Source organism: Panicum hallii, chromosome 9 (genome assembly GCF_002211085.1).
Source record: "Panicum hallii strain FIL2 chromosome 9, PHallii_v3.1, whole genome shotgun sequence".
NCBI classification, from domain to species: domain Eukaryota; kingdom Viridiplantae; phylum Streptophyta; class Magnoliopsida; order Poales; family Poaceae; genus Panicum; species Panicum hallii.
The window spans coordinates 15,395,812-15,537,693 of NC_038050.1; the positions used below are offsets into that span (position 1 = coordinate 15,395,812).

The 141,882-nt window shown below is 47.3% G+C and overlaps 11 protein-coding genes, 1 non-coding gene and 1 pseudogene across 15 annotated transcripts; 7 read left to right on the forward strand and 6 right to left on the reverse strand.

The window, feature by feature from the left end:
- Window positions 1–11,560: 11,560 nt before the first annotated feature.
- On the forward strand, window positions 11,561–12,595 carry LOC112877297 (putative glycine-rich cell wall structural protein 1). The gene has a single exon (XM_025941547.1). The coding sequence runs from the start codon at window positions 11,576–11,578 to the stop codon at window positions 12,395–12,397; it is 822 nt and encodes a 273-aa protein (XP_025797332.1). The 5' UTR covers window positions 11,561–11,575; the 3' UTR covers window positions 12,398–12,595.
- A 4,696-nt stretch (window positions 12,596–17,291) lies between these two features.
- LOC112876970 (keratin, type I cytoskeletal 9-like) lies at window positions 17,292–18,210 on the forward strand. The gene has a single exon (XM_025941159.1). It carries the CDS (start codon window positions 17,323–17,325, stop codon window positions 17,947–17,949), a length of 627 nt encoding a protein of 208 aa, XP_025796944.1. The 5' UTR covers window positions 17,292–17,322; the 3' UTR covers window positions 17,950–18,210.
- Window positions 18,211–32,208: 13,998 nt separating this feature from the next.
- On the forward strand, window positions 32,209–32,793 carry LOC112872846 (putative glycine-rich cell wall structural protein 1). Its single transcript, XM_025935885.1, has one exon. The coding sequence runs from the start codon at window positions 32,209–32,211 to the stop codon at window positions 32,791–32,793; it is 585 nt and encodes a 194-aa protein (XP_025791670.1).
- Window positions 32,794–41,499: 8,706 nt separating this feature from the next.
- Window positions 41,500–42,553, forward strand: LOC112876163 (glycine-rich cell wall structural protein 2-like). The gene has a single exon (XM_025940211.1). It carries the CDS (start codon window positions 41,563–41,565, stop codon window positions 42,286–42,288), a length of 726 nt encoding a protein of 241 aa, XP_025795996.1. The 5' UTR covers window positions 41,500–41,562; the 3' UTR covers window positions 42,289–42,553.
- Window positions 42,554–71,210: 28,657 nt separating this feature from the next.
- Window positions 71,211–72,182, forward strand: LOC112874196 (glycine-rich cell wall structural protein 2-like). Its single transcript, XM_025937393.1, has one exon. It carries the CDS (start codon window positions 71,275–71,277, stop codon window positions 71,956–71,958), a length of 684 nt encoding a protein of 227 aa, XP_025793178.1. The 5' UTR covers window positions 71,211–71,274; the 3' UTR covers window positions 71,959–72,182.
- Window positions 72,183–75,142: 2,960 nt separating this feature from the next.
- On the forward strand, window positions 75,143–76,097 carry LOC112874195 (glycine-rich cell wall structural protein 2-like). The gene has a single exon (XM_025937392.1). It carries the CDS (start codon window positions 75,188–75,190, stop codon window positions 75,878–75,880), a length of 693 nt encoding a protein of 230 aa, XP_025793177.1. The 5' UTR covers window positions 75,143–75,187; the 3' UTR covers window positions 75,881–76,097.
- A 2,552-nt stretch (window positions 76,098–78,649) lies between these two features.
- Window positions 78,650–78,722, forward strand: TRNAK-CUU. The gene has a single exon. It is a non-coding gene; the product is annotated as a tRNA-Lys (tRNA).
- Window positions 78,723–78,796: 74 nt separating this feature from the next.
- On the reverse strand, window positions 78,797–88,888 carry LOC112874193 (silicon efflux transporter LSI2-like). 3 transcript variants are annotated; one of them, XM_025937390.1, is made up of 5 exons: window positions 88,766–88,888; window positions 88,497–88,676; window positions 80,106–81,434; window positions 79,823–80,012; window positions 78,797–79,480 (listed from the first exon to the last, which is right to left on the reverse strand). In XM_025937390.1, the coding sequence occupies exons 3-5, from the start codon at window positions 81,324–81,326 to the stop codon at window positions 79,212–79,214; spliced, it is 1,680 nt and encodes a 559-aa protein (XP_025793175.1). In that variant the 5' UTR covers window positions 81,327–81,434; window positions 88,497–88,676; window positions 88,766–88,888; the 3' UTR covers window positions 78,797–79,211. The 3 variants fall into 3 exon arrangements, with proteins under 3 accessions (XP_025793175.1, XP_025793174.1, XP_025793176.1); XM_025937389.1 differs by having other exon boundaries at window positions 88,497–88,885; XM_025937391.1 differs by lacking the exons at window positions 88,497–88,676; window positions 88,766–88,888 and adding an exon at window positions 81,982–82,242.
- Window positions 88,889–100,092: 11,204 nt separating this feature from the next.
- Window positions 100,093–106,162, reverse strand: LOC112878233 (methyltransferase-like protein 1). 2 transcript variants are annotated; one of them, XM_025942673.1, is made up of 7 exons: window positions 105,460–105,887; window positions 103,009–105,195; window positions 102,798–102,881; window positions 102,145–102,249; window positions 101,952–102,060; window positions 100,686–100,837; window positions 100,093–100,605 (listed from the first exon to the last, which is right to left on the reverse strand). In XM_025942673.1, the coding sequence occupies exons 2-7, from the start codon at window positions 105,067–105,069 to the stop codon at window positions 100,204–100,206; spliced, it is 2,913 nt and encodes a 970-aa protein (XP_025798458.1). In that variant the 5' UTR covers window positions 105,070–105,195; window positions 105,460–105,887; the 3' UTR covers window positions 100,093–100,203. The 2 variants fall into 2 exon arrangements, with proteins under 2 accessions (XP_025798458.1, XP_025798459.1); XM_025942674.1 differs by having other exon boundaries at window positions 100,214–100,605; window positions 100,736–100,837; window positions 105,460–106,162.
- Window positions 106,163–106,333: 171 nt separating this feature from the next.
- Window positions 106,334–110,048, reverse strand: LOC112878234 (ubiquitin-conjugating enzyme E2 4-like). The gene is made up of 6 exons (XM_025942675.1): window positions 109,559–110,048; window positions 109,363–109,442; window positions 108,955–109,069; window positions 108,807–108,859; window positions 108,576–108,704; window positions 106,334–106,610 (listed from the first exon to the last, which is right to left on the reverse strand). The coding sequence occupies exons 1-6, from the start codon at window positions 109,600–109,602 to the stop codon at window positions 106,480–106,482; spliced, it is 552 nt and encodes a 183-aa protein (XP_025798460.1). The 5' UTR covers window positions 109,603–110,048; the 3' UTR covers window positions 106,334–106,479.
- A 3,570-nt stretch (window positions 110,049–113,618) lies between these two features.
- Window positions 113,619–119,894, reverse strand: LOC112872847 (AT-rich interactive domain-containing protein 1-like). Its single transcript, XM_025935886.1, has 2 exons — window positions 118,920–119,894; window positions 113,619–114,448 (listed from the first exon to the last, which is right to left on the reverse strand). The coding sequence occupies exons 1-2, from the start codon at window positions 119,892–119,894 to the stop codon at window positions 113,825–113,827; spliced, it is 1,599 nt and encodes a 532-aa protein (XP_025791671.1). The 3' UTR covers window positions 113,619–113,824.
- Window positions 119,895–127,937: 8,043 nt separating this feature from the next.
- Window positions 127,938–129,462, reverse strand: LOC112872849 (annotated as a pseudogene).
- A 1,539-nt stretch (window positions 129,463–131,001) lies between these two features.
- On the reverse strand, window positions 131,002–131,388 carry LOC112872850. The gene has a single exon (XM_025935887.1). The coding sequence runs from the start codon at window positions 131,386–131,388 to the stop codon at window positions 131,002–131,004; it is 387 nt and encodes a 128-aa protein (XP_025791672.1).
- Between the last annotated feature and the right edge of the window lie 10,494 nt (window positions 131,389–141,882).

Below are 141,882 nucleotides of genomic sequence, written 5' to 3' on the forward strand. Positions count from 1 at the left end.
TGGCTCCAACCGACTAAAGAAGTGCATTAGTCCCGAAAGAAGTGCATTAGTCCCGAGGACAAATAACATTTGCCCCGGTAGGTGACTCCGACCGGGACTAAAGTAGTACATTAGTCCCGGACGGAGCCAACAGCTGGGACAAAAAAATTCCTTCTCAGGCTCTAGCTGTTGGACTCGGGACTATTGTGGATATTAGTCCCGGGTCCAAAATCAACCGAGACAAATATAAAAAACCAGTGAGAATTTCTGTACTAGTGACCCCAAACCCTAAGACCCTGACCCGGCAGCTTGACAACTGACGGCAGCGGCAGATCTCCGGCGGTGCCGTGGTTGTGCTTTCTGCGACAGCACGCATCGCAACACCCCCCCCTCCCCCCGCGCACGATACTAAATAGATGCCGCGGAATTCTTTACATCTTGGTACCTAATACTTGCTAGAATGGCAGCTCTGGAACAGTTCATGTAATTATATATGTAAATGAGCTATTACATGTCAAAGTTAATCGATTAATACGCACGACACGCATGCTGCACCTACTGATCTGACTGGTAGTGCTGACATGCACTACCGGAAACGCGGTCTTTGCCGAGTGTCCGATGCTTTGCCGAGTGCTAAATATCGAGCACTCGGCAAAGAGACTCTTTGCCGAGTGTAGCACTCGGCAAAGAAAAACACACGGTGAACGCATCCTTTGCCGAGCGCCAGGCCCTCGGCAAACAAAAACACCCGGCAAAGAATACTTTGCCGAGTGTCGGACGCTCGGCAAAGGACGACACTCGGCAAACAATTAACGTCGTCATTCTTTGCCGAGTGCCACGTCATAGGCACTCGGCAAACAGACGTTTTGCCGAGCGCCTGGCCAAGACACTCGGCAAAATGTACATATTTTTTTTCTCCATTTTATCCTAATTTTTTTATATTGTCATCCTACAATCTCCTCAATAACATATGTAATTTAGGTTCATTTCTCAAAGTGTTTGCTATATCTCGTTAATTTATTTTATTTTATTGAATTTCTTGAATAATTCAAATTTGAACTCCGTGGTCATTCGAATAGTGGAAAAAATGATGAAAAATTGTTATTTATGTTAATGAGCATGCTTTGATGCCTTATCGAAAAAAAGGACCAGAAATTTTTGAACTGCTATTCACGAAATATGGCGACTAAATTGTGTTCGAGTCGTATTTAAATTGTACAAAAGGCAAATTTGGTCGAAAAATTATGAAACTTGTAGAGATGTCATGTTATCATGTGAGGATATTGTGATAAAATTTTTATAAGATTTCGTGAAAGTTTACAATGTACAATGCTTAACACCTTATCGGTCTGTATATAAAATCATACACCTCTTTGGAAAACTTTTAATTTGTAAGCATCGTATGTTTTTACTTTAACGAAATCTCGTCAGATTTTTATCATAGGTTCCCCATGTGATATCATTATATCTCGACAAGTGTCATAATTTTTGGACCATATTTGCATTTTATATATTTTAAAAACAACTGAACAATAAGTTCGTCGTCATGTTTCGTGGACAACAAATTTAAAATTTCTGATTATTTTCTCGATAATATCTCAACGCATGCTTCAATAACGTGAATATTATTTTTTGATTCATTATTTTCCATTATTCGTGTGACTTGTAGTTCAAATTTTAATAATCAGAAGAAATTCAATAACATGAAATAAATTGATGAAATATAGCAAACACTTCGATTAATGGGCACAAATTGCACATACTGTTGCATGTAATGTAAGTACCAGAGAAAAAAAGTTTGGTGGCACATAGGTGTAAAAAATTAAAATTATTTGCCGAGTGCCTGCTGGGGCGCTCGGCAAAGCCGGCTCTTTGCCGAGTGCCTCCGATCTGCGGCACTCGGCACCATGCACGCGCAACGCGCCCCCGCCCAGACACCACACGCGCTCTAGCTTCAATTTTGCCCCCGCCCGCGCGCCCCCGCCCCCGCCCCCGGCCCCGGCCCCGCCTCGCCGCCGCCGCCGCGCCCCCGGCCCCCCGCCGCGCCCCGGCTCCGCCTCCCCGCCGCCGCGCCCCCGGCCCCGCCTCCCCGCCGCCGCCGCGCCCCCGGCCCCCGCCGCCGCCGCGCCCCCGGCCCCGGCCCCCCACCGCGCCCCGGCCCCGCCTCCCCGCCGCCGCCGCGCCCCCGGCCCCCCGCCGCGCCCCGGCAGCGGCCGCGCCCCCGGCCCCGACGCCGTGCCCCCGGCCCCCCCGCCGCGCCCCGGCCCGAGCCGCCGCCGCGCCCCCGGCCCGCGCCGCCGCCACGCCCCCGGAACTTGACCAAGAGATCTTTGTTGTATGGGACAACTCCTTTAGTTTTTTCATGAATACTCGAACTACAATATCGGGGCGTCCTGATGGTTGCTGGTTGCCGGCTTCATCTAGCATACACTGAATCTCTGGCCACTTAGGATTGCATGTGAACGTTAAAAACAAATCTGGGTATCCAGCCCAACGACATACTGCCGTTGCATCTTAATCCACTGAAAAGTTCTGTTCTTAGGGCTCCCTGATTATTCCTTATCCAGTGAAGCCTATATTGTTCAATGCATGTATAGACATCAACCAGGAACTGCCATCGACAGATTTCCACTCATTAGCATCAGCATTGATTGATTCGAACGCTGTTGGAGGCGATATGCATAGTATTCCAACATGCTGATGTATTTCTTGCTGTTGCTTATGCATTTTTCTTTGTATTTTATGCCGGGTCTAAAACCATCTTCTCCATTACAGGTACTGCCCCCGGCCCGCGCCCTCGGCCGTGCCCCCGCCGCGCCCCGGCCGCCGCAGGTACTGCATCCGTTCATGTTCCACCAGCTGATGCACGTTTCTTTAAAAAAATACACCATGTATCTTTAGGAATTGTTATAGATCATTCTGCTGTGTTGATATAACATGCCATATTCCTCGCTCCCGTGCATACACGTAGGGCAATTGATATTACTCTGTCTCCGGTGTATATGTTAGAGGATGGAAGACCGTGCGTGGATGTACACTGGCCGCCCAAGTCAGGTTGGGATGACTAGTGAGTGGATCAGGAAGACCAATGCTTTCTTGGAAATGGCGTTTGGCGAAGCTGCTAAAGGGTCGAATATGATTCTCTGCCCATGCAGCAAGTGTGCAAACAGGAAAAGACAAAATAAGAAGAACATGGGGGAACATCTTTGCAAGAATGGATTTACGGCCGACTATACCCGGTGGATCTACCACGGTGAAGCCAATCGTATGAGAGAGGATGTGGTAAGACCACGTGTCGAGGATTATGATGCTAATGCCGGTGTAGCGGACATGTTGGATGACTATGGGGAGGCACGGTTCGCCGAGGGACAAACGGAGGAGGAGCCAGAGTCGACCGCAAAGGCATTCTACGACATGCTTGCCGCGTCACATAAACCCCTTCATGGACATACGACGGTTTCTCAGCTTGATGCCATTGGACGCATAATGGCGTTAAAGTCGCAGTACAGTCTGAGTCGAGGTGCCTTTGATGCTTTATTGACAGTTATTGGCAGCCTGCTTCCGAAGGGTCACATTCTGCCAAAGAGCATGTATGAGGCACGTAAACTGCTTTGTGCACTCAAGATGCCGTATGAGCAGATACATGCTTGTAGGAATGGGTGCGTCTTGTTTAGGAAAGAATACGCCGAAGCAAAGTACTGTCCAAAGTGTAAATTCTCAAGGTTCATGGAGGTAGACTATGATGGTGATGGCCCAAAGAGGCAGCTTAACATTCCCGTGACAGTCCTACGATACCTTCCGTTCATACCGAGGATCCAGAGGCTATACATGACTGAGGACTACGCGAAACAAATGACTTGGCACAAAAATGGCAAACGATACAATCCTGACAAGATGGTACATGCATCCGATGGTGAAGCATGGAAACACTTTGATAGCATTCATCATGAGAAAGCCAGAGATGCTCGTAATGTACGTGTTGCGCTGGCAACAGATGGGTTCAATCCTTATGGAATGTCGGCTGCCACATACACATGCTGGCCTGTATTCGTTATCCCCCTCAATCTTCCCCCGGGCGTATGCTTTCAACGGCAGAACATAATCTTGTCGTTGATTATTCCTGGACACCCGGGGAATAATATGGGTGTGTTCATGGAGCCTCTCATTGATGATTTGATCCATGCTTGGGAGGACGGGGTATGGTCATACGATCGGGCTACAAAGCAAAACTTCATAATGCATGTTTGGTACCAATACTCCATGCATGACTTGCTGGCGTATGGGGTATTATGCGCATGGTGTGTTCACGGGAAGTTCCCATGTCCTGTATGCAAGGATGGTCTTAGGTTCATTTGGTTGCAGAAGGGTGGCAAGTATGTTGCTTTCGACAAACATCGGCAATTCCTCCCTCTTGACCATCCATTCAGACGAGACATCAAGAACTTTATGAAAGGTGTCGCAGTGACAAGCCTTGCACCTCCAATGAAGACTAGTGCCGCAATTCGTCAGGAAATAGATGGTCTCGTGGTCAATCCAGCAGGTGGCTTTGTGGGATATAGCGAACAACATATGTGGACTCATAAGTCAGGCTTGACTCGGCTCCCCTACTATGATGACCTGATCCTTCCACACAACATTGATGTCATGCACACTGAAAAGAATATCGCTGAGGCACTTTGGTCAACAATCATGGATATTCCCGGCAAGACAAAGGACAACGTTAAGGCTAGAGTTGATCTGGCAATATTATGTGATAGACCGAACCTAGAGATGAAGCCTCCTTGTCGCGGAAAGACATGGAGAAGGCCTAAGGCCGATTTCGTCTTGACCAAGCCCCAGAGGAGGGAAGTACTAGAGTGGATTCAGAAGTTGATGTTCCCTGATGGGTATGCAGCTAATCTGAGTAGGGGGGGGTCAACTTTTCATCTATGCGAGTCTTAGGGATGAAGAGTCATGACTACCACATATGGATTGAGCGGCTTCTTCCGGCGATGGTTCGAGGCTATTTCCCTGAGCATGTCTGGCTAGTATTTGCAGAGTTGAGCTATTTCTTCCGCCAGCTTTGTGCCAATGAGTTATCTCGGACCGTGGTTGCAGACTTAGAAAGAATGGCACTGGTGTTGCTTTGTAAGTTGGAGAAGATCCTTCCCCCCGGCTTTTTCAATCCGATGGAGCATATGATTTTGCACCTCCCGTATGAGGCACGAATGGGGGGGCCCGTGCAGGGTCGTTGGTGCTATCCAATTGAGAGATGTCTAAAGGTGCTTCGAAAGAAATGTGGAAATAAAAGCAAAATTGAGGCTTCCATTGCAGAGGCATACATTCATGAAGAGGTGTCCAACTTCACAACAACATACTATGGTAAGAACAGAACATCGTGGCTTTATTCGTTTTGTACATTAGGATGGCTTAATTACATCTTCTAATATGTCATGCATGTACTTGCTGTCCTGTAGGTGACAACCTCCCTAGCGTGCATAATCCTCCCCCTCGTTACAATGCTAGCGAAAATGAATCGAACCTCAGCCTGTTCCAAGGGCAACTCGGAAGTGCAAGTGGTTCGAGCAATAAGACATTGAGCCCTCAAGAATGGCGTCAGATCATGCTATATGTGTTGACCAACCTTCAAGAGGTGGTGCCATACATGAAGCGATTTCTTCGTGAGTTCTGGCGTCAATCAAGGGATCATACCGAACAGGAATGTGACATCCTTCTTAGACAGGGCGCGGGGAATGGATCGCCCACTTTCATTGCTTGGTTCAAACAGCAGGTACCGTCCAATGTAGCTCGTACTTAGTTTGTCAATCGTAGTTGTTACGTGCAAATAATATAACGATCTATCGTGCTTGAACTTGCAGGGTCATAGGATGAGTGCCGAGTTGAGACAGGTTGCAGATGGCTTTGACTATAGGGTCAGGTCATATTCTGGTTATGACGTTAATGGATATCGTTTTGGGACGATAAGCCATGAGGCAAGTCGACCCAATCGAAAGACCACAAATTCTGGAGTTTTTACTCTCGGCCTTGATAATGTCGAGTATTATGGAAGAATTGAAGAAATATACGAACTCAGTTTTCATGGTTCCAAACCTCTCAATCCAGTCATATTCAAATGCCATTGGTTTGATCCAGAGGTAACGAGACGGACATATTCTAATCTTGGGCTAGTGGAGGTCCGACAGGATTCCATCTTACCAGGAGACGATGTCTATATTGTGGCCCAACAAGCCATACAAGTTTATTATCTCCCATATGCGTGCCAAACCAAGGAGCATCTTAAGGGTTGGTATGTTGTGCACAAGGTATCACCGCATGGCAAAGTACCTGTCCCAATCGATGAGGATTACAACTTAGACCCAAACACATATGACGGAGAGTTCTTTCAAGAAGAGGGGCTAGAAGGGCGATTTGAGATAGACTTAACCGAAGCGATCGGAACGGAAGTTGAAATGGTTATTGATGATGAGGAGGAGGAGGATGAGGTGCAAAATGCAAAAGACTTACAAATGCTAGAAGCATTACATTTAGGCAATGTCAATGACGATAGTTATGCTTCGGATAATGCGGACTATGACATGGTTGATAGTGATGACGAGACTTATGATCCAGCTAATCCCGATGATGAAGATTACTTTTAATCAATGTAATACTATATTATTACATCATTATATTTTATTTATTTTGCATCTCTTTCTAAGTATGGCAAGTTTATCTGTACTTATTGATTTACTCTTCTTAATTTCAGGTGATTGAATAAAGATGGTGGGCGGTGGTTACTTGAGGAACGTACGGTCCCTTTACTCCAGGGCGAGGAGTGCCCTTGCACCGTCCGATGTAGCAGAGGGGTCGTCACGGAGGGGGAGGGGAGGGGGAGGGGGAGGGGGAGCTCACAGGGGCCCTCGCAGGACGACACGGAGGAGGTGGCACAGTTGCCTACGCAGGATGAGGGGTCGGAGAGGGATGAGGAGGTGCAGGAGAGGGACGAGGAGGTGCAGGAGAGGGACGAGGACTCGCAAGAGGAGGACGAGGATTTGCAGCACACCGCCTCTGGTTCCACGGGCTCTGGTTCCGCAGCCTCTGGTGCGTTGAGAGTCTACTTGCGAGGTCCCTCGAGTCTCCCTCACCGACCGATACCTCGTGACAGGCGCCCGCTGATTACTCCCGATAAGAACAGGTAACTTTAAATGTTTTCACCGCTTGTACATGTAATATGTTCAAATCTGGAATAGAAAGTAATGATTTTTCTTAATCACTTGTGCAGGGGTTGGAAGATTTTGCAGCCTGGAGCTTCTCACAAGCGCACCGTCAATGGCATCATCGGTATTCTATGCAGGCAACACTTTCCTAGCATGGTTTTGTACGGCGGAGTGTGGGAGCCGGCCTATACGTTTGAGCACTACGCCGCGGCCCCAGATGCTGAAGATCGGGAGGGCCGGGTATTCAGCAACAAGGCGGAGCGGGTGAAGGGGGAGCTGTGGGTAAGTGCTCGATAAATCGCATATTAATTGCACAATTTTATACCATAAATGAATGAGATCCATTGTGTTTGTATATGTAGGATTTCTTCCGATGCGAGGCTGGTAAAGAGGGCGAGGCAGATGTGGTGATCACCAATTGCTGCAAGAAACTGGTCTAGGAGATGCACTACGAGGCGCGTATCCAAGCCGTTAGAAATTACCACGCCTCCGTCCTTGGACAGAGGGTCACCAAAGAAGAAGCAAGAACAATTTATTTGACTCCGGAGCAGTACATATAGGTAAAGAACAAAACACTGTGGCTTGATTCTTTTTCTACATAAGGATGGCTGAAATTCGAGAGTCTAATACGTCATGCATGTACTTGGTGTCTTCTAGGTGACTCCTAATTGGTGCATCTCGTATCCCGATTGCTGGCGACACATAGTGCAGAAGTGGTGCTCCGAGGAGTGGGAGGAGAATCACGTTGCTTGCTGGGAGCGACGTTTGATGATGCCAGGTGTAGCACACCATCAAGGCAGCCACAACCTCAGCGGATACGCTGAAGCATGGGTACGCGAATATATTTATTTCATCTAACACTCAATTACGTATGCTTTCTAATCATCTTGTTGCTTTTCTCGCAGTCATCGTCACATGGTGGCCAGCCTTGCAATCTCTTCACGGCATTTGCTCTGTCCCACAAGGGAAAGGCGACCTCCGACGTTAGCTACAACCCGGAGGACGGGCCCGAGGCATACAGCAATGCGAGCATCCACTCCCGCCTCAGTGACTACACATCGATGGCAAGAGAGGTCCATGGCCCAGAATATGATCCCACCACAGAGGATCTCGACACAGAGATCGTCATGAGGGTCGGAGGAGGTAAGAAGAAAGGACGGTACTGGATCGCCGATGGCGCAATCGACTCGTCCTCTACTCCTACACTTTCTCAGATCCGAGCAAGGAGCACGAGTGCGAGCCCAGCCATACGACCTCGGCAGGACACTTCACGCCATCAGATACAGGCACTCCAGGTTATTCCTTCTTTGTCCGTTGCTCGTTGATTATTACATACATTTTGTTTGCATTATTGTAACATTAGCGTGAAAACTGTGCAAGAAGAGACGAGGAAACAACAGGAGTTGGAGCAAAGATGAGTGCTCTACTTACTTACATGCACGCTGCAACAGGTGTACCTCCGCCAGCTTCTCTGTTCGCGCAACCTCCACCACCTGATCCGTACTCTACTCCTGTAAGTATAAAAAATATAAAATATAGATTGTTTTAGCAAATTTAAATATATAGTCTTTGCTATACATTTAGATAAACATTGTTAGTATATGAAAATAGCTTTTCCTTAGTCAGTTGCAGACAAACTTTAGCTTCTTTTCTTTTAAAAGGCTTGTGATTGTCCTTTTATGAAATGGTAGGGCTCCTTTTTAAAAGATTAGAGGGCACCTTTTTGTCCATTTATGTTTAACAGCCACCAGGTGCTTCTGTCCCTTGGTGATCTTCTCCCTAAGGCGCTTGACAGCCACCAGGTTGCCGTCCTCGAGCGTGGCCTTGTACCCCCTGTCAGGCTGCCATAGTTGGGGAGGATATGCTTAACCTGATAATTTAAAACAACATCAGAATTTGTTAGGAGTAACTCATATTAGTCCATGTGGAGCTCTGTAAGAAACAAAGGGTTTGATGGCAAAAGCATATGTCCATGCCAAACCTAATGCTTTACTTTGTCTCTGTTGTTCTCTGTAACTACATTTTGCAACCCTTAGTTTGTCACTTAGGAGAACATTCGAATATTGTGAAAACATTACGTAACTATTTAGCTAATATCCATGATGGGAAAAAGTCAATCAGTTAGACATATATAAAACTGTTGCTGTTTGTTAGCTTAATTTATGTACGATCATCATTTATCTTGTCTCACATGCAATCTCTTCTTCTCTGTGTAGAGACAATCGGCGGCGTCAAATGATCCGCATGCACCATCATCTCCAAATCAGGCAACTCCAAATCAGCCATCTCGAAATCTTCATTTGTGACATTTGAGCTTGTGTGTGGTGAGCTTATGTGCTGAACATGTGTGGTGAACTTGTGTGGTGAACTTTAAATGAACTTTTATCGTTGTTAACACTTATATGGTGAACTTGTGTTTGTGATATTACTTGTGTGTTGACAAGACTTTGTTAAATTTGGTTGTCACGATAAGACTTGCGTCAATTTGGTTGTGTATGTGAAATTTCAAATAATATGCCTGTGTGAATATGTGCCAGTGTAAAATGCCACGGAAAAAACAAATTAAAATCTTAGAAAAAACCTCTTTGCCGAGTGTATAAAAAAAGCACTCGGCAAAGTGAGCTGAACTTTGCCGAGTGCCACGTAACAGGCACTCGGCAAAGTGACCTAAACTTTGCCGAGCGCCCTCTGTTTGGCGCTCGGCAAAGGCTGGCTCTCAGGCACTCGGCAAAGAGCCAGCCTTTGCCGAGCGCCAAACAGAGGGCGCTCGGCAAATACTAGGCCCTTTGCCGAGCGTCAAACCGAGGGCGCTCGGCAAAGAGCCGTCACGGTCCCAAACGCCGTCACGGCGACTTTTCTTTGCCGAGTGCCTAATCTGACACTGGGCAAAGCCTTTGCCGAGTGCCCGACAAAAGGCACTCAGCAAAGACGTCTTTGCCGGAATAATCACTACCGACTGCCCTTTGCCGGGTGTTACACCGGCAAAACCTTTGCCGAGTGTTTTCAGGGCTTTACCGAGTGTCGTAGACACTCGGCAAAGGTCCTTAATCCGGTAGTGATGTAAACCAGATAGTAGCAAGATTAACTGTTCATTCAAACTTAAAGCTAAATTTTGTCTGTTATTAGGGCCGGAAAGTAGCTACCTCGACCAGGTGGCAACGTACGCCACGCGGTGTATGATATTCCAAACCACGGGAAATTAAAGTTGCAACTAGGAGGCAACGTATAGCAACTCTCGCTTTCGTGCCGCGCGCTGCACTTGCTGCCGCCTGCCATCCATGCATGCATGCGTGGTCAAAGCATGTGGCATTCATACTTGCCCAAATCAATTCGCACGTAATAAAGTCAAGCCTACTGGGAAAAATACGTGTTTGATGATCACCCCAAAAGTCATGCTGTACCTACAGGTCGTTTTCTTCCCATATAAACTATACATTTTTCTGCAATAAACTTGAGCGGCAAGCCAGCTGATCTCGAAGCCAAGCGAAACCAGAGGGACGAAGCTAAAGTTTGGGGGGCGTAAGAGGAGCCCTTAATCATCCCTTGTGCTCCATGCACACTAGCCGACATGCCGTCTCCGATCCGTGGTCTGGTTTGTGACTCCGGAGGCTCATGGTTTGTGACTCCGGAGGCTCACGGCACAGGACCTCGCTCCATGGTATACTAGCTGGTACTCCCTCCGTTCCAAATTCTATCCGCATCTCATTAATTACTTATATCCATACTTGCTAAAATATAATAATGCTAGCTCCGCGAGAACTCATGAAACTATGTAAATTGAGCTACCACGTCTCAAATTAACTCGATTAATTAACCATTACGATAAGATGCACCTAGCTACTTATATTACTGGTAACTACCGATTAAGTAGTGTAAACTATAGGCAGCTAAAAGATAACTCGTTGTCCAAGTTAGTTAAAATTTTGTCTGTTACGGAAACGTACCTTACCTCAGGTTGTAATAACCTACACCATATATGGTGTATTACTGTGCTGTATAATTGTACCCAAACCCCACTTCCGAGTTGCAACGTAACTAGTGGCAGCAACTCTCTCTCACACACTTGCTGCCGCCTATTCCATGCATGCATGGTCAAAGCGTACGTGACATTCATACTTGCCACGTTATCAACTCAATTCACACGTAATACAGTCAACCCAAGTGAGAAAAATAAGTGCTGGATATATGATCTTCACAAAATTCACGCTGTACCTACCTGTTGTTTTATTCCAAGCACACAAAATCACCAATTGTCTATACTCTAACAACTGGTGAGCAAGTGATGACGCCTTGGGCTATAGGCTATAGCTGGGACAGGCTTCCAGCTCTATAAATAGCCAAGCAACCTTCACTTCCTGCTCATCTCGTCCTTCAAGTTCACAAAGCTTGGTAGCTCACAAATGGCTAGAACCAAGTTCGTGGCACTTAGCTTCATTGTCCTCCTTAGCATTGGATTATCTAATGCTGCAAGGGCTTCTCGATATGTGAGTGCTGGGGGTGGTGGTGGAGGAGGAGGAGGAGGAGGTGGGTCAGGGGATGGTTCCGGCTCGGGATCCGGCTATGGCTCTGGCTCTGGGTATGGCCAGGCAAGTGGGTCTTCTGGTGGTGCATATGCTAGTGGAGGCGGTGGGGGTGGAGGGGGTGGAGGGGGGCAGAATGGAGGATCCGGTTACGGTTCAGGCTCTGGTTCTGGGTATGGCCAGGCAGGTGGGTATGGATCTAACGGTGGAGCTTATGCTCAAGGAGGCGGACAAGGTGGAGGTGGTGGGGGTGGACAAAATGGTGGGTCTGGTTATGGCTCTGGTTCCGGTTCTGGGTACGGTCAGGCCGGTGGGTATGGACCCTACAATGGAGGGTATGCCCAGGGTGGTGGCCAAGGTGGAGGTGGTGGCGGTGGACAAAATGGTGGGTCTGGAAGTGGATCTGGTTCGGGTTCTGGCTACGGTCAAGCTGGCGGATATGGTCCGTATGGTGGTGGTTATGCTCAGGCAGGTGGGCAAGGTGGTGGTAGCGGTGGTGGCGGTGGACAATATGGTGGTTCTGGACAAGGTTCGGGTTCCGGTTATGGTCAAGCTGGTGGGTATGGACCTTATGGTGGTGGATATGCTCAGGCTGGTGGTCAAGGCGGTGGCGGTGGGCAAAGTGGTCCAGGCGGAAGTGGATATGGAAACGGCTCAGGAAGTGGTTCTGGGTCAGCCCGAAGTGGTGGCGGGTATCCATAAAAGTTGAATATACGTGAGTACGATTCTGATGATGCCACCGTATACTTGCTAGTAACATGGTTCGTGTATGTGCACACATGTTTGTGTACTTGTATAAGTAATAACTGGCCATTCATGGCTTCTGTAATAAGACTGTGGTGTTATGTTGTACTACTGTGCCAATTTATGTTGTGCAAGTGTTAATCAGTTTGTTTGTTCCTTGTCTCTCTTACTAATTAAGTGTATGCACGAGAATGTTGGTAATTCTATATATACGTATATATGGTTCCTATGTTGTATACTGCTGCAAAGTATACGGGCGCTGCTAGATTTCCATCCGTCTCACTTCACACGGTGCTGCGCAAGAATAATATGGATGTTTAGACGTGCGTCTAATAATAAGCAGCGGGATAGACTTCAGTGAGTCTCCTTTGGAGATTAGGGTTGCCTACTACAGTAGTATATATAATATCTGATGTTGTCGGTTGACGAGTTCAACAAATTTCATTTTGAGTTCAGTGTTCCCATATTACTCCCTCCATTTAAAATTGTAGACATTTTGGCAAATCTAATCTAGGTATATAGTTTTTGCTATTTATCTAGACATAGTATTTATCTAGATGTATAAAAAAATTATGAATCTAGATCTAGTAAAACAACCTACAATATAATTTAGAACAATAGGAGTATCTTATAACGCAGCCTAACACACCTATGGTCAGATAACAAATAATCATATTCATGCATGGCCACGGCGCCGCATGTGACAAAGTGAGACCATGTATCTTGTATTTTGGACTGCTACACGAACCTAACATGCATGCATGCATGCATGCCATCTTCTAATCTCTCCTAACTCCGTGCTATTTTGGCTCGAAGATAACCGCCTAAAACTTTGTGCCATCTCGAAGCATCTACGTCAAACCGCACACACGTTGATTTATTTTGGAGGTTAATTACAACGTCAACACTATGCATCGTCTGCTGGCTGCCTGGCTTTGGATTTATTTTGGAGTTCCTTTATAAAGATCAAAGAGTAAATTGCAGTCCAAATTGCTGAACTTGTCCTGCAGTTTTATCTAGATCCCTAAACTCTCAAATCATTCATTTGGATCTCTAGACTGTATTAAGTGATCCATCCGAGGTCTCAAACACGCCACACAAGCTTCCGATGCTGACGTGGCATGCCACGTGGTGCCATGCTGATAAATATTTACAAAAGCCCCCCCTACATAATCTTATCTTCTTCCATCTGCACCTCTCTCCCTCCCTCCCCAATCTCTCTCTCATAGCTCAGGCCGAGCCGAGCTCCCTCCGCTGCCCTTGCGGAGGACTTCCTCAGCCCTTCCTCAGCTCGCCGGTGATGATGGCATCGCCGCGACGATCGCAGGTGCACTCCGCATTCAGATGCTCACGATAGAGGGGGAAACGAACAGAGAGGGAGGGAGTCAGGCAGCACTGGTGTGCGTCGCCGCGGCGGATGGAGCTGGTGATGCCTGACTCAAAGCAATGAGGCGAGGGAGCGTCGGTTCTGCTGCTGTCACCGTGCGTGCAGGCACATGTGCAGGCACAGAGAAGGAGTGAAGCAAACGGGAGAAGTTAAGACTACGCAGTGGATTTTTATAAATATTTACCAGCGTGGCACCACGTGGCATGCCACGTCGGTATTGGAAGCTTGTGTAGTATGTTTGGCATCTTAAATGGACCACTTATCATGGTTTAGGGATGGAATCCAATTCCACAAGCACGCGTTACCACGCTTCGTGGCGCGCGATGAGACGGCGACGGAAGCTGTCCGCGGCTCTGCGTGGTTGTCCTATATGTATATGAGATAGAGGCTAGTTTGATTCCTTATACGTGAGGGTCTCAGACAAACATATATCATCAGCTAATATGATAAGGTGATGGATACATGTATTAGTTACATTCTTTCTTTCCCTTTCTAATTTGTTCCTTTAAGTTCTACTAAACCAAGTATTCTCTTTTTCCCCTTTTCAGTTTTTTCCCTTCTATTATGCTGTCTCCTAAGAAGTTTTTGTTTGATAAATGTTTCATTACAATTGTGCTAAAAATATTTCTCCGGAAGTTGTATACTGAACTTATGTGTAAAAGTTGTGTGAGAAGTCTTTCTGATAATATTGCCATGTAGGTCATGCTAAAAAATGTCCTCTGATAAATTTTCTCAAAAAAGTTATGCATGTAAATTGTACGTATCGTGAAAAGTTATGCTAAAAAAAATTCTCTGAGTAGTTGGTTGGAAGAAATTATGCGTAAAAGCTTTATTTATCATGAAAGTTGTGCTGAAAAAGTATTCATTGAGAGTTTGTTTCAGAAAAATATTATATACAAAAAATTATGTGCACAGATTATAAATTTCCAAAACTACACCATTGCGGAGGAGGAAACTTTCCTAAAAAAGAAATTGGCGTGCTGTCAGAGATCGCTCGCTAGCAGCGCTACTGGCGAGCACGTATGGATTAGAAGGCCCCGTTTAGGGATATAAATAGACGTGTGAGAGTTTGGGGACGTTGATGAAACTACGGGACAATTTTGAGAACCTGGAGTTTAATTTACTTAAGATCAAATGTTAAAATGTTAAAGATCAGGCACACGTAAAAAGTGAATTAATTAACATCGTGTATCTCCTACGAGGTATAAAATTTTGACTGGATTATTATTATCCTTTTATCACCCTGTGGCATTCGCTTCTGTCCATCTCGAATTTCTTACTACATGCCCAGTTGTTATAGTATCGATCCATTGTCGGCTTGGTTTGACGGCACACTTCCGTTGTTCATTTGGCCGCATGCACACCCGGATTCATCACACACACATACGACACACATTGTCAAAGGTCGAGCTTAAACTTAGGTCAAACCAATGGACAATGTGTGACTGAACAGAGGATTGCATTGTATGCCAGAACGGCAGCAGTCGGCACTCGGCAGGGTGCCAAAGTTGCATCTTCTCATGCCTTCTTCAACGCCAGGAGAGAAGCCCCTTCGTCAACTGGTTCAGTCAAAAACTGCGGCCCACGCGCCCGCGCGGCAACAGGAGTCCCTGGCTCCAACATACATGCATGTGATGAATTGTGAACCCAATCTTAGTTTGATTTACTGGCCTGTTACCACTCTTAAATTGGAAATATCTTTTTATTGAATCGGTCAAATATAAGTTTGAGTCGATTTTTTTTGTCATATTCAAAACTGTAATTGATCAAATTTACAAGGTCACAATATTTTTTGACCTCGCTAAGTACTCAAAGTCCACACACAACAAAGTCAAGCCTTGCTGAGAGCAGAATTTGATATGTCAGCCCAAAAGTCAGGCCATTCCCAAGTCTCACTTAGCATGGCCCCCACCTCCAACAATAGAAACACCTGCAGCCTTCAGTGCTCATCCCATCCTTGAAGATCGCTAAGTTCAGTAACTGATCAAAATGGCTAGAACGAGGTTCATAGCTCTTGCTTAATTGTCCGGTTAAGCATTGGAATGCCGAATGCTGCATTGCTTGCATGGGTAAAGGTATGCCTAGCGCCGGACTGTTGGTGGTGGGTCAGGGAACGGTTCGACTTGGGATCTAATTCTGGCCCGGGATACGGCCAAGGAAGTGGGTCTTCTGTTGAAGCGTATGCTACCGGAGAAGGGAGATGGAGGAGGTGATAGTGGATCGGATAAAATGGCGACCAAGATATAGTTTTGTGACCTTGGTTACTAGTACCAGGTCGATGGACCGATCGATATACTAAAATGTGCCTTTCATATTCTTTTAGTACTGTATTTTTGTTATTAAAATGGTTTCGGTTTTTCTTTTCCCTTTTAATTCTTGGTTATTGTTTTTACGTTGCACTGCTTCCTCTCTAATGCTGACCGGTATATTTGTGTTTGATGGATATATGGGGTTTTCCAGTAGTAGCATAAGTAAAAATGGCCTTCCTCCTAGAATGCCAAGAGGAGCAATAAAGGTAGTATATATACTAATTATCAATGGCCTAGTAATAGTATGATCACCCTAATGGCCACTTCAACGTATAGGCAATTTTATTCTCTAGTTAACGTGGCAATTTTCACAAATTGAAAGAGACGCCTTTTTGGCTAGTTACTTCAATAACGAATGGTCAAAACAATGGCTCAGTGACAGTGTCATCGTACAATGACACTTCTTTTCATCGGTCACATCACACGCTGATGCTCGATTCCTGCAGGTATTTGGCAGTCAATAATGTAACCGACAGTGCAACATGGTGAAGTCACTACATTGGCAGCAGTTTAGTTGTGGCTGTGTTACAGCTTTATATATAAATATAAATATAAATACAACATGGCATGCATCACGCGCTGTTGCGGCTTCCGAGCAGAATCATCGGACGAATCACGAAAGGATCCCTTCAAATTAGAAGATCGTGTTACCACGTGAATAGAAGCATCAACCTTGTGGCCGACACCTGCTGGTTTTTCTTTTTTGAGATTCTAAGTTTACCACTGAGTCCTATCATCGTGGCAGTATACTTTTTCACTGCGATCGCATTGTAACTAAAATGGTTCTTACAGTCACTAATTACAACCGATCGAGGAAAACAGTACGCAATCTGGAAATAACATGCTAAATAAGCCGAGCTTTTGAAGCTTTTCCCCAAACTTTTATCCAATTTTTGTTAATCATCAAATTAAACTCTGCCGTTGCCAAGTAGAGTTTCTACAGGTGGGGTGTGTAAATCCAGTACACACCAAGTGTACTATCGCTGTTCCAGAATCTCTCATTAATTGCACGTGATCAACATCAAGTGTACTGTAGCTGAAAACCTAATGCAAAGTGTTCAAATCATTCATACAAATCCAAGCAGGGCTTCTAAGGTCCAGTACTATAAGTACCCACACCCAACCTCCCGCTTAGGCATTCATCTCACGTTCCACCACTCCATAGCTACCTAGCCTAGGCCGTCGCCATGGCAACCAGTAAGATCTTCGCAATCGGCCTCATTGTCCTACTAGGCAGTGGATTAACAAATGCTATTAGGGTTGTTAACCACGCCACAGCTGATGGCCAAGGCGGTGGAGGAGGTGGAGCTAGCGGGACCGGAACTAGCTACGGCACCGGCTCCGGCTTCGGCTTCGGCGATGCCGATGCCTATGACGGCAGCGCCCAATCTCCGACCAGCAACCATGCATATGGCAGTGGATCTGGTGAAGGCGGCGGCCTTTGGCAAGGCCAGGACCAGTACGCGTCTGGCTATGGAGCTGGAGGTGCATCTGGTGTAGGCCATGGTGACACGGGCTACTGGAACACCAACACCGGTGGGGCTGCACATGCGAATGGAGCTGGTGGCGGCGGCGGCTCTGGTGGAAGCTACGGCAATGGTAGCGGATCTGGTGGTGGCAAAGGAATCGGCGAAGGTGAAGGTGATAACTATGGGCCCTATGGCTCAAGCTATGCGAATAGTGGTGGCTCCGGAAGTGGAAGCGGAGGTGGGCATGATGGTGGGTTCGGCAGCGGTTCTGGTGGTGGATCGGGGAACAGCGGCAGTGATACAACAGGTTACAATGATGGTACCCGCAATGGGTCAACGCCTTAAAATTCATGTGGTCGAATGATCTCTCCTAGGGTGGTCCATATTTGTTCGCCATATAGTGTCGAACTCAATGTTTCTTTGAATAAGTCATGTGGTGGCATTTGTTACTCGTCACTGATGGTCAGTTCATTTGCAGTAATAATGTAGAAGATCTTCTTGCAATTGATGTGTAACGCACGTATGGTTGCCATCTGTGAGATTGTCAAGTTAAATGTTATGATAAAGAAGTATTTTAAATAAGTTTATTTGAGAATATGCAGGCTATGTTATTAATGTGTCACTCCAAATAAATTTCCTATTGTTTGTCAAATTAGTTCAAGGTTTTATTAATAATGTGACTAGATGCATGGTTGCAACTGAGCAGGTTTCGGTTGTAATATGCCAATTGGTCGTGATGAATGCTGCGCTTATCAAGAAGTAATGAAACATGGTTTTCCTTGATAATAAAATGCAAGCGTCACTTGTTATTATTTATCATGACATGTCTTATTCGTACTTATGTGAAAGGCTCATTGCGTCTCTAGATCAACTACTTTGTTTTTTTTTTGAGTTCCAATCCGTTGAATTTTAAATACATTGAGCAATAATATGTTTAAAATGTTTGTTTAAAACAAACTAGTAATAAAACAAAGCTTAAATTTCCCAATATTTTAAACATTTTAAGCAAATTTCCCTATTTGCGTGGCACACCTCTAGATAGAGCATGTAGGACAAAACAAAATTGTTTAAAATGTTTGTCTGAAACAAACTAGTAATTAAAATGCTTACTCAAATACCTTCAATTTGCTGGCAGCACACACAGCTCCAGGTTTATCAATTTCTGAGGTAGGATGACCAGCTCTAAAATTTTTGAAACAAAGAAGAAAGAAAATATTGTCTTTTCGTGATCAAATAGACCCTTATGGTCATTCAGGACTCGGCCAAGATTGTCTTTTATAGAAACAAAGAAAAAAGAGAGCTTGTACACCTATGTCTGAGATCTAACTACATGGTCATTTTACTTTCTTTCTCCATTTGAATAAATCAGAAATGACAAGCGTGTGTGATCAGAGGGAGTATATATCTTTACGTATTCATGAAAAGAGAGTGATCTTTATCCTTTTCGTCACCTAGAGATGTCGTGAAGATGTGTATGTGACATAAAACAATAACAAGATGGTAGGATTATATATACGTGCACTTGATTTCAAGAAAAATGTTGGGAACCTGAAACTGTACAACCATGGCCACGGCAATCTTGTGGTATAATGTACGACCTTCAGCCCATGCATGAACTTTTTTTTTGGATAAAATCAATCCCCTCTGTATGGCGGTGTGTAAATTAATACATGTTCGGGTATTAGCTACTCCAAGTCTCTCGCCGGCCAGGCTTCATTTCACAATGCATGGTCCACGCATGCTGTCGGTGGGAGCTGAGGAAGGTATTGGAAGAAGAAGAATCGCGGTGACGTGGCGTTGGTCCGGATCTCGTCGCCCCGGACAGAGTGACGCAAACCATGCATGCATGCGTGCTCGAGATTTTCTTCGAGACGCGCTCTTCAATCGACTAAACAAAAGAGAACGTGAACCTTGCCTACGTAGGTGCATACTGAATTAGTCAAACGAGAAGTAACCGACAGTGTGACTTCGATGCATTACAGCTTGCTTGCTAGATCTAGATTTAGGTTTTGTTTGGATCCAAGCGCTAACAGTAAAAATACTAAATTTTAGCACTAGCTTATCTAAACAGGAGTGCTAACGAGATGGGCTGAACTTTAACCAACACTTAAAAACTATAGCATATACATGAATGCTAATATGTACTTAAAGTTTAGCATTCAACGTTAGTTCATCGGAATCAAAACGATCATATCTATTTCACGTTGCTGCTGACTTACGATTACTGGAGTAACGTCGATTTTTTTAGGCCTAAGACAATCTCTTTCGATGATACATAATCTTTTAGAAATATGTAACCAAGACATCGAAAACTTTAATATACAATAGAAAAAACAACTAAAACAAAACAAAACAAAATTCAAAAGCTCCAGTTTGCAGTTTGAGTAATCCTCCTTTTGTGGCTTATGTTTCGTAATGCTGGCTCCAAATGAACCAACTTCATCAAAACTCTGGTGAATGTACATGGGACCGGAACATGAGCCAAATCCAGCATAGAGAAAAGAAAACAACTCCATCTGCTATTGAAAGCTCTGGCTACCAATCCAAGACCGCTACTATTAACATCCTCACGTCCATTCTCACAAGCAGTAAAAGGATATGTAGGATACCATTAGCCGCTTAAGACTTTGAATTGGGCATGTGCAGTACCCGCATGAAGTGTTGAGTAATGTTGAGTACTCTATCCTGCCTGTGATGAGTGATTTGTCAACCGTGCGGTGTGATCGTGCGCTTGGTCTTTGGATTGCAGGTACACGGGCGTCGAGTGTCGACGGAGAATTGCCGTGGAGGAGCTCAGGCCGGGCGGCAGTTGTGGCGTCCACTCCTGGATCGAGGACGCAAGCGGCGACGGAAGGCGGGTTTCTTGGTTTGCGCAACAAAACCAAGGAAGGTGACGGCGGTTGAAGACGCCAAGTCGTGGAGTCACGGGTGTCGGTCTCGGGACTGAAGGAAGCGACGGGCGTCGACGGCGTCTAGAGCCTCGCTGCAGGCGAGGAGGTGGCAGGCGTCGGGCGGCGTCTAGGGTCGTCAGAAGGCCGAGGCAGGAATGGCGTCTAGGGCCACGGCGTGGAGGCGGGAATCTTCCCGCGCGTGGAGTTTTGGCGGTTTTCTCAAAACCGGCCACCTACCCGGGTTTCGCGGACCCTCCAAAACCGCGGAACGGATCTTCGTCCACATGGTGGCATCGCGGAGAAGGCTTCGAGTCGAAGAAAGAACCTTGACCGTCGGATGAGTCCAATGTATCTTTTCCAGTTTTGCCCCTACGGGCTTTCTAGTGTCTAGTTAAGTCTAGGGGCACTTTAGTCTTTAGTCTAGAGAGTTAGATGGGATAAAATAGAGAGAGGAGGGCAGCCAACTGATTGGATCCATGAGTTCCCGTCGCCCCTTATCTCCTCCTCCGTTTTTTGTTTTTTTTCCTCCTCCTCTCTAGGGTTAGGAAATCATCATGGATCATTGAGTTCTAGTACTGAGATTGGAAGGGAATGGAGGCCTTATCCTCCTGTGCCCTCCGGGGTGTTTGATTCATCTTTTTTGCTGTGTTCCTTTTTATTCCCGTGGTTTGGAGTTGGCTCTGTTCTTGGTGCAGGAGCTTTGGGCGGCTTGGTTCTTGTGCATGCGTGTGCAGGGAATTAAGTGCAGCACAAGAGCAGACACCCCCTGTCCTCAGCACATGCGCAGCAGCAGCAGCGAGGAGCCAGGAGAGGCACTGGCCTTTTTAATTTGGCGCCAGGCAACAGCACAGGGAAGGCCAGCGGGGCGCAGCAGCTGCGGGGCAAGGGTGGTGCATGGCGCGCGCACGGCCTCATAGAGTGACGGGGCTAGCGGCAAGCGGTGCTGAAGGCTGGTCAGCAGCAAGCGGAGCGTGCTGCACGCGCTGCAGGGGGCACGCAGGCTGCCATGGCCAGGGGCGTTCGCGCTTGCCGGTGCAGGGCACCTAGTGGAGGAAACGGTGAAATTCAGCAGCTTTGTGGTTTCGTGTTTGTGTGATTCTTGTGCAAGGAGACGAATCGAGTGCGTGCGTGGGAAATCCCAACTCTGATCGTGTTCGTTCTTCATCAGCACAACTCTGCCCGTAAGGTGTTCGATGAATTGCTTCACCAGTCTTTTCTTTTTCTATCGATTTTGCTAGATTTTTCTTAGGTCCCTTTTGAGTAGCAAATCATGTTTTAGGGCTGCCTTCTAGTATTAGTCGCTTAGCTCCTTCTCTAGATTTATTTTCATGCTCTAGGTTTCATTAATTTTCTGCTTAATTAAAACCTGAAAAAGCAAAACAAAAATTAGTTTAGTTGTTATTATGTTAGCTAGATTTCATTCCAGTATTTCTAGTTTTTGTTTTATCTATGCTCTAACCCCTTTGTTCGAGTTTCTGAGATATTTTGGCTTTCCGAACACTTTGCTCCGATCTTTGTTTGCGTGGTTGAACTTGTGCGATTTTGTTCGGACTTTTCTCGATGAGCTTCCGATTGTGAGTCAACAGTATTCCTAGTGCTGATAGTCGTTCTGAGCTATGCGGTACTGATACTCTTCGTCCGAGGTGTGTTGGATGTAATCGGGACTTTTCTCTTCGGTTTTCCAAATCGAATTTGAGGCTCCCATTCACCCCCCTCTGGTCGCCTATCTGGTCCTTCAATTGGTATCAGAGCTTGGTTGAGGTTTTCAGTACCTTAACCAGTTCGAAAACCACTTGGCGACCATGGCAAGTCTTGGTAAGATCCCAGTGTTTGCCGGCGAGGACTATGCTTATTGGAAGGTGCGTATGCGAGCCTTCTTGCAAAGCATGGGAGCCGAGGTTTGGGAGATTACCAAGAACTAGGCTTACGAGGTGCTTGCCGCTCGGACCACACCTCTTCAGGTGTCCGAGCACGAGGCTAACACCAAGGCTGTCAATGCCTTGTTCGCTGGCGTTTCTCATGTGGAGTTCTCACGCGTCCAGGGTTTTCAGGAAGCCCACAAAGTTTGGGCATGCCTTGAGAACTACCACGAGGGCACACCTCAGGTGAAGGCCAGACTGTTCGAGACTCACCGGCGTGAATACGAGAACTTCACACAGGGGCCGGGTGAGAGCATTGGCGATATGTTCAGTCGGTTTCAATCGATTGTGAACAAAGTCAATGCGAACAGATCTGCTGATGCCCTTGAGTACACGGAGCACGAGAAGGCCCTCAAGCTGCTCTACACACTTGACTGCTCTGTGTGGGATCTCAAGGTGAACACGATCATTGAGTCTGCAGGCTATGAGACTCTAACCGTGAACGAGCTTTTCAGCAAGCTCAAGGCCATGGAGGTGGATAACCAGACACGAGCCAAGCTCAACGGTGCCCCTCCTTCCAAGAGCATCGCTCTTGTGACTGGCCCAGGTGAAACGAGCTCTAACGCTAACTCTGCTCTTGGATTTTCTCTTGCCTCTTTGCCTTCTGTTACAGATGAGCAGCTGGAGATGCTGGGCGACGATGACTTGTGCCTCCTCATCAGCAAGTTCTAGCGCATCTACCACAACAGGCAGAGGAAGAAGAACCCCGGGTGCTACAACTGCGGCGATTTGAACCACTTCATCGCCGATTGCCCCCAAGAAGTCCGGCAGTGGCCAGAGCAACCACTTTGACTACTATTGCCACTGCGACCGCAACGTGGGAGGCTCCAACAAGGAGCGTCGGCGCCACAAGCACCGCAGTCGTGACCGGGGAGGACGCTTTGACAAGGAATCGCTAAAGAAGGCCTTTCTCGCAGCTCAGCGACCTCGACAAGAGCTCCGACACCAACCGCTCTTCTTCACCGACCTCCGACGACGGCGACAAGAAGAAGAAGAAGCAGGACAAGGAAGCCACCGGTTTCATCGGCCTGTGCTTGGCTGCCGGTCAGTGCAAGGGTTTCTGCACCATGGCGGGCGAAGCCGATGGTGCTCGTGCGTCTTCGGGTGGACATGCTACACCGATGCACATCGACTCTTCTCCTGGATCCGAGAGCGATTCAGAGGTAAACTCCACAATCGACCTGCTTGATACGGAGGTTAGGGAGCTGTACGCCGCTCTCGACAACCAGAAGAGGCTGCTTAAGGAAGCAGCTAAAGAGCGTAGAAAGCTTAGGGCTGAGCTGGCTTGTGCTAGGGAGAAATCTAGTGAGGTTGAGTGTGCTAGCTGCATATCTCACATGAATGATCTTGTTGCTCTCCGTGCCAAGCATGATGAGAACGTCGCGAACTTAGATGTTGATAAGACTTCGTTTGCTGACGTGTCTCATGAGCTCGCTAAGGCCAAGCATGAACTAGAACTGGTTAAGGACGCTCCTATTGTTAGCGATGTGCTTGAATGTGATGAGTGTCCTATCTTTAAGTCCGATCTAGCTTCATTGCAGTCCAAGTTTGCTACTGTTGTGTGCGAGCTAGAGGAGATGAAGTCTAGGCCAGTTCTGCTTGGTGCTTGCAAGCTTTGTCCCACGCTTAGGTCGGAGCTAGATGAGAAGAACGCCTTGGTTAAGTCTTTAGGGAAGACTAAGGTCGTGGAGTCTAGCCCACCTATTGACTGCTCTGTTTGCCCTGGTTTAATCTCTGATTTGGATAATCTTGCGGTAGAGAAAGCTAACTTGGAGAATGAGAATACCTATCTTAGGGCGATTCTTAGTTCGGTTTCTGCTAGTGAGCCGCAGTTGGGCATGATGATTAAGCAGTTCAAGCGTGGTGATGGGTTTGGGGTCGGTTACACATACACAAAGTTAGACTTTGACAAGTTGTATGGTAAGATCGGCAAGGCTGCTGGAAACATTGCTAGTACAAGCACGCAGCCTTCGCTTGTTGACCTCACGGATGGTGTGCTTAAAGAACCACCGAAAGCACCTCCGCAGAAGCAGGTTTAGGTTCCAAAACCCAATGAGCTGAGGAATCCCCTCGACATGCTCCCTGCTGCCGCAGCCCAGGTTGCCCAAAAGAAGGGGGCTGCTTCTCCCCGTCCACAGGCTAGGCCTCCACCTCCCAAGCGGGAGGTGAGGTACCACTGCGAGTACTGTGACAGGGAAGGTCACCTTGAGGAGTTTTGCTTCAGAAGAAAGCGGGCTGTGAGGCGTGAGCAGGAGATTCGGAACACGGACATGTACTCTGCTCGGGTGCATGGTCCTCCTCGGCATGGTGGTAGGCAATATGCTTGGGCACGCCGGGTAGGTTGAGGTCAGGGAGATGGTGGTGGTTACCGTGCTCCAGCGGGTGGTCGTTTTGCCGGTCGTGCTCCTGGTTGTTTTCAGTACGGCTATGGACCACAGGACCGAGGCTTTGGAGGAGGTTTTGAGGCTCCACGCTTTCCTCGCGGTGGTGTTCATTAGTCACGCGGTAGACGAGACGGGGGATACGCTTTGTCTGGTTTTGCTAACCCCTCTATAGAGCAAATGGCTCGACACTGGTTTGCTTCTCACTTTGCTAACCCCAGTGTTGAGACATTTGCTCACCCTTTGTCTCACTACTGATGTGCAGGTTGGAGGCTTGGAGAACAGGTGGATCATGGACTCCGGTTGTTCGTGCCACATGACAGGAAATGACAAATGGTTCTCTAGCCTCACCCCGATGCGCTCAAAGGAGTACATTGTGTTCGGGGATAATGGAAGAGGAAAGGTACGTGGACTTGGCCCTGTTTGAGTTTCTGATCACTTTACCCTAAGAGAAGTTGCTTTGGTTTCGAATCTTGGTTTTAATTTGCTCTCTGTTTCGCAACTTCTTGATGAGGGGTTTGAAGTTCGCTTCAAGGAGGGCTGTTCGCGTGTTTTGGATTCCAGAGGAGATTTGGTTTGCCGGATTACACCTCGCGATCGGGTTTTCTTGGTTGACTTTTCTAGAACTCCTCTTGGCCCTTCTCGTTGCTTGTTGGCTAGTCCTTCTTCTGAGTTATGGAAGTGGCATAGGAGACTTGGACATTTGAGCTTCGATTTGTTGTCGAGACTGAGCTCACTTGGCCTAATCCGAGGATTGCCCAAATTGAAGTTTGAAAAGGACCTTATGTGCCATCCGTGTCGCCACGGGAAGATGGTTGCCGCTTCTCATCCGCCTGTTAATCAGGTGATGACCGCTCACCCTGGAGAGTTGCTACACATGGACACAGTAGGTCCTTCTCGGGTGATGTCAGTTGGTGGGAAGTGGTATGTTCTTGTGATTGTGGACAATTTTTCTCGCTATTCTTGGGTCTTTTTCATGAGAACCAAGGATGAGGCTTTCGAGTTTGTTCGAGACTTGATCTTGATGTTGAAAAATGAGCTACCCCAAGCCATCAGAGCGATTTGCAGTGATAATGGCACAGAATTCAAAAACGTTCATTTTGACGCCTTTTGCTGTGATCAAGGGCTTGAACACCAGTATTCTTCTCCCTACACTCCACAGCAGAATGGAGTTGTAGAACGGAAGAATCGGACACTGGTTGAGATGGCGAGGACGATGCTCGATGAGCATAGGCCTCCTCGCAAATACTGGGCTGAGGCGGTTAACACCGCTTGTTACGTGTCCAACCGCATTTTCTTGCGTGCTTTCATGCACAGGACTTCTTATGAGTTGCGATTTGGACGCCAGCCCCGTGTGGACCATCTCAGAGTTTTCGGTTGCCGGTGCTTTGTGCTGAAAGATGGAAATCTTGATAAGTTTGAGTCTCGCTCATCTGACGGCATTTTTCTCGGTTATGCTTCTCACTCTAGAGCGTACCGTGTGCTGATTATTGATACTAACATCGTCAGAGAGACTTGTGAAGTCACTTTTGACGAGACTGCACCGTGCAATTCTTCTGTCTTTGAAGTTGCAGGAGATGATGAGCTCGGCACCTCCATCTTTGAAGATGAGGAGGAAGAAGCTGCAGAGGGTGAGGCTGAGGCTACCACGCGTGTTGTGGACCCAGTTGCCTCCGCCACGAGCTCGGACGATGATGACGGCCCCGATCCGACTACGTCTACTTCACGGGGGCCGATCGAGCAGGTGACTCAGGCTTCACCAGCTGCACCTGAGGAGACACCAAACTTGGTTGAGGAGGAGGCGATTTCGACGCGGGAAGCACCTCGACATATTCAGCGTCGTCATCCACATCAACAGATACTTGGTGATCTCAACGAACGAGTCACCAGGTCCAAGGTAACGAGTATCGCGGGCTTTGCTCATTCAGCGTTTGTTGCCTCTTTTGAGCCCAAGGATATTGGACACGCTCTTTCTAATTCTAATTGGATCAATGCCATGCATGAGGAACTTGAAAATTTTAAAAGAAACCAGGTTTGTGTTTTAGTCGAGCCTCCACCTGCTTGTAATCCCATCGGAACGAAATGGGTTTTCAAAAACAAGCAGGGTGAGGATGGGTTGGTTGTTCGGAACAAGGCTCGTCTTGTTGCCCAGGGGTTTTGCCAAAAAGAGGGTATTGATTTTGAGGAGACTTTTGCCCCTGTTGCTCGTTTGGAAGCTATTCGAATCTTTCTTGCATTTGCTGCTTCCAAGGGTTTTAAAGTTTTCCAAATGGACGTTAAATCTGCCTTCTTGAATGGTTTTATCGAAGAAGAGGTTTATGTGAAGTAACCCCCTGGTTTCGAAAATCCCAAGTTTCCAAACCGTGTTTATAAACTTCAAAAAGCTCTTTACGGTTTGAAACAGGCACCTAGAGCTTGGTATGATAGATTGAAAACCTTTTTGCTGGCTCAGGGCTTTAAAATGGGATGTGTGGATAAAACTTTGTTCCTCATGCGGTCTGGCACTGATTTTCTATTAGTTCAGATATACGTGGATGATATTATCTTTGGTGGCTCTTCTCACGCTCTTGTCTCCAAGTTTTCTGAGCAGATGTCCAGGGAGTTCGAGATGAGCATGATGGGTGAGCTGCAGTTCTTCCTCGGGCTGCAGATCAAGCAAACTCCTCAGGGCATGTTCATCCATCAAGCCAAGTACACCAGGGACTTGCTGCGGAAGTTCGACATGAGTGACTTGTCACCTTAGCCGACTCTGATCAGCACATCGACGGCGCTTGATGAGGACTTGGATGGCGAGGCGGTGGACCAGAAGGAGTACAGGAGCATGATCGGCTCCCTCCTGTACCTGACGGCGACCCGACCGGACATTCAGTCCGGTGTCTGCCTTTGTGCGCGCTACCAGGCTTCTCCGCGCACCTCCCACAGGCAGGTGGTGAAACGCATTTTCAAGTATCTAAAATTCACACCTGAATTTGGTCTTTGGTATTCTGCAGATTCTTCTCTTGTTTTGGTGGGCTTTTCTGATGCCGATTTTGGTGGGTGTCGGTTGGATCGCAAGTCGACATCCGGCACTTGTCAATTTCTCGGTACATCTTTGGTGTCTTGGTCCTCTCGCAAGCAGGCTAGTGTAGCGCTTTCTTCAACAGAAGCTGAGTATGTTGCCGCTGCTAGCTACTGCTCCCAAATTCTTTGGATGAAACAAACCTTGCAGGATTATGGCTTGAGTTTCGGTAGGGTTCCCATCTTTGTGGACAACATGTCAGCCATTAGCATTGCAAAGAACCCTGTCCTACACTCCAGAACCAAGCACATAGATATCCAATTCCATTTTCTGCGAGACAACCATGAGAGAGGACACATAGACTTGATCCATGTCTCTTCAGAGAGGCAAACCGCAGATATCCTCACCAAAACGCTAGAGCAGGACACCTTTGCACGCTTGCGAGGGGAGCTTGGGGTTTGTTACCCCTTTTGATCGCTGACTTTTGTTTGGTTAGCGTTGTAGGTCCTTATTTTTGCTTCTCTTGGTTTTCTAGTTTTGGTAGTTGCATTGTGCATATGCATTGTACATGTTTGCATTTTGCATTGCTACACTGCACTGGCATTCTTGTATACACTGTTATGATCTTCTAGTGCTTGCTAGTGTAGTTTCTTAGACTCGATCATGTATAGCTTGCTCCACAGTATATGTCATATCATCTGAGTTAAACTATTTTGATTTGAAAATCTGAAAACATGGTCACCCTGTCTTGGCTACTAGCATGATAGGATGTATTGATGTGCTTTGCTATCTTATTCATGTTAGTGTGGCTTGTAATCTTTGACATGAGCTAAAATTGTTAAATTTGTTTAAAATATGTCTGAAATGGGATGAAAAGATCCAGGTGGGATTGCTTGTCGCACTGATCGAGCTTTCGGGACGGCTCACATAGCACTAGTGAGAACCCGGGCAAGGCTGTGCATGACTAAAGTGAGTGCCTTAAGCTTCTGACTGCCTTTGGCATAGGCTTGGCCTCGTTGCTAAGTAAAGCATGACAAGCTTTCAACCCCTGGCAAAATCACTTGCTTGATAAGTTTGAAATGCAGAATTGAATCATGATAAAATATATTGGCTGCTTTGGATCACCTTGTATGAGTTTGACTAGCACTGCTTTCTTTATCCTACTTGCTGTTGCCAGATCATGGGTGATGCTTTTATTTTTGCTGAACTGAACTTGCTAGCTCTAGAATTGATTGATATATCCTGTTGAGCTAGATTCAATTCCTGTTTATGAAGCATATTTGCCTGTCACTAGTTGATCATATCTGTGTATGCCTGAAAGTTTCACGTACACCCTCTGCACGACATTCATTGCATAGCATGATTTTAGGGGGAGTTTTAGGCTTGATGTGTGCATGTGCCAACAAGGGGGAGAATTTTTGGGAGAAGTGATCGAACAAGGGGGAGACTTGGTTGATTTTTAAAACTTGTTGCGCACAAGGCTTTGATGAGATGAGAGTTGAACTTCTGAGAGGGAAAAGCTTTGCTTGGGGAGTGTCTGTTTGTTTATTTTCCTCGTTTTCCCTCCACTTCCAGCATGACTGCGTCGAGCTTAACCTCTGTCTTTGAGGAGTCATGTTTTGGCTTTTGATCGATTGCGTCGAGCCGTTGCCCTTGTCTTAGGGAATCGATATGTGCTTGAGCAAGTGACTATTCTTGACTTTCTAAGCTTTTTGTCACTTGCTTGAGTTCTTCACTTTCTTGCTTCTATTTTATCACTTCTTTGGTTTCAGGTGGTGTGTTGACAATGCACTCATCAAGGGGGAGATTGAAGAATGTTGAGTACTCTATCCTGCTTGTGATGAGTGAATTGTCAACCGTGCGGTGTGATCGTGCGCTTGGTCTTTGGATTGCAGGTACACGGGCGTCGAGTGTCGACGGAGAGTTGCCGTGGAGGAGCTCAGGCCGGGCGGTAGCTGTGGCGTCCACTCCTGGATCGAGGACGCAAGCGGCGACGGAAGGCGGGTTTCTTGGTTTGCGCCACAAAACCAAGGAAGGTGACGGCGGTTGAAGACGCCAAGTCGTGGAGTCATGGGCGTCAGTCTCGGGACTGACGGAGGCGACGGGCGTTGACGGCGTCTAGGGCCACGCTGCGGGCGAGGAGGTGACGGGCGTCGGGCGGCCTCTAGGGTTGTCAGAAGGCTGTGGCGGGAACGGCGTCTAGGGCCACGGCGTGGAGGCGGGAATCTTCCCGCGCGTGGAGTTTTGGCGGTTTTCTCAAAACTGGCCACCTACCCGGGTTTCACGGACCCTCCAAAAGCGCGGAACGGATCTTCATCCACATGGCGGCATCGCGGAGAAGGCTTCGAGTCGAAGAAAGAACCTCGACCGTCAGATGAGTCCAATGTATCTTTTCCGGTTTTGCCCCTACGGGCTTTCTAGTGTCAAGTCTAGGGGTATTTTAGTCTTTAGTCTAGAGAGTTAGATGGGATAAAATAGACAGAGGAGGGCAGCCAATTGATTGGATCCACGAGTTCCCATCGCCCCTTATCTCCTCCTCCGTTTTTTGTTTTTTTTCCTCCTCCTCTCTAGGGTTAGGAAATCATCATGGATCATTGAGTTCTAGTACTGAGATTGGAAGGGAATGGAGGCCATATCCTCCTGTGCCCTCCGAGGTGTTTGATTCATCTTTTTTGCTGTGTTCCTTTTTATTCCCGTGGTTTGGAGTTGGCTCTGTTCTTGGTGCAGGAGCTTTGGGCGGCTTGGTTCTTGTGCATGCGTGTGCAGGGAATTAAGGGCAGCACAAGAAGCAGACACCCCTTGTCCTCAGCACATGAGCAGCAGCAGCGAGGAGCCAGGAGAGGCACTGGCCTTTTTAATTTGGCGCCAGGCAGCAGCACAGGGAAGGCCAGCGGGGCGCAGCAGCTGCGGGCAAGGGTGGTGCACAGCGCGCGCCCGGCCTCACGGAGTGACGGGGCTAGCGGCAAGCGGTGCTGAAGGGCTGGTCAGCAGCAAGCGGAGCGTGCTGCACGCGTTGCAGGGGGGCACGCAGGCTGCCGTGGCCAGGGGCGTTCGCGCTTGCCGGTGCAGGGCACCTAGTGGAGGAAACGGTAAAATTCAGCAGCTTTGTGGTTTCGTGTTTGTGTGATTTTTGTGCAGGGAGACCAATCGAGTGCGTGTGTGGGAAATCCCAACTCTGATCGTGTTCGTTCTTCATCAGCACAACTCTACCCGTAAGGTGTTCGATGAATTACTTCACCAGTCTTTTCTTTTTCTGTCGATTTTGCTAGATTTTTCTTAGGTCCCTTTTGAGTAGCAAATCATGTTTTAGGGCTGCCTTCTAGTATTAGTCGCTTAGCTCCTTCTCTAGATTTATTTTCATGCTCTAGGTTTAATTAATTTTCTGCTTAATTAAAACCTGAAAAAGCAAAATAAAAATTAGTTTAGTTGTTATTATGTTAGCTAGATTTTATTCCAGTATTTCTAGTTTTTGTTTTATCTATGCTCTGACCCCTTTGTTTGAGTTTCTGAGATATTTTGGCTTTCCGAATACTTTGATCCGATCTTTGTTTGCGTGGTTGAACTTGTGAGATTTTGCTCGGACTTTTCTCGATCGAGCTTCCGATTGTCAGTCAAGAGTATTCCTAGTGCTGATAGTCGTTCTGAGCTATGCGGTACTGATACTCTTCGTCCGAGATGTGTTAGGTGTAATCGGGACTTTTCTCTTCGTTTTTTCAAATCGAATTTGAGGCTCCCATTCACCCCCCTCTGGTCGCCTATCCGGTCCTTCAAGTGTACCACCATGTAATTATAGTCCTCCAAAGAGACGCTTTCACCGAGTAACCTCAATATCTCCACGACGGCACTACCAATAACAATAATAATTCAGATGCGATGCTGAGCATCGATGGTCTGATTTGATTGAGCATATCTACCTGGGAGAGACAAAAGTGGATCATGCTAATGAGAACTTCTAATGATCAGTTTGTGTGTACCACGTGAAGATGCATCAAACTGGGTTGCACCGACAACGTAACAGAGCTGAGCTCTATGGTAGTGATTGCCAGGATGGTTTAACTATGTTGTGCCCAAGGCTACAGAATCATGTTTACGGGGCACATGCCAAATTAATGCTCTAATTTCTTCAGCTCATGATGTTGCCACCCAGATACACATCATATCAATTACGTTGATTAGCATTAATCAAATCTGGCACCAGTAATATAATCCATACTAGTACACAGATACGATACCGGACTCGCAAAATGCATGAGAAGTGCTAGCAAGCTTTCACTATTAAAAATAATTCAACAGCAATTCACGCCACCGACGTCCTATTAACATAATGAAGTAATGCTTTGGGCTGAACCACTATAAATCCCACCGCAGTCAAGTAGCCCCCATTCAGCTCATCTTCCACACTAAATCAAGCCAAAATGGCAAGCAGTAAGATCTTTGCTATTGGCTTTCTCGTCCTCATGGCCACTGGTTTATCAAAAGCAAGGGAGTTTGACTGGGAGCACCCAACAACCAGTGCCAATAGTCAGGTAGGGGGAGGAGGGGCAGGTGGAGGATCCTCGAATGGTTATGGTTCTGGTTCCGGTTCCGGTTATGGATCCTCCGGGGCTAGTAATACTCCCGGTGGGCTCTATGGGACCGGTGACTCGATGTCTAGAGGCGAAGGAGGTGGGGGTGGGGGTGGTAACAATGGAGGCTACGGAGCTGGTTCTGGATCTGCTTCAGGCAACGGCAACACCATTGGCTTCTATGGTGGTGGGTTTTCAGGTTCTGGAGGTAGTGGCGGTGGCGGTGGCCAAGGAGGCGGCCCCCTCAATGGCAATGGCTTCGGTTCCGGATCTGGAAGTGGCATAGGGTCAGGTAATGTTTATGGCCCGAATGGTGGAACCTCAGTGAAAAGTGGGGGAGGTGGTGGTGGCTCAGCTAGTGGTAGTAATGGTGGGTACGCTAATGGCTACGGAGGTGCATCTGGGTCTAGCTCCGGCCAGGGCGGTCAACCCTAAGCAAAATTATGTAACTCCATAAATTAAACCCGTCATAGGGCTCATAAGGAATCCTTATGGTAGTTCACTCGGACCAGATGTCGCAACGTGCGCTGATCCCAATAAAAACTTCAATGAACCTTCAGGTTTGTTGGTTATGCCCTGATTAATTATGTTTGTAAGCTCTTTGGTTTTCACCCTCAATCAATAATAATCAGAATTCTTATTTCTTATATTATAGTTACAACTTTGATTGTTCATTCACCTGACATAAACATTGTATAACATCAGAGCAAGCCAGCAACTGTGTTGCTCACAGAAAGCTATATTCGCATTTGCTCTGCTTCGAGCAAGACATGGTTCAGTCCAGTAACCCTAGCGTGGAAATAGTCGGACCAGGCTTGTTGTACGTGCCCCTCTATAATGGGCTGCGCTTAGCCCAATATGTGAGATCCACAGATTAAGCCGCATCATCAACCGATGCGATTTTCCATGATCATCAACTAATAAGCCATCTCAAGGGCTTGCTTAAAAATAATGGAATTCCTAACCGTACCATTACTCGTGTAATTTATTTTATAGAATTTCTATCCATCGCCCGGTTGTTTTGTTGTTGTATTTTCACTTGGTTTTCTATGGTGGTGATGGCTTGGAGATTCGTGCAGCTATTTGTGGGATTTGTGGATTTGTTTGAGCAAATTGTGGGATTTGTGGATGTATCAGTCCTTTCATTTGTGGGTCGTTTTTGTTTCTTTGTTTGGTTCGGTCCATTTGTTGATTTTTAGCTCGCTTGTCAACAAGAGTTGAGGTAGCGCTTGTAGCCTCATTGTCACCTCGTGATGTGCGGCCGCCATGAGCGGTAGGCTCCAGGGGACCCTTAGCTAAACGAGGATGACCGGCAGTGGCTCTAGCGAGCTCATCAGTGTCGGCTGGTTTTGCGTCACCGTTGATGGAAAAGGTGGCCGATGAGGCGCGTTCGCGCTTGGAGGATGAGTGCGTCGATCAGTGCCGAGTTCGTCGCGGACGCCCGGGGAATGATCGGGTTCATGACTACTGAGCTCCTCCCATGGGTTCGAGGTGATCTCGACCAAGTCCAATATGTGGAGTTATGAGATGCTGAGGAAGATAGCGACGGCTGGGCTCTAGTGCATCGAGAATGTACCCACGAGCACGGTGCTGGAGAGGGCATTCACGAGCTGGCCATTCCGCTGTGGCCGTACACAATTTTTCAAGGTCCCTGTACGTGGCATCCGTCATCCGTCCACTACTAATGATGAACGGCCCATAAATCCCGCACATATAACCAATTGTTGTCGGAGTCAGTACTGCATCAGTACTGGTTCCAATAGTAATATCCCCGAGAGCGCGATTGGTACCGGGTTGGAAAAACATCCGGTACTAATGCTCTAGCACATTAGTACCGGTTGTTGCCCACAAGCGGTACTAATATAATATGTCTCAAACATATTAGTACTGCATCACGACATCATCTGGTACTAATCCGACACTAATCCGACACATTAGTACCGGATGATGTTACGATCTAGTTGTAATGTTGAGCACTATAAATAGATGTCTCCCTCGCCAAGTTTGAGCTCCTTGAACACAACAGCTTTTAATAGAAGCTCTGGTCGGTAGGTGAAAGGAATCGGTGCTCGTAGCCTAAGAGGGGAGAGGTGAATTAGGCAATTACAAAATCTTAACCTATGCCTCAAACTAGTTATCACAAAATATAAGCTAAAATAAATTATCTAGATGTGCAATTAGGGTTCAACTAGTGTGAAACTCTCATCCCAAAGAGTTTTGCAACCTATAGTCAATCCTAACAAGATACTACACTAAAAATGTAAAGGCACACAAGATTGCAATAAAAAATTCGGAAGTTTAAAGGTAGGGGATGAGAGGGAACCAAACTCTTGACATGAAGATTTATCCCGTGATATCGGTAGGCACAAGACCATCTGTAGTCCACGTTGCTGAAGCACTCGCTAAGAATATTATTTTCCAGTCACCGAGTGTGTTCCGGGACTCTTCTTGACTCGCCATCAAGGCTCTCGCCAAGTCCCCAGTCACATCGATGCCGTCTCCACTAAGGAGCTTCTCCACGAAGAAAGGGGTCTCCACGTCCCGCGCACAAAGCCGTCATCGCCTCTCCACACCAAGCCGGAGGGTCGATGACTTGCCAACGAGTCACCAAGACTCAAAGGGGCCGGCACACCAAGATACAACTTATGGTTCACTCAAGAACCAGCACACAAGGCAGCAACACCTTGCTCTCTGTCACACCCGATTTATAAGAACATAAACCGAGTAATCATATATGCGCCAGGATCAAGTCACGCATATATACAACAGAATCATCAAGATATCACAACACGTATCTCGAAATAAAAGCGTATAAATTATAAATGATATCTTTATTACAACTGAATCAAGAATCAGTTCAAGAAATGCGGAAGCGTAAAATAAATACATGAAGAACAGGGCGCCATAGGGACGTCGGCTGGGAGACAAACGCCTAGAAATCGTCAAGTCCGCTGATGTAGTCCTCCACGTTGCCTGGTGCTGAGCAGCAGTCGAAGATATCCCAAAGAGAACAGAAGAGTAGAGAAGGCAAGTGTAAGTACACAACTTGTACTCAACAAGTATAACACGAGTGATGAGGCTCTACGGTTAGCTGACTCGACTGTTTTAGCTTTTAATCTTGGCAAATTTCATTAAAGCTATTTACTACCAGTGGATGAATTACCATAACCCAAGTTACATAATAATTAATCAAAATTAACCATGAGTCTACTGAGAACCAAGCCAAACCACCAAAGGTAAACCCCACTAATCAGACGGAGGATCTGAGCCGCTCATGACCGTGAGCACGGCTAGTATACCAGTTTTACACTCTCGAGAGGTTGCACAACTTTACCCACAAGTCGTGAGCTACACTAGTTGTTCATCACACTTCCTTAGGTGGGATGACTAGCAAGCACACTACAAGACCGTTACAAAGGATCACGTTAGTAATGTGTAACCGCTAAGGTTTCTGGATCAGCAACGATGGGGCCCACCTCACGGGGGTACAAGACACACAGCATAGACCAAGCCGGAGGAGCAGGGACCATTGAAGCTTACCACCCCTCTTGCCCCGCAGGTAAGTTACTCCCAAACCAAAATGACCTAATTAGTAAGTCAAGACCGTCCCATTCCAGTCTTGTGGTTGCGCGGTTGCCCTAAGTTATCGCTCTATGAACCGGTCCTTATGGAGAGTAGCCAACCAAGTACTAAGCACCGTGCTGACCCTCTAAACCATGTTTCTATAAAAACCTCTTTTAACGAGACGTGAGCCGCTCAAGCACACAGCACAGAGGGCCACTCTCAGAATCAAGTTGCATATACCATTAATCAAATTTAATTAAAAAGAAACCGTTATATGTGAGAGCACAGCACCTAGCACAACTAACCAAAAATGCAACCCAAAGTAATTATATAAAGGATAAATGTGGCTAGAAAATCCTTATAGGCATACAGTATTAAAATGCAGTATGAAATTGCATTTAAAAGCGATAGGACGTTCATGTTATACTTGCCTTCCTCAAAGTTCTCCTGCTGTTGCTCAAAGGGCTCTGAAGAAAGTGGCTCCTGGTACTCCTCCAGTGGCTCAACGTCTACTCACGATCGCAACGCCAAAATATGGTCCACACAGGCACATACATGCAAACAATGGCAAAAGATAAGAAACAGTATAATAATACAATAAAACAGCACACATCACTAAGCTAAAGCTATTCTACGCGTTACAACGGTCGCGTCAGCATGAAAACCACCTAAAATGGAGCTAAGACGCGAAATCTAGGGCTAAAACAGGGTCTAGGAACTTTCTGTAAGAAAACTAAAGATTCTGGGGGTTCCTGTGTAAAAACCGAGGACCTAAACCTAATTGAACCCTAGACGCAGGGGCTAACACGCAAAACTACCAGATCTGGACTGCAGGTTCTATTTCTAATGAATCCGAGGGCCTAAACGGTAAAAACTGGGCTGATCTGCAAATACTTTTGAACGGCGCTGGACTGCGGGTTGTTTTCGGGAGAACCCAGGGACTCTTTAACAAAAACGCCAGGCCGAACCTGTATCAGGGATGTCAGCCGTCGGATCGGGATCTAATGGCTCGGACCTGATCAGGGATGGATCTAATCTGGCGCGTCGGCTTCGGATCCTACGGCTCGGGGCAATTGGGCGCTCGGGGTGGCGGCGCCGGTCACAGGAGGTGATCTCCCGCGGCGGTGCGATGCCGAACTTCGCCGGAATGCATCGGTTCTGGTGCTCCGGGGCCTAATTCATCTCGGTTCGGGTCAGAGAGGATCAGGGCCTCATGCGTAGTCCACCTAGGGCTAAAACAAGGGTCGGCGAGTCTCGGAACGGTGAGCACCGTGGTGGAGGCGGGTCGGCGTGGTGGCGGAGCACCGGCGAGCGGCGGTCCCGGCGCTGTGGGGGGCTAAGGGTCACAACACCTAGCGCAAAAGGATCCGGGGGATGATGTGATGCTCACCGAGGCTTGAATCGTCCGGAGCGGCAGCGCAGAGTGATCGGTGGCGATGTCCGAGCGGCGGAAACGGGCGGCGCTCGCGGGGAGGGCTGCTGCAGGGGTCCTCCGGGCTTCTGATCCCCACGGGTCGGCTCGGGGTGTACCTGCGGAGGTGCCACGGGGGTCAGGGGGTTCTGGGGATCACCGGCGGCGAGGAATCACACGAGCGGGGCATCTCACCGGCGGCGGGTCTCGGTCAAATTCCGGCCACTGCCAGCGTAGAAATCGAGAGTGGAGGCATCGGGGAGTTGCCTGGCATCGGGGGGAAGCTGCCGCGGGGCTTGGCCGGAGCTGGGGTGCGGCGGAGCGGCCGGTCCACGGCGAGGCCGGGAGCTCTGCGCGTCGGGGTGAGCGGGCGGTGGTGCTAGGGTTCGGTGGCGGCCGTAGCTCCTAGGGTTAGGGTCCCAGGGGGTTGGGGATTCTATTTGTAGGGCGGCGAGGCGTCCTTGGTGTGCGGGCCTAGCGTGGTGAGCTCGCCGGAGATCTCGGAGACTCGGGCGCGGCCGGTGATGCGAGAGAGGAAGAAAGGAGAGGGGGAAAGGGGCGCTGCCAGGTGGGGTCCCCCAGTCAGAGAGAGGGAGATGGAAACGGGGCGGCCGATGTGGAGCGGAGGGCGGCCGATGGGAAGCGAGGCGGCCGATGGGGGCGAGCTGGGCCTCGGCACAGGTGGGCCGAGCGAGGGGAAACAGGCCGCAGGGGCAGGTTGGGCTATTTGAATTCAAATGAACTTTTGAATTCAAACCCTGTGCACTCCTTCCAATTAAACATATGCAGCAGCATGAATGCACAACCATGTTGATCCTAAAGTAAGTTTTAATTACTTGTGATATAAAATTAGTTTAAATACAAGATAAATCAAGAAAAATCTTAGAAACTTTATTTAAGCCAAAATAAATTCATTAAAAATTAGGAAATTTACATTAGGGTGTTACACTCTCTCACCCTCTCTAGAGCTAATCCTATGACTAACACTCTCAAAGCTTATGCTAAATCTAAGGATGTGATCAATGAGCTCCTGGTTTCTTAGAGAACTTCTTCAGAGTGTGGGTAGCTTCTCATGAACTCCAGCAACCTCAAATGACCCGGGGTGAGGCCTTATATAGGATAGATGGCAGCTTATAGCCGTTGTTTGCTTTTACACAGAAAAGCATAAAGAGTCAATTAAATCAGTCGCCACCGTCAGTTTAACTGGTCACCCTAACTCTGCATGCTAGCCGTTGAACTCCAACGTTCACTTCTGCTGACATTATTGCACCAACGCAATGCACCGACGCACCGTCGGTTTAACCGGTGCTGAAGACCTTGTTTCTCGAAGGCTTCTGTATCTTGAAGAACCTCTCAGGCACATGAAGTATCAATGCACCGACGTCTTCTTTCTGAGCATCGGTTCAACGGTGCTAAAGGCACTTTTACCCAAAACCTTCTGGAACTTCTGTGCATAACACCAGACAAACTGAGAATTGCAGCGACGTCTACTGCCCATAGCGTCGGTTCAACCGGTGCTACTGACTTCTTCTTCACTTGATCATCGTTACAATTACCAATGCATAGCTCATTTCATATTTGATGCTGTCGGTTCAACCGGTCACCTATTTTCAGCTGACACTTGTCCAAATCGTTGGTGTAGTCATTTGGACACCCTAAGTATATCTCTGCATTTTCATTACACCTTGGACATCTTGACAGCGAATTGGACCATCTTTGTATATGGATTGGACTCCATCCATGAGACCTAGAAATCCTACAAATTTGATCTTACAAACTTGTTAGTCCCATTAACTATGTTGTCACACAATCCATAAAATCACAATTATAGCATAATGGGCCATGTTCCTTACAGTAGGAGAGGTGCTGCCTATATTTTTTTGTCGAGGTGTTTTAAGTTTTTGACTCGTCCAAGGGATAAAATAGTTAGCAACTAAATAACATGTCATGATCCATCACGTAATTAATGGATGGACCATGACATTTTGTATACTTGTATATTTATAAATATACTTGTATATACCTAACTAATTAATGAATAAATTTTCAGTAATAATCATTGTCGGCGATTACTAACACTCATTTACTAAACATGATTCAGTAATACAATAGTTCGGTTCAGTAATTTTGGGTCACTTTGATTAGTAATTTGACTACCAAGCGTAGAATAACCGCTACATTAGGTGTAGAAGGTGTAGAATAGCGTTGTTATGTTATTAGTATGTTGTATATATACTTGTTAATATGTTATGGATTGTGATATGTTATTTAGTTTCCTAAATTTTCAACTTGATCGTGACTAATAAAGGTATAGCAGAGTAGGTACATGTGGCAATTCTGTATATAGCAGTAAAGAAATAAAATATGAAACAAAAATAAAAATATCTTTAGTACCGTAAAAAAGCCTCGTGTATGCTTTAGCGGGGCAGCATCCTATGATCGACTTGGCTATCGATCTAGCCGCAGGTCCGAAGAACTCCTGTTGCCAGCATGAGTGGCTTACTCAACAGCACCCGATGCTAACTAGAACCTGGCCTCTAGACTATCATCATCTAGCTCGAGCAAAATTGACGCAAGATTGAGATCCTCTCCTATCAAGCACCCCCCCCCCCCCACCGGGTCTCCCCTCCTCTCTCTTCCACGGCGACTCAGTAGGTCTTGGGTCTCCGGCAGGACAAGTGACGCAAAAACTGAAGTTGGACGGCGGCGCAGCGATGCAAAGAGGAGGGTTGGGAGCAACAAGAGAGAAAGTTTTTTTTTACTGTTTCAGTATCTGTTTTTAGATGATTTTGTGATACCTACCGGTACGCTCAGAATCGATTATTTTTCTTTATGTTGTCCTATTCATGCCACATGGCACAAATTTATTGGTTCATAAATTGACTGAATTGAACCAAAAATAAAAAAATCAATTAATTGTTACGTAGTCACTCCCGACACGGCCGTATGATGGGTCGGAGCTTATTAGCTGAATCCATAGGGGTAGGGGCTCCTCCGCCGCCCCCCGCCCCCCCCCCCAACCACTACTTACTACATGTTTTCTTTAATGAATATTTTCTTCATGTATTGTGTGCTTCGAAATCTTTTCAAGTGCCATAGATATGATGCGTGGGCATCATAGTTTCTAGAAGGGGCGTCAACTTGACATGATATGGTATGGACACTACTTATTGGTAGTTTCAGGATGTAATTGTATGCACTTATTATTCGCTTCTATCATTAGGGGCGGAGCCAGAAATGGTTTTCACTCAGGGCTGGACCTGTGGCCATGTGCGTGCTGGTTTAGCTGAATTTGGGCCAAATTCTATCAGTTTACTTGAGGTAAACCAGGTTATTGGACCCGAGCTACAGCACGCCAAGCACGGGTCCTGGATCGGCCCCTGGCTTCTATGTTTCGGTCTGCTACCCCGCGCATAGAATAGCCCAGTCCAATAAACAGCACGGGTGAAGCTAGCCGCAAAAGTCACCGGGGAATGAGGAAGTGTCCCGCGTGGGTTCAATTGAATCTTCGTGCCCTATATTTTCTTCAGAGTTGTAGTAAAACTAAGGATGGGAGGAACCCAATATAATCAAACATGTGAAATGGACGATAACATCAACGTACGAGCATGCTCTCTGTCCGTTTGATCGGTTGCTGTAATTCTTTGGGAATCCGGCGTTTCTATATTATATTCGTATAATTTGGAATTTCAGACTCAGGTCGCCCGCGGTTTACCAGTTGTGAGTGCCAATTGTTACGCTATTGTTCGCTGTGAACCTAAGCAATTGACCGACTTCACTAGCAAGTTGGTTCACTTGACAAATATACATGTTTGAGTCATCCATCATATATACAAAGTTACAAATGCAAAACGTTATGAGCTTTCCACCTTAATAAGTATGATACACAAATCTTCCTTTGAAAAAAAGGTCATGAAACCATACGCAAAGTAAAAGAAAACAAAAAGGTAGAAAAGGCAGATATGATTAACGACCAAGCAAGCAGCTAGTCTCTTTCCAAGTTGAACCACCCGTGGTTCAAAAACAAATCAGCCCACGAAGCCCATGAAGGGATCTTCAAGCATCATCACAAGTTAATGCATGGTCAAAAGATCAAGGTTCTAAGATATTTCAACCATGCATGGACTCCGATCCAGCACTACAAATAACCATCGAACCTCCCATTAGCATTTCATCTCATGCATATTTCCCTCTTCCCTCCACATACCTGCTAGCTAGCTTAGCTCGCCATGGCTACCGGTAAGCTCTTAGCTGTTGCTCTTGTTGTCATGTTAAGCATTGGATTAACCAATGCTATTAGGGTGGTAAACCACGCCACTGCTAATGGCCAAGGCAGAGGTGGGGGTGGCGGTAGCGGAACCGGAAACGCCTATGGCTCAGGCTATGGATCTGGCTATGGCTCTGGCAGTTCCTATGATAGTACTTCTCAGGGTCCTAGCAGTAGCTTCTCCTCTGCTAGTGGAGATGGTGAGGGTTCTGGCGGTGGCGGTTGGCAAGGTTATGATCAATATGCCTCGGGTTACGGGGTAGGGGGTGCATCTGGCTCAGGCCACGGTGACTCGGGTGATTTTTACAGTAACGGGGCTTCAAATTCAAATGGACGTGGGGGTGGCGGTGGCTCCGGAGGAAGTTTCGGCAATGGTTATGGGTTTGGTGATGGGGCAGGGAATGGGCACGGTTCTGGCTACAGCAATGGACCATATGGTTCCAGCAACGCAAATAGTGGTGGACGTGGAGGTGGAAGGGGTGGTGGTCATGATGGTGGATTTGGTCGTGGTTTTGGCAAGGGGTCAGGAAGCAGCAATGGAGCTACTTGGGGTGGCTACTACAATGATGGCAATGTCAGCGAACCACCACAGGCGGTCAGTGAACCACCACAGGCTATTGGTGATAGTGTCAGCGAACCACCGCAGGCCATTGATGGCGGTGCCAGCGAACCACCGCAGGCTTACTAAAATATCTTTTATTTTGGAGTAATGTCAGCCTTGGGTGATACATAGTTGTTCCGTCTTGTTTGAACTTGCATATTTCTCTACGAATAAACCATGCCATCTGTTAGTTACAACTTACATCTAGGTTGTACTAATTGAGACAATGTGGCTATGATGCATGCTAGTGACCGATGCCCCAAAGCATGTTTAGTTGTAATTCCTTAATCCATGGATATGAATGCTTTGCTTTGATCAAGAAGTAATGAAATCTGATTTGCTTGGATATTAATAGCGCAATCATCTATTTTATTGTGTTCATGGTTCACCTTGTTCTGATCTTTGTTGAAGGCTCCTCGCGCTACAATCTTGTCAATCTTGAGCTTGTGTCACAATAGCAACCTCCATATCTGTACATGAGACGGCCCACTAAAAATTGTACTAGTTGGCACGTTAGGAAACTTACTCAACAAGTGACGTCCCTGGAGTACTAATGTACTCCCGGAGGAAGCTTCTCCATGCGATGCCCGATGTGCCATCCAAAGCTAAGCGCCTTGGAGAGTTTGCTGTCTGCGAGAGCAAAGATCGGGGATGGTATCGCGGTGGGTGCGGGTCTTCGATGGATGGTGGATGCATATGATCAGGACGCAAAGTTGAGCAGCACAGCTCGCTGTTTTCTTATAGGCGATGCTGATCGATGGATTCACGCGTATCTTGTAGACTAAGAATGATGCACCATATGCATGCAACTACACTATTTTTTTTTTTTTGACAAGCTGATGCCACTATACTATACTACTGCTTATTATAAACTCTAGCATTGACCATCACCGCTATGGGCCTTATGGTTCTAGGCGTCGTCCGCTCCGGCAGCCGGTTAGCAGTACACGGCCTCGGCCATTTTTTGATGGAGGCAGAAAGTTGTGCTGGGCCCAATACCCGAGGCCCACGAAGCTGTTGCTCCTTTGGATGCCTTAAGCCCACCCAGCACGGGCGCTGCTGGCCTCCCGACAAATCCACCACCAGCAAGGTCGTCACGGCGAGGAAAAAGGGGGACGCGGTGTCCTGCCGTGCCATGGCCCATGGCATGCAGACCTTACGTACGTACGTGACCAGACATGCCGCGGCGCGGCACGATCACGACGACGACGTCCGCCCGCGGCGCTGTTGCTCGCCAGCTACTACCTGCCTGCCTTTGACGACGTGACTGGTGACTCCCACCACCACCGCCCCCGACCGGACCCGACCCGGGACCTAACGCCCCGCACTCAGGCCGCGCGCCGTGCGCGTCCCCGGCCACCACGCCGGCCGCTGCCACGTCACCTCGATCGGCTGCCGGGCTACTCGGCACCACACGACGACGGAGCTATCTAGCGGCTAGCGCGACATCGGCTTCGGCTGGCACGCACACCCTTGCTGCCTCTCGTCGCGGCGTGGCTCTCTGGCGGCGTGTGCGTCCAAGAGCTAGGCGCCCGAAACGGAAGGCGCGCGCACGCAGACATTAGCGCGACATCGGCTTCCACTGGCACGCACACCCGTGCTGCCTCTCGTCGCGGCGTGGCTCTCTGGCGGCGTGTGCGTCCAAGAGCTAGGCGCCCGAAACGGAAGGCGCGCGCACGCAGACATGTCGCGTTGCCTTGTTGTGGTTGGGTGGGCTTCAGCTTTCACGCGTGGGCCTACAGGATCAATCCATCCGATCCCCTGTTGATGTCTCTACTAATACTTTCTGATTGATCCAATAAAGCAGTGATTGGTTGGGTGTACATATATATACACATGGCCGGCAAGATTAGAAACTACATACTGTCAGCACAAACTGTTGGATTTACTCTGCAGCGCATTATCCCTTGATCCAGCATGTTCGTGTGCCTTTAATCTGCTATCTGCGCAATCTCTGCAGTGGAAGAATCTTGAATGGTCATGACTGAATGAACTTCAAAAGGAAAACAGAGAGCGACTTGTCGATCTGATCATCAGAGACGGATCGATGTATACCTGCTGCTGTTACAGCACTCAGCATCCAAAGCTATAGATAGCAGTATAGCACTCCGGTCCAGCAGGGTCCAGCAGCTACGCATGCCCTACGTATATGGATACTGAATGAACAGGGTGCTTGGTTCTCAATCACAACTCATCTCACCAAAAGCAAGTAGCCTTTCCCCCTTTTCTCCCCTACTCTTGTCACCCGTTCTCAAACGTATGTTGGCCGCCGCGCGCGCGGCGGTCCTTGGCGGCGAGCGGCCGGAGTCCATGTCCATCTGATGCCCATCGATCACCTCTCTTCTTCTTGGGTCGCTGCATCTGAGTGTTCGCCGAGTCGGTCATTTCAGTATGGGCACCGGCTGTTAGAGATTTAGGCAAATTTCAGCATATTTTAATTTCGAATATTACTAGCAAATTCAAGATATAAATCAGTGATCTTGTGACGATAAAGCATGTGCTTGTCTCACTACTACAAAAATAATATTTTATCCTCCTCATTTGTCCCAGCTAGTTTTGGGTAATGAAATCATTAGTTACGGATCCAACGGCTAAGGACCTGCCGGGAGGGGGAACATTTAGTCCCGGTTGGAGCACCCAACCGGGACTAAAGTCCTTCATTTCCCGGTTGGTGGCTCCAACCGGGACTAGAGGCCCACGGGTCCATTTGTCCCTGCTGGAGCCACCAACCCCGATTGGTGACTCCAACCGGGACTAAATTTTCCAGACCCTTTTATCCCCTTTTTCCTACTCTGCACGAGCCATTCTTCCATTCTTGTTCTTCCTATTCTTGGCTCTCAGGTGAGGGGAGGTCATACCAATTTTCTCCACGATTTGTGAAGGTTTTTGATTCCCCCATCCATCCAATGGTTTAAAGGTTAGAAATTTCATCCTCTCATCTTCCATTGCTATTATAGCTCGTTTCATGGTTTAGAAATAGAGAGTTTAAGGTTTTTTAGATTGGGGAATATGTTGAAGTTTTTTCTTGATTTATACATCATTTGAGCTCAAATTACTTAAGGTTTGCACAGAGTAGATGTTATTTTTTGGAATGGGAGTATATACATGGAGCGAGGAATACTATTTAGAAAAAATGGATATGAAAATGAGTATAGTAGGATTTTTTTATTTTTAGAATGAGAGTATGTATATATGACCATATGTGAATTTGAATGTGAAATGTGAATTGTGTGAGAGTGAAATTTCAAATTGAATGTTTATGTGCAATGTGAAATGTCAAATTGAATAATTATTGAAAGTGAAAAAAAAGATGTATACTTGGTATCTATTTTGTACTATAAATGAATTACTTTGCCACTCTAATGATGTATTTATTTAGGCTCATATTAACACCATCGAGAAGTAAAAAAAATCTTTGTTTCAGAACATATATCTGTCGTTAACTTTGACCATACGGTGAAAACATTGCCATTCGGGGCCAATATGATATTCGCGACACGGTGCGGTATAAGAATGTGATGAAGGAGTACGATCTTGGTCCCAGTGAAGAAATCCTCACCTTTGAGCGAGGTGAGGATGTCACCATTCGGACCAAGACCGTACTCCTTCATCACATCCCTATACCGCACCGTGTCGCGGATATCAATGTTAACCTCGAATGGCAGTGTCATCACCGCATCGTCAAGGTTAACGACGGATACATGTTCCGAAACAAAGATTTTTTTCTTCTTGATAGTTTTTGCATATAGTGTCTGAAACAAAGCTGTGAAGTTTGATTGCATCCCATGTGGCATGGGATGATGAGTGTTCGCCTCAAATTGAAGAGTGTCAAAATAATTAGTGTTGGCCTCTAAAAATTTATTCAGTTTTTTACATTTATTTGATAAGTGTAGTGAGATTAGTTTTGTTTTTGAAATTACTGTAGTTGAGTGCTTCACCCAACATGATGAGTAATTAATGTTTAATCCATAGAAATGGCTTTGCAACATGATACATTGGAGCGTCGTGCGTCCACTCGGGCATCGGTACGCAATCATTTGAAGCGCACCGGATATTCTCTTGAGTTCCGCCCTGAAGAGCGCCTTGGACTTATTAGCGGTCGTATTCATCATTGGATTAAGAAACCATTTCATTGTCTCACGCTTGGAAATGCAAGTCGCAAATTTGAGCGTGAATTTGATGTCGAGTTGCATGGTACGGATGATGATCGTGGGTTGATGGCTCGATGTAAATTAAGGCGCGAAGCGTCGGGGATGGCAGAAATTGACCATTCGGTGTCGAGAGTTGGCGCGGTGGTTCACGGAGCATCAGTCAATAGATCTCGTGAGTAGTTTGTATTAGCATGTAGCTTATTCGATACTTTAGACTTTTTAATTAATCATGTTGTGTAATCGATTATGTATACCTTTTAATGATTATTTATATTGTGTGATGGATATTTCGAAAATTTTAATTATTAATGTTATTGTAATTATGAGAATTTATTCATTTTTTACATTTATTTGATACGGTAACAAAATTGATATTTTAGATGTTTTAATTAATCATATTGTGTAATTGTTCATGTTATGTAAAATACCATATCATGCAATGCAGATGGACCGACAAAGGATGTACAATGCTGACCGACGTACCAAGGAGTTCATTGATGGCCTCAATTTTTTTTTGGATGTAGCTGAGGCAAACAAGCGGAATGGTTTTATGTGCTGCCCGTGCATCTATTGCCAGAACAAGAAGGATTACTCCACTTCAAGGACGCTTCACAGCCATATTTTTTCTAATGGTTTTTTACCCAATTACATTTGTTGGACCAGTCATGGACAAAAAGGGTTATAATGGAGGATAATGGAGAAGAAGTTTTTTGACGGCAACTTTCCTGGCCACGCTGGATTCGGTGCCTTTGATGATATACTGCAATGGAAGAGCTTGAAGGAGAGGCGGCAGATGATGATCCCAAAGATGATCTTGGGCGCGTGAAGATTGTGAAAGTGAGAATGAAAGGATGAAGTTCCATCAGATGTTAGCGGACCACCGCAAGTTGTTGTACCCAGGATGCGCACATGATCTGAAGAAGCTTGGCATCACTCTGGAGCGACTACAATGGAAGGCAACGCATGGTGTATCCGACAAGAGATTTGGTGAATTATTGAAACTTTAAAAAAATGATTCCTAAGGATAACAAGTTGCCTGCCACAACATACGAAGCAAAACAACTTATTTGCCCTCTAGGTTTGGAGGTACACAAGATACACGCATACCCCAAAGACTATATCCTGTACAGAAGATACATGCATGTCCCAACAACTTATTTGCCCTCTAGGTTCAGATGCATACCCGTTTGCGGTGCATTGAGGTATAAGATCAGGAGAGACGACCCTGGAGAAGTCCACTCCTAGGAAGAGAGTTCATGCCAAGGTCGTGTGGTACTTCTCCTATAATACCACGTTTGAAGCATCTGTTTAGGAACAAAGATCATGCTAAGTTGATGCGATGGCACAAAGAAGAACAAAAGCAAGACACATTGTTGAGACACCCGGCTAATGGATCCCAGTGGAGAAAATAGATAGAACTTACCCAGACTTTGCACTGGATGCGAGAACATAAGGTTTGCTTTGAGTATGGATGGCATGGATCCTTTCAGTGAAATGAGCAGTAGCCACAGCACTTGGCCTGTGACTCTATGTATATACATAAGGTTCGCTTTGAGTACAGATGGCTCTGCATGAAGCGAAAATTCATCATGATGCCAATGCTTATCCTGGGCCAAAAGCAACCTGATAACGACATTGATGTGTACCAAAGATCATTAGTTGAAGAACTGTTATTACTGTGGCACGAAGAAGGTGTACGGATGTGTGATGAATACCGATAGGAGAACTTTAACCTACGAGCCTTGTTATTCGTAACCATCAATGACTGGCCTGCTCTTAGTAACCTGTCAGGAAAAACGAACAATGGTTATAGAGCTTGCACACACTGCTTAGATAAAACTAATAGTGTATACTTCACTCACTGCAAAAAGGTTGTATACAGGGGTCATCGTCGGTTTCTCCCCATCAAACATCAGGTACAAAGGAGAGGCAAGCATTTCAAAGGGCAAGCAAATCACCATACAAAGCCGATGCACCGAAGTGATATGCAAGTCTTTGATATGGTAAAGGATATAGAAGTAGTATTTGACAAGGGACCTGGTAGTCAACCTGTTCCGATTGAAAACGGAATGGTGCCCATGTGGAAGAAGTCTATTTTTTGGAAGCTACCATATTGGGAAGTCATAGATGTTCACAATTCAATTGATGTGATGCACATCACAAAAAAATTTTGCGTCAACCTGATAGGATTCCTAGGAGTGTAGGGGAAGACAAAAGATACAATAGAAGCACGGCACGAATTGCAACATATGGAAGAATGAGATGGCCTGCATCCAGAAATGAGAGAAAATGGACGGCACTACTTAAGTCCTGCAAGCTATACTCTTAGCAAAGAAGAGAAGGAAAGCATGTTTGAATGCTTGAGCAGTATCAATGTCCCATCTGGATACTCCTCGAACATAAAAGGAATCCTAAATATGCTAGAGAAGAAAATCACAAACCTAAAGTCTCATGATTGTGACATGCTTATGACTCAACTTCTTCTGGTTGCGTTGCATGGGATTCTGCCTAAGAACGTTCGATTAACCATCGTAAAGTTGTGTGCTTTCTTCAACGCAATTTCTCAGAATAATTGATCTAAATAATATTATAAAGTTGCAGAACAATATGGTACAATGTCTAGTTGGTTTTGAGTTGATATTTCCACCATCATTCTTCAACATTATGACACATATCCTAGTTCACCTTTTCAAAGAGATTGATATTCTTGGACCTATATTCCTACACAATATGTTCCCTTTCCAAAGATTCATGGCCATACTAAAGAAATATGTTTGCAATCGTGCTCGTTCTGAAGGAAGCATCGCCAGGGGCTATGGAACAGATGATGTCATTGAGTTTTGTGTTGACTCTATTGATGATCTTAAACCGATTGGGGTTCCTGAATCGCGGTATGAGGGGAGAATGCGTGCAAAGAGCACACTAGAAAAGAAAGCATATATCTGTATGGATAGTTTCTCGTTCAAAAAAGCACATTACAGGGTTCTTCAACAATCCGCTCTGGTAGATCCGTACATCGAGGAACATAAGAAGATTCTATGCTCCAAATTCTTAGAAAAGTCTGAGGGCTGGATTACACGTCGACACATGGATTCTTTCACTAGTTGGTCGCGGAAGCATCTAATGCATAACATGGATATACCAGAACAGATGGCGTGGTTGGCTAAGGGACCATCTTGGAGTATCCTAACATTCCAAGGGTACGAGATAAATGGGAACACATTTTATACCAGAGCCCAAGATAAAAAGAGCACCAACCAAAATAGCGGTGTCCATATGGATGCCATAGACAACAACGGTAAAAAGAAGACATATTATGGTTACATAGAGGAGATATGAGACCTAGATTATGGACCCATTTTGAAGATACCTCTATTTCGGTGCCAATAGATAAAGTTGACTGAAGGAGGGGTAACAAAAGATCAGTACGGGATGATAGTAGTGGACCTCAACAATCTTGGGTATACAGATGAGCCATTCATCCTAGCCTAGGATGTCGTTCAGGTTTTCTACGTGAAGGACATGTCCAGCAAGCCAAAGAAGGGGATAAACAAGCAAACAGATGAGCCAAAGTGGCACATAGTTCTTTTAGAAAAAAGAAACATCATTAGAGTCGAGAACAAGACAGACCTATCGAAGGATTATAATAAGTTTGTTGAGATTCTTCCTTTCATGGTGAATGCTGATCCATGCATCCTGTTAGCCAATGAGGATGCTCCATACTTGCGCCGCGATCATAATCAAGGGACATATGTGAAGAGGAAGACAATTACCATACCAGTAGATACTGATAGAATCATTATGTATCATTTTATAAATATCTGATGAACAATTTGTATATTTTGATTATATGTAATTCATCATTGTTCATTGTGTTTTATAAATTTCATAGTTTTCTACTTAATTTTCATGTACAAATATAATTTTTAGATAGCTTATGGATCAGTAATTTTCTTGTACAAATATAATTTTTAGATAGCTTCTGGATCAGCACTCAATTATCTAGATTTATTTCATCAAACTTATAATAAAACACACACACTAACCCTACTCTCTCTCACACACAGTCTCTTTCTCTCTCTCTCTCTCTCACACACACATACAGACACACACTCACACAGACACTTATTATTTATTATAGTGATTAACACAAGCCAAAAACTCATGGATTCTATAAAAAGCCTTATTATTGGCAATAATGTTATGGCAAAACTTATTTTTAACGTTAATGTGGTGACAAAAATTATTTCCTATCGAAAAGAAATAATTTCAAACATTTCATTTAGCTAATACATATTTGCATGGTCAAAATGAAAAATATAATGTGTATCAAGTTATGTATTTAATGGATCAAAACACATGAATATAAATTAAAGATTTTTCTTATGTATAAGAAATCTAAACAAAACCAAATACTTTGTTTGGCATTTTTTGACCCATAAATTATTTTTTACACAATTAACAACTAACAGCTCATTTATAAACAAATAAATTAAAATAAAAATAGTGCACAAAAACTGGAACAAGACCCTATTTGTCCCGGGTGGTAGATCCACCCGGGACTAAAGGTGGGCCGAAATTTTTTTGTGGCCCGCCAAAATTTCCCTTTAATCCCGGGTGGCGCCACTATCCGGGACTAAAGGTTCTTTAGTCCCGGGTGTTGGCTAGAACGAGGACTAAAGATCACTAAAGGTTCTTTAGTCTCAGGTCGTAGCTCCACCCAGGACTAAAGGTCGCCCCCTATATATCCCGGCCTCCCCTTCTCCCTTGTCCATCCTCGATCTTGGCCGCCGCCGTCTCTACGTCGGCCGCGCCGGTACCCCCTCCTCCTCCGCCCCCGCGCAATTCTGCGCTGGTGCCTCCGCCTCCTCCTCCTTGCTGCACGCCTCCACCTGAACCTCCGCCACACCGCCGCCTCGGCAGCCCCCCCCACCTCCGCCGGAGTTCCCCCGTGCCCGAGCATCCGCGTCGCCGGCGCCATCCTCGATCCGCATCGTGCCTGAGCGCCCACGCGGCCGACTCGCCATCCCTCCACACCCCGCGCGGCGGCGCCCCCCAGCCCTCTCGCCTTGTCATCATGAGCGCCGCCAGCGTGGTGGCCGTTGACGATCCAATCCACGGCGATGCGTCCACGTGCGCACCGCCCCACGGCCCGGCCTTCCTCGTACCGGTACGTGCCAGGCCGCCCCTGGCAAGAGTGTCGGCCACCGTCGTCACCGGCAATGTGGGTGCATTGTGTCTGTGTGCATGGTGTGTGCGTGGGTTTGTGAGTGGGGCCGTGTGTGTGAGTTTTTTATGTGTTTTTTTTTAAATTGAGGTGTGTGTATGGTGTGTGTGTATGCATGGTGTGTGGGTATGCATGTGTGTGTATGATGTGTGTAGTGTATGTGTACGAAAATTTAACTAACTAGGAAATTTTTATTTATGTAATCCCTCGCGAGCCGACGTCGATGTCCGGTCCTCGCCACCTCCGCCGCCTTGGCCCCCGTGCTCGGCCTCACGTGCCGACGTCTGATCCACACCGGCACCCCTGCTTTCGTCCCCTGGTCGGTCTAGTGCGCCAACGTCTCTATGAAAATGTACATTTCTAGAAAAATTCTAAATATTTGTATATAAAATTTAGTGACTTTAGTGACTAGACATAGTTCTTGAAAAATTCATGTATATTGCCTAGTGACTTTAATGACTACAAAAAATTCTAGAAATTTGTATATTTACTTTAATGACTAGAAAAACTTCTAGAAAATTTATACAGTGGCTATTGTGACTAGATTAATTTGTAGAAAATTGATAGTGACATCAATGACTAGATTAAATTCTTGAAAATTTCAAGTATATTTACTTTTGCATGTATTTCTAGAAATTTCATGTATAGGTCCTTAGAAATTGTATAGGGCTAATCTAGTGTTATTTTATATAAGTAACCCTGAAGTCTATTGTTACTTATGTATATGTTCTTAGAAATTATATAGAGCTAATCCTTAGCGTTATTTTTTACAGATAACCTTGAATCTATAGTTACTATTGGATAAGTCCTTAGAAATTGTATAGGGCTAATCTAGTGTTATTTTACATAAATAACCCTGAAGTCTATTGTTACTTGTGTATAGATCCTTAGAAATTGTATAGGGCTAATCCTTAGCGTTATTTTTCATAGCTATCCCTGAAGTCTATAGTTACTTATGTATAAGTCCTTATAAATTGTATAGGGCTGATCCTTAGCGGTATTTTACATAACTAACCCTGGAGAAGTCTATTGTTAATTACGTAGAAGTCCTTAGGAATTGTGTAGTTACTTAGTGTTAATTATGTTACATGAATTCTTGATTTTTTTATTTGCATTCTATTACTAGTTAAGATGGATCCGAGAGAGGACGAAGTTGGTAATCAGTTCCTAGTGAACATGATTGCTGATGGTAATGTCAAAGAAGAAGAAGCCGGTGCTGATGCTCATCATCATGTCGAAGAAGAAGAAGCAGGTGATAATGATGCCAGTAATACCAACATATACCTCAACATGTCCGTTGACGGGATTGAGCAATCCGATGATGGTGCCGATCAACAAACCGAGAATGTATATATGTCTAATATTTCATTCTTCTATATGTATATATATTAAACAATATAGACAATGACTATTATTGAGCATGAATAATAATATGTCTTTTATTTGTAGCCCTCGGCATCGGAGAAGCGTAAAAGAGGCAAACGAGGCTCGACCTGAAAATTGGAAGGGTGATACATTATCACAGAAGTGGCACATGATGCGAACCCATGACTCCCGCCAATGTTGCAGGGAAATACATAAGAGAATGTGGACGTCTTGTGAGGGACCATATCCTGATTAGCTTTAGGTTGTAGAAATCCTATAATGCAAACGAGCAAAGTGTAGTGGCGTCTCAAAGAGACAAGGAACAGCTTTGGCATGAATTAAAGAATATATTTCACACTTCCACAAGAGTCTAAAGAATTAGTTAAGGACTGGACCTTTAGGAAGATGGCCACACAATTTCAGACCTTCAAGAAGAATCTGGTTAAGGATTATATCAAGCAAGGGAAAAAGCCAACATTTACAGGAGCACTTGAAAAATAGAAGGACCGCTGGGATGCATTTGTGGCATATAAGTGTTCGGAGCTTGGTTTTCAGTGGGTGCAAAGGAATAAAGAAAATGCATCAAAGAAAAAAATATCACCCCACTCTAGGGCAAGTTGGCTACAAGGTCGCAATTCCGAAATGGGACAAGATGGAGCAAGATTTACTTGCTAGAGGTATCACACCTGCAACCATCAACTGGCTTGAATGTTCAAGGAACTGGTTTTATGGTCATGACAGAACCTTAAACCCATAGAATGGCGAGTGCATATTTGGTGAAAGAATTCAGTGAGCAGCCATAGACTACAGGAGGCCATAGAAGCAGTTGCCTAGGGAATATTCCAGCCTGATAGAGAAAAAGATGAGCTAACTTATGCCCTTGAGAGTCCAGAACATCCGATTCAAACACGAGGCAAAGGTGTGATTCCGTGGAAATATGGGTTCAGCCAGTGCATCGACACTTACAGAAGCCGACAAAGAAGGAAGAACGAGGAGCAAACACGCTTGAGAAGGCTCGAAGAACAGTTATTATCTAATGATGCCAAAATAGCGGATGAAGTGAAATGACAGGTTGCCATAGCAATGAGTCAGCAGCAGCAATCACAACCGGCTTCAGTGCCTAATGTCAACGAAGCTAATGTGTCTCAGCGAAGAAGCAGTTGCGCTTCTACGGAGCTCCCTGTCGATAACGCAGTTGAAACCGGCTAGCAGCGCTATCCTATGGATGATATCACTCAACGGACACCTTGTGCACTGCAAAGTAAACAAGGGCATAATCTTCACGATTGGCTATGTTACTGTTGTGCCAACCCAACCAGGAGACCTCTACCATGGATAACCAATTCCTGTTGGATACGCTAAAGTAGGTGTGGAGGAGGTGTGCCAGGATTATGAGGCACTCGAGCTCGACATTCCTGGAGGTGACGGGGAGACGACACTAGCACGGGCCATTCATGGTTGGATCCTATGGGAGAAGCGCAACATCCTCCTCAAGCCTAACTGATCAGGCATCAAGGCCAGCATCTCTGCAACCTCCTCCAAGGGCACGCAGCATGAGTCCACCTTCTCCGCCACCTGTAGCACAACATTCTCCTTCAAGGGCACCTACCATGAGTCCATGGTCACCTGCTTCATCTCCTGGGCAGCCGGCTTCTCCTCAGTCACATCCTCCTAGGCAGCGGTCTCCTCCTTCACCTCCTCCGCCACCGGCAAAGAAGCAAAAGCAACCGCCAAAGAAGCAATCATCAGTTAAAGAGCCTCCGAAGAAGAAGGAGCAAATGAAGAAGAAAGCTAAGGAGTCTGCTAAGCTACTGTGGGAGAAAACTTATGAGAAATGCTGTGAGGAAGCTAAGAAAGCGGTTGACGAGCACTTCAAACCAAAGAAGGCAGAGAAGAGGGTACCCATAAATCTGGCAGATTCAGCCTTTTTCTTAAAATGACCGATGCAAATTGGAGGAAATTCATTCCACCATCAGACTACGACCGCTCAATTACCAATTCATACGAGAAGAAGAAGAAATCTGTTGGGTCGTCTGATGTTCCACAGCTCGGAGCCCAAAAGAAGCAATCAATTCAACCGCTCATCGTACTACCAACATAACAATAAGGGATAATTGCTTTTTTGGGCACCTCTCATCTCTTGGCGACTCAGGTTGCAGATCGTGATAAAATTATAACACACCCCAGAGTTGCTAGATGGAAATATGAGTTTCGCAAGAGCCTTGATCCCCCGGAAGTCGTGCATGTGCTTCCAACATAAATGCACTGGTTACATGATTACTACATGCTCATGTCTAGCCGTAACAACTGCATGCTAGGTGTAAGGATTAAAGATGAAGATTACTTTTGTGGCGACGCTGTGATGTGGTTATAATTCGAAGAATTATACAAACTATACCATCAAGACGCCCTCGACATCAGTTTTGTCAGCACCTAGCTTCTGTAAGTGGTGTTCTTTAATTTTTATTTACATAATTAGCGAATCTTATTACATTTCCTCAATATATGGGTTCCTTGTTTCTTTTGTATCATGTAGAATGGAGATTCAAACTTGCAGAAAGAATGACTACTTTCATTTGGGCTTCGTCGACCCAGTGATTATGAATTGCATTACTCTAAAGGACAACCCTCAAGAAACATTTCATAACTTATACAAGTTCTTGTCCATTCAGCATTACAAGCAGAATATAGTGTTTCCTTAGAACTTTCAGTGAGTGTTTTCTGCCATATAACCCTTTTACTTTTGTATAATTAAATTTTCGAACCCTAACAAAATGTAGCTCGGTATAATCTTGCAGAAATCACTAGATACTAATTAACATAATTTCTAACATGCGCTTAGTGATTGTTATGGACTCATTGAAGAAAAAGCCAAAACTTTACCAAGACATGACCGACTTGTTGAAAAGGTAATTACTAATTGTGAGAATTCCTTCATGCGGTTAGCGATAAATATATTTATTCGTTCTCGGTCATGCGTAGGGTTTGGAAAAAGTTAAGTGAAAAAGAACCACGTAATTTTTGTAGGAACTTAGATTGAAGGCAGACTTTTTGGTACGTACTAGATACTGCTTTGCACGTTTCATTTGTTTTTATTAAATATTCATATGGATACCTGATGACTTCTTTTATCTTAAAGTGTTTGAGGCAGGCACAGGGCAATAATTTATGCGCATACTATGTTTGCGCGAATATTCACATTCTTGTAGGTCCAAACAAGACATTGTTGTCAGTCAAAACCCGCCGGCGAGCAGTGACAGGCAACACGAGGAGCCGGGAGGCTTCCGGGACTGCTGGTGGGTCCCGGTCCCTCGGTCAACGGCCCAGTAATCCGGCTCACACCCTGGCTTGGAGTCGCTAGGCGTGCCACCTGACCCTGCACCCGATCAGGAAGGTGTGATATATCAAATTCCTGTACACACAGACACATGTAAAGGTTAGTCCGAGCCGTGATCGGCTCATTACTTCCTCCCCGGTATCGGCTATGAAGAGCCGGTTGCATCAATACCGGATTGGATCTTTGGAACGGGCAATATATGTATGCTTGACAACGAAATAAATCTTGTTTCATAAATATCGATCTAATCCAATCCACGATAACTAAGCCCTCACTGCATGATCGGAACATCCTACACGTGATTGAGCCTAACGAAAACGCAAAAGCATCGGAACAAACAACCTAAATAGAGATCCTAAAACCAGCCGAAGAGTCGATTCCTGAAGCAACCTCTATTCAAGTCACGACCCGATACCAAACATATTGCCGGAACCTTCAACTCGTTTGCAAGGCCTAATCATGCACATATTGAACCAAGTCTCTAATAAATAGAAACTAGCCATAACAGATTGGAGCTACTAATAAAGATGAAGCAAGACGTAACCATCGCATCCAGGATTCGACACGACGATTACTAAGCACACATGAGCAACGAACAAAGCATGATTGGGACACGAATAAAATAACGTTACTCTATGCACGCTAAGATAACTAGTGCTACTCGCCATCTACGAGGCTTCAGAACGAGCAACACATAAAACGAACGAGCAAGGGTGATGCTACCCCGATCACGCAGAGCGGGATCGGAGCCGCATGGCACTTACTCGATGAAAACCCTAGAACAGGGGAGGCGATGCGCCGAGAGTTGTTGATGAATCCATCCTCCTTCTTGTTTATTCATGGTACATATTTATAGTCCGTAGACTCGTCCTTCTTAACTAACCCTAACCAAACACGACACGACTCTTAACAGCCTACATCTATATTTACACGGCCTTTCTGGCCCCAATCATCCGCACAAGGTCCGATTCGCAAGCTTATTATAATTATCTTGTAGGCCCATCTTGCTCCATGGCCCACTTCTGGCCCATCCAGATTATGGCGATAACAGACATATACTTCTTGGGAAGCGGAAGTAAGTAATAAACAACATTTTGCAGTGTTTCAACTAATTTTAAATTATCATAATTAGTATTTTTCACTTTTTTATAGATCCATAGGATGCGGGATCAGCTCTTTCCACAAGAAAAAGTTTTACTTCACAGAAAAAACTCAGAACTGGTGGTCCGTGGTGGTTCATCCAGTTATGGGCTCATCTTTACTTCCAAAGCTTCATCCCCAATTTCCCTTCTCTAATCGGCAATTCTTTCCCTGACCTGAGTGGGAGACAGATTAGATGCACTAGCTTCGGGCAGGCTTTGTACAGTCTTCCCGATGGGAAATTGAACCCTCCAGACGCTTTACGTTGGTTTAGGATCTTTTACCGAGGCCTAGACAGCCCAAACTTTCTCCCATATATCGATTCTGAACTCTTTGAGAACCCAGCCATGTTCCGGCTAGCCGATTTCGCCTATGACGCTGACACCAGGCGTCTGTACTCCATTATGGTTCGGCCCTGTCTTCTTCCGGTTGGCATGAGTACTTCCAATCGGATCATAAAGCCAGGGTATGAGTTTTACCAGCCGGTTGTAGCAGCCCGGCAACTTGGTCTTGGACAAGTACCACCTCATTTCCTTCTTCACTTCCTGACATCAAATAGAGTGGATCTCCCTGATGTTGTAACCACCCAAAGGTGTTACAGTCTTTTTTCAGAGCTTCCCCTATCTGTCCCTGCCAATCTTGCCTTCACTTCTTCGGCTGTTGATTTTGAGGGGTGGTGGTCGATGTGGAAAACTCATGTTTTCCGAAGAGCTCTGGGTTCGATGCTGCAGTAGATCCACTCTGAATACGAAATTCCTGACGGAGAGGTATTGCTGCTTGACTAACGTTTCTTTTTTTGGCTTTATTGAACCCTTTCTGATTTCATTCTTTGTTTCTGCAGCAGGAAGATGGTCCAGAGCCGATGAATGATGATGGGTCACCCTTTTGTTTCTTGCCAATTGCCCCTGTGGTTCTCTTCGGCAAAAATGCACCTCCTCCTTCGAAGAGCATAATGCAAATCCAGCCGAGCACTGCCAAGCTGACCCCCAAGCGGAAGCGATCTTCTGAAGCTGTTGCCCCCCGAGCTCGTGCTAGGATGAGGAAAGTCCTCGTCAAGAAGATCCGGAAGGAAGTTGCGCCATCTTCCTCTAATCCAGCAGTCCCAGTCGCTAGCCAGGTTTGCATCACCTTCCACCCTTTTTTTTAAATGATCGGCCTTCTGTTCATGGCCGTCTTCTTTAATTACACTCTTTCCTCCTGCAGCCTGTCGTCGTGGATGTCTCTAGTGGGGAAGAACCCCCACGCCAGCAGGGCTTATCTTTGGAGGTACCGGAGGATGTGGATGTGCCCATTAGAGCTTTGATCACTCTTCGTGATCCTGATGCAACTGTCCTGGAGGGCCCCTCTGCATCGGTTGACATCCCGGCTGCTTCACCAGGTTCGCAGGAGCCGGTCGTGACCGCGTCAATTGTCAGCCCCCCTTTGGAAGGACCATCCACCGCCTTAGCCACTGCCGACCTTCCTGCACGAGAGACACATCTAGCAGAGCCGACCGCTATCTCATTGGCTGTTGCCCCCTCTTCTGGAGAAGTGGCTCCTCCGGACTCTTCTCCCAGTGTCATTGTTCAACCTTCGGAAGGGACGCGCCCTCAGGAGCCGACTGCTTCTTCATCGGCTATCGCCACCTCTCTTGGGACAGGTATGCTTTATTCTTTTTAATTACTTCAGTCTTTCTCCCACACTGCCTTGCTCACCCTCTTTTCCTCCAGAACCTGATCTTTCAGAGCTCCTTGCGTTCGATCCTGGATCAATCGGATCGGCCATACTAGAAGCCGATGACCTTCACCCGGACTCGACTAGCACTGCCAATCGACTTTTCCACATGAAGAATCTTCTATCGGGTCCGATTGATGCCTTGATCCATGATTCCAGCACAGTGAAACAAATCCTTGATGAGGTCAACTCCCAGCTCCCTGTGAGCCTTCAGGTCAAGCTTTTGCCGGCCGGGTACCTCTCTTCTTTCCGGGCAAAGGTGGCAGAGGCTCGCCATAGGATTGAGACTCGGCGCTCTCAATCGCTCCTGAGAACTATCATCGCCGAGAGGTGCCAGTCGGTCAACAAGAAGAAAGTTGCACTCGACGCCAAGACTAACACATCTGCCTCCGCCCAGCAGCTTCATCTCCTGGAGAGAGAACTAGAAGATCTCGAGACTAAAGTCCGGGCCACCAAGCAGCGCACTCAGGAAGAGAAGGATCTTATCGCGGGCTCCAAGCAGGAGGCAGCGGTCTTGACTACCGAACTGAAGGCGGACTTGGCCGAGCTGAGCGGGCTGAGCAAACAAGTGGTGCCGGGGGCGGACGAAGAGGATGAAGCGGTGATTACTGAAGGTGATCGCATCCGTCTCGACGCCATTGCTGCCATCAATGATTTCCTCCAGAAAACCTGCCCAAGATGAACTTTGTATTTATATGTCGTGACCCTGAAGTCGATGGTCATACATCGGCTATTAGTAACCCATGGTGTTTAATTGCTTAAAAAACTTCTAAAGTCGATGGTTTTACACCGGCTGTCCTAACGACTTATGAAATGCCTCTTGTTAATGTATGGGCCGATCACACGCATCGGCCTATTTTTTCATTTTTTTGTCTTGCCAAAATGCCATCGGCTTTACGGACTTGAGTCACCGAGTTCGTTGGTTCACTTCCTTGCGCACACCTCCCGCGTCACCTTGTTTAAGCTTACTAGTCATATCGGCTTATTGCCTGATGGGTGCCATCGGCTTGTGTTTAAGCTTACTGGTCGTATCGGCTTATTGCCTAATGGGTGCCATCAGCTTCACTGCTCATTGGCCCATATACTTGGGAAGTATTTCTTAAGATGTTGACCATTGACTGCCACTGGAAACTTGACGCCATCCAATTCTTCAAGCATGTACGCATTCCCAGGTAGGACCTGGTCAACCCTGTACGGCCCATGCCAATTTGGGGACCACTTTCCATATGCCACGTCCTTAGTTCCCAATGGTAAAACTGCTTCCCAGACCAGGTCTCCTACTTGAAATTCCTTCGGTTTAACCTTCTTATTATATGCACGGGCTACTTTAGCCTTATTCTCCTTGATCTTTTCTAGCGACCAAAGCCTGAGTTCCGTGAGGTCCATGCCCCAGCCTCTGAACGGCCATGGTTTAATAATGGGGTTCATCACAGACGTTGGTACCATCTGGATCTTTCCGAACCTCTGACATGCTTGACACCCTTTATAATACTTAAAACAATCTTCCAGCATGGTGGGCCAATAGTACCCTGATCGCCTAATTAGCCACTTCATCTTATGAGCCGACTGATGAGTCCCACATGTTCCTTCGTGGACTTCATGCAGGAGCCGATTGGATTCGACCGGCCCCAGGCATTTAAGCAGCAACCCCTCCAAGGTCATCCCCTATCAGGACATACCTCATGGCTTTGTATCGTATCCTCTTGGGTGCCCCCCGAGCTGAATCCTTCAAGTAATTGAAGATATCGGCTCTCCAATCTCCCTGGTCCAGTAGGTACACCTGATGATTTGATCCATCGGTTTTGTACCCTGAAGCCAGTTGTGCCAGATCATTGGCCTCTGTATTCTGAGCTCTAGGTATCCAATATAAATTTATATACCTGAACTGGGCTATTAGTTCCTGGCACTGCACCCACAACGGAAATAGTAACTCACTTTCACACTTGTATTCTTCTGTGAGTTGGGAGATTACCAATTTTGAGTCCCCGAAGACTTCTACTGCTTTGGCTCTGGCCACCAGAAGCAATTTCATACCTTTATGCACCGCTTCGTATTCCACAAGATTGTTGGTACAAGTAGTAGGTAATCTGATCGAGAAAGAATACGTTGCCCCCCCGAGGCGATTCCAGCAGGATGCCGATGCCACACCTGTCTCCACAAACTGATCTGTCGAAGTACATAGCCCAAGCTCATACGGAGAGCGCCGCTATGTTGGTATTAACCCTCTCAGCAATGAGATCCGCTAACGCCTGCCCTTTGACTGCTTTCGCGGGTTGATATCACATATCGAACTCTGATAATGCAAACATCCATTTTCCCAATCGGCCTTTCAATACAGGAGCCGATAGCATATGCTTTATAACATCCGATTTGCAAATAATGATTACCTCAGCCGATAACAGGATGTGGCGAAGCTTGGTGCACGTAAAAAATAAGCAAAGGCAGAGCTTCTCCATATCGGGATACCTTCTTTCTGCGTCCAACATCCTTCTGCTGAGATAAAATACCACCCTCTCCTTGCCATCATATAATTGTACTACCACTGAAGCAATAGAGGTGTCGCCGACTGACAAATATATGTAAAATGGCCTATCTTGTTGTGGTGGCACCAACACAGGCGGTCTCGATAAATATTCTTTAATTTCTTCGAATCCCCGTTGCTGTTCCGCCCCCCAGCGGAATTCTTCATTGGTTTTGATTTTCACTAACTCCATAAAGGGTTCAATCCGCCCAGATAGATTAGAAATAAACCTCCTAACGAAGTTAATCTTGCCAATAAGGTGCTGGAGCTCCTTCTTGGTAGTGGGTGGCATCATAGTGCGTACAGCTTTCTGACTTTTTAGGCCAATCTCGATTCCCCTTTCATGAACCAGAAAATCCAAAAACTGCCCGGCTGACACGCCAAAGGCGCACTTTTTTGGGTTCATCCTGAGCTCGAACTTTCTAGTTCGTTCCAGAACCTGCCGTAAATCATCCAGATGTCCCTCAACCGATGCTGACTTCACCACGATGTCATCGATGTAAATTTCCACCAAATTGCTAATCAGATCATGGAAGATGTGGTTCATGGCACGCTGATACGTAGCACCAGCATTTTTCAAGCCGAAGGTCATAACCACGTACTCGAACAGGCCCACCGCTCCGGGTACTCTGAATGCAGTTTTGTGTATATCTTCAGGGGCCATGAAGATTTGATTGTAACTAGCATTACCATCCATGAAACTTAAAATTTTATGGCCGGCAGCCGCATTGATTAAAGTCTCTGCAATAGGTATTGGGTATTCATCCTTCGGAGTGGCCCTATTGAGATCCCTGAAATCTACGCACACCCGCCATCGGCCATCCTTCTTCTGCACGGGCACAACGCTGGAGATCCATTCGGCGTACCTGCAAGTCCTGATAAATCCAGCTTCTAATATCTTCTCCACTTCATTTTTCACTTCAACCAGGACATCGGCTTTCATTTGGCGTGCCCGCTGTTGGAACGGTCGAAATCCACTTTTAAGAGGGAGCCGATGCTCAACTATACTCCTATCCAGCCCAGGCATCTTTGTATAATCCCAGGCGAAGCAATCAGCATACCCCTTCAGCAAAGTTATCATCGGCTCTCGTAGGGATGGATGCAATTTCTTACTTATGAACGTTGGTCGTGGCTTATCCCCAGGACCAATATCTATTTCCTCAAGTTCGTCAGCCGATGTGAAACCATATCCTAACTTCCCATCCTCCGTTAGATCAATGCTGCAGATGGAAAAAGAAGATAGTAAAAAGAATTCCGGCTGATCGTTGAGATCGGCCGCTCCACGCATCCCATTATTTTCCAAGTTTTTACAAAAGGAATAAGGCCGGCTGCCAGCGCTGGCCATCCCATAATGACTATGTAAAATACTTGACATCAAAAATTTAATTTTTTTGTTGCCGATTGCAGGAATCGGCCTTCATAACTACGCTGTAATATCTCGTTTCATGCACCTCCCTTATTCTGTAAGGCCGGTGGATAAGACCAGCCTTACTCCATTTTTTGTAGCCTCGATGCGATCACACCCTTCTAAGCTCATCCCTAAAATCGGCTCTTTATCTTCCGCATCCCAGATGCTCATGGCAGCATGCGAAATTTCAATAGAGTCATCTGCCTGAACCACTTCTACCTCGTCTCCATCCCACTGGATCAAAAACTGATGCATTGTGGAAGGGATGCAACAGTTAGTGTGAATCCAGTCCCTGCCAAGTAAGACATTATAGGTACTTTTGCTATTAACGATGAAGAACGAGGTCGGGACAGTTTTGTTTCCGATGGTGAGATCTACACTGAGGACGCCCTGAGCTTCTGAAGTCTGCCCATTAAAATCACTTAGCGTGACATTAGTCTTGATCAGGTCTCTGGTGGACCGCCCCAAACGGCGCAGAACTGAATATGGCATGATGTTAACTGCCGCTCCCGTATCCACCAGCATCTTGTTAACGGGCTGACCATTAATATACCCTTTAAGGTATAAAGCCTTCAGGTGCTTGTAATTCTTGGCTTGTGGCTTTTCGAATATCACCGGTCGTGGTCCTAAATCAAGCTGGGCTACCGATGGCTCCTCGCGGGTCCGAGCATGGAATTCTGCAGGAAGTACAAAAACCATATGTGTATCAGCCGATACCTTCTTATCGGCTTTCTGTTGACTTGGGCCGCCATTCCTTTCTGGAAAGGCGTGCCTCCTTTTTCTGCACATAATGGACTTGTTCTGCCAGATCCGGTCGCGCTTTTCTTAATGTCTCGATGTATTTGGCCTCGGCTTCTTCCAAGCTACGCAGCCGCTGAACCCTACGCTTCTAGGAACGATTAATTCCATCAGGGCACCAACGTGGACGATGATACCTATCTTCCTCTTCATCTTCCTTTCGTGGTGATCGAACCCACTCTTGCCGGGTTGGAACAGGTCCTAACCGTCGGAAAACTGAGCCCCTTGCATCTGGCTTCATAAGTCCGCACTCCGGGCAATCCCTGATAGTAGGCAGCTGGCTCATACCAGAATCCCAACAATACCTGAAAAACGGGCAGTGCCAATGATCGCGGGCATCTTCGTGCTTCCTCAAGTGCTTTCCAGTGCGATGCTCGTATTCTTCTTCCTCAGATTCCCGCTGAAGGCGCTGCTGGTACTGGTATTCATATTTCCTGAGAAGATCAGAAGAAGCTGGCCGTTGATTCCTCACATACCTTACTTGTTCTTCTGTGACATATTCTTTCTTTTCTTTTTGGGGCCGATCGCTGGGATCAGCCTCTTTGTTCTTGACCTGGTGGCGTGATGCCACCCCTGCCATGTTGATGCCGAGCGCGAAGTTCAGCTGTCGCCTTGCAGACCGATCGTAATTTTCCACCATGTTTACACCAGGGAAAGGTTGAGTGTCAACCTTCACGGCGGTCTGGCCTAAGATCAATCGGCCCTGCTCAATAGCCGATTGGATTTGTCGACGGAGCTCCTTGCAATCACTTCTGCTGTGGGTAAAGGAGTCATGCCATTTACAATATGATCTTCCTTTCAACTCCTGCGCCGTGGGAGGCTTGTATCCTTCTGGAAACTTCAACTGTTTCTCTTTTAATAATAAGTCAAAAATTTGTTCGACTTTACCCACATCAAAGTCAAACCCCTTTGCAGGCCCAGTTTGCTTCACCCACTTGCAAGGTACAGGATTTGCGCCGCGAGCCCATTCTGCGACTGATACTTCTAGCTCTTCCCCGGAGTCATCGGCTTCTTCTGTATCAGCTACCGCCACTTGACACTTAAATTTTTCTTGGTACAGCTCAGGATGACGCTGCTCATGCGTTGTCAGCTTCTGGACTAGATGTGCCAAAGAGGTAAATTCCAATTGGAAAGCCAGATCTCTGATCAGCTTCAATAATCCCAATGATGCCAATTCAACTGCTTCTTTCTCTGAAATCCGTGTTGAATAGCATCTGTTCTTCATCTCCCTGAAGCGTCGAACGAACTCTGCCATGGTCTCTCCACGCTTCTGTCGTACCTGTGCCAAATCGGCAATTCCTGCTTCTGCAGTTTCTGAATGATACTGAATATGGAATTGTTCTTCGAGCTGCTTCCAGGTACGGATATAGAGTCAGGACCTAATGATGTATACCATCCGAAGGCTGGTCCTGTGAGCGATTGCGAGAAGAACCTTACTCGCAACGGATCCGATACGGAGATCATGCCCAACTGTGCCAAATATCGGCTCACATGTTCAATAGAACTAGAACCTTCTGCCCCACTGAATTTGGTAAACTCAGGGAACCGATACTTGGGCGGCAGTGGGATTAGATCATAATCACTTGGATACGGCTTAGTATAGCCGGTCGCCCTCCTCTTTGGTAATATGTCAAACTGATCCCTCAGAATGGCGCTGATTTGCTCTGCTGTTTGTAACCTAGGGGCCGAGTGCGCACTATCGTGACTCGGCCCGGTAGCATAGGTGGCGAACCATGCTTGCTTGTCTGCGTCGGCTCCGGAAACCCCTCCAATTGCTTTCTGTGCAGAATGTACCGGGTTATTACTGTCCGGTATGTATGCACACATATAGCCATGTGGGACCTCCTTGGGTGGCTCGCTGAAGAACTGGTGATCCATGGGATCACCTCCCACTTTATAAACCACATAAGCTGGAGCACCATGCGACTCCGCAGCCGCGAGCGCATAAGGCAATGGAGGTCTGGTTTGGAACGGCAATTCCCCTTTATGACTCCCCAAGGTAGGCCCAGTCGGAGAATGCTGATACTTCATAATTTCTTGAACCACACGCAAAGCTACACGCTCGAAAGCATTGACCAAACTTTCAGAATGTCGGTGCAATGAGTGAGCCACCGCATAATTTACTTCCTACCGCAGAGCTCTGGTACGGTCTTCAGATGGGATAGACAAATCTACTCCATCAAGAGCACCTTCAGGTGAAAACCCTCTTCACCTGACACCGTGGTTGCGAGTCCTTTCAAAAGAGCCGATGAGATCGGCTTCAAATTGAGTTTTGATTTCATCATATCTCTGCTTATGCTCAGCAGAGAGCTCCTCGTAAGTGATCGGATCGTCTCTTGCCATTCCGCTGACCGCGATTGACGAAGTCGACGGAGATGACGAAGTCGATGAAGATGATGGTGATGATGATGACGAAGTCGATGAAGATGGTGGCGATGATGATGACAAAGTCGATGAAGATGGTCCCACTGGGCGTGCCAGAATGTGTTGTCAGTCAAAACCCGCCGGCGAGCAGTGACAGGCAACACGAGGAGCCGGGAGGCTTCCGGACTGCTGGTGGGTCCTGGTCCCTCGGTCAACGGCCCAGTAATCCGGCGCACACCCTGGCTTGGAGTCGCTAGGCGTGCCACCTGACCCTGCACCCGATCAGGAAGGTGTGATATATCAAATTCCTGTACACACAGACACATGTAAAGGTTAGTCCGAGCCATGATCGGCTCATTACTTCCTCCCCGGTATCGGCTATGAAGAGCCGATTGCATCAATACCGGATCGGATCTTTGGAACGGGCAATATATATATGCTTGACAACGAAATAAATCTTGTTTCATAAATATCGATCTAATCCAATCCACAATAACTAAGCCCTCACTGCACGATCGGAACATCCTACACGTGATTGAGCCTAACAAATACGCAAAAGTATCGGAACAAACAACCTAAACAGAGATCCTAAAACCAGCCGAAGAGCCGATTCCTGAAGCAACCTCTATTCAAGTCACGACCCGATACTAAACATACTGCCGGAACCTTCAACTCGTTTGCAAGGCCTAATCATGCACATATTGAACCAAGTCTCTAATAAATAGAAACTAGCCATAACAGATTGGATCTACTAATAAAGATGAAGCAAGACGTAACCATCGCATCCAGGATTCGACACGACGATTACTAAGCACACATGAGCAACGAACAAAGCATGATTGGGACACGAATAAAATAACGTTACTCTATGCACGCTAAGATAACTAGTGCTACTCGCCATCTACGAGGCTTCAGAACGAGCAACACATAAAACGAACGAGCAAGGGTGATGCTACCCCGATCACGCAGAGCGGGATCGGAGCCGCATGGCACTTACTCGATGAAAACCCTAGAACAGGGGAGGCGATGCCCCGAAAGTTGTTGATGAATCCATCCTCCTTCTTATTTATTCATGGTACATATTTATAGTCCGTAGACTCGTCCTTCTTAACTAACCCTAACCAAACACGACACGACTCTTAACAGCCTACATCTATATTTACACGGCCTTTCTGGCCCCAATCATCCGCACAAGGTCCGATTCGCAAGCTTATTATAATTATCTTGTAGGCCCATCTTGCTCCATGGCCCACTTCTGGCCTGTCCAGATTATGGCGATAACAGACATATACTTCTTGGGAAGCGGATTTTGTAGTGTTTCAACTAATTTTAAATTATCATAATTAGTATTTTTCACTTTTTTATAGATCCATAGGATGCGGGATCAGCTCCTTCCACAAGAAAAAGTTTTGGCAATTCAAGAAGCCATGGCAGGATTACTTATGAGCAAGTCATCAAACCAGACGGTGAATTTCACTATGATGGACACATTCTTAATAGAAGTAGTAAATATAGCATAGATGTCATATAAAACTTTGTTGCACTTTGTATGTATATATCTATGCATGTTTCACTTTGTTGCACTTTAGTGGTGAATCCCACTTGTTATGTATATGTATGTATATACATGTATACGTGTATATATATATATATATTAGTGGATTTCATATTCAGCTCGAATAAGCGTGCGTTTAGGAACATATAGCAATACTATAAAATACTATGTAATTTCGAATATGAAAATATAACTAAAACAAAAAAATAAATTGAAAGGAACACAGAAAAAATAATAAAAAAGAACATTTAGTCCCGGTTGGTAACGTCAACGCGACTAAAGGGGTTTCCTGCCTCGCCGCGGCTGGGGGTCTCTTTAGTCCCGGTTGGAGGGCTTCTTTAGTCCTGGTTGCCAGATCCAGGACTAAACGCCTGGGCCTTTAGTCCCGGATTGGTGGTCCGGGTTAGGAAACCAGGACAATAGAGGTTTCCCAACTGGTACTAGTGAGCCTTTCTGTACTAGTGTTTTCATGTTAATTCCATCAAATAACATGAACATAAGAGTAAACCAGAGATTCTTTAGAAAGTACCCCAAGGACGGACCTATGCCGGAGGTATCAGTTGCACCGTTCCCAGTATTGTTCGATGTAGTCAAACTAAGTCGATGCAGTGCAAATGATCTTCAGGAAGTAGTCCTACGAGCTTTAGAAAATAGTCGATCGAGGCACCGAGTAGTCGTACTTGTTGAGGAAGAAGTAGTCGCACAGCTTCAGGAAGTAGTCAGATCAAGGCACCAAGTAGTTATACTTGCTGAGGAAGCAGTCGCACAGCTTCAGGAAGTAGTTCTACGGCTTGACGGAGAAGTAGTCGATTGGGGAGGAAACCAGCAATCGTGTAAAGACGCTCCCCAAAAACCTGATTGCTCGCTATCCTGTGCAGGATCTTCAGCGTGCAGAGTTTTGGAGGCCTGAAACCTGATTGCCTACTATTTCGTGCAGGACCTTCAGCGTGCAGGGTTTCATAGGCTTGCTCTCGCCAGAGCTGTGCGCGCAGCGTTAGTGATGGAGATGTTGCAGCAGAAAACGGAGGAAGAAAGGGAGATGTCTCCTCGGCAGAAGTGTTCCACCTTCGGAACGAGAGGAGGCCGGCTCCTTATACAGGTGATAGTACACGTGATAGGAGAGAAATCTAGGCACAACAATGTACATTAAGGCGCACCATTAACCAGACATCAAATTTCCTCTTAATCCAACCTTTACTCTCCTCAATTACTCATAAGATATTAATCTCCTCTTAACTTCTTAACATTAACTGGTGGATCTTTTAATTCTTAATTTACATTTAAATAAATGGACCAACCCCAAATATTCCGACACCGGCTTGCAAGGATCGAGCAACAGACGTACGTGCTGCCGTGCTGGATCGACGGTTCGATCTGAACTTCCTACGCATCCATGCATGCTGCTTCTTCAGATCTCGATCGGTCGGTTCTGAATGAGAGCTAGATTCCTGGCTTCCTGCACCTAATCTCGGAGCAGCTAGCGTTTCAACACACGCGTCGTGCTTGCAGGGAGGGAGAAAAACAAGTGTGCTCCTAACAGCGCGACACGTTTTCATTTGCTCTTAATCTGCCACATGCCTAAAGGCAAAGGGCAAAGAGCAGAGAACAAAGAGTCCATCCCCCTCTCGCAGTGTAGTACGTATCAGAAGACTAGCTAGCCGGATGGCACTACTGAGCCAGGCAGCAATTTGACTCCCGGCGGGTGGTGCGATATCTTGATTGTATATATTGACACCGATATCTGTTGCAATCATGGCCAACTGAATCCGCGAAAAAGGTTCGAGCAATGGTAATCCTCGATCGCGTGCGTGACTTTTCACCAACTCTCTCGCTCTATCTCTTCTAGTCTTCATGTCGAGAAAGATGTGCTCACAGTGCAAGGATTAACCTAAGAGTATATAATTACCTTTTTCACTGCTACGAGGTAGTGCAAATTCACGTAGGCACACTACGTACACACACATGCGTGCAATTTAAAATTAAAGATTGAAACAGCTAGCCATGAGTTATACACAAGGAGCAAACTTTTTGCGTCGGGAACAAGATAGGAACTGAACGTGGGTATTAATTCGATCTTCTTTCTCTGCTCGGTCATCCTTATTTACTAGGTATATAGGTATGTAAGCGTCTTCGTCTACACTGTATTCCGTAGAAAAAAATCGAAGGCTTCAGTCAGCGTATAGCATAGATATTGTACGCCCTGTTGTTCTCCAAAGTCACTGTAGGTTGGTTGTTGGCACAGCACATGCACTCACCGACGAGTCCGGTCTCTCTCGAGAAGAACGCTACTGACTTGCGCAGATAGCGTCCAAGTTGTTGGTCTCGATGGACGGCCTTCAATTCATGTGCCCGCGGCGACAAGGGATGGTAGCACACCGTTCCCCCCTAGTCGGCACAAACGAACAAGTCATGCGTCCTCAAAGTAACTTTGGCTAATTTGTCTTAGCCTTCGAAAATCAAAAAGTTACTTTTGAAGAGAAACGAATCTTGGAAAAAGGTCTATTATATTATAGCGCTAGCACTGATGTGAGCTTGGCTTTCCCTTTGCATGCCTTATCGCAGTGCATGCAGCCAGCTGCGTGACATTGATTGATCGACGGCAACCGTGATCATCAGAGATGTGGTACGTACAACTTCGATAAAACTTTGCATACATCGATCAGCCTTCGATCACCATGCATGTTTATACAGATTGTGTGTGCATCTCAATATAATGGATATATGTTCCAATTTCTTCCATTGCAGCACTTGTCAATAACATGGAGCGACAGCCAAAATTCTTGTAGCTATAATGGTGAACCTAGAGATTCATGATGACTGGACTCCACCTAGATATAGATGATGATGATGATGATGATGATGATGATGATGATGATGATGATGATGATGATGATGATGAAATCACCATGGGACCGCCGAACACGATTAGCACAACGTGTGTATCAATTATCAACCAAATCACTGAATAATTACATGTATCACATGCAGTAAAGCGCACCAATGTACGTTAACTAATTAATAAATTAACCCATGCCTAACTCCAGCTGCCACCGGATTGGATGAGATCCATGGCGCAACAAAAATAATCCAAGTCTCGCTCAAGAAAATGACCTCAGATGACCATGAAGTGTGGACAGAATGCAATACCAAACCAAATAATTCCATCTCACAAAAAGGCAAATAAAGACGATAAAGAGAAAGAGCTCGATCCATCAGCAGGTAACATCACCGCACCGCTCTCTCTCTCTCAAGTGTCAACAAAGTGGCAAGCACTAGTGCCCTTCTCCTGGTCCTCGTTTCACACACACCCTGCGCCTCCAGAGACTCCAACCAAACTCTACGTGCGCGCCTCCGATTGTTTTAGACCATGCAGGGACGCGCTGGGTTGCCGGGACATGCACGGCCGCGCCCTATAAATACCACGGGCTTCACTTCGCTCACCACACAACCAGCCACACTAGCACTGAGCTAGCTGGAGCTAGCTACCAGCCAAGATGGCGACCAAGCGTCTGGCGCTTGCCATCCTCGTCCTCCTTAGCGTAGGCATGGTGGCCACTGCTGCTGGAACCCGCAAGCTGGGTTATGGCCCTGGAGGAGGAGGAGGAGGAGGCGGAGGCGGTAGCGGTGGAGGTGGAGGTAGTGGCTATGGGGGATCAGGCTATGGGTCCGGGTCAGGGTACGGCGAGGGCGGTGGAAGCGGGGGTGCCGCCGGTGGGTATGGACATGGTGGTGGTGGTGGAGGCGGTGGTGGTGAGGGCGGTGGTGCTGGCGGCTCTGGGCATGGGTCTGGCCAAGGCTCTGGCTATGGGTCTGGCAGTGGTGGTGCCGGTGGGTATGGAAGTGGTGGAGGCGGTGGAGGTGGTGGTGGCCAAGGTGGTGGTTCAGGCTATGGTCATGGAGGTGGCGAGGGCTATGGCTCCGGCTCCGGCTACGGAGGTGATGCTAGCGGTGGTGGCGGTGGCGGTGGACATGGTGGTGGCGGCGGTGGTGGTCAAGGTGGGTCGGGTTATGGCTCCGGCTCCGGGTACGGATCAGGTGAAGGCTATGGGCAGGGTGGAGCTCATGGAGGAGGCTATGGCAGTGGTGGTGGCGGCGGTGGTGGCGGTGGGCAAGGCTCTGGCTCCGGCTATGGTTCCGGCTCTGGCTCTGGGCATGGCTCTGGTGGTGGACACTACTAAGCTCAGCTTCAGAAGCTACAGAGTCATATATAGCTACAAATGTATCATCAGTGATGCGTTTGTCTCACTGTTTACAGAAAAAAGCTTTATTTGAGTGTGTGTAACACTAAAAGCCTGTTTGACAGTATACATGTAATGCTGTACCTAGCTTGCCGCTTTATCTAATTGGCAAGGGCTAAGGAATAAATAAACCAATCTTTTGGCTTGGAATTATACTATGAAAACTTCTTATGTCTCTCTATATATAATTCTTGGGTTCACTACATGGTTCAGTGCACTGTGTGATGTGGATACTAGATGTGTTGTGGAAGCATATGTGATTTATGTGCATGCATGTCAACCTTACAATAATATTCGGATGATGTACTGAAGAAGACTAGAGGAGCTTCTGCTGGCCTCCAGGTGTACAATGATCTTTTCCTCAGAAGCCCAGCATTCCGATCAGGGCAAACGTTTGCTATCCTAATAATGCAGTCATGTCCTCATGATGCACTACATGGAGAGAAACCATCAGGAGTTTCATCAGTTCCATCTCTTGCATCTAGTCATCTACAAGCCTGATGATCAGAGGATTAGTTTTCGTATATACAGTGTTGACGCCAAAATTTTAGTAACGCTTTGGCGTTCTTTGTTTAAGGAAACGTTTCCGTTAGTTGAGTCCACGTGGTGACCTGGTGGGCTCATGCTGACCCGGGTTGATCCCAACAATAATGCACTAATAGTCATACTAAATTTAAGGATAATTGCAATGAAATGCCTTGCATGGACATTATTTTAACTTCTGTTCTGGACCCTGGCATTTCATTTGACATCATTGTTGTGTGGTGTGTTTGGTATACTATTTTGAGTGCTACGCGTGCCTACGACTCATGAACTCTGGAGATCCGTTCTGAAGCTATTTTTCTCCAGATTCATGGTCTCACAACTGAAATATATGCCTCAGTGCCTCCGCTGGAATCTCGCAGTACATAGTTCAGTTCAGGCAGGTTTTGACAAAGCCCCAACTGCTCTTTTAGGATTGTTGCTATGTAGAGAAATTCCTTGTCCCCAGTTTTATCTCCATTTCTACAAGCCATTCGTGATAAACTGATTGGTAGTTGGATAACTTAACAGTGCCTTACGCATATCATCTTGATTTCTTTTGAAGCCTCCACGTGAAGCCACCTAGGATACTAGATGGACACTTAAAAAATAAAAAATAGAGAAATTCTCTTAAAAATCAGAAACATCCGGTCATCAATCCGATAACTCTAATTATAATAGTTATTGAATCTGTTATCTTTCCTAATAAATTACCCACCTCTAATCATAATAGTCATTGGATCTGTTATCTTTTCTAATAAATTATTCACTTCTGTCATTATGAAAATAGACTAAAATAACCCCCTAAATATTTATCTAAATTAACCACCTCTGTCATTATAAAAAAAATCTAAAATTGCCCCTAATCTTCATGTAAATTATCCACCTATACCATTATAAAAATAATGCAAATAACCCCTTAAACTTACTATTATTGATTGGAGGCTTCAAGCCTCTAGGTGAAGCTACCTAAGATCCTAGGTGGTCACTCTAAAAAAAATAGAGAAATATTAGAAATTCTCACAAAAGTCAAAAACATCGGCCATCAATCTGAAAACTCTAATCATAACAGTTATTGGATATGTTATCTTTTCTAATAAATTACCCACATCTATCATTATAAAAACAAACTAAAGTAACCCCTAAATATGTATCTAAATTGCCCACCTCCACCATTATAAAAAAAATCTAAAGTAATCCCTAATCTTCATGTAAATTACCCACCTATGCCATTATAAAAATAATATAAACAACCCCCTAAATTTGCATATAAATTATCAAATTGTGTCATTATTAAAAGTTAAAAGTAACCCTTAATTTTGAATCAGAATTATATAATTATAACAAAATATCAAAGTACACCAATATAAATTCTAAATTACTATTTCTATCATTATTAATATATTATCTATATTATTATTTATATAAAAATATGACCCACGATATGTGTCACCATATATTCATGTATGATTGAAGAGATAAGAATACCAATTCACAAATAAATGGTTCAGTTGTATATCAAACACACATGGAGGTGTGATGCAAATGGTGTGATGCAAAATGAATATCAAATGGTTCACTAGATAATAATAAATATATATTTTAGAGTATGTGTTAGAATATTTAATAGATGAAAGAGAACGTGAGATAGATAATTATAATTATTAGCTATAAGTTTTATTTTTATATTAATTCTAATTAGCCTGTGCTTTCCGCACGGGTTGATAGGCGCGTATATTTGCAAATAACACATTGTGTACTGTACCACTAGTTGTTCATCTCTGCCCTGACCTGTAGTTAAAAAAACACACTTTTATGTCTATAAACAACCTTGCATTATGGACACCAGAGCTTATCTTCTGAGCTACTATGCCACTTTATCTGACATCAAACTTGTGGCTTTGGTATGCTATTTGAGTGCTGCTCTAGTGCTCCGAACTCTCTCGAAGTCTTCCAGTGTTTCAGTTCAGCTACAAGATGCTCTCCGCTTGTTCTGCTCCCAATGTGTTCACACAACAGAAGAGATAACATGCAAACATGGATTTGCAATGGAAGACTACTATCGAGTTCATTTTTCATTACTGTTTCACTGGATATCTATATGATTCGTGCTAGTGTCGATAGAAAATTCAAATTTGTGCCCCATGATTCATGGATCACACTACAGCTGAAATATGTGAAGGTGCTTGTCAGTTGTCACTGCAAGCTTCGGCTTTTGCAGATCCAAAGATAACTACTGAAATGAGTGCGCAAATGATATACAGCCAGTGTGAACATGTATTGCTGTAAAGCGTGTTCATCGATGCATCAATTATTCGGCTGCCGAAAAAAGCGAGGAAAAAAAAGAGAGTACAAAGCAAACCAACCCAACGCAGGCAACATCACACACCGCCGGCCGCTAACGTCAAGAAAGGCGACAGGCACGGCAGCAACCACTAGCACTACACTCACTACTGGTCCTCATTTCACACCCAACACGCGTCCATACTCTACCTTACGTACGTGCACTGTGGCCTTAAGCTTCTGGATCATTCTGTTTGGCGAGCCATGCACGCATAAGATCGAAGCACCCTATATAAGTACCCACCATCGATCTGGTCACTCTCATCAAAGAGCTGCTGTAAGTGTAGCTAGTCAGCAAGTAAAGATGGGTGCCAAGCATTTGGCTCTGGCCATCCTAGTCCTCCTTAGTGTAGGAGTGACAAGCGCTCGAAACCTCTTGGGTTATGGTCTTGGCGGGGAAGGTGGCGGTGGTGGCGGAGGTGGTGGTAGCGGTGGAGGTGACGGTACTGGCGGGTTAGGCTATGGTTCTGGATATGGATCTGGGTATGGCGAGGGTGATGGTGGAGGTGCCGTTGGAGGATTTGGCCATGGCGGTGGAGGTGGAGGTGGAGGTGGTGGTGGTGGTGGTGAAGGTGGAGAGTCCGGTTCAAGATATGGCTATGGGGAAGGTCATGGCTCTGGTTATGGATCTGGTGGTGGTGCTTTCGGTTCAGGTGGCTACGGGAGTGGCGGTGGCGGCGGAGGTGGTGGTGGGCAAGGTGGCGATGCAGGGTATGGATATGGGTCGGGCGAGGGCTATGGATCTGGTGCTGGCGGTGCTAGTGGTGGTGGAGGCGGAGGTGGAGGCGGACATGGTGGTGGAGGCGGAGGTGGCCAAGGTGGCGGGTCTGGTGGTGGCTCAAGCTATGGGTCTGGAGGTGGATATGGTCAGGGTGGTGCTTACGGTGGCGGATATGGAAGCGGGGACGGTGGCGGTGGAGGCCAAGGTGGTGGCTCGGGTTATGGTTCCGGTTATGGTTATGGGTACGGTTCCGGTAGTGGTGGTGGACATTACTAGGTTTGTGCTCCAATGCAGAATTCTACGGTTCGAGTCATATACATACCTAATAGAGATGTGTCATTGGTATTGGTTGGCTCACAAAATATTGTTTCCACAAGATGTAATTAAGCGTGATTGGGTATGTCGCCATACTCGCTTGACAAAGCAAAATAAATAAAGTTGTGTTCTGAACATAGCTGCCTCTTTGGTAAGGAGAGCAGCACGTTACTCTGCAGACTGGTGTGACATCTCTGTATATGGAATCATATGGCTTATGCTTGGTTCGTCGCAAGACCTCACGATCCCATATATTAGAGGGGGAAAAAACCCTCAGGATCCCATATATCCATCATGTGTGCAAGCAATAATATTGCCGAACACTAGACATCAACGCAATGGCCAGCATCAGAAATCAGGCGGCAGCCTAGCTGTTGGATCGATCTGCTAACTAATCAGAAAGACAGAAATTCGTTTGATCTGATGCGATGGAGCGCTTCTGCTGCTTTTTTTTTTTTTGAGGGAAAGCGCTTCTGCGCTTGGGACAGACGGACGCTTCTTCAACCTTCAGAAATCTCACGATTGCCGAATCAGCCTTGCAGACGAACGAGCCGAGGCCGCACGCCCGCGGCCCGCTGACTAACAGAGATACGCGGCCAACTCGCCGGAGAGGAGCGCATGGGCCTTTGAGATAGCTGGGCCGACAACATGCGGCTGACGGCCTATATCAGTTTGAGTTTTTGCCCCCTCTTCCCCTTTCTTTTGCCTCCTTTAATCGCCGAGGTTTTTATTTGTTGAAACATGTCCAATCAAACGGATTTGAGTGTTCGAAGTAGGACCTGTGCTCGTATTTGCAGCTAAATAATTTTTAAGTGGACGTGTCGTACCTGTTGATAGCGAGATATTTATGGTGACTTGATTAACCTTAAGATAAAGATATCTAGTCTGTGAAAAAGGAAAACCTTCAAAACAATTAATAGGGTGTATGCATACGTAGGCTTACAGGGGAGAGTGTACTGTGAATGTCATTGTGTTTAGCAGAAAATAAAATAATCACCACCAGGTAGTGATCTATGTACCCTTTGTCCTCTTTTAATTGCAGGAATGCCGAATTAAGTGCTACCAGCTAACATTTTTTTAGATAACGGAAGCATCACCGATACGGTTTCTACTTCTTGTTTTGAATCATCTCACCGTTCACTTATTCCAATAAGTTCATTACATAGACCAAGAAAACCGCGTAATCCATGATATGTCAACAAAGAAATAAGTAAACACCACACAAGTTTGGTTGGAGACAGTATTAGGCACATATTCTATTGCTGACGAATGTCCATCCATGGTTGGCAAAGAGATTTGCATCACCTCGGTTTCCATGGCCAAACATGACTAACGAATTTGGTTTGTGGCATCCTCGTTTCATTGCAGAAACACCTAGTGACAGAACTAGTCAGTCCCTATGTACATTACCTACATAAACATTTTAATTGGTGTTTATCAAAAGCTACATCATTTCTACTAAGCCACAATGCCCGGATTAGAGCAAATGTGCCAATTAACATTAGAAACATTCCCTATAGACCCAATCCCAAACTTGTGGTCAATGCTAAATGGGGGCGTAAACCAAAAGAAATTTGCACAATTCTGCAAATAAAGTTGGCACAGTGGCACTTAAAAAAAAACGGATGTTGAATGGTTTCATCTTTCTATAGAAAGAACAATGTCTAGCCCCATTCCAATTCTTCTCTCAAAGTTGTCCGTACTTAGAACAACCCCTCCATATATTTGACCTTTCAAGAACCTTCGTTTCGGAAGAAACCATATTGATATTTAGGAGTGTTCTGTACTTCCATTGAACTGATAATGGTTTGTTTGTTGTAAACTCCAAAAAAAATCAGATCAAAATTATCTATAATTTCGTATTTTGTGGGATGTTCCTCAATACAAAAATATTTATAAAAATTATTGGAGTTGTTATAATCTTGTTATGTTGCAACAATACAACACAAGGAAGATATCTTGTAGAGATAGTCATATGGAGATCCCTAATTAGTTAGACCTAACCAAATTATATTATAAATTTTGCTACTTGGACCTTTAACTATGTTGAATAAAATTATTTTTAGTAACCGTGTATATGTTTTCAAAGTTTTGGTTCTAAGACTGTGAGTTGTGTCCAAAAATTAGCAAATTTGTTCAATTTGATGCATCATGCATGCCCCTAAATCAATTAACTCTATCATATTACATTTTAGATAGTTTATTTCATGCAATTGTGCACACAAGAAAGAAGTGTTACAAAAGTTTTTTTTTCAAATTGGTTCACATAGCAAAATAGCCATGCTTGTATTGTTTTATCTTTTAGTTTATTTATAGTTTTTTAAGAAAGCATAGGATAAAATTAGCTCGGACTTACTTTTTGTCATTTATGGATGAAAGGTTTCGTGAAAAATTGTACATGTGGAAAGTATGTGGTGACTAGTGGCACTGAGTGTTAGAGATGTCAAAATGGCCCCTTATTTTGAAAGTGGCAAAGAGTGAATAAGTATGAAAATAGATGTGCTTGTGGGCTGCATTAGAGGCATGCAGAAAGCGCTAATCCTGCATGTGCCCACTGGTGCTTTTCTACTACTCGTACTTTCCTATCGGAGCCACGTCTCTTATATAGTTCTCATTTAAGGTCAAGCGTAACATAGCAACTTGGAGTGCACGAGAAGAACCGCTTTCAAATATTCAGTGCCATTGGTAGTATCGCTGTCATTTAACTTGCAGTCGAATAATTTCAGCAAAGCCCGTCTAGCTCAGTCGGTAGAGCGCAAGGCTCTTAACCTTGTGGTCGTGGGTTCGAGCCCCACGGTGGGCGTTAATTTTTTAACATTTAGAGCTACTGATTGCTTGAGCCAGACATCACTTCCCCCCCCCCCCCCCCCCCAATAATGCAGTACAAATTGCACAGCTTGGCATAGCATTTTTTTTTTCATCGGGAGAAGTTCCAAACACCGGTACACAAGGCGCCTCACAACACCAAAGCCTGAAAAGCTTAACTTACGATACCATTCCCCCAGCCATCCGACCTGCACTAGACTGAAAGTTTTCGCCTCAGAACAGGTGTGCCGACCACCTTCGTCGTGCTCGTGCCATCATCTACTACAACCTTTGCCCATTATTTGCATTAGCAGATGGGCGATCCGACGCTTTCGCGCTCCGCTTCCGCGAACATTTACACAAACATAAAACAGTTACAACGTTACAAACGCAAACCTATCATCAGTACAACATCTCCTTTCTCAGTCCTCACTGCTGTTTCCTTCCTTTTCAGTTACTCAGTTCATTGTTTACTCCAGTGTTGGCTTCAGTAGCTGGCGACGATGAGCAGGCCGATCGCGGTGACGATGATGGTCGATGGCACGCCGAAGCGCAGGTGGCTCCAGAAGGTGAGGTTGTACCCGAAGAACTGCGCACGCCGCGCCTGCTCGCACACGATCAGGTTCGCGGCTGAGCCCAGCAGAGTCAGGTTGCCAGCCACCGTGCTGACCCAGGCTAGAATGAGCCAGGCCTTCTTCTCTGAAGCAGGGGAGATCGCAGCTGCTGATGCTGCCACTCTTGAGCCGAGCAGCAGAACTGAAAGAAGAGTTCAGAGCTCAGATGTTAGGATACAACTCTTTAAGTTTCTGTCAGCAACAAAACTAGTTCTGTACTTCTGTATCCAACCAAAATTGCAGATTTCTTTTTAATGTTCAGTTTAAGTTCGTCGACAACCGGACGGGATTATCAGGTTATTACTGTCAGTTGCAGTTGATTCTGAAGACATGAGCTAAACATGAATATAAGGTTATTAATCAAGGTTTTCACCAAACTATTACTCTAGTTCCATGCAGCATATATCACCATATCTGGGCCCACTACCACTACTATGATGCTAGTCAGTACTAGTAAAGGTAAGCAGCGTGTCAAGAGTAATACCTGTTGGAACATTTGAGGCCACATTTGAAAGAACAAGAATCACAACTGCGAGAAGCGCAGTGCCCTTGGCGCTGTCAATTCTGGAATGCGGCTCAACCAGCTCCCAGAGCGCATTGGGAATGCCGGTCCTGTTGAAACCATCGACCGTTATGAACATCCCACAGAAGAAGATTAGCAACGAGTACGACACCTGCAGTACAAATCATCATCAGTATCATGCCTAGAAAAAAAAAAAGGAAATTATCAGATGATATGCCGAAGAAGTTCAGGAGGCCGTATGTACCTTCTCCAGGCAAGCCTGTGCGTCAGTGAAATCGAGTGCCAGGAGTACGAGAGCAGCAGTGATGGCGGACCAGGACATGTTGAGCCCCATGAGCAGCGCGACGAGCATGCCAAGGGTCGTGAGGTACACAGAACTCTTCCACAGGAGCACCTTCCACCTCTTCTCCTTCACCTCGCCACCGTCCTTGCCCTTCTCGCCGTCCTTGGCGTCGGCCTCGGGCGCGTCCTCGATGATGACGCTCCGCTGGTGGCTGGTGGTCCTGGTAATCTTCCTGGGGCCCACGCCGTCGTCGCGCCTGTCGCAGACGGTGGACACCTCCACCATCTCCTGCGACATGCTGGAGGCGCGCATGGACCTGATGGCGACCTGGATGTCGCCCTCGGAGTTGTAGCTCCGGCTCCTCATGCTGTGCGTGTCGGCCCTGTTGAGGCTGTCGCTCCGGCGGATGGGCTCGCTGATGCAGTCGGCGTCGACGCCGTTGACGGAGGATGCGTGCGACATCCGGGCGGGCGTGAAGCGGTGCGAGGTGACCTCGTCGTCGGCGACGACCTCGGGCCCGGCGGCGGCGCCGCCCCCCTCCTGGTCCTTCTCCGGCACGGAGAGGTACTTCCAGAAGTAGCAGAGCAGGATGCAGGTGTTGGTGATGACGCCGACGATCATGGCCGGGAAGACCCCGATGAGGAACTGGCCGAAGGTGATGCGGCTCTGGACGGCGATGACGAGGTTCTGCGGGTTGCCGATGGGCGTGGCGGCGGAGCCGATGTTGGAGCTGGACGCGAGCGCGAGCAGGAACGGCTGCGGAGGCAGGTTGTTCTGGCGCGCGAGCTTGAGGATGAACTCGGTGAGCACGACGCAGCAGGTGTCGTTGGTGAAGAGCGCGCTGGCGACAGCGGAGACGAGGCAGACGCGGAAGAGCAGGTCCTTGCTGCCCCGGCTCCGCCAGGCGAGCGCGCTGCCGAGGTACTTGAACATGTCTGCGCGCTCGAGGAAGATGCTGACCACCATGGTGCCGAAGAGGAGGCCCAGGATCGGGAGGTCGATGGCGGCGTAGGCCTGCTCCGGGGTCATGACGCGGAAGAGCACCATGAGCATGGCGCCCAGGAGGGAGCCCGCGGTGCGGCCAACGGGCATGAAGGGCACCGAGGGGAACACGGCCAGCACCCAGAAGATGCCGAACGCGATGCATCCTAGCACCACCTTCTCCGTGCTCGCCAGCGCCATGGCCGATGACGAGGGGATCGATGCCGAGCCCTGCCTGCGTGAGGCGGCCAATGCCGCTCGTGTGATGTCCGGGACGAGCGGCCGGGCTTCTTCCTGGCTGTCTAGATCCTGCAAAACCGGAGCACACAGAAGTGTCAGCAGCAGCTTGGTGGGGGGTGCCGGAACGCTGATCGACGCAGGCAGAACCGCGGCGAGAACTGACTGATCGAACCGAACGGGAACGGGACTGGCAGGTAGCTGCTCCAGATATTTGACGCGATCGGGAACGGGAAGAATATCCTTGGTTCGGCCACCGCGACTGGCGGCCGGCACCGCTGGAAGCCGCGAGAGCCAACCAATGGCAGCTAACGGTCTCGTACGTCTCTGCTAGACAGGCAGGCTAGACGCGGCTGCCACCCCACCAACAACCGGCACCTCGCCGTGAGTGGTCAGCCCCGTGAACGGCGCGCGCATGCAACAACGAGCGAGATCACTCGATCCGCCGGTCAGCGGGGGCGCGTCCAAAAATAGGCGGCCACCGCCCCGGCCGTCCCCTTGTGCGCAAATGCTACGGGATCCCGCGCTGCCGCCGCACCGCTCGGTGTGGGTGGCGTGGCGGGGGGGGGGGGGGGGGGGGGGGGGGGGGAACTCCGCTCGGGATTGAGCTGCTGCTCACCTCTCGCCGCCACCGCCGTCTGCGGGTTTACACGAGCGGCCTCTCGCCGTCGGGCTGCGGGCGCGGCGAGGACGCCGAGATATTATTACTTACTAGGACGGGTGTGCCGTCGGCGTTGCTGGTTTGCTGCTGGCGCTGTGATCGATGGATATTATCTCCTCCAGGTTGGGACTCGGGGCGGGTATTTATTGCTGGTCCGGCCGGCGCTGCGGCCGCCATGTCCGTCCGCGAGATAGAGACTTGGCATCATCTCCTCCCCCACTCCCAGGCTTGCGTCAACACCGGACACCGGTTGGGCTATGATGCTTCGCGCGCTGTTGTGGTTCGGCCCGGCCTGGTTTGGTGTGGTGCCGTGGTGAAGTCAAAACCAGAAGGACACTATATTTTTCTATAAACTTTTCTCCTTTTTTGCGAGGATTTTACAACCTTTTCTGATCAAAGTTCAGTTTGCTTCTCGTAACCTACCAACGATGCTAGTGGGCACTTCCAAAAAAACGAAGAAAATTTGGGGTGATTCAAAAAAAAGGGGATACTAGAGGGCTCTTCTCTCCCAAAAAAACATACTTGCATATTGTAACCCTGACCTCATCGGTTAGACGGTTAACAATTTGAGCGTTTTACTTTAGATATTCTACTGGAGATGAACTTTGCGAGAGTACCAAACGAAGAACATTTCATAAATCCAAACTATGTGTTCGTGGAAACATATTTAGTTTGTAAATATCTTTTGTGTCGTAACCCTAGCAAGCACTGTAAACCCTCTGAAATATAGTTAAATCGGAGGATCATTCATGCCATATGCGTGTGACCATATTTCTACCGATTCATCATGAACCAGAGTTATTGTGATCCAACCATCACTCTTAAACTCAATCAACCTTCCATGATTATGGGACCATTGGTCCCACCTTTACTCTTAGGCGTGATAACTGTGAAGGAAGAATCCATGCATGAATGCTCTAGTTTGTTTTCTTTGTGAACTCAAAATGGAGGACTTCATTACCTAAGGCCAGCTGTTTCATGAAAGGGGTTGTTTTCAAGTTTTTAAATTTAATTAATTTTTTTCAAATCACTCTAACCTCGGTTAAATCTTGAGCGGTCGTGCCTATGACCTTCCACTGCAATTGAAACCATAGTCTGCAAATGAACTATGGTTTTCAAGGATATCAACGAAGAAGAGAATATTGTATACCCGAACTAGCTAGTTCGTGAAATCATTACACCATAAAAAGTGTTTTTTTTTCCTAGTTGCTGATATCTTTTGTCCGTAATCCGAGTGAGTATAAGCTTAATTCCGGATAACCCTACACAATGTTACTCATGGCGTAAGTGACCTTATTGCTAGCGATTCATCATGAACCGAGTTATTGTTCTCCAACTCATCGCACTTTTTTTTTGTCGAGAATGTAACTCATCAGACTTCAACTCACTCAACCTTCCATTAGCAGGACCAGATCCAGCTATTTCGTCCCGTCTCCGGTGTGTGTTAACTGTTAAGGAAGCATCCATGCATGGATATGCCTAGTGTGCATCGCAACTATCTCGTGCTTTTGCATTGGTGGCCTCAAGTACGCACACATACGGAAAAAGGAGGTGGTCACGAGTCACGACAAGAATGTCGCAGCACTGTGTTGACTTGTGTTGAGTGGAGTGCCTATTTTCAAGTGACAAACGGAGAGTGGAGTTATTCTCACTCGGTGGCAGGAGGGGTCAGCAGCCACTCTTGTGTTTGGACTAACAACTCATCCATGAAGAGGCAGCCTGAGGCTATCATTTATGTTCTTATTATAATGTCGACAATGATTAGATCCTTTGATATCCTGCCACATTAATAAGATTTTCTATAAACTCCAAGAAAAAACTGGAAAGTGTCTCCACTGCTGTAGCAATTATCACATCTTAATTAAACTACCTGTTCAAAAATGCAGCTTGCTTAATTTGTACCTCAAAGATCTAGAAATATAATGCTTTTATGCATGGCATCAAGAAATTTGGCTGCGTAGTGCGTTTCTCCGTGGAGTCAACCTTGCAGTAGTTTCAAAAGGTTCATAGACAGAATGATTACTAATCTCTTGTCATTTTGAAACTTGTTACATTCAAGATTTTGAATGAAAAATTAACAGCAATAAAGGGGGTATACAACTGAAAGCAAAAGGTATTAGAGTAAATTAATTTATTTTAAAATAGATTATATAGTTCCTATTGTCATTGGGTTGAAAATGAGAACACCATATAGTGAAAGCTAAACTAATCAGGAAGCCTGGAATAGATAACTCCAGTTTGCAGGAATCAACACTAGAAGGTACTGCTTGAACACCATATGATTTAAGCTCTTCGCAAAAAAAAATGATTTAAACTTCCTAGAAAATATTCGATAATGTGGGCCCCAGTTACCTAGGGCAGGCCGCAGCTTGACGCCTATTGGCTCTTGCAGTTGACAACGAAGAAACATCCTACAAGGGTGCCGGTGGGGGTACGATTCACTTGTACATCTTGCTAAAATCCTGCCCCTCCTCATTGCAACAGCGTTCCATGCTGAACAGGGTATTTGCTATGCCCACTACGGCACTACCGGGAGCGCTCCGTGCAATCATACACGGCTAAAAGAAAAGTTGTCGCTGCTGCTGCGAAAGTTTTTCCACAGTGTTTTCCAGTAAAAAAAAAAGCTTTGGATGGACCAATCATCAATTGCTAGATCCAGTCTTGTAGGCCAAAGCTCTGGTGTGCGTGTGCTGGAGCTGTTGCTCAAGTGCTTCCTCCAACAACGTGGAAGAACAGAGAGGGTTTGTGGCCACCAGGTAGATCGCCAATACCACTAGCGTGCAAAAACTGCAAGGGATAAGGATCCGTAGAACGGCACTGCGGTTTTGTGATTATCTTTTGCTTCCGACGCACTAGGGTGAAAAAAGAGCACGTTTCAGATCTACTTGGTTCGTTTTTCAAGTTGGTGATGATACTGAAATTATGAGTCAATGCAGCTCTCGAGCTCCGAGTTGTTGGAATAAATTAGGAACTTTGACAGGTCCGTTTCGGGCAAAATGTAGATGTGCAATCAGTCGCTTCACTACACATATAGTGACCTATTGGTTTAAAGTAATAGCTTTGTTCCGGCCAGCCGTATGTTTGCACTATTGTACGGCAGCTTAAATTTTCCATCCACTCCGCACGTAGTGTTTATTCTATTGGGCTAGTGAGCACATGCAAGCAACTTTCAAAATTTTAAAAAGTTAAGGTTCTTAAACCATCAATAAAATTCCAATTCCAATTCCACAACTGTATCTCTTTCGAAGAGACCTTCAAAACAAGACCCGTTTGCATATATTTGGGCAATATTTTTCAAAGACACATAAATTACTTTATGTTTAATGGAAAAATACCAAAATAAATTACTTAAAATTCTCAATTGACCTGGTAAAGTTTCCTATTATTAATCATGCAATAAACATTCACCTACCCAACAAAATTATTTACCCACATCCACTAACCACACGAAACAATGTATCTTCACAATATGAACATCAATATCCACTTAACTGAACTCAGAACTCAGACGTGTGAAGCAACATTTGTAAAGCCATAAGCAGTTTTTGCAAACATCATAAGCAAATTAGAATACACTAAAATATATTTTCTCTCACAAAAAATATATCATTAGAATATAGTAGTCTGAGATCATGTTTTGAAGCTTTTATTGAAACAAACACAACTGTATAATCGGATTTTGATTTCGATGCTCAATTTTGAAACTACGGTCTATTTATTTTGAAATTGTGTGCATGTGCACAGCTACCCACCATTCTTTTTCTCTCTTACATATGCATGCATGAGCTTACGTCATTCCCCTTTTTCTTTAAGTGCTACGCAATATGTGTGTGGGTAAAGTCGACCACAGAGGAATCAGAATGGTTAATATATCAAAAATGGAAGTCCCTTGATCAATTAGTTTTATAATTAAGGCTGGCCGTACAGACGGGCTAACTTACAGCCGGCCGTAAATAGACATGTCCTTAGTTCAATAGAGTATGTGCCACCCTTGAAGGCCTATTTGGAACATGAAAATTCCGCGGGTTTGGGAGCCGTGTTAAGTTTAAAAAAAATCTTCCAATTTTTTCATAGGATTCTAACCTTCAGAAATAGCCGAAAATTCCGATTACAATCGTCTACCTCAGCTTCTAGAAAAAGATGAAAAAAAAAACACCGTGCTGCAAAGAAAAGGGAACAGCGCTTTTGGGTGAGCAGAAGCTACCTTGGACCGACCTCCCCGAAATTCATGATTCTTCAGAAAAAGAGAAGACGCTACACCAAACATGGCCTATAATCGACTCGACTAGGTCAAACGTCAGAGCTACGGCCATATACACGTCGCAGAACGGAGCACTGTTGCTCCTTTAACGAGCGTTGATGAAAGGACGACGCTCTACCTAAGCTTTTCCAGTCGTATCAGTGCTAATCTACATGTTTTCCTCGTCTTAGTAACACCGGCCGGCACCCACCGACAGAACTGGATTGACGACCAAGAGGACACCGCTCCGCCGAACGGGAGACACGGCCAACGGGCCAAAGCTGGCGCGTGCGGCGACTCCCTGCGCAGCCTGGCTGCCCGGCCTCGCCTGTCGCTGGCACGTTGCTGCCGCGCCACAGGGGCGCCACGACGCCCCGGTCCCTGCTGCAGGTTAATTTTGTGGCCTCTGCGGTATATTGACCAGAACGAGCTGATCGAAGTCAAAGCCTGCAGGAACCCGCGCGCCATCGCGGCCACACACTTGTCCCCCGGTCCGGATCGGCCGCCTGATAATTTTTTTTCCTGGCGTTGCTGTCCGACCTGCGTCGACGAGCAAGTGCGGCCAGGACGCGAGCTTGCAGGTTTCGTGGGAGGCCGAGATGCATGGGGGAAACTATCCTGAGACCCGATCCGATCCCCCGGCCCAGAAAGTCCAAACGCAGGGCGCAAGTACAGGATCGACGGCGATCCTGTGCATGTGCAGCTGGCGACCCGATCCGATCCGTTCGTACGACCTGTAAGCCGGTCGGCCGATCGTGCGGGCGTCGTTGTTGGCGCGAGCCAGCGGCAAAACGGCAACGGCAACTAGCAAGAGGGCGGGGCGCGGCGCGGAACGCCACTCGCCGGCCTTTAGTTTGGCCGTTGCCCGTGCGCGGCGCGGGCAAGACCTCTAGGGCCCCAGCCGCCGGGTAGGCAAGCGACGAGACGTGCGCGCGGCGCGAAAGGAACAACGGCCGGTAAAGCGGTGCCGCGCCGTGCGTCCTCGCCGCGACCGGCCCGGCCGGCCGGCCGGCTAGCTCTTGGTCTTGGCTTCCCTTTTCGGATGCGCACTCGCCATCGATCGGAGGGTGACGGGGTGGGCGCATGCACGGACGGTTAGCGGGTAGCGCCGGCCGGACTCGTCAACCGTCAAGCTCAACTGACCGGCCGGCCAGTCGTTCAATAAACTTTGCCCATTCGTGCACATAATCTGTAACAGAAGTCCCTCCTTTACTTAATTTTCGCGTGGAGTACTGGATAAACTTTATTAGCTCTGACCACTAATATCTAAAAAATTACAGATATTGATGACGTTACTTATCATGAACAGCGTTTTTGTAATTCTCCGTGAAATTTGTGTATTTTAACAAATACTGCTAATTTAAGTGTTGTATTTGAGATCATGCCATGTTGATATAGTATATCCTAATTAATGAAATTATATCTAGGTTTGACGAAGTAGTTTGCCATGGTTAGTTCTCTTTTGCAACTAATAAGCACAGGAGAACGAGCCAGCGTTGGCTGCCCCTTTACTGTACTCATGCAGCGTTGGGTGGAGAGCCATGCTAACAGTCACAAATATGCATGCATGTAAAAGATAGAAACTTGTGCTCTTCTTTCACTTAGGCCAGCCTTAGCGAGGTTTTATAAAAGTTTTGTAGGCATTAATTTTTGCTGATGCAGCAGAATCATTAGGAGAAAAGAGAAAAAAGTGTTTCATGTGATGAGAGAGAAGTTTCATCCCCATGACACTCACCTTGCTCGGTTATCAAGTTTTTAGTCTTGGTAACTGTGCACTGAAACCCTGCATTGAGACTGGCTTTAATCATGTTGGATCACTTCTTTAATTACTCTTCTCCTATAAACTGGATCGATTAGTAGTAAATCAGATGATAAAATCTTCTTCCCTACAACGTTACAGAACAACAGTGTACTACTACACACTCTGATGAGAAAGACCGGACGTGTGCTCTACAGTGCGTAACGGTGATCATGGCCATTAGTCTCGCCTCGACAAATCTCACGGGATCATACGCACGTACGGTTGGTCGACAGCATCACAGCAACGTTATGGTGCAGCTGTACGACTACTACTTGACACCCGAGAAACCCGCCAAGAATTGATTTTTTGGTCCAGCAAGGACCTAGTGCTAATCCAAATACGGAGTACTACACCGACGGTGCTAGCTAGCTGCCATGCATGTGGAAAACGCATGGCAGTGAGAAAAGAATTATCCAGCAGTGGAAAACTTACATTGCTCTCAGATCACCCAGAAGCTAAGGTATCCAGAACGCCCAGACTGCAACCGCCTCTCGCCTGCCGCCGAGCGGAGATCCAAGCAAGATCAGGGAAGGTCAGCTGCATCCATTTGTGCGTCGGACCGGAGAAGATGACGCAGAGAAACAGCGCTGTGTCTGGCTGTCTGCACAGAGTCTGCAGAAGGGTGTGCGGAGTATCTTTAATCTGGACAGTGGATTTTTACATGGATTTCTGTGTGTGGAGAGCAGGCGAGAGGAGTCTACTGCGGCATGCTAATCGGCTAGCTAGCTGCTTGATCGACTGTCTGGGAGCTACTGTCTAGCTCGACGTACGTGGCGCTCTCGTCGGCCGGCCACCGCGTCGTCGATCCGCCGCTGGGGATATGGTGGCGTGGTGGTGGTTGCGCGCGGGGCGTATAAATAAGCGACCGGGAGGCGCCACGCGTGATGATGAGCTGTGCGGCTTGGAGGCTCGCTCTTGATTTCCGCTTGTACTTTTCCCTGCGTGTGATTAGGCGCTGCTTTTGACATGCCTGGTGCTACCGCCGCAGCGCCTCGTTGTCTGACAACGAAACATTTGTTGGGGGCCGGGAGAAGATCGATCGATCTCAGCCGGATCGAGAAGCTGCGCTGCTGCTTGTTCAGTTGCATGCGCTAGCTGCAACCGAATAACTAGATCTGAATCTGATTCACTACTGTTCTCTCGCAGTTTTATTTGCACCAGAGGCGAGCTCATTGCAGAAACAACCGCATCGATCTGTTAGGACTTAGGAGCCAACCACTATCGGTTCTCCAACTGCCAGTACTGATTCTCCCCAGCATTATTGCAGATAATAATCATAGATGTTATAGCTGAAAGGTTCCTATGAACCGTGTCAAGATGATAGTACTACGCACTGAAATGACGACAGTGATGATCCTATTATCAATAAGCTTGACCTTTTAAGTTCAACTAGTTGGTGCCTGCATGCAACTTAATAGCTGATATTTTGGACCATCCGGTTTTCGGACCCGGTTTACCTATAAACTGGATCAATTCTCTTCTTTTTATTAATATATGCCGAACCGCAAGGTTCAGGATCTTTAAAAAAACATTTCGGACCATCGGTGATATTCCTAGAATCCTATGAAGAATGAGGTGAAACAGTGAAATAAGAAATCATAACTGAAATTTATGGAAAAAGGTAGAGACAGTTTTATGGTAGTACTTTGAGATTTGTGCTCCTACTAGCAAACTTGTCTTCCCCTGAGGCTTGAGGCCGGCTTACAGTGGAGATAGGCATGTTTTGACTAGGGTTGATACTTAATACGTAAGTTTTGACTATGGTTTGGATTAAGGTTGGGGGTTTGTGGTTTTGAAGGGGCGGATCTATCGGGACCGTAAATATATTGTGGCATTCTGGAGTACTCCTTCCATTCCATATTATTGTAGGTCGTTTCAGCAAATCTAGATACATAATTTTTCTAAGTATCTAGATATAACGTTTATCTACATGCTATGCATCTAGATTTGTCAAAATGATGTACAATTTGCAACGGAGGAAGTATATATTTGTGATCGAAAGGATTACCATAGATAAATTACAGGTTCATTGCATGTCTTATTATTAAATGAAGTTGGTAAACAGTCAGGCATGCATATGATCGGTACTGCCTGTTAGACGTCGGAAAAACGGCCCACGAACGGCGAGGACGAGTGTGATCCTAGCTTGACTCGATCGAATGGGTAAAGAGTGTACTGCTGCAGGCAAGGACGTGGATGAGATGGATCGATGACCCATTCTGTAAATGATGAGATGGTGAAAACTTACCAACACTAATGATGACAGCTGTTGGCTTAGTCAAAGCGTAAGCCCCCTAAATCTATCAAGTTATTAAAGAGATTGATGCTGTCATCGTCGTTGAAACAGCTGGTGAGGTTCCTGTTTCATGCAAGCAAATAAAATACGACGTGATCCGGAAAACTTGCTGTTAGCATTTGGTCTATGTTAGTTGCAATCCTAAGTCCTCTAGCTAGCTAGCTATGGTCCATACGCCTGGGACATAGAAACTTAGAATTTTTGCAAAACAATCACACATGATGGTTCAATATAATTCGTTCGCTCTAGATTGCAGAGAAATTAGACGTCCCAAATAGGGATCTAGCTAGGTTCAAAAAGAAAACTTTGTGCCTATCCTCTAAAAGATAATTGACAAAGAAAAGTCAATGAACTTAATAATCTAGTACAAGAAATTATGCAACCAGGCACTTGTTTTTTGTGCTTTAACGGAACTCCATTAAATGGTTCGTTGCATTTTTATCTATATATATAGCTTCGCATTCAGCCACATTCCACCGTTTTTACTTAATACGTATAGCATACCCCTGATCTGAACCAGTCAACACAATTGGCACGAGCGACAACATAAGGCCACATTTTTGGTAACCTAATTGACCTATTTACCACATGTAACTATCACCAGGTAAGAAATAGCGGTGACTCATTTTTCAAACTTGCGATGCTAGACACACAAGAACAAAAAGGTTAAGACAACTGCATTAACAAGCGAAAAGGACGCTGTGATCACAACAGAAGTGCATGCATGTGGCCTTCCCTGTGCAGATTGTCCACCTCGGCGTGATCTTCAGCTACAAGAAGTGGACATGACTGGAACGATTTCACACACAACTTGATCTCGACTCGATCTTTTGGCACAATTAGTTTCAAAGAATAACTGTAACTATTCTTGTGTTTGTACATATCGCTACCAAATTGCGGCCTCCTGAGTAGTTGTTCTCACCGTTCAAGAAACGGGAAACGAGCAGCAATGACCCCATTGCTGTCCTCGCTGAAGAAGACACAAAGGAAGGAAAAACACCACTTCTTTGAGTACAATGTCCAAGATGGTGATGAGGATGATAGTTGCGCTTCGGAGGTCGATCGAATACGTGTTAGTTGTTCTAAACTAGCTTTCAGAAGCTCTGTTCCGTGGTCCCCCAGCAAAGCAAGCAACCCCCTCTGATCAGTGCACCATCGATCGCCCGGCCGATAGATAGTAGCCAAGAGATCCGATCAGAAACCAACTGGGCTGGCCAATCCATTTTTTTGCAATTATGGATGGACACCCACAAGTCCAACTTCGTTCACTCTAGTCCAGGCGTTATGCAGTGACTGTAACCTACTCACTGGACGCATCAGCCTCTCGGTGAAAATGATGTACAAGGTGGGAGTTGTTTGAGCTGAAATGACAACAATATAAGGTCAGGAGGGAGGAGGTTTTGGTCAGGACGGTCACTGTTAGTTTCCTATAGCAAGAAAATGATCGATCGGCCATGTCGTTTTTCGTCACAATTGTCTCATGCGCTCGTCTCTTTTAATGTTTGTTGACCTTGCTTCTACGTTTGTCATGTAAAGGTAGAGGTATCTCGATGACGTGCAACTCGCTGGAGTTTATTTTTTAAAAACCAATAAAAATGAAATTAAAAATGATGGGCAGTGTTTAGCCACGCTGTATGGTGCTAGTACGTTCTCTTGGTTGATCTGAACCGTGTTGATTAATTGTCTGATCGCCTCGATTCGACACTGCTGGCCTCTCCGTGCCGCATGGACTTTCTGAGGACATGTTCACAGTATGACATTTTTTTCTCGAGTCATTTGGAAGTTGAATTGGTCCACGTAAAAAGAAAAAAAAAAGTTGAACGCAAACATGGTATGGAGGAAAAATTATTTCGCCTTAATGATTGTCTAAATTGAAGAAATTCTCTAGTCATGATTTCTATGGAATTCTGGTGATGAGCCGTGTGGAACTGCTGAAGAGCTCCCCGTCAACGAAACAGTTTGTTCTTTTATACGTAGCATGGGAGACGATTATCCACACTAGAAAAAATTTACCACTTTAAGCACCACAACACAGTTGTTCATTCATATTTCAAGCATGGTACGAGCATTTGTCAACAAAAAGAGTAGAGAAAATAAGGCATCAACAAATAAAACCTTTCAACCAAAGATTTTCCAAACATATAGCTGATGTGATTTCCCTGGAAGTCACAGCATATATACTTTTTGACAAAAGGCACAAACTTTTTACAGGGCTGTTGGGTTGGATCTTGACAAAGCTACTCAATGAGTAGACAAATTTTCTCGGCGACGCTCATCCAAGATGAAAACTATGAAGGGATTAGACCGCGAAGAAAGTTCTAAAGGAGGTAACTAAAACGCTTATCACACACTCTGAAATCTGAATACAAGTGGAGAACTGGAGATGCTCAGTTAAAGTGCACTGGAAATGCCTAACGAAGGAAAAAAAATTACATCAGCACTTAAGAAAGAAAGTGGAAGCCGCTCGGTTCACCTTTTCTGTCCCTGGCATTGCATCGTAGTAACAAGATAGCCATTCCGTTCCAACTTCCAATCAGGTGTCGTCCGTGGTGGCTCCCGCCGGCCCCGGCCGGCTGCAGTGCTGCGCCAATCCGTGTCCATTTCCCGGACCCGACAGGGGAGGCCACGCCAGGCGTCCCCGGCCGGATCGCGGTCGCCAATAACCGCGACTGCTCACGCACGAACGCCGCCCCAACCGAACACACCGTCGTCCTTCCCCCTTGTTCCCTCCGGCGAAAGGCGCGCGCGTCACACGCGGCCGCGCGTCCGCCGGCCGGCCTGCGCGCCATCGTTGGGTCTCGTCCACACCACCCATCCCGCGTGGGCGACCTGCCAGCGCGCGAAGAGGTCGCCGTCGTGCGCCGGGACGGCACGTACGCTTCGAGCGAGCGCCAAGCTGCTAGCAGCCGGGGTCGACGGGCGACGGCACGGTACGGGCACCGGACACGGGCGATGTGTCGTCGGCGTCGTGGGCTTGTCGAGGCTCCGGCGTCCGGAGGTGGGCGCCGGGAATTTCCGGTCGATCCGGTGAGACGCGCGGCACGGACGCCGGACGGACTGCGCAGGAGGCCGGAAAGGCGAGCGCGTGTCGTCACGGTCGGAGAGCGCTAGGTCTGCCGCCATGTGCACGGACGGGGAAGTCTCGTAGTGAAAAGGGTGTGGTCCGTGAGAGATCCCGCCGGATCCGTCCCTCTTGCTCGTCTTTTGAGAACGTGAGCGGGAGCATGAGTGTCCCGCGCCATTCCGAACATGGGCCATCTGCGCGCGGGAACAATTTCTGAAGGAAATTGATCGAATTATTGTCGTGGGGATGACGAAGGCCTTGCGTGATCTATATAGCAGATTAGTAGAACTTCTTGGCGTATGCACGTTGGAATCTCTTGGACGCCCCGTGCCGGCCCCGCTCACCCTGGCGCGTCGCTCGTGCGTTCGCCGACGGCGCGGCTCCCATGCCATTCATCCCAGGCGGCGGACAAGCACACGGCGACAGCCGAAGCCGTTGCCGTCCCGCCCGACCCGTAACGCTCCGATTGGGCGGACCGCCCCGGCGACGGGACGGCACGGCGGTGTGCCGTCGGGGTCGGGGGTTTGTCCCGGACCGGGTGTCCGATACGGAGGCCGGCGGCTGTGCAGGAGGGCCTTTCTTTCTCCAGGCGCTGGCGCTGGAGGCGAGAGGCTCCATCGGCAGCGACCAGCGAGGGGCGAGCCGATCAGCTCGTGATCGATAAAAGCTAGCTGCTGCCCAGGAATGAATGATGCAGAGCTCTCGTGTGGCGACTGGCGACGCGCTTGTTTTCTTTTCCTTGACTCGTGCTTGGACAGGGAAGTGTCAGTAACGAAAAGTGGTTATCGGGGTGGACCGTCGGGGCCGTGAGGGATCCCTAATAACGCTGATGGCTCGGCCGCAAGCACAGCTGCACAGGGCCGCCGTTTGGAACGTGGGAAACTGGCAGCAAATTTTTCTATGATTCTCTTGCCTCTTGGGGACCTGGGAAATTAAGCTTGTGGGTTCGGAAGAACATGCTGGGAATCGAATCAAATTAGCCTACGCACCTTGCGCTTTTTGGCGAGGTGGGGCAAACCTGGACCACTATTAGGGAGATTTTAGTTTTATTTGGGAGTGATCAGCCAAGGAAAATTGCTTTGTCCTGTCATAAACTGTTGTGATTTGCAGATCTCTGTTCATGCATAAACCCCCAAGGATGTGCAGCCAAACACACTCCTAGCCCTAATTGCTGTTTTCTTTCCTATATGCCTGAAGGAAATTGGTGGTACTACCTGTAAAGCGAATATCATTTATGAAAAAGAAAACTGTGCAATCAATCGTCCTTTGAGCTCTGAAAGCTCGAGATTGAAGGTGAGTCCGTGCAGAGTGTTTCTGAAGCAAGACAGCATACGCAGGTCTACCGTCCGGCCTGCCAAGACCGCTAAATTCATCCACTGGTTGATGTAATATAAGGTGTGTTTGGATCGGGCTAAAGTTTAGCCCTGTCATATCGTATGTTTTGATGCTAATTAGGAGAATCCTTTGTTTAGAAAAAAACTAGGCAGGAGCACTGCCGATGCATCTAAGGGAGGAAGCAAGAGAGTTAACAGGTATTACAAGCTGTTGTGATTAGATGAAACAAATAAACCTCCTCAACTCATTAAGACAAACTAAGACACCACCGGGGCGGGGGCCCAAGATTATATAGATAATTAGTATATGTAATTTTCTATTTGGTATAATAAATTTTTGAAAATCCATCATAAACCTTATGAGACTATAATAAACCTTTAAAAGTCCATCACAAACCTCATAATGATTATTGTTTTTATTTTTTGTTACACTATTGTTATACTTTATGAGCTATACATATATTGGAAAGTAATTTTTATTATTCGTACTATATACTATAATTTTGTAAATAAAAATTAGTTCAATGGACCCTTATCTTCTTGCTTGCCCAATGGCCCTTAAAATTATAGAGCCGGTCCTGACCACGGGAGTGCCACAAGCTACCCTTCTAAGGCTAATTTCCTCCTTGATCAGTTGAAAAACTTGTGTTGGCTGCAACAACTTTTGATCAAACACCCTTCGTTTCCTCTCCTTCCAAATATTCCATGTAGTATAGAGCTGAATCGCAGAAACTGAAGGTTTCTCAACTTGTGGTAGCATCGCCAAGCTGTTCTTCCACCAATCTTCAAGCCCTTCATCCTGGTCAGCAGGTACCTGTATTATGCCCGACGTCCAATTGCTTACCAGGAGCCAGACTTGTCTTGCGTAGCTGCAGTGCAAACTGAGGTGTGCCCCTGTTTCAGGTTCCTGATTACACAAAACACAAACAGTATTACACGGCTAATGCCTAGCCATCGACTTGTCAGCTGTTAGGATCTTGCTTTGCATTAACAGCCAGCCAAAAAATCTATATTTCCCCTCTGCATGTGCACTCCAAACAGCTTTGGCATCAAAGGTACAATAAGTTTCCTTGAGTTGCGCATCAAAGGTACAGTAAGCTCCCTTGAGTTGCGCGAGGTAAGCTGACTTTGAGGTGTAGCATCCATTTGCCGTCCATCTCCAAATAATCTCATCCGGTCTATCAACTAGCTGTATTTGCTGCACGGGGTCCCAAAGCACCACAAACTCGGCCATTTGTTCAACAGAGTACATACTAGCTTAAAGAGTCCAGGTGCTATGTCCCTTGGTGCTCTCCTATTCAGCCAACTGCAATTCCAGAAGGTAGCTCGCTTTCCATCGTCCATGTGCACTATTGTGCTGGCTCTGAATAATTGTTTGTCCACTTCATCACATGGCGGAGTCGACCCAACCCACGGTCTACCAGGCTCGGTCCAGGCATACCACAGCCACCGTAGTCTTAGTGCCCTTCCAAAGCAATTCAAATCCAACACTCCCAACCCTCCTAGCTGTTTTGGCAACATTACTTGCTTCCATTTCACCAGGTAGTGCCCACCATTTACCTCCTCCGTTCCTCTCCACAGGAAAGCTCTTCGTAGCCGATCATTCTCTTTAGGGCCCATTTTCTGAGAGCAAACACAATTAGAAAATAAATAGGTATTGCAGTTAGAACCGATCTAACTAAAGTCACTCTCCCTGCCTTGTTCACAAGTTTCCCTTTCCAAGCTGGGAGCCTTGCAGCAATCTTATCAATCAATGGTTGAACTTCAATTCTTTTTAAGCTTCTAGTGCTCAAAGGTAAGCCGAGATATTTGCAAGGGAAGGAACGAATTGCAAATTGCACAAGCGAAGTTTTGCAGTACCTCCTGTAGATCGACATTGTCACATTTTTTAGGGTAAGCTGCACTCTTGCTGAGGTTAACCTTAAGCCCTGAGGCATCCCCAAAAGCTTGAAAAACCTCCTTGATAACATCAATTTCTTCTTTCACCGGGTTGACAAAAACTGCAGCATCGTCGGCATACAGACTGATCCTGATTTTTGTCATACTTGTATGAATTGGTGACAGATTTGAAACCTTTTCTTCCAATGCTAACAAATGCTGCAATGGCTCTAATGCCAAAATGAAGAGCATCGGCGACAACGGGTCTCCTAGCCTGAGGCCGGTCATATGCTTGAATTTCCTGCCCTGCGCTCTATTGATAAGAACCGAAGAGGTGGCTGTAGAAAGTAAGGTAGAGATCCATCCTCTCCATCTCGGTCCAAAGCCCATTTTCTCCAAAACTTCCAGCAAAAAATTAAACATGAGCTAATTGCATATTAGGAGGACTAAACATGAGCTTATTATAAAACTAATTGCAGAAGCCTAAGGCTAATTCGCGAGACGAATCTATTAAATCTAATTAATTTATAATTAACATATATTTACTGTAGCAGCACATGGGCTAATTATGGATTACTTAAACTTAATAGATTTGTCTTGCGAATTAGCCTAAGGGTTATGAAATTAATTTTATCGTTATTCTCCATTTAATACTTCCAATTAGCAATTAAACATTCGATGTGGAAGGACTAAACTTTAACCCTACCGAATCCAAATAGGACCTAAATGATCCAGCCTTTCCATAAGTTTTCTATTTCCCAGTCAGCAGCCAGGTTGGCTACGCCGCTGCATGTACATTTCGTGATTTTGTTAGAACGTCTTTGTCGTTGTAAAGAGCGCACGATTGGCATCGAGCTATATCAAGTTTGTTGGCCCATCAAAAAAAGAGAGAGAGAAGAAAATAGGCTGCGTACACTGAGTATATCGCTATCATGTTTGTTCTAAAAAGATACCACTCGTTTCAAAAAATCATCAGGACAAATGTGCACGGAATTAAGAATCATATAAGTACATTTCTTATCTACTAGTACTACACAATACAAGAGCACGAATATGCTTACAGTTACGGTTAGATGGTAGCACATGCTCGGTGCAGCCAACATCAGTAACACATAGCTGTCATGTAGACGACTATCTCACACATGATATCCACCGCAGAATCGAGCATGGTTTCCGTCGACGGATCGATCGACAACTCATGGTCAGGAACAAGCCTGGACCAAACCTTTCTGATCTCCGGCGTCGCTGTCCGCTAGCCATCCACGGCAGAGAATCCACCAGCGAAGGCACTGCCTGCTGCTCTCGCTCGCAATCACAGAATGCTCGAGCGTTCAGCAAGCAACAGAGCATGCACGTTTTTTCTCCGACGGCGAGGGCGGTGGAGACCACAGATCGGTCGTCGTCGTCGGAGACGGGGACGTACCGGTACCGCCCGGACCCCAGGCACCGTCGCTGCTGGCGGCCTCGTTGTCGGAACAAGGACAGGGTTGGCGCCTGCCTGGTGAGACGACTACTGGAGGTGGCGGACGGAGCGAGCCACGCTAGCTGCTGACCGCGCGCGGCGCGGAAAATTACGGCGGCGAGGGTCGCCGGAGTTGGTGGAGACCCTTTCGGCGCTTCCGGAACACGATGCGACGGGTCCCGGAGGAAGAATGTGGAGGAATCGCTTCAGCGCTGTCTGCTTCTATGGATCGATGCAGCTTCAGTTCGAAGCTACTGACCACTGCGACACGAGCTTGGACTGGCTGTGAATGAGAACGGAATTTGAGGAATCACTGAGATTATTGATGTAAGCATTGATGGGACCACAAGAAGAAAATGGAAGCAAAATGGAAATATTGTACCCGATGAGACATCATGTGCCTGATCTGAATTCTGAAGCAATGGTGCTTGACGCGACGCAGGGGGAATGGACACGGCAGCTCGTGCAGCGACCGCTCTGCTCGCCCCATGATTCGACGCCGGTCATCGTCTCTGTCCTAGCTTAACCCAGAAGATCAACGCCTCTCTGTTTGGTCTCCCACAGCTCTCAACTGTTGAAACTGAAATGGCACAACAGCCGCAGCTATCGTCAGGTGTCTCCACATGTGATGGGGAAGCAACTGAAACAGCCGCAGGGTAGCAGGTAGTTCTGATTCTACAGTGCATCTGATAGGAAAGGAGCTTGCCCAAGAACAGTGTCCGACTGTCTGGGGATGAGCCAAAAAAATCTGGCCTTACCTTTAAACCTGAATAATTTAGAGAATATTATTGTTAAAGGTGAGTTTTTCTTGGAGGATACTACCGGAGAAAATTTGTTGAACATTTGTGCTTTAAAAATAGAACATGAGGAATGTAACTGTGCAAGAGATATTCCTTGGAGATCATATGTAGTGATAATGAGAGGATTTGCATTTTTTTGGTAATAGACAATTTCCATGTTTATCTCGGAGAAATAACAACAATGCCATCTCTGTAACCTTTTTCTCATCACCAGCGATGGAAGCTGACGAGGACATGACTCGTATGGATACAAACATAATAAGAATATATTTGGGGAGAGACATGAATGATAAGTATGCGATATGCTTATGTACAACCATTCGTGCTAAAGACAAGGTGTGCTTGTTCCTATGTTATTTGTTTACTTATTTTGAGAATAGATTGCTACCTAAAAATATTATTATAATTAGGAATTATAGAGATGATGATGGAGTACTCAAAAATAGACATGGAGGGGGAGAGGACCAGCAAGGGATGTCCAACCCAAGTTAGAGTCCTAAACAATATCAAATTCGAGTCAACTTCGGATTCCAGAACCTTACTTCACCAAAACTGACGCCCTAGCCACGTACGGAGTCGGATTTGGACGTTCTATATATGGTTGGAACCAGAATTTCATAGAGCTTCCAATGGCACCGGTCCCACCTCAAAATTCCTTCTGAGTCGACGGGAATTGTCGACACAAGTGGGCGTCCAGAATCTGACAGGGTGCTGTGTCACCATCTTTTCGGCCGTTGGCCCGTGTACCGTGTTGAAGCCCGTTAGGGTTGCGTCCAGGGGACTTGCACGCCCCTAACTCACTTTTATTCAGTAGCCGTCGCCATCTTAGGGTTTTGCTTAGATTCATTCTGTCATCAAACAGTGTCGCCGTTCATCGATTTGTGAGACCCCATCTCGTAATCAAGTCTGTTTGATTGCATCTCGTTCTTGCTTGTGTTCTTGATAGCGCTTGCAGGGATAAACCTTCGTGGCGAGGTCATTCGTGTGACACAGGTGATAACTAACGGAGCAGTGGTGTAGTGATTGCGAAGTTCTGTTCGTTCGGAGTCTTGGATCATCAACGTTGAGTTCTCCACCAATCAAGTTTACCGTACCTCTCGGAAGATCGGGACTCAACCTCCTATCAGAAGCTATATGATGAATTGTCTACCACTCTACCTAGAGATATGATGAAGTGCCCACACATTGAAAAGCTGACAAATTGAATGGATACAGCAAATCAATAATGATGGTAGGCACTAGGCAGCAACGAATGGTCGACTTGAAACAAAATTTCTGGATACAAAAGATCCAGCTCAAATAATGTTACAACATTCTTGGGGTGTCAAAATCGATATGATCTGAACTTGGTCTTCCAAAAGGCGCACTGAAGCCATAACTATCAGAAGGACCGCTGTCAGGGGCAACTCCTCCCTCCCGCGTTCCAAAACCTGCCACTGGAGTGGAAGCCCACGGTGCCGGCATCATGGTTTCAGAACCGACGACAGTCACCACGTTCTGTAGCGTATTTGCGCCAGGTCGCCTGTTTGTGGAACTGCTAGATCCTATCGTGGGTATAGACTGCTGATTCTTCTGTGGGGACTTGGGACGGAGGCTCTCGATCTCTGGAGTTGTCACCAAGAGATGAGGAGCTTCAGGAGGCGGGTTACGACCCCCACCTCCCTGCCATACTTTTCCATCCCTATCTGCAAAGTTCTTGATGTATGCCTGCAAGGATGCAAATTCTTAGCAGCGCTTCATGGAATAAATGTTCTTCAAACTCAAATTCATCTGTGTTCGGACCATACCTCTTTATTAAAGTTAGATGTGGACAAATCTTTACCAAGAGTAAGCCAACCTGGACGAATGTTGTGGTCCTCACCAAAGAGTTCAAGACGCCTCCTACCAAGCGCAAAATGCTCAATGATCCTATACATGTCTTCAGGCTTTTTTGTTGAACCTGTATAATACACAAATATTACCAAGCTAGTGACAGTTTACCAATTGGCATGTCTTCAATAATAAAATCAACGTGAGTCAGCAATAAATAGTGATAAGTATCAGACGACTGCAAATAACAGTAACAGGTAAGTAGAACAACATATAAATAAGATTTTCTTTCTATTAACTCTCTAACAAGGGGGAGCATATTATAAAAAGGACAAGAAAAGGCAGCAAAGATGAGTTCTACAAAAGATGGTTGTAATGGTTACATTGGTTTGTCATATTTGTTTTCTCCCTCACCAATCTCCTTTGAGACAAAATGGATAAACAGTTAGGTGAACCCGTTACTGGCAAAAGGTGCCTGGGCTCAAGCCCCAGCCCAACCATGGCCCAGGAGGGTACTGCAAGTACAGCACCACACACCAGGAAGTTCGTCTAGGTTATGTTTTAGCAAGGGTCTAGAGATTAGGTTTGCTTATAAGTCAAGTCGAGTCAGGATTCCTTGTAAGTCAAGTCGGGCCCTCCCCATAAATATGAGGGGAGATATAATCGTTAAAAATCAAGAAGTAAATGGTTTAACCCTTAGGCTCCCCAGCCCCTAAGTCTCTCTCCCTTTCCGCTACTGTTCAGCCACCTCCTCCTCCCTCCCCAATAACTCAGAACCACACGAACAAGATCAATTAGGGGACAGAGAAGTCCATGGCCCCTCCGTATTATGGAGTAAAAAATTGCACAAGTTACAGGGTCATCAAAAGTCATTCTAGAACATTCAAAGAAAAAAACACCCCAAAAGCTGCTTGCTCAGGCTAATAAATGGTATCAGGTAACCTGACTAGATGTTGGCAGGTCGAAAACTAGGTATATTGAAAGGGAATTCACATAATAAACAAATCAAAATAGAAAATCCTAGCATGAAAAAAAAGACATGCAAAGTATGACAAATGAAGGGAGAACATTTGTCATAAGGCATTAGAGGTGCCATCTGATGAAAGATTGTCTGAGGGAAGAAGACTTTAGACATAGGCGATGTTGCCACTCATCAATTGGCACTTGGTAGTTAGCAAAGGGTGAACATGAAGCAATGAATAATGATATTTGTATATTATAAAGTTATGTTAAGAATCAAATACCATCAGTAGGTTCCTCAGTTATTATTATGTCAGTGTCGATGTTTGCATGGATGATATGCCCATCAGTGCTGCGCCGTACAGTTCCTTTTATGCCCATTAAGCAATGCTCCTAAATAAGGGGGGAACATATGCTTAAGAAGAAAGACAGCTACAAGGGAGTTTATTAAGCCATTAGACATAGAGAATAGCTAACCTTTGAACGCTGGAACAAAGTATTAGAATCATGGCGCAGACCTGGTGTTGCATTTTTCTTGTTGGTTTTTACCCAACATACATCCTCACACCTACGGAATCCCCACTGCAGGAACAAATACCTCAGCACTATGCATCTCAATACTATTATTCACTAATTAAGCTATATTTTCTTGGATTACTATTTTGAAAGTAGCCCAATGAGACACCCCTCCATCTTTATTAGGTAAATAGGGCACAATTCCAATAAAAATTGCATGGGGTTGTGCACAGACAAGAAGTGGCTACAATGGAATATGGATTACAACACATTGTAAGCAGCAGTCAGCATGTTTGAGAGTGATGAAATTATTATGTAATATTATATGAATAGCAATCCGATGGAACATTCCTTAGTATTTATGAATAGGACACCTTTTGTGAACAAACCATAAGGTTTGGGCCAAACAAACAAGAAATAGCTACAATAAATGAGATGAGTAAGGCACATATTGGGGACAAGAATATAGTAGTCTGGATCTGGTATTCTAGAAGTTGAGATCAAATTCTAATGCCCCCAATGAACAGGTTAAGTATGATAATAAATTAATAAATAAAACACTAGAAACAGCACTTTTGAAGATACCAAGTTATACAAAGAGCCAGCTAGCCCACCTTCTTCAAACATTGTCTGCCTTGTTCAAGACCTACACCATCACCAACCCAAAGGAAGATAAATGAAGGCGTATCAGATATGACCTGTTGAATCAAATAACTGACTATATCATAGCAACTCCACAAGAAAAGAACAAGCTCCCAAAGAAGAAGAAAGGCTGTAGTATTCACTAAAAAGAAAATTATGTAATAATTCAAGATAGAGAATAACCTCAATTTTCAAATTCATAATCTCCTCAGCAGTCCAATACTCAATATGGTCTGTGATACCTGGAGCACGATGAACATACTCCTCCCATGGAGGATCTACAAGGATAACATCAAACTTTGTGCCGAAAAAATCTGGGGAGAGCACATGTTCCTTGAGGTCACACTTGTAGTACATTGGTGCTGAAGCTGAGTTAGCTACTATTTCATCTTTCCTCTGTATGAGTTCTCTTAGCTTGGGATAATCCTCCACTACACTTGTAAGCTCTAGTTCTCTAATGAAATTCTGAGGTCGCAAGCCAGTGTCAACAAAGTTCTGTGAATAATCATTTTGTTCGCCCCTTGAAGGAGCTTTTCGAGCAGATCCACTATTCCTCTGTGGTGTCCAGCCTCCAGGTGGCTTATCATGCAGCATTTCATGACTTGGTGTAGCTATTGGGTTGAAACCGGGTACAGGAGCATCTGTTGGACCTCCTCTTCCAGTGGTTGTTTGATCTAATTGAATATTATGGCTTGGGCCAGCTCCCACACTAGGAGAGAACCCAGGTCCAGCTGCTAGAGGAGGCATAAGAAGTTTGGGTGGAACAGAAAGCATATTCACATCCATACCCCTTCCTCCAGCCCAAACAAGAGGCCCTGGAAAAGGTGGCATGAAAATACCAGGTCCAAGAGGACTTGGAGAATGTGACATGTTTGGGCCCATTGGTTGCATTGGACCTGGTGGCAGACCAAGAGGTCCAAATGGTGGAGGCGGCATCATGGGCACTGGACCTCCCATTCTCTGAGGTTCCCTTCCATTTGGCCTCCCTCTTATACCTCTAGAAAGTCTACCACCTTTTGATCCTTGCTGAGGAATTGGAGAAACCAAACTGCTGCTACCACTTTGAACTGCTACTGGTGTATCGGATGTCATTGGTCCTTTCATTCCTGCTCTCGCAATTGGGGAATCAACAGAACCTTTGCCGGTATTCTGATTTGTATTTTGAGCATCATCATAGTATCTCTCTTTTGAATCCTCTTCACTTCTATAATTCCTTTTGTCCTCTTCAGCAGTATCATTTGTACCAGCTGTTAAATCCTGATGTGCATTCATGCTTGTTCTTCTCCCAGAAACAGAGCTCTCCCTTCCAAAATCAAGATTCCTGTTAGGCCTTATTTCTATAGAATCAGAACCATCATATCGATTTCCATATGAAGAAGGGCCTTTGCTGCTCTCATATCTGCCCCTAGAATCTTTCCTGTATGCAGACCAGCCTTGGAAACTTCCACCATCTAACCTTTCGTGCCCATGAATCCATTCCAAAGTAGTGCCATAGTCATTTGCACCTTTAGATTCTTCCCTTTGATGATTTCTCATGTACTCTCTTGATTCTTCCGATTCTTTGTTTCGCTCCCTCCCTCTGTGTGATGTAAAATCATCTCTAGTTTTCTCTTTCATGTTTATACTTTGTTCCCTGGCGTTTGCACCATCTTCCAAATATGGGACCTTACCTTTAGTTCCTAAATTGACGTTACTTTCGTATGTACACTCATCTTGATGCCTTAGTTTCTCATCTTTCTCTTCCCATTCGGCGGTCCTATGTTTATCATCTCTTTGACTGGATCCATCCCTGTGGTCATGAGCCTCTCGTGCATTCTTGTGATTACTCTGACCAGAAGATGGCCTACCATCAGCTTCATCAGAGTCCCAATCATTCTCATCTTTTCTTCTTCTCCTACTGTTGTCCCCATCTTTCTCGGTTTTCTCTTTAGGGCTTCGCCGTGGAACCTTGGATACCCGTGAATCCCTTCTTACATCGTAATCATCCTCGTCGTCGCTGTAGGCCTGGGCTGAGCCTGAAACAGACTTCCTTCTAGACCCGTTCCTATTGGTAGAAGATCCCCGTCTAGCATCATCTGGATCCTCAACTCTATCTGCAGAGCCATGCTTTTTCGCCTTGCCTGACTGGCTCTTTCTGCCGTCAGCATCCTCTCGCTCTTCATCTTCCTTCCAACTGCCCATGGCATCAATGCTGTCCTCAACATCTCCCCTGCTGCGACTCCTGCTAGATTCGGACCCTTCCATTGCAGATATCTTCTACGGTATATACTATATAGGCTTCCAGACTCAAAAATTATCTGTATCTGTCCATTTCGGCCCAATTAGATGAACTGAGCATCTCATACCACAGAAGGACAGCTGAGATTCCGCCTGAACAGATTAAGACTTTTCGAGGTTACATAAAGGCATCGCAACAGCATAAGTGATCAGATAGTTTATGTGGAACACAGATCAAATTCTCGATCACCACCGGTCAACTGCTTTGAGCATCAACAGGCAGACAATCATATCAAAGTTGAAGCGACAAAAGAGAGCGAACTACTAGTTTTTGCTAGTTCTGAGCAAGACTAAAGCAAAAAAGCATGCGCTCCCCCAATCTAAATTCGAGTAGACTAAGTAGGAGTGCCGCCGTACCTCCAACTCCAAGGCGCTGCAGCTGCGGCGCCCGCGCCCGGCGGCTCACAGGTGGAGCCGTTGCTACAGTCAAAGCAGAGGCCCGGGCGCGCTGCCCTCGGTCGCTCCAGGCCACCAGTGGAGCCCTGCAGCCTGCTGCGGCGCTCGCGCGCGGTGAAATGGGCTGCCCCGCCGAGGGGGTGTTGGCAGGGGAAGCAAGGAGGCACGGGGAGGAGGAGCGTCCAGGAAGGTGCCCCTGCTCACGCCGCAGGGGAGCGACGCTGGCTGGCGCAAGGGTTCGGAGCGCCGTGCCGTGCGGGCGGGCGGCCGGCGGCGGCGCGGTGCGATCGCGTCCGGTCAGCAGACCGTCGACCGGAGAACGAGGCTTGGGAGTTGGGGTCCGGGCCGAAACCGTCGTCAGCCGACCTCCTCGCGCGCTGGGTTGGGCCTCGGTGTTGCGTAGCCTGTGGGCTGTGTGAACTTGGTGCTAGTAGGTTGCTTCGTGCAGATGATCTCGCTCCATGGGCCGCGCTTCGCGAGTGAAAGGAAGGGTAAAAAAACTGAACGTAAACTTTGATGGACCAAAAACGTACTCGTATTTGACAATTTCTTCGTCTGCAAATTCAATAGTATGAAGTGGGCTAGTGTGAACAGAATCTTGCATTTTTTGGCCACAATCAACACCAACATCAATGCTAATCAAACAACTTGTCCCCAGGGATAAGAATGCCAGGCAAACAACTGTTGGTTGGTTAAACAAGCAAGCAATCAATATCCGTCATGCCCACATCACCATCCAATGGTGGAAGCTACAACCATAGTTTATTCCCTGAAACGAAAACCTGACGAGACCAAGAAGACAATGCAAGAGCCACTGCGAATTCAACCGGCCGACTGAAAGAAACAACATTGCATAACATAAAGGGTACACTTATTTACATGACAACCAGATTTTTTTTTTAGTTTTTCAGTTTCTGTTTAATTGCAATTTCTGCAATGAACATTGTATCGATGAGCTGGGAGCGCAGCTGCCAGCTCAGACTAAGGATCAGGATTGCCAAGTATAGCTTCGTCCCCGGAGTCATCTTCCTCCTCGCTAAGCTCCTCGTCGCTGGACTTGTCTTCCGGAGTTATTCCAGCGTCCTCTGGTTTAGCATACTTTTCACAGTATTCTGCAAAAAAAATGCGAGAGCAAGTTAGGGTAGTGTCAATGGAGCAATAATAATTGCGCAAAGCCTAGTTGGCCAATGATGAGCAAAGTAGTGCTCCGACATATGGTATATGAAATGCGATAAAGATATACTATGCTTTATTGGGAGCAGGGTGCCATCGGACATAAAGAAACCCTAGCTAATATAGCACCAAACAACCACGTCACTACAAGTCTCTGTCAACATACATACCAACAATTTGAGATAAGAAAGGCCTAACATCAGGAATATAAAAATTAATCACCCGCTTATCCAGTAGTTGTCAGCAGATGGTAGTGCAAATATTAACTTATTCAAGCAAGTGAACAATTTCAAGATACTAGTATTTATCTTAGCAGGTGAACTTTATATTGAACATAACTTATTATAGTGTCACGGAACTGGCAGCAATAGAATAAATCATGTGCCATAGGTTTGTCATCAGTTAGGGCAGCATAACCTCTGATTTCACAGTTTCAAAATGTATTAGAACATCCAACCAAGCAGACAGAGACTTCATTAACTGGTTTAGGCAAGTAATCAGAGTGCATGTCCATTTATTTATCTTGATCCCCCACTCCCACTAAAAAAGTTCTGATTTTCTATCTTCGTAAATGTTATCATGGTAAGCCAGGTCAAACCAGAGCTGGGTTAAAACAGAACCACTTGGTCAAACCAGAACCAGGTTAAAGCAGGTTAATTTGTCAGGTATCTGTATAGGCACACACAAAGTTTTACCATGTTTCATCTAACACAAAGGATAGGTTAATCTGCGAGTATGGCAAGATGAAGAGGGTTTGTTGCCATCTTTGATATTAAGTCCCAGTCCATAAAGAGAAATGAGCAATATTGTGTCTACATTCTCTAATAGCGGTACAAGAAGTATTATTGCTAGAAATTGCCTTCTTTTGCATTCAGATTAATAAATCTAGATCTTAAACATTAGAACAAGTCCAATTGGTATTTGTTATCCAAGAATTGCCCTTTACACACAAATTTGCAGGACTACCCCACTTCAGTGCCTGAAACACCACATGCATGACAGGACTGGTCCACTGCTCTAGCTCAGGTACATGAAAAGAGATCAGTGCAGGAGAAAGTGTGCCACACAAGAGGAGGACGAACCCACTGCAGCAAGCAACATCTATGGCCGAGTGGTAGGACTGCACAGGAGTTCCATGAGCTCACTGGCTACGATGGTCCCTACTGGCGTCTTGTGATGCCTCTTACTCACTTTGTTCAAACCACATTAATGCCAGAAGAAAGAATTGAGAGGTACATTGGAGATGAATACAGCAACGACAAGACTTGAGATCAAAATAATTTTAATAGGATTTAGTACAATTGGTAGCAGAGAAGCAATGCGATGATAGAGGTTGAAGATGTGCATTATATCAGGGGTACCTTTGTAGTAGCAAGTTTGAACTTCAAGCACCAATTCCTTAGACAGTGCAATGCATGCCCTCTTATGTTTTCTGTTCAAGTCAAGTAATTGTTTGTGCTCCTATGTTTTCTCAAATTTGATAATTGTTGTTAGGGTGTCCTCTTAGCAATATGGCTTGATGTTAGGTTTTGGAGAGCTTAGTAGATAATTAGTTAGGGTGCAACTACTAGTCATTGTTTGTGTTGTAGTATAACTTGAACATGTTAGGTTTGAGAGAAGCTTGCAGTTGACTAATGCGTGAAAGCATTATGAAAAACAATCAGAACTTTTCATGTTGATTTGGTGCATAAAAGAGCCAGGTTGCAAGAGAACACCCTAGTGTGGTTCACACTCCATAAGTAAATATTTTCAAGGTCGCAATGCGTATATAACAAAAAAGGCGGAGTCTTTAGTAGAACATAATGGACAGACTAGAACTGGTGGTGATGCTTCAATCAAACAATAATCTTAGAACTATAGAGTATGTACCAAAAACAATCAGGGATTTTGCTGAATCACATTACCTTTCACTTTTTGTTCATAAGCAGGGCGGTCACGCATCATCAATGCAGCAGCCTCCCCATTTAATGGATCAGAAGGATTCGGATACAGTAAAAGCTGTGGAAGGAACACTTCAAAAACATTTACTAGATCTGCAAAAAGAAAATGTGGAGGAAAGACGAAGCTCAGGTTATAGCTGCTACAGTAGGAAGTAAGTGCTCATAATGACACTGAAGTAGGAGGGACTATCTCACCAAACATTGGGCTCCATGTCTGGTTTATGACATCCAAACAGACGGAACCAGACCTGCATATTTAAAGCAAACAATAGCAGGTCAGGAAACGCTAGTCCCACGAGCTCCAATTGCAGTGAATAAAGTAGTTCGAGACTACAGTACTCACATTTCATCAACATTCGGGTGATAAATCTTGTTGATGAAGCCGATGGATGGGGATTTGTAAGGGTAGGCATCAGGCAATTCCACCCTAACCTTCCAGACGCCGCCTTGATAGATACCTACCAAATTGAGCGAAAATTCATCAGCTTGTGCTTGTCACATCAGAAAAGCCAACTAAAAATCACTGTAGCCAGAGGATGCTTCAGGTCAACTGAACGAACAACTGGGCAATCCATCCAGCATAAAGTTAAATCATCCTAGGGTGGTGCCACAAGCGATCAACAGAGCAAATTCGCGGTTTTTTCCTCGCACTCGCTTCCCCAGCTACATCTAGATCAGGAACAGGAACGTGGATCACCAGCCGAGGAAGCAAGGAGAGGAAAAAGTGGATTTTGCGCGAGAGGGTTCGTACTTTCGGTCGGCCCCTTGAATTCGACGAAGAATTCCTGCATCCCGTCGTTCACCATCTCCACCTTGTAGTCGCTCATCATCCTGCGGCGCCAAGAAACCAAGAAAACGCCCCCCAAGAAAGGCCAGATCAAAAAAACAAACAAACGGAACCCATCAAGGGGAAATCGAAAGACGGATTAGAGCTCGAAGATCCTCACAGCTTCATGAGGTCCATCTCGCGGCGCTTGCTCGGTGACGACATCCCGGAAAGCGGAGGGGGGGAGCAACGAACAAGGACCACAGTAGGACGCGCCCTCTTTCCTCCCTCGCCCTCTGGACTCCTGGAGACGCGGCTCTTGCCTTTGGGATAAGAAGAGGGAGAAAAGGATTGCGCAGCCCTGTGACGGTGCGTCCGCGTCGCCGTACGCCCTCCCCCCACCCTGCACAAGATTTATTTTATCGCGGCCGCCACGCCGAGATGGAGAGAGAGAGAGAGAGGGAGGGAGAGGGGTGGTGGCTCTGGCTCAGGGCTGTGGGAGGCGAGCGTGCGCGACAAGGAGATGCTGGGAGGAAAGGGACAAAGCGAAGCGAAAGAGCAAACAGGAGATGGGGGAGGAGGATTAGGGACGCGACGCCATCGATCACCGCCAATGGCTTCCGGGTCACGCCACAGCACGGCGGCTAATCCCGATCGCCTGCCTAATCACGCCTTGTTTTCTTCTAATAGCCGGCCCTTTTTCTTCTTGCCCTGGAAATTTCTGCTTGCCGAGGCGGCGAGATCCGGCGAGCGCCGGTGATAATCTCGTGGTTTCTGTGTGGGGATCGGCTTGGACTCGGGCCCGAAACCGCCGCCCGCTTTGCTTCGGCGGCAGGGGCGTGCGCTGGCAACTTTTCCCGGCTCCCGACGCGACCGCGTGGCAGCCCAGAAGTGGACGGATGCCTCTCAGCGCCGAGAGATTTATTAATCTAGACTAGAGGTGCTCGGCCGTAATTAGCGCACAGCACGTGCGTCTCCCGCGGATAACGTGCCGATATATAGCCGGATGCCCGGATGAAATCGTGCGTGGATGCGTACGGCAACTTTCTTTTGCGTACGTGGATACGTATGGAATCTAATCCAAATAATTTTTTATTATATTAAATTCGAATTCAAATATGAATATGAATATTATTAGACATATAAATACAGAACGGATAATTTGAATTCAGAAACCTTCTCAATTCGAAGAGCATCATCACGAGTATCAATCTCCTTTACCATTAATTCTATAGTAGATCAAAATTATTATACAAGTAGAAATAGAGAGTAAAGAGCGGACACAAGGATAACTAATACAAAATAACACATGTATCAAAGGATGATTTCAATAATTAAATATATCAAAATAATTATAAAATAAATAAATACTTCCATAAATATTAAATATGAAATAATTAACGGATATAAGAATGTTTTCATTATTAAATAAGTAAGTAAATTAACACATATAAAAATAGTTTTATTATTAAATAAATAAACTAAGATTAATTAAACTTAATCTTTATACTCCCCCTGCGATTATTGGTAAAGGAGAAAACATATAGCTATCTTTTATATCATATAGCTAGCTTTTACCCTTTATTGGTAACGACTAATAAATGACCTAACAATCTTAATTCTATTAGTAATAATAGAATTAAGATCGTTAGATCATTTATCATATAGCTAGCTTTTATATAGTGTACATCATTAATAATTAGTTGTAGAGATATGTTAACCAGGTATTTTTTTCTTTACATATACGAATGATGTCACATATTCCATATTTTTTCCAATATGGATATGCAATTGGATAGAAAAAATATTGAAAATCGGATTCGGATGCATGCGTTTAGCATCCATATTAAAATAAAGAACAAATGGATGTCCATAGTAATAATTTAGCGGATACCAATACAAGTAGTTCGGATTTTCTAACATCCATATGATTCTTACATGCACTTGTTGGGAATGTGGAAATTTTATGTGAACGTTTGGGAATGAGTTCAATTCATGATAATTGGAGTAAAAAAATGTACATGTTCCTTGAAAAATACAAATTTTTATGCTTGGTTTTCATCATGGTGGAGCAATGCCTCTTAAATGGTTGTATAATTGAATTAAAGAAATATTTAGCTGTTTCGCGAAAAGGGTGTTTTGTAGTGCTGAGTTGCGCTGACTCTATCACCAAGTTGGCCATACGCCAAAGGTGCTAACCTATGTACCCATTTTTCCTGTTTTTGGACCTTTCAACCCAAATGCATGTTTTCAAGTGAAAGCATCCGGTTTTTAATATGAACTAAAACTTAAGGCATCAAATTACAAAAATGCAGAGAATCAACAGAAGATCTAAGGTACCTTTGTGGTAACTAACGCTAGCTTTATCAGGACAAATAAGCTTTTTACTTGTTACCGTAGGATCCTAATAAAAAAATCTAACACACAAAAGCATGCCCGTCTAAGATGGAACCGGATCGGATACGCATTGGAACTGATTCGGATATCTCGGATATCTGTCTTCTTGTTTCCTTCCAGTTTCCATCTCCTAGGATGGAAATGGATTGGATACACATGGAAACGGATTCGAATAATCTTGGATATTCATTTTCCTATTTCTTTCGGTTTCCGTTTGAGTTATGTAACTGCCTTCCATCGTGTATATGGAAGTTGCATAGATATGGAAATTCATGCCACTTAGATGCCAATATGCCTGGGGTAGCGAGGTGATTGTTGAACATCGTGTATATGGAAGGAAGGTGACAAAGAAAAACAAGTCAAAGCATGGATCTAGGAAGAGTAGCCAATAATCATGTTGCTGGGAGGGAAAGGATGAAAAGGAGGAGGAGGATGCATACGGTCATGTGAGGGTTGAACCTGCTACTCGAACTTAGGATGGATAGATTCTGTCGTAGGAATCCTAACCAATGCTGAATTCACGGACAACAGTACATTTCACCTGATGGCAACCTGTTTGCCGCAAATATTAGGAAATAATGTTAATTGTGAAGCACTTTATATTGTACTTACAGTATTACTGCCTTTCAGTTCTAAAATTTTCTTTGGCGTAAAAACAGCTATGAAGTTTGATAGTTTTTACTGAAGGATGGACAGCCGAGCTCATCCTCGAAGTCGAACGAAAGTGTAAACAACCACCCCCACCAACCGGTCAGTCCTATATGCCCGCAAAAGAAGGATTTCGTGCGTGGTTTTGTCTCCCTCTTCCACCATTCCACGTAAGAGGATCAATTGTTAATTGTTACAGGGTATGCATATATGCAATTCCATATCTTCCAACCTCTCACGACCTCGGGGCAAGTACATTGCTACGTATCAGCGGTCAGTGGTCTTATAGGTCGTCTCATACAAATCCACGTAGGATTTTTTATTAGGTGGCGGAGAGAGGGAGGAGAGAGAATAAGGTGGTTGTTTCGTGAGACAACCGTCTTATAGGCTAAAATTTAGGAGTATGAGACCACTTTCTCACCATTGTATAAGTTGTTGTCGTCATGCAACTTATAATATTTTCTTTTTTTATTATGCAATTATATATTTACTATGAGATAATTTATAAGACAACCTATTGCATGTATTATTCGTTACGTCATCTCAAAATGACGTGACAATGCATAAGACCGCCTATTATTCGTTACTTGCCCGACTAGATCAATGTACTTGCCCTCGAGATGAAAAAAAAGGGACAGTTTGGTGCAAACCAAAATAATACTGCAACGCCCACAGGATCGGAAGACGCTCCCGTGTGCCGCGGTCTACACTTCCATCGGAGCCCAGAGAAGGCAGATGATGGAAAGTCCCTTTCAGCAACAAGGCAAGAAGGGGCACGTCCAGATTCAGTTTTCCATGGGAGTACGGCAGAGTTAATTAATGGATACAGTACCACATACCGGGCATGTGCAGCTCAACCTGGGGACGTGTTTCTTCACAACTTTATTTACCTGAACTGCGGCTTCTGAAGCAGTGTCTTCACAAAGATGAAAACAGCAAACCATGCGAGCGCACATCATAATCTGAGAACCGGTAACTGAGGAACTACAGTTGCTGAAGAACCTCCGAATCAATTCTAACCTTTCCAATGCCATGCAAAGCTTACCAGGAGCATGAACGACTCAATGCTGCACGTTCTAATAATAAAAAGAATAGCAGAGTCTAACTATCGCATTCATCAAACAAACACTCATAACGGTAAAACTAGAAGATAGCCTAAATGTCAACATTAAAATTCAGATCAGACCAAACAAATGGGGTAACAAACCACCAGTCACAAAAAAGGGAAATTAAGTCTCAGCAAGATACTACAACAGAAGTCTACCTTACCATCTTCAATCACCAATTTGGTGACTACAACCCTAACACCCTTCATTTGATCAGTTCGATTGGAAGCTGCTCACCTGGAGAGCTACCGGTACACGATAGGCAGTGACCGCCTATCAGAATCAGACAGGCTAGGCTAAGAGCTTCTCCCATTCCTGGAGGAAGAAGCAGACCTGGTCCTGGAGCTACCCTTAACATCCCCTTGACGAGAGTATAGGAAGCCAGGCTCTATGGAATCGTCGTCACTATCGGCATTCAGAGCGAGGTGGTTCTGGTAGGCCCGTCGCCGGACCTGGAAAACGTTGTGGTAATAGCCTGCAAGACCTTTGCTGCCTTTGGAGCGGAAGGAAGCACGCAGTTTGCCCCAGAAATTGTACTTGGATGTAGGCAGGTTGTCATGGATAACGGTGTTGAATCTCCTCTCGTCACCCTTTGTCCATGTGAGTGCCGCATCCTCACCGGTTTTGTCAAGCCCCATTTTATAAAATGCTGGGCCCAGCTCGCGCTTCAGTTCATCTTTTTTCTGTGCCACATGAAACCTGATACAATCAATGGAACCTGGGTATTGACAGTTGCAATTATCTTGCCTCCCCTTGCCAATGGAACCACCATCAAGGGCTTCATTACTTTCTGGAAGCAGAATAGGTTCTCCAAGAAACCTCAATGTGCGCCGGTCATCGTAACGTGATGAAGGCTTCCCAGTCCATTTTGGAATGTCTGCTTGGCCACAAGGAAGTGCTTCCTCATTTGAATGTCCGCTCTGCATGAACAAGGAATAATATGTTGGTGCTGTATATGTTCACTGTATATCACTAGCTAGATCATTAGCACAAATTGTCACTTACGTACGTATGACAGCAACAAGATTACATAAAGAATAAAGATATTGCAGCACGAAATTATACACCAACATCAATATTCTAAATAGTGTAGCTAAAGCAACATAGAGTGCTGGAGTATTTTATTATACTGAAACGGTGTATCTGAAAGGACAATCTCAGTTACGATATTAGCAACAGCACAAATTAAGATAATAAATGAATTTAGAAGTGCAAAACTATTTATCTTTTCATGGTCTAGAATTGGGAATTCAAAATGGTTAGAAATCTAACAAATAGATTGTACCATCACAGCACAATGTTTGCTAAGGTTGGCCATAAAAGCAGCTGCAATTCTCTATCTCTTTTGAGGCCAAAATGCTGACATTAAACCACTCTTACTGTTAAGCAATCACTTTGATTTGAATAAGCAAAAAAGATGTTTTTGCAATTCAAATTGATCATCTCTTGAAACCTATTAGAAACCAGACATGCATGAAATTAACAGAGAACTGGTAAACAGATAATAACACACTACAAGAAAAATTTTAATCTGCTAACAGAAGTATAGGGGTACCAGATTGTGTTTCTGGTACTTTCTGGATCACTATAGATCACTACATGATTTTTACAATGTTAACAAAAGTTACCATATTTGCAATCTTGGAGCTAGAACACTAACAGGGATAACCAAGTACTCCCTCCGTTTCACAAAGAATGTCACCAGTTAGTACAAAAATGAACTAACCGGTGATATTCTTTGCGAAACGGAGGTAGTAGTAAGCATTGGTTAACAATCAGTTGAAGTTGTGGAGTTGTATCTATTCTTTCAAAAGACACACACGTGGATCAGGGAAGAAGCCCATGTAGACATGCACCTGAGCTCTGCAGGGATACATGGAGCAAGTTAATTTCCTAAAGAGAAACATCTTTGCATCCATTTTTGACATTTGATACATTTTGTTACCACTGTGAATTCTGTAGTTTTAGGAAGGTTAGAAAAGTTAAGAAAGTGTAAAGGCCGTGGATTAGTAACATTAATACCATTGCATCAACATGGATGAAATGCATAGACAACCAGAGGACAACAACTAAGATCATGGGTTTGCGTTACGTCGTTGTAGTGTCCCAATTCAAAATGGATACACAAGATTTATGCTGGTTCAAGTGTCGGAAGGCAGCTTACATTAAACCAGCTAGTCCTCTTTGAGATGTTGATTGAGACGTGGATTGTGAACCGAGAACTTTTGGGATGATGAGTCAGGATGTTATAGTCCTGTCAATAAGTCTCAACCCATAGTCACAATGTACCCCCATCGATAGGGTCAAGAAAAATGGTATACTACTTGTGAATGGTTTTTAAAAAGGTGTGACGAGATTGTTCCCATGTTCTCGGAATGGGGATGATGTTCCTAGGACAAGGAATGCAGCATCGACCATGTTCCTTATGACTATGGCTCAACCTATGAGTTGCCTGATTGGATCTATTTAGACCCCAAACTATACACATTACCTTGATTGCATCACACAACCACCTTACCTTTTCTAGTATCGAAAGACTAGGTTTTTTGTGAAAGTTGAAGGAGACAAATGAAGGTACTCTTGCCAATGGAAGATTACATCATCGTCGTAAGGGAAGGCCCCGGTCAATCAACTCACCGCCAAAATAACCAAAAATCCCAAGAGCTAATCTAAACTCATCTACTCCATCAACATGTTCTAGTTCTATCAAGAGAAATTGAAGAGAAACAGATTGCATTGAGCTCAACCATGAGGACTCAAGTAGGAAACATGAAATTAAGTGTTAAATATGGTAAGGGCTTAAATCATGTGCCAGTTGCAAGCAAAGTCGACAAGCTCAAGCAACAACAACCAAGCAATTCTAGCTTGTTTCATATACAAAAACATTCATTAAACTTTCTACCAGATTCTCACAAGCTATATTGGTTAGAGTACTGAAAACTCGAGGGGGGGGGGGGGGAGGTCATTGAGACCCTCTTGGCGGTCTGCATTCGGAGCCCGGTACCACATCTTAAGACAGAGCCTTAGGGGCACCTCCACCGCAAGTATGAGTATTTTTATTAAAGTACTCATAGTCAAACCCTTAAGTTACAAACTTTTTGTTCTCACATTGAGATCACTATTTTGAATCTAGAGAAGAGCTAGGCACGAGCGCCCCAGGGCACATCCGCCTCAACATTGGTCATGGTGCCGCCAAACATTGCCCTGTCTGACGTGTTGATCTTTGCGCTCAGCAATCATTAGTGAGCTCCGCACTCGTGGACTCCTTGCCGAGATGGAGGTCCTAGAGGTTGAGCATTGCTAAACTTCACATTAGTTGCCGAGAGAAGTCCTTCATGTTTTTTTACTCGAGTGTGAGTCCTGTCTTTGGTATTGCTGGAATAACGGTAGTGGCATCATCCGCTGATTGTCATTCTAACACTTTAATGCTACAACGTGGAATACATCATCAATCCTGGTAAAAATGAGCTAGCAAACATACGAAATGTGAGCTATCACCTCAATAGACCATTATAACTGGGTGAGATCTTCCCAGGGATTTTATAGGAGTGGAGTGGGTGAGGAGGCACAAACGCACACTTGTTGAAGGTATGGTCATGGTTTTGATGGTCACAGCTAAGATTGGAGGATACATTGCAAGGAAGGCGTTACAACCCATTAAGGTGACATCAACATCACGATTGTGCAACTCATCATGCACAAAAGTATACGAGGTTTGCACATCATAGCTACAAAAAGGTTCATCATGGTTAAAAAGCCACACATGCCATACCCAATGATGAAACTCTTGTTTACATCCAAAACCAGTTATATAGGCACCACATCATTATAAGCCTCAAATGTTGTAATGCCTTCTTTCTTTTCGAATGCCTCATTTACTATACAGGTTAGTCAGGCACCTCCCCTTTAAGTTTGGAAAAGGATAGACTTTGGACAAAAGGGACATTGATAGACAGAGGATGCCAAATGAGGAAACATCATATTGGCCACAACATATCCACCCAAGCTAGATGATGTGTTGTGTGTTGAGGATGGCATTGTGGCCAATAGAAAAATGAGATCTCTCATAAGATGCTCGAGAGATCGTACCATTCGACCTTTTTTCCATGCTTTTTCCGGTGGTCCGGAGAAAGCAATAATCAATAGGACTTCCCTAATCCTCCCTTCCTAAAAGGAAGAATGTGAAATTCTTTTTCCTTTCTACAGGGACTAGGAGATTGGATCTAGCCGTAAGAGGAGTGCTTGGTATAAATAAGTCACTTCTTGGTCTTCAACGACTCGCACTTCTGCCGCTCGTCCCTGCCGGTACCCTGGCCGCTCGCCCCCAAGAGCAAATCACAGACTCTACTCACCCACGCGTTTTCCACCTATGGAGGGAGAAATCATCAAAATATCCTCATCCCCTGAAAGGGAACGAGATCATTCGCTCCCCCGACGGTGCTTGGACATAGGAGATCAATCGGAGATCAATTCGTGGCCGCTAGAGCTCGTCCCTACCTGCAGGTTCGCCCTCTGCTCGTTCTGCTTGATTTATGGCCGCTGAAGCTCGTCCCGGCCCATAGGTTCGCCCTCCGCTCGTCCCGCTCGATTTGCGGTTGTCGGAGCTCGTCCCCGCGCTGCAGGTTCGCCCAGAGCTCATCCTGCTCAATTTGCGGCCGCCGGAGCTTGATTAAAAGCTGCAAGAGATCAATTGGCGGCACTAGCGGTCGATTTGCGGTGCTGCACAGATGCCAATGCCGCTCCACTGTCGTTGGTTGGAGCTGGAGCAAGTGGAGCGGGGGGGGGGGGGGGGGGCTGGTGCGACCGAGAGTGGGAACACCTAGGAGAGTTGCCGAGCGCGGAGTTGGTTTGGAGCGCTGCCAAACTGGCCCTTAATGTAGTTGGAGTCAATTCAAAGAACCGGGCCTCTTTACACAAGTAGCTCAATAACACCCTGGAACAGTCAAATAGAGACTTGATATGGTAGCATTCTAATCTTGCGCAATATATGATTAGTAAATCTGATATAAGAGATGAAATGCCACTTCCTTAATAAATATAATTCCTAGATATAAGAGTGTTGGCCCTGATGTGCACAACTTGTCATGGCTGGCTGCGGTGCGCAACCACCTGAGGCACAACCTTGCCATCGCCATTGGTACTAACCCTCACAGGATAATAAAACAATGTTACAGTTGAAAGGAAAAAAAATCTAATGACCAAATGCTATAGCTGAATGAATGGAAAATCTAATGAGAAAACGCTAAGGAGTATAATTGAACAGACCAAAATAAATTTACTCGTCTGAAATCTCAGATGCAACTGTAATGAGCACGAGCGCAGGGTCAAGTATATGTAAAGGCAACAATGCATTCAGACATCAAAATGGTGAATGGTAATGCAACGAATTACCTGCGGCGAGGCAGACTCATTGCTGCAGTCAATGTTTGCAAACATCTGGCGCCGTAGCAGAGCCGCCGTGGAGCAGTGGTCGTCGCAGTTCCCACCGATGAACCCCGGTGCGGCGGGGCTCTTGGCCACAAGGTGTACCCAGCTGAACATCCCCCTCAGCTTCTTAACATAATCTGCGAGCGTCTGCTCCCGGAGCCAAACCGCGGTGGAGGAGTGGCCGCGACGATCAATCCCCGGGTCAGCGGGGCTCTTCGCCGTAAGACGCACCCAGTTGAGGAACCCAACGAGTGGTTCCCTCTTCCTCTTCAGGTGCGGCGATCCGGCGCTCGTGGGCTCCTTGGTCGGCGACAGGAACCTGTCCTTCGCGGAGCCCAAGCGCCGGCCGGCATTGCCGCTGCCCTCGCCCACCTTGTGGTCCTCTAGTGGTTTATCGAAGGTCCGATCCAGGAGCTCGAGGTACTTACGGTAGAGCAGCTTGACGGCCATGTCGTCGGCTGGGCCATGCCCGACATCCTCGGCAACGGCCGCCCAAGACGCGACGGCGGCGAACCCGCCGCGAGCGCGCACGGCGAGGAACAGGCGGAGGAGCTCCACCTTGAAGCCACCCCCGAGCGGCGGCGGCGGGATCGGGAGGAACGAGGCCGCCTCGGGGTGCCACGCCTCGGCGATGAAGGACGCGAGCACGGCGTCGAACAGGGCGGACGCGCGCGCGCCCGTGAGCTGGGCCTCCGGGATCTCCAGCCTGGCGAGGAATCCGCGAGCGCGGAGCTCGCCGACGACGCCCAGCACGGCGAGCAACGCTTCGGACGGGGCGCGAACCGCCGGCGGCGCCGCCGCCGCTGGCGAGGCGGACGCGCCCTGTGCCGCCTCGTGGCCAGAGCTCGGGCCCGGGGCGTTTAGTTTGAACACGGGCGGGGAGGAATCGGAATTCGAGGGAGGTGGCGGGGATGGGGTAGGAGTAGGACTTCCGCCCATTATTCCTTCGAGCCCCTTGACTTGGGAGAAAAAGAACTTGTATGCTGCTTCTATGTTTCCATGTCGAAGTTGAGAGAAGAGAAATTATTTCTGAGGACAATGGCTTTGGCTGTCTTGGTTTTCGTATTTTCAATGACTGGGGAATTCCACTGTATTTGCACAAAACCCTAGATTTGTTTGGGGAAGGAGAAAAGGGAGAGGGGAGAGGGGAGAGGAGGGTGAGTGGGGTTATATATCTCACGCATACGTGAGGTGGAGTGTATAGTGCAAATAGCAACAACAACATATGAGCTGTCATATTTAAATATTTATAAACTTATAAAAAATATAACACGATACTCATAAGAAAAAATATAATAACTATTCTCTCTGTTTAAAATTGTGTACCTTTTTTAGTTACATAGTATTTGCTATGTATTTAAAGTATATTATCTCTACATACATAAGAAAATTATGTATCTATAAAAACTAAAAACGATCTATAAACGAAAGGAGTACTAGACATTAGAATTCTAAAAGATAATTATATGTACAAATAATAGTGTTTTGTGCACCGTGTATAGCATATATTTGTTGGCTACATTGTTTATGGTTGTCGTAAAAATGCCTCGTAGTCTAGAAAAATATCAAAATATGCTAACTGTCACGTCCTTTATAGTCCTCATACATTTTCCGTTTTCTATCAATTATTGTGCTTCCCTGTTCAACATTTGATATTGATACAAAACTTTCGAATAGGAACTTAGACTAACAAAGTAACAACTAAGAAAGAGAAAATTCTCCAGCAACGATGGACCACCCAAGAACACGATAACTGGAGATTATGAACTTGCTTGATTGGCTTCCAATTTTTACCCAGCCAAAATCAGAAGCATACCTATAAATTTTGGCTATCAATTGGTTCATGTTCAAAAAATTAGCATATTAATGCTAATAGCTAATCTATAGCTAGAAATTTCTTAAACCTTATAAAAAAGAAAAGTAATGGTTAACAATTTTAGTACTAAGCCAAGTGTCGGTGTTTCGGCTAGTAAATCTTGTGATTGCGCGTCTGGCCTGGATGGTGAGCAAGAAAGACACGAGGGTTTATACTGGTTCGAATAGAATGTCCCTACATCCAGTTCGAGCCACTTGTGCTCTTGCACTAGGTTTGCAGCAGGGGTTACATACGGCAAGAGAGGGATAGGACTCCCAAGTCTTTGGTGGGGTGTGCGTGTGCGCGTGTGAGTCCGAATGTTCCGTCCCCCCTCCCCCCGCGTGGGGTCTTCCTTCCCCTTTTATAAGTCAGAGGGAAGGGAGTTATTACAGAGAGAGAGATCGTCGAGACCGTGTTGCTTCTCCCCTTCGTGTGGACCCCAATGGCCCTGTACATGATGATGGAGGTGCTCCCATACCGTGCCCTGGTGCGATGTCTATTGTCTGTCCCAACAGGACGGGCGGCGCGGGTCTGTCTGGCCGCAGGACGGGCGACGTACGCCCTGCCGAGATGGGCGGCGCGTTCTACGGCTTGACCCCTAGCCCGGCGGACGTCCGGGGCGTGCCATAGTGGCCTGTCTTCTCCGAGGGTCAAGTCGTCGCACGCCCTTACCTACCCTTACGCTAGAGGTATGTCCCTCGGCGTGGCCCGTCACTTCATGGGGTCCCCAGGGGCCGCACGGCCTACTGTGGACGTGCTCGACCCCTTTCCCTTAGGGTTGGGCGAGGCGGATGCGGCCGACCCATCATCGTTGGGGTCAGGCGGGGCGGACACGCTCGATCCTTGACCCTTGGGGTCGGACGAGGCAACCGTGTCCTCCTCCAGTGCTTCGTGTTGGGCTGTCGATGCCCCTTCTCCTGGTGGGTCGTTCCGTGGTCGTTTGACGGCCCAACTAGCCCAAGCCGAATACTTTGAGGTAGCTAATCCGCGATCAGCCTCTCTATAGAGCGTTCTTTGGGGGTGCATGACACTTGCTTCCGACAGTAGCCCTCGAGCCCCTGCGTGGCTTGGAGAGCCGTGCTAGGGTTTCGCTTTACCCGGGTAGTGAGCCCCGTGCCGGTCCGAACGTATTCCCGGTTTGGCATTTAGGTTGATGTGACTTGGAGGCGACTCGTCTTTGTCAGGATCATGTGGGTGCGCACAAGCGCACCCATTGAGTGTAGCTTCCGAGCCTCTGGGCGAATCAGAGATTTGCACAGAGGGTTCTGCTGGTGTGCTCGTGTTCGTGCCCTGGTTGATGTGACCGCTCAAGGCTTTTCCCTCCTCCTGTCTCACGTGGGTGCGCGCGAGCGTGCCTAGTGGGTGTAGCCCTCGAGCCTCTGGGCGATCGGAGATTCATACGAAGGGTCAGCTAGCGTTTGGGAGGTGGCCCGCGGCGACGCCCTGGCTCAGGCGCCCTCCCGTTGGGTCTCGTCGCTAATGCTCACCGACTGTGGCCGGTGGTAGCTTTGGTGATCATCGAGTTGCATAGCGCGCGCCCTCCTGCTATGCCGCGCGCTTGCTCGCCTTGGGGCTCGCGATGCCTATCGCTTGCCCTTGTCCTGGTCTGCGTCCACCTGCCCCATCTTATCTCATGCCGTCCCGTTGGGCCTTCAATTGCTGACGAGGGCTGGGGTAGGTGGACCCTTTTAATGCCAGCTGCTTGGCCTCCTGCCTGTTCGAACCCGCATCGCCACCTTGCCCGAGCGTGGCTATAAATAGTGGAGCCAGGTTCCTGGTTATGGCACCAAGCCCAAGTGGCAAGTCTTCCAAGAATGCATTGTAGTGCTAGGCCTCCGAAAGCCCAGCTTCGGCTCGTTCGAGCTGGACCCCGTCCTCCCGTTGGTTGTTGTTAGTGGATTGACTATGAGCGAAGGAGCATGATGAAGGAGAACTCAAGCTTCCAGATCCTCAAATTCGCCTTCGTGAGGCGGTTGCCTTGGATCTTGTGCTGGTTCCTCCCGAGGGCAAAGGTGGCCTCATCGCCCTTCGTGAAATCGTTCGGTAGGTGGTGACTCACCCGCAACTCCCTACTTCCTTCCCGTAGGGAGGCGGGGTGAGTCTTGCCGCACCTACCCTGATTTCGTGCGGGACTGCCAGCTCTGTCTGATACCATAGGGCCTCGCCAAGCTTCCCTCTTTCATCCTCCCTGCTACCGTTGTCGGGGTCGCCCAACGGTTGCTGGGGGCGTGTCAAGGCAGCACGAGATGTATACGCCGACTGCCAGCCACGTATGGCTCCTGCTTCTGAGACAGCCTCACTGTTAGGGGATGGACTACGGCGTAGCTGCCCATCTTGGCCCTATGCTAGCCGAGGCAAACCTCGGGCAACCTTTGGCATTACCCTGCGTGGTAATGCTTAAGTTGTTTGTAGTCTTGCATGGCCCATGGCCGGTTACCTTCTCCATTTAAAGTGTAGGTTGTTTTGGTAGATCTAGATTTCGTGGTTTTCGTTATGCACCCAGAGTGCACCATGTTATCATTCTCCCTAACTTTGGAATAAAAGAAAGATGTTCTTATGTTTGGCTTTGCACCCTAGGGGAGCCCCCGAGCCGACGAAGCGTCAGATGCTGTCCTAGGGTTTTTTCTTCTTGGGAGGGACCCGAAGGATAGGATTTTCCTTTCGGCTCCTGCTGCCACCTCGTATGCGACCGTGAGTTCGGTCTCATCGCGAGTCTGACCCCCGAGCCCCCATGCGTTGCGGGAGACTGGTCGGGCGGTCGTCTCGTCTTATGCCCGTCTCCCTTCAAGCGTCCTTGTCGTTAGGATGGAAAGGCTGAGCCATGCCACATTTTTCCTCCTCGGTCAAAACACGGTGCTCGGTGAGCTGTTAACGGGTTAATTCGAGTGGGGCCCCAACTCCTGTTCGAGGGGATCCGGCTTGGGTTAGCTGGTGACTGACTCCAAATTCTTGATGGCCAATCCATATAGTTATCAGGGCAGTTCGACCGGTCCCGACGGCTCGTTACCTTTCTTCGGAGAAAAACCACGGATCATGTCCTAGTCAAGACTCGGACGAAGTTCAGGATGCCCATGACGCTTGCGCACCTAGGTGCTAGCCGCTAGCGGGCCCATCCATCCTCACTCCTCACTCTGGTGGTGCCTAGGGCGGTTGTGAACCCGTTCGTGGGCCAATCTTTGAACCCTATGAGTTTAATGGGCCGTCGGGGCATTTTCAGCCAGTATCCCTTCTCGCCTTTGTGGGCCTTTAGCCCCTTTATTTCCGAGTGCATTCTCCGAGGAGTCATGCCCGAGCGCGGTGTGCGCACTCCCTCCGATGGGACGGGGCAAAATGACACGACGGATGCGGTCATTTTGGTAGTCGCGGGGGTCGAGGCGTCGGTTCGCCTTCCACTCCCCTCGCCTATAACTAGGGCTCTCGGCCCCTTCACCGCCTCCACGCTCCTTCATTTTCTTGCCTTCTTCATCTCCTCACCCCCATCTCAACAAGCCGCCTCCTCCTCTGCACCCTTTTTCGTGCGAGAGCTCCCAACCCCAATCCGGCGCCCATCAATGGCATCATAGTACCGCTCGGAGGTGAGCCGGTCGACCTGGATGGCCTCGTCAAGCGTGGGCTTCTTTGCTCGTTAAGTGCTAGGGAGGAGTGGCTCTTACTCGGCCGCAAGGAGCTGCCGGTGCCACGGAACAGCTATGTCATTTCCTTCGCGCACTTCGACGAGCGCAGATTCGGGATGCCCCCTCATCCCTTCTTCTGCGGGCTTCTCCACCACTTCAAGATAGAGCTGCAGCACCTCAACCCCAACGGGATCTAGCAGATCGTGGCCTTCATCGTGCTGCGCGAGGGATTCCTTGGGATCGAGCCTCATTTCGAGCTTTGGAGGTATTTCTTCGCCATCTCCCTGGTCAACAAAAGGGATGGATCGACAGTGCCGATAGGATGCGCTGGGATCCATCTCCATGAGCCTCGGGCTCGGGAGTACATGGCCATCGCCACCATGAAGTCCAACAAGGGGTGGCACTTGCATTGGTTCTACGTCAAGAATGTCGACGCCGCCCCTCTCCCACTCTTCACTGGCCGTACGATCGTGGTGGCTCCGCCGGAGTGGTCGTGGGGGCCGGTGGATAAGGAGAAGAAGAGGGTCGCCCCGCTCATGAGCACCATCGTGCACCTGAAGGGCCATGGCCTCCACGGTGCCGGCGTCATTGGGACCTACCACTCGAGGCGGGTGGCGCCGCTGATGGCACGTGTGCTCCCGCTGTTTGGGATGGCGGCGAGAGTGCAGCTGGAGGGCACGACGCTCGCCCCAAGGCACACTCCAAAATTGGGAGATCCATCAGCGCATTCAGGAGGTGCTGGAGGAGCCCGATGCGACCTTCCTGGTCGAGGGTCACCCGCCGATGTGACCCGACACTAGCTTCGTCGACCTGGTAAGTATCTACCGATCCCCTCATCACGTCTTGCTCCCTTCGTTGACTCTTACCTTCGATTTCATGGGTCGGCGCATGCTGGGTCGGTTCAGCCCTTTCAATAATTCCCGCACGCCGCTGCTGAAGGATGAAACCAAAAGAGCGGCGAACCGGGCGGCTGATGAGGTGAGGAAGCAGAAAAAAGAAATGGAGAAATCCAAGAAGGTAGCGCGGGAGCACGCGAAGTTGCAGCGCAGGAAGTGCCAGCAAGGGTCGGACGAGGAGGTGACAGAGGATGATGATGACGACGACGAAGCCAATGAGGAGGAGGACTAGTGGGACACCATCCCTGGGACGAGCTAGCACATGATGATGATGCGGGGACATCCCTTCAGCCGTCGGCTTCAGCTCCGGGACCCTTCGGCCCCATGCCTGCCCTGACTCAGCACTGGGAGGCCACACGCACGGAGGCACTGGAGATGGAGCGTAACACCCCGTCCGCGTAGGCACCCTTCAGCTCCATGCCTGCCCTGATGCAGCTGGAAGAGGTTGTGCGCGCGGCGTCGGAGTCGGGCCGTGACGCCCTGCCGGAGGTTCCCACGCAGGTGGGGGATCCCAAGCGATAGCGCGCTAAGGAGGCGAAGCTAGGGTCGGGGGGCCGATCCAGAAACGCCCTCGTATAGTGGTGCCGGTAAGCCGATGGTCTCATTGCTCCTTCGTGGTTGGTGATCCTTCGCCAATGGCGTACTAACCACCCTCGGGCCTTTGCTGCAGCGCCGGAGGCCGAGCAAATACCATGGTGGTGGCGCCGCGGAAGGTCCTCATGTTGCGACGGCCACCTCCGAGCCTGGCCGGCGCTCGATCAGGGCGAGCATGGGGGCGCCGAGGGAGATGCGGCGCCTGCGAACCCGGGGCTGCAGCCGGTGGCTGAGGATCCGTCTCGGGAGGACGCGCCAGCGGGAGGAGTGCAGCCACCGGCATTGCTCGTCACGGAGGGGCCGGGGGCGAGCGCGCTTGACTCACTCCCCGGGGTCGAGACACAGATAGTGTCGCCGCTCCACGAGGCTGACATGGCCCCCATGGAACGGCGGATGAGGAGATGGCGCAGGTGGAGCCGTTGGCGTGCGAGGTTGTGGCGGTTACCTAGGAGGAGGCCTCGGGTGTTGGTGGTGAGATAGCCGAGGTCATCTCCGCGGACGTGTTGTCGGAGGAGGTGCCCACTCCCTTAACGCTGACGGGAGCGGCCGACCCCAACGTCGGCTAGAGGGCATCACCATCCTTGGCGCAGACAGGCAGGGATCTGCCCGCGTGGGGAGGCACCCAGGAGGTGCAGGACCCAGCTACGGTGATCCTTGCCCTTGGCGACGGGGTGGAGGACACGGAGTGGCAGGGCATCTCGGGAACCCTATCCGCCATGCTGGGCGCATTGCACGATGTCGCTGTCCTGAGCTGCCAGGTATGACACGTCAACGCCCTTGACCCTCTCCCCCTTTCCGAGCATTTGTGATGTTTTTATTTTTCATAGTTCCTCATGAATTGTAGCTTGGACCGACGTGCCAAGGAGGTGCGACGGTGCACTGAGCTGGTAGCGCAGCTTGCTGCGGCCCACCAGGAAGCGGCCGATGCTCGGGCCAAGGTGTCAGTAGATGCCAAAGCGTTGGAGCAGCTGTGTGGGGATTGGAGTCAGTTAGCCGTCGCCATGGACGAGCTCCACGGCCAGCTCGAGTCGGCCGGCCAAGAGCGCAACGCCGTTGTGCACCTGTCCAAGCTAGGAGCGGGGGGAGCAGGTGCGGGCCGCTCAAGGGAATCTTGCAAGTAAGATCCTTCTCCTGTTCCCCGCGGATAGGTAGTTTGTTGGTCGCGGTGTGTTTAATTAACCTTCTTTTTCTTCCTTGGCAGGCGCCTAGAAGAATGTGGCACTTCTTCAGCAAGAGTGCGCCAAGGAAAAGAAGCAAAATCTTCAAGCTGAGGCAACCGCCGGTGATCTAGCTGTGGAAGTTGCTGCTGGGCGGGCAGAGATTGCACGCCTTAATGGAGAAATGAGCAAGCTCCAGGACCAAGTGAATGGCAAGACTTCACTTTCCTTAACTGTCCTTTCGAAGTTCCTAGCAGGCCTTTTGAAGTCACTAGCATGTGTTTGAGCAGTGCTCGATTAAAAGCTTGGTGAGGAGGTGGTGGCACGCCAACGCCTGGAGAAGGAGCTCAACGAGGTGAACGCCATGCTCCAACGCCTGGAGAAGGAGCTCAACGAGGTGAATGAGAGAACTATGATCACGCTAGTGAGCAGAGGCAGCGTAGCCGCTGGGGCGTGGGTTTCCCGCAGCCTGACCAACTTTACTCAAAGCGCGCTCCTTCGCCACCTGAATTTTCTTTTTTGCCTCGATTGTAGGAACGGGCTGGGAATAAGGGATTTTGAGCGGGTATGGCTCTGGTAGCCCCCAAGTGAGCCCGGACCCTTGCTATGGCTGGGGTCGGGCGTCACTAAAAAGCAACAGAGTGAAAAGATAAGTTCCCCGTAGCACAAATCGATCCTACATCGTGAAAATTTACATAGCTTGGAGAATATTAAAGGTAAAAGCGATGTAGTTGTTCGATGTTCCAAGCATTGGTGAATACTTCGCCCTTGGGGGTCTGTAGCTTGTAGGTGCCTGGCCGGAGGACCTCAGCGATGATGAAGGGCCCCTCATAGGGAGGGGAGAGCTTGTGACGGTCCTTGTTGCTCTAGACGAGTCGTAGCACCAAGTCACTGACGTTGAACGCCCGACCCCGCACTCGATGGAAGTGGTACTGTCGCAGTATCTGCTGGTGCTTGGCCGATCGAAGTAGTGCGACATCGCGTGCCTCGTCGAGCTGGTCCATCGCATCCTCGAGGGACGCCTTTGCTCCTTGTTCGTTGTACACCCTAACCCTAGGCGCTCCATAGTCTAGGTCAGTCGGGAGCACCGCCTCGGGACTATAGACCATGAAGAAAGGGGTGAAACCGGTCGCCCGACTAGGGGTTGCCTTGAGGCTCTAGAGGACCGCTGGGAGCTTGGCATCCCACCGCCCAGTGAATTTCTTCAGTTGGTTGAAGATTCTAGGCTTAAGCCCTTGTAAGACCATGCTATTCGCGCGTTCGACTTGCCCATTCGTGCGGGGGTGCGCCACGACAGCCCAATCGACCCAGATATGGTAGTCATCATAGAACTTGAGAAATTACTTTCTTGTAAACTGTGTTCCATTGTTTGTGATGATGGAGTTTGGTAGTCCAAAGCGGTGGATGTTGTCGAGGAAAAATTCCATGGCCTCCTCGGACTTGATCATCGCGATCGGTCGAGCATCAATCCACTTTGTGAACTTGTCAACACGCCAAGCAAGTACATGTAGCCCCAAAGCGCTTTCCTAAGGGGACTGACCAGATCAAGTCACCAGACCGTGAACGGCCATGTGATGGGGATTGTCTAGAGTGCTTGAGCCAATAGGTGGGTCCGCCGAGCGTAGTATTGGCACCCTTTACAGGCGCACACGATCCGCTCGGCGATGGCGACCGCCGTTGGCCAGTAGAACCCCTGGCGGAAAGCGTTCCCAACCAGGGTTCTCGGAGCAGCGTGGTGCCCGCAGACACCACCATGGATGTCCTTCAGCAACTGGTTGCCTTGCTCGATCGGAATGCAGCTTTGTAGGATCTCGGTGTGGCTTCTCTTGTAAAGCTTCCCTTCGATAATGAAAAAGGACTTAGCACGGCGCACGAGCCGTTGAGCCTCTGTTCGGTCAGTAGGGAGCACCTTGCGGAGGAGGTAATTGAGGTAAGGCTACCTCCAGTCGGCCGAAGTGATGGGCTCCGCCGCTGGCTCCTCATCAAGCTCCATGACCTCGAGAACGGATGCGGTCGGCGATTGATCAGCCCCCGAGCCTGAGGCAGGTGGCTCACCCTCGGACCGCTCCGGCTCCTCATAGTAGACTGAGGTTTGTACTGGCCGCTGGTGAAAAAGCCAGGCGGGACGGGCTGGTGGCTTGATGCCATCTTTGCCAGCGTGTCAGCTGCCTTGTTGAGTCGCTGTGGGATGTGGCTGAGCTCGAGGCCATCAAACTTATCCTCCAATTGCCTAACCTGCTGGCAGTACGCGGCCATCTTGGGGTTGAGGCAGCTCGACTCCTTCATGACTTGGTCGACTACGAGCCAAGAGTCGCGCCGAACGTCGAGTCGTCGGATGCCCAACTCAATGGCGATGTGCACGCTGTTGATGAGCGCCTCGTATTCAGCCATGTTATTTGAGGTAGGGAAATAAATGAGAATCACGTACCTCTTGCGCACAACGAGATCCATTGAATCACGCTCCTCGCTTCATCAGCGATCTGTTGAAATCCATCATCCAGTACTCCTCGTTGACGACTACTGGGGGCAGCTGGGTCTTAGTCCATTCTGCGATGAAATCGGCGAGCAATAGAGATTTGATGGCCGTCCGAGGGGCATATGAGATCCCCTATCCCATGAGCTCAAGGGCCCATTTTGTTATCCTCCCGGTGGCGTCCAGGTTGCGCACGACCTCGCTGAGGGGGAAAGACGTGACCACCGTCACGGGATGTGACTCGAAGTAGTGGCGTAGTTTCCATTTGGTGATCAACACAGTGGGCAGGAGTTTTTAGATGGGGGTAGCGAGTCCTGGCGTCGTCCAAGATTTCACTTATGAAGTACACGGGACATTGCACCTTGACGGCATGCCCCTCTTCTTCTCGTTCCATGACAAGTGCCGCGCTGACCACCTGAGTCGTTGCCGCAATGTAGAGCAGGAGTGGCTCTCCATCGGATAGCAGAACCAAGATCAGGGATTTTGACGGGAGCGCTTTGAGCTTGTCAGGTGCCTCCTAAGCCTCGGGGTCCATACGAAGCGATCGGTCTTCCTCAGAAGGTGATAGAAAGGGAGACCTCATTCACCGAGGCGCGAGTTGAAGCAGCTGAGGGCTGCGAGGCATCCTGTGATGTGCTAAACCCCCTTGAGGTTGTGGATCGGGCCCATTTTGGTGATGGCTGTGATATTTCCCGGGTTGGCTTCGATGCCGCGCTTAGAAACGATGAAACCTAGCAACTTGGCCCTCGGAACCCTGAAAATGCATTTCTCGGGGTTGAGCCTAACACCATTCGCCTGGAGTCTAGCGAATGTCTGCTCTAGGTCGGCAACCAGCTGGTCAACCTGTTTGGACTTGACTATGATGCCGTCCTCATAAGCCTCGACGGTTCGCCTGATGAGGTTCCCGAAACATTGGAGCATGCACTATTGGTATGTAGCCCCTACGTTCTTCAGATCGAATGGCATGGTGACATAGCAATACGATCTGAAGGGGGTGATGAAGGAAGTTGCGAGCTAGTCGGACTCCTTCATCGTGATCTGGTGGTACCCGGAGTACGCGTCGAGGAAGTAGAGGGTTTCGCACCCCAAGGTCGAGTCGACTACCTGGTCTATGCGAGGCAAAGGAAATGGATCCTTTGGGCACACCTTATTGAGACTCATGTAGTCAACACGCATTCTCCATTTCCCACTCTTTTTCCGTACAAGGACGGGTTTGGCCGACTACTCGGGGTGATACACTTCCTTGATGAATCCGGCCGCCAAAAGTCTTGCGATCTCCACGCTGATGGCCCTACGCTTCTCCTTGTTGAAGCAGCACAGGCGTTACTTGATCGGTCTGGAGTCTGGCCTGATCTTCAGGGCATACTTGGCAACTTCCCTCGTATGCCCGGTATATCCGAGGGTTTCCAAGCGAAGATATCCTTATTGGCTCGGAGGAAGTCGACGAGCGTGCTTTCCTATTTGGGGGAGAGCGTAGTGCCAACTCGCACCTTCTTGTCTGTAGAGTTCTCAGGGTCGACGAGAACCTCCTTCACGCCCTCCGCGGGCTCGAAGGATCCAGCAGCCCGATTGGAGTCAAGCGCCCCCTCCGCGGTTTCCTCCCTGATTGCTGCTAGTTCCTCGGTGGCGATGACCGCCGAGGTGAGCTTGCAGCTTTCTACCTCGCACTGGTATGCATGTTGGAAGGAAGAGCCGATGGTGATGACCCCACACGGGCCCGGCATCTTGAGCTTTAGATAGGTATAATTGGGGACGACCATGAACTTCGCGTAGCATGGTCGCCCCAATATGGCGTGGTAGGATCTGTGAAACCCGACCACCGCCTCGAAGGTGAGGGTCTCCATCCTATAGTTGGTCTGATCCCCAAATGTCACGGGCAGGTCGATCAGCCCGAGCGGTATCGCCTACTTTCTAGGCATGATGCCGTGGAACAGCGCCCTGGACGGTCGGATGAGCGATCGGTCGATGCCTATGGCATCCAGGGTCTTTGTGTACATGATGTTGAGGCCGCTGCCCCCATCCATCAATACCTTGGTGAGGCGCTTTATGCTGACGATTGGGTCAACCACGAACAAACACCTCCCTGGTTGCGAGACGCTGCTTGGATGGTCGGATCGGTTGAAGGTGATGGCCGAATCCGACCATAGGAGAAACGCAAGTGTCGCCGGTTCGGCGGCGTAGAGCTCCCGGCGTGTGAGCTTCTGGTGGCCCCTGGACTTGTAGGCAGCTGGGCCCCCGAATATCATGAGGCAACCATCGAGGTAGGGGAAGCCATCATCCTTCCCCTCAACATCGCCGTCCGCCGGCTCGGGCCTCTTATTTTGCTCCCCCTTCCTGGTACCTCCCATCAGGTACTTCTTCATGAGGGCGTAGTTCTTGTACAGATGCTTGATGGGGAAGGCGTGGTTCAGGTACAGCTTGTCCAGCATCTTCTCAAAATGATCGGGGGTCTCCCCGGTGGTTGCCCTATCTCCCTTTCGGTCAGCGGCGGCTACGAGGGAGCCCCCGTTGCTCCTCTTGTTCTTCTTTTTCCCTGAGCGGTTCGAACCACCCTCACCAATGTTCTCATCGCGCTTCGGCTTACCCTTAGTACAGTTCAAGATTGCCCCAACCACCTCCTCGCCCGAGGCGTGGTTCATTGAGATGTCAAGGAGCTCCTTGGTGGTTCGCAGGCTCTTGTGCCCCAATTTGTGAACCAGGGACTCGCAGGTGGTCCCGGTCAAGAACGCCCAAGCATCTCGAAGTTGGAATATTCGTTTTGATGAAGTAGTCAAAGGGTTTGGTTTTCTTCAGAACGAAGAAGAAGCTCTGTTGCATTTCTAATCCTATATGTAGTTGACATATTGCTGATTGGGAATGATATTCCTATGCTGGGATCTGTGAAGACTTTACTGGAAAATAGTTTTTCTATGAAGGACTTAGGGGGAGCCGCATACATTCTGGGCATAAGAATCTATAGAGATAGATCGAGAAGGCTTATTGAATTAAGCCAAGATACTTATATTGACAAGGTGTTGAAATATTTCAGCATGGAACAATCAAAGCAAGGGTTCTTGCTTATATCACACGGTATACATCTTAGCAAGACTCAGTGTCCTTCCATGATTGATGAGCTGGATCACATGAGCAAGGTTCCATATGCTTCGGCAATTGGATCTATCATGTATGCAATGATAAGTACACGCCCAGATGTCTCACATGCTCTAAGTGCTATGAGCAGGTACCAGTCTGATCCAAGTGAGAGTCACTGGACAACGACGAAAAATATTCTTAAGTACTTTAGTAGGACTAAAGATGTGTAACGGGTTACCCTGATGCTAGCTTCCAAACCGACAAAGATGATTCAAAGTCGCAATCAGGATTTGTGTTCACATTGAATGGTGGTGCTGTAAGTTTGAAAAGTTCCAAGCAGGATACCGTGGCTGATTCTACAACGGAAGCCGAGTATATTGCAACTTCGGAAGCTGCAAAGGAAGGTGTTTGGATGAGGAAGTTCCTCATTGAGCTTGGTGTGTTTCCAAATGCGTCCAGCCCATTGAACCTCTACTGTGACAACAATGGGGCAATAGCGCAGGCTAGGGAGCTAAAGAATCACCAGAAAAACAAACATGTACTGCGGAAGTTTCACTCATATGAGAGTTTGTCAGACAGGGTGAGATCAAGATATGCAAGATACAGACGGATTTGAATGTTGCTGATCCTTTGACAAAGCCTCTTCCACGGCCTAAGCATGAAGCGCACACAAGAGCTATGTGTATTAGATATATTCTAGATTAGACTCTAGTGCAAGTGGGAGACTGTTAGAAATATGTCCTAGAGGTAATCATAGAGATGATCATATTTTTGTGTATCCATGATGTATTATGTGTTTATTGAATACCCATGAAAGGCAACTTGTATTGATTGATAATTATGTGAATTGTTTGTGAGACTCTTTACTTGTATGGTTATTCTAAAGTTGTTCCTAGTCAGAGTTCATGTATGGACACATATGAATATTAGACTAGCACATGTATTAGTTGATGACTGTGTTTCACAAGTCATAGACATGGAGATGTCAAATAATAATGTGGGCTCATGTATGACATGAGGCTGGACCGACTCAACTCGAGAAATAATGATTTCTCATTACACAATATGTACGCTATGTCCTTAGACCTGAGATTGTTACATGTACTCAAGATGTGAACTGACCTACTTAGGAGCCATGAAACGCTACTCCGTAACTGGGTAGTCATAATGGTGGTTCTCGGGTTTGTCAAGAAGCATGCTGTGAGACATGGTCAGTCAAGATGGGATTTGCCCCTCTCTGCTTGTGAGAGATATCTCTGGACCCCTCGAGTGATCGGAATAAGAAATGCATGGCTGTGCTAGGGTTAAGTGTTAACCAAGGATTCCGGATCACAGCATTGAGAGAGAGTTCAACTTGGAGCTAGACCAAATATCGTGAGGCAAAGGGAATAGCACGTATATGAGATTGTGATGGCTCATCTCATACGATCTTTGCATGCATAGGAGTCGACATGTCTTGTTAGAGGCCGCTGTCAACTATTGGTCGAGTAGGAGTACTCGGGCCATGTCTGTTCGCGCGTGAGCCCATAGGGTCACACACTTAAGGGGCTGGAAGCCTAATGAGGATATGATCCAAATTAGACTGGGCTTAGGTGCACTAATGGGCCTCAGTTAGGAAGCCCATTAGTGGGAGCATATAAAAGAAGGGGTGGGGGCACATGGAGTGGCTAACCCTAATTCCACGCTTGCTAGCAGCCGCCTGTTCCCACGCCCGCACCCATGGTTGCCCTCGCGGACCTAGCGGTCCGGACTGCGATGCTTCTCGCCCGTACGTGTGGATACCTTGGAGGTGCTGCATCTGCTGCATGAGGACGACCCGCATGTGAGGAGGTCTTGCAACTGCACTGCTGACGACCGACTGCACTACCCCGACGCGCTACAGAAGTTCCGCACCCGCACGTCTAGTGGTAATTCCGTGATCCATAACAGCAGTTTTCTTAGTTTATGCGGTGGAAATTTTTTGTTTATCGCTAGCCCACCTCATATCCCTTCAGTCTGGGCCGAGTCGGCCAGGGACAATGGCAAGTTTCGAATGATGAAGTCTTCATCAACCGCCCCTCCTCCCCGGCAAGCGAGCCGGTAGTCCTCGAGCCACAAGGCGGGATTCTTTCCCCGGCGTACCTCACGATGTTTGTGGGGGGGGGGGGAGGGGGTGGTACCGGGCGGGAATGACGCAGTGCAGATGCATGCGCAGAAAACCCTAGGATCCAGCGGGTCGAGGCTCGGGCTTCTATCCTCGCTGCTGTCATGGTGCCCACCACGACGAGGGTGGTATCCTCGGCTCGCTGCCGCTTGCTTGTCCTCTTGCCCGCGTCTCCAAGCATTGATGGTGTGGCGTGCGTCGAGGTCAGCGTCGAGGCATCCCCGAACAGGGGCATTCGCGGGACCTTCCCCTTCTCGTGGGCCTTGGTGGACAGATACGTCCCTGATGCCCTGCTTCGCGGGGGGGGGGGGGGGCGGTGAAGGTCCCACATGTCGCCCATGTCGCCGAGCATCAAGCTCTCGGACTGTTGTTGTGCCGTGCGCTCGATGAGCGTGCGCAACTTTTGGTGAGCGCAGCACCCCTCGAGTGCCGCTTGCTCCGGGAGCGCTTCCAATAAAGCCGCTCCTGCGGTGATGCTTTGGCTTGCCTGAGCGAAGTGCGGGAGACCCTCGTCATCTTCGAGGATCCTCCGGTTTACGTCGCGGGTGGCGGCGGCGCGCGCCCTCTATCCCCAAGGCATCCAATCTCTCGCTTGAGTTTAGCACGCTCCTATTCTATCTGGAGGCGCACCTACTCGAGCTCCTTCTGCCGCTCTTGCAGCTGCTCGAGCCGTGCGGGCGGTGGGGCTTGGTTCCTCTCCCTAGCCCCGTTGTTAGGGCTGCTTGGGGGAGTTTCCATGCTGTGGGCGTCTTTAACACGTCCTTCGGGGACTCCCACCATGAAACACTCCCGCGAGGGGTGGTGGCTCCCTTCGCTAGAGCCAGAGTCAGAGATCACCTCCGATTCCCCTGCATGGAGATCATGGAAGGATTTCGAGATGTAGTCCGTCATCCCCACGAACTCACCGTCTGTGGGGGTCGAACCAAAAAACACCGCGGCGAGGCAATGCGCATCCCCCGCCGCATTGCGCAGGCCAAAATGAAACCTCGTCGGGACGCTCCTGGCTGGGATCTCCGGGGAGAGTGGTTCTCCCCCGGAGAGCTGCGTCGTGACATTGGCGAGCGAGAAGAGAGTGAGGTACAAGTCCTCCTGGGTCGGTTGAGGACCCAGGAAGACACGGAGTTGATGCCCAAGTCTCTCGTAGTTGAAATTGAGAGGCGGGCTGTCCCCGGGGTGTCGATCCTCCGGGGCATGCAACTGCCATCCTCCAAAGTCCTCAACGATGGAGTTGAGGACGGAGGCGTGAATGGGTCGGGCTGGAACGTGGATCTGCTCTAGTCCTCCCTTTGTGGTGATGATGAAGTCCAGGCTCCCGAAACGCACGAGCATGCCAGGGGCCCATCCTCCAGCGTGGTTGGCCATCCGCAGCTTGGAAAGGTCGTCGAGACGCACAAAGTCCCCTACCTGGCACGTCAATTGTCGGTGTTTCGAACTGCCGACTAGTAAATCTTGTGATTGCGCGTCTAGCCCGAATGGTGAGCAAGAATGACACAAGGGTTTATACTGGTTCGGGCAGAATGTCCCTACGTCCAGTTTGAGCCACTTGTGCTCTTGCACTAGGTTTGCAGCAGGGGTTACAAACGGACGAGAGAGGGATAGGGTTCCCAAGTCTCTGATGGGGTGTGCATGTGTGAGTGTGAGTCCAAATGTTCCGTCCCCCCCCCCCCCCCGGCGGGGGGTCTTCCTTCCCCTTTTATAAGTCAAAGGGAAGGGAGTTGTTACAGAGAGAGAGATCGCTGGGATCGTGTTGCTTCTCCCCTTCGTGTGGGCCCCAATGGCCCTGTAGATGATGATGGAGGCGCTCCTGTACCGTGCCCAGGTGAGACGTGCACCGTCCGTCCCAATAGGATGGGCGGCGTGGGTTCGTCTAGCCGCAGGACAGGCGACGTACGCCTTGCCGAGATGGGCGGCGCGAGCCCCTGGCGCGTTTTACGGCTTGACCCTCAGCCCGGCGGACGTCTGGGGCGTGCCGTAGTTGCCTGTCTTCTCCGGGGGTCAAGTCGTCGCACACCCTTACCTACCCTTATGCCAGAGGTATGTCCCTTGGCGTGGCTTGTCGCTTTATGGGGTCCCCAGGGGCCCCACGGCCTACGGCGGACGTGCTCGACCCCTTTCCCTTGGGTTTGGGCCCAGTGCCGGGCAAGGCGGACGCGCCCAATCCCGGATCCTTGGGGTCGGACGAGGCGGGCGTGTCCTCCTCCATTGCTTCGTGTCGGGCTATCGATGCCCCTTCTTCTGGTGGGTCGTTCCGTGATCGTTTGACGGCCCAGCTGGCCCAAGCCGAATACTCTGAGGGAGCTAATCCGTGATCAACCTCTCTAAGGAGCGTTCGTTCATTGGGGGGGCATGACACTTGCCCCGACACCAAGTGACCCCCTAAATTTTGTTGCCATGACTTTGGGATCCTGATTTTGGCAAGTCATAATATTAGTTTACCATAATTTTAGCTGGGCAAAAATTAAAATCCAACCAAAGACGCTCTGTCAAACAAATCTACTCGTAAATTCGCAATCGCTCAAACAGCCACAGCCCACATATACTCTGTGGGCCTAGACTGGCGCAAAATGGCAGGAAAACGCCGAACCGGTGGTTTCTGCAGTAGTGCAGCGTGTCTCCGCCTGCTGCGGCGGGATTCAATTCTACGCGCACCCGGCCGCGACACGCGAGGCCACACGACCCTCTCACACCAGCGTTGTTCAAAACATTTCTGTCTTTCGCCGTTCCCTCCCCTCCAACGCTCCAACCTTTAATGTAATTTTATTTTCAATCGAATGAAGAAGATGATAAAAGAACTCTTTGATGTAATTTTATATTCTTCGTGTCGTTTTGTGTCACCAGTTATTTTCCTTAATATGAATCAGATATAAGACACCTTTATGGTATTTTAAAAAAAAACGCTCCAACCTTCGGGAGCTTCAAGCCCGGTTCCTTCCTCACGCGCGACGCCCTCCACCCTCACGTCGATCTGTCCTGAGGCGTGCCGTCGCCAGCGGACGGGCGCCACCCAGTGCGGCACTGACCCAGGCACACGCCTTCCTTCCTTCAGTCCTTTTGCAGCATCGCCGGGAGCATCGGCAAAACATGTAGGCAGTCAGGCAGACTAGCTGAGCCTGCAGTCAGGCAGTCAGGTCCGCTCCGCCTGCGTCGTCGCCCTCATGGTGCGGTCATGAGCGCTCTGGTTCGCGGCGCCGTCGTTCGCCGGCCACGTCCGCTGTGCCAACGAGCCCCCTACCAGCTGATCGCCGGATCATAATGAAAAGCTCATGCGCATGAGATGTTTTATACTCCCTCCATTTCAAAATGTACGAACTACATTTTAGAACAGAGAAAGTGTATATATATATATATAATTGTAGACATGCGTAGAGACTAGAGAACTTGTTAGTGGTACGTAAAGAAGAGAAGCAAAATTTGAAGCTTGTTGAAGAATGGCGAACATGCATTGCAGCGACAGCGCCGCTGACTACGACGAACCTAAGTTGCGCCCAGTTGCGGAAGACGGTACGTTAGCCCATATCGGAACCACCTCGACAGCCGTACAGAAAGTCAAAAGGTGCATCCTCGCTCGCATATCGTCGAGCACGGCAAATGGCTGAGTTATAGTTGTTGCCTTTTTCTTCAAATTCCCAAAATGGGCCCTAGATCTAATTAACTCTCGTATGGCTGGGTGTATGTGGAATGATTATGAGGGGCATAGCAAAATACATCTAGCCAACTGGCATTTGGTTAGTATGAAAAAAGAATATATGGGCCTAGGTGTCCCAAATCTTAGAGACCTGAATATGGCCCTGTTGGGGTCCTGGGTGAAGAGATTTTTGAAAGATGAGGGAAAGTTGTGGCATAGCATAATTCAGCAAAAATATGTCAGGCATGGAACCAATATTTTCTGCCTTCCACACTCCCAACCTTTTAACTTCTGGAATGGAGTCCTTTGGGCTGCCAAATCTCTGAAGTTTGGCTTTAGATGGTCTGTAGGAGATGGCTCAAAAATCAGGTTTTGGGAGGACACATGGTTTGGCACAGCTCCTCTTGCTGTCCAATTCTGGGACCTTTATTCCATTTGTAATCAGGTTGGCATTCCTTTGGCCCAGGTATGGGATGGTGTGGAGGTTCAGTTATCCTTTATGAGGAACTTCTCTGGACCCATGTTCCATAGATGGTTAGAGCTAGTGGAAATTGTCTCAAGTGTTCGTTTTAACAATGATGGGATGCTTTAGTTTCGCTTAAGTTGGACAGTCACTAATTTCAGAGGTGTTGTTTCCATGTACATCCCAGCTATCTGGAAGATAAAAATCCCCCCTAGGATACAGATCTTCCTGTGTCTCTTGTCTCATAATAAGTTGATGACAGTTGATAATCTAATCAAGAGAGGGGTTGATAAACCTGATACCTGCCTTTTTTTTTATGAAAAAGAATCCATCAACCATCTCTTCTTCGAGTGTGTGGTAGCTAGGAGAATGTGGGAGTATGTGAAATCCTTTACAGGCACTGATTGATAAACCTGACACCAGCCTTTTCTGTGATGAAAAAGAATCCATCAACCATCTCTTCTTCGAGTGTGTGGTAGCTAGGAGAACGTGGGTGTCGGACAAGGTACCTCCTGTTAGGGTGTCCAGCTCTAGCGTGTGCGCCAAGCGCATCGTGGTAGACGCACTCCACCACATGCACGGCCGCCTTTCCTCGATCATCGCCAAGGAGCTGCTCAACTACCAGAAGGTCGTGGTAGTCCGCTGCGAGAAGATCTGCATGTCCGGCGGTCTCGTCCGCCAGAGTGCCCAACTTGACGGGCGCAAGGTTATCCGTGACCTCGCCCTTGGCCTTTGGGTGACGAGGCGTACGGCCCGGGCCTAACAGCTGGGATCATGGTCTCCGGACCTCCCCCGTGCTTAACAGCTGGGATCATGGTCTCCGGACCTCCCCCGTGCTCTTGTAGGTCCGGCGCCTCCATGTACCCATAAGGATAGGGTATTTGGGAATGGCCTCCACAGGCCCGGACCCCCCCCCCCCCCGGGTGGGAGGGGGGTGGGTCCGGCGCCGCCACGTGTGGGAGCCAGACCCCTATGGGCCTATCCACCCGGACTGGCCTTGGGGGCCCGGACCTCCCTTCCCCCCGGGAAGGGGTCCGGTGCCGCCACATGCCGCCAAGGAGACGACAGCTAGGCCAACCCTGCCACGTGCCTGTGGCAGAAGGCCTTCCGCGGGACGTCAGCCCAACTACCGCATTAAATGCGGGTAGGTGGGCTGCGCGTGCCCAAGACAGGGCATGGCGTGCCCACTGACGCACTGGGCAGGTATGCTGACACCACGGTAAGTCCGCCTGTTTTCAAGGCGGCGCGTCGCATCACTGTGCTCTGTGCGCGGGCGCGCGGCGTGTAGTCACATCACAGCGCCGCGCGCGTGAGCAAGGGGTAATGATGGTCTGCTGCAGGAGAGCTGAGGCGTGCGCTGCCACAGTGTGCACGGAGGCGACGGCACGGCGGGTCAACGGAGCCCCTTCGCCTGTCAGAGGGTACTAACCCAACAGTGACATCACGTCTTCCATTGTGCGTAATACTGACAGCAGGCACTGTGCCGGTAAGGCAGCACATGACCATATCCTGGCTGTAGATACGCACATCAACTTCTCGATCGAGAGGACTATAGGAAGGAGCTGGAGAGGAAGATCTCTGTATCTGTCGCATTACAGGCTCCAGTCTGTGCATTGTTTAATGTATAGCCAGACCCACCTGTCGGGATCCCGCTCAGTGTATGCACTCCCCTTGGCCTATAAAAGGGAGAGTGCGCTCGTTAAAATACAAGGTTCAACAAGTTCAAGAGATACACAGACATTAATACAGCACACAAGTGGACGTAGGGTTTTACGCTCCGGCGGTCTGAACCACTCTAAATCCCCGTGTCTTTTCTGTGTTCATCCATCCTTTGATCAAGCGTTCCTAGATCTCCCCCAAACTCTTTCTAAACTAGGATTAGGCGGGTGCATTCCACCACCCGGCTGGAGATTTCCACCGACAGTGGGAGTATGTGACATCCTTTACAGGCACTGATATTTCAAATTATGAGTCTTTAGCCTGCAAATGGCTGTGTGAAAAGAAAAACGCTATTCTCAACATTGTTTCGGCTTGTGTCCTGTGGGGACTTTGGCTGACTCGAAATGATCTGGTTTTCCATAATGATACTTGGCAGGACATAAGAATGGTGCCGAGGTGAATCTGGAGAACCGTGTCCACTTGGAAGCCGATGTACTCAAGAGTCCCTGGAAGCTAGCGTCACTTAATGGTGCGCCTTAGTGGAGGTAACCTACAGAGCCCCGCTGGAACTCAGATCTTCCTGAAGAATCTGAAACTGGGGCTGCCGAAGCTGGACTTCCGAATGTTGTCCCGGCTCCCTGGTTGAGGATCTAGTTCTTTGCTGCTCTCTTGGCTTTGTATCCAGCACTTCTGAACTTAATCTTTCTATGCGGCGGCGAGCCTGCTGTTAGCTGTTGGCGTTCAGTCTGGATCTTGTTCCGCTCTGCCACTCTATGCTGTAAACTTGCCTGACATTTTGGCCTTGTTATATGAAAGGGGCCGGACGTTTTTGCCGCCTCTTACTCTAAGAAAAAAGTAGTTGTTTCCTTGTCCCAGCCTCCGAGCACTCGCCCAGAACGAGATCCTTGGACGTAACTCAAGGCTTAATTACCATGGTGTCACGTACATATGTGCAGCTTATCATGGCGACGTTGTTTGGCAACTTAGTTACCTGAACTTAGGCTTCCAAAGATGCAAAAGCTGAACTACATGGGTGTATAGCATGCATGAGCGCTGAAAAAAAAACGATAACTGACGCACACTAATGAGGAAGAACTCCCTAGCAGTGCTTATACCTTATAAATTCTGAAGTACAAAAGTTATTTATTTTTGCGTAAGGTAGAACTGGGAATTTAAAATGGGTCAAAAACAATCAAATAAATGTACCACCGAAACACAATGTAGGTTATGGTGGCCATAGCAAGCACTGCAATGCGACTGTTGCAGTTCCTTTCTTGATTGAGGTAAAAATGCTACCATTAAACCGTATTTGACTAGTAGCAACAATCGCACTTTTTTTAGTTCATCTCTTGAACCGATGTAATTTTATTTTCTTC

Bases quoted from the DNA above. Each gene is read 5' to 3' on its own strand.
- LOC112877297 (XM_025941547.1), top strand. From the start codon at position 11,576: ATGGCTAGAACCAAGTTCGTGGCACTTAGCTTCATTGTCCTCCTTAGC.
- LOC112876970 (XM_025941159.1), top strand. From the start codon at position 17,323: ATGGCAACCAGTAAGATCTTCGCAATCGGCCTCATTGTCCTACTAGGC.
- LOC112872846 (XM_025935885.1), top strand. From the start codon at position 32,209: ATGGCAAGCAGTAAGATCTTTGCTATTGGCTTTCTCGTCCTCATGGCC.
- LOC112876163 (XM_025940211.1), top strand. From the start codon at position 41,563: ATGGCTACCGGTAAGCTCTTAGCTGTTGCTCTTGTTGTCATGTTAAGC.
- LOC112874196 (XM_025937393.1), top strand. From the start codon at position 71,275: ATGGCGACCAAGCGTCTGGCGCTTGCCATCCTCGTCCTCCTTAGCGTA.
- LOC112874195 (XM_025937392.1), top strand. From the start codon at position 75,188: ATGGGTGCCAAGCATTTGGCTCTGGCCATCCTAGTCCTCCTTAGTGTA.
- LOC112874193 (XM_025937390.1), bottom strand. From the start codon at position 81,326: ATGGCGCTGGCGAGCACGGAGAAGGTGGTGCTAGGATGCATCGCGTTC. The intron at 80,013-80,105 runs GTACATACGGCC...TTTGTACTGCAG, and splicing joins CACAGGCTTGCCTGGAGAAG to GTGTCGTACTCGTTGCTAAT. The intron at 79,481-79,822 runs GTATTACTCTTG...CTCTTCTTTCAG, and splicing joins GGCCTCAAATGTTCCAACAG to TTCTGCTGCTCGGCTCAAGA.
- LOC112878233 (XM_025942673.1), bottom strand. From the start codon at position 105,069: ATGGAAGGGTCCGAATCTAGCAGGAGTCGCAGCAGGGGAGATGTTGAG. The intron at 102,882-103,008 runs GTTATTCTCTAT...TTGATTCAACAG, and splicing joins TTATGAATTTGAAAATTGAG to GTCATATCTGATACGCCTTC. The intron at 100,606-100,685 runs GTATGGTCCGAA...GCATCCTTGCAG, and splicing joins CATCTAACTTTAATAAAGAG to GCATACATCAAGAACTTTGC.
- LOC112878234 (XM_025942675.1), bottom strand. From the start codon at position 109,602: ATGTCGTCACCGAGCAAGCGCCGCGAGATGGACCTCATGAAGCT. The intron at 109,443-109,558 runs GTGAGGATCTTC...TTGGCGCCGCAG, and splicing joins GAGATGGACCTCATGAAGCT to GATGATGAGCGACTACAAGG. The intron at 109,070-109,362 runs GTACGAACCCTC...TCAATTTGGTAG, and splicing joins ATTCAAGGGGCCGACCGAAA to GTATCTATCAAGGCGGCGTC.
- LOC112872847 (XM_025935886.1), bottom strand. From the start codon at position 119,894: ATGGGCGGAAGTCCTACTCCTACCCCATCCCCGCCACCTCCCTCGAAT. The intron at 114,449-118,919 runs GTAATTCGTTGC...TTGTTCATGCAG, and splicing joins ATGAGTCTGCCTCGCCGCAG to AGCGGACATTCAAATGAGGA.
- LOC112872850 (XM_025935887.1), bottom strand. From the start codon at position 131,388: ATGGAGACCCTCACCTTCGAGGCGGTGGTCGGGTTTCACAGATCCTAC.